General features: G+C 39.8%; 2 protein-coding genes across 2 annotated transcripts; one reads left to right on the plus strand and one right to left on the minus strand.

The window, feature by feature from the left end:
• Positions 1-16,923: 16,923 nt before the first annotated feature.
• LOX (lysyl oxidase) lies at positions 16,924-24,932 on the plus strand (the record flags this gene model as incomplete). Its single annotated transcript, XM_082335822.1, has 6 exons — positions 16,924-17,665; positions 18,119-18,227; positions 19,509-19,646; positions 21,972-22,128; positions 24,575-24,670; positions 24,813-24,932. 6 exons carry the CDS (start codon positions 16,924-16,926, stop codon positions 24,930-24,932), a joined length of 1,362 nt encoding a protein of 453 aa, XP_082191948.1.
• A 9,625-nt stretch (positions 24,933-34,557) lies between these two features.
• SRFBP1 (serum response factor binding protein 1) lies at positions 34,558-118,802 on the minus strand. Its single transcript, XM_082335444.1, has 8 exons — positions 118,663-118,802; positions 88,745-88,833; positions 87,694-87,766; positions 58,305-58,376; positions 38,180-38,261; positions 36,500-37,235; positions 36,040-36,077; positions 34,558-35,324 (listed from the first exon to the last, which is right to left on the minus strand). Exons 1-8 carry the CDS (start codon positions 118,690-118,692, stop codon positions 35,137-35,139), a joined length of 1,308 nt encoding a protein of 435 aa, XP_082191570.1. The 5' UTR covers positions 118,693-118,802; the 3' UTR covers positions 34,558-35,136.
• Positions 118,803-144,179: the final 25,377 nt, after the last annotated feature.

Below are 144,179 nucleotides of genomic sequence, written 5' to 3' on the forward strand. Positions count from 1 at the left end.
GGTTCCTCATTCAAAACCCTGTACTACATATGCCACCTGTATAATGTATGCTGCCTCAGCACAGGATGGCTAGGGGGACATATACCAACAGGCTGTGTCTGCGGTGATCCACCTGGGGAACACATTTCTAACCTGGAGAAGTCAGCAGGCTGCAGCACAGGTGCTTTCAGACCACTGGGTTTAATAGATGCTTATGGGTTCTGTCTTCCATTATTATTCCATTATCCATAATTTTGTTCACAACTCCTGCATTGTGCCCTCTATATTATCCAGCAGCAGGGAGCCCACAAGGTAATTATATCCTGGTGAAAAAAAAAAATTTCCTTCTTAAAAATTTTTTTAATGTAAACTTAGCAATGGTCATATTTTTGAGTACTAAAAAAATTTCTCCCTATTTCCCTTCTCTGCACCAGTCATGATTTTTCACCTCTATCGTTCCTCTGACTTCATCAGTTTTCTCCTTTATGAAAGAAGGGCAATGAAGCTGGTGAAGGGTCTAGAGCACAAGTACTATGAGGAGTGGCTGGGGGAGCTGGGGTTGTTTAGTTCGGAGAAGAGGAGGCTCAAGGGAGACCTTATCGCTCTCTACAACTACCTGAAAGGAGGTTGTAGTGAGGCAGGGGTCAGTCTCTTCTCCCAAGTAACAAGCGATAAGACAAGAGGAAAGGGCCTCAAGCTGTGTCAGGGCAGGTTTAGGTTGGATATTAGGAAAAACTTCTTCATGGAAAGAGTAGTCAGGCACTGGAACAGGCTGCCCAGGGAAGTGGTTGAGTCTCCATCCCTGGAGGTATTTAAAAGAAAGGTAGACGTGGTGCTTAAGGACATGGTTTAGTGGTGGACTTGTCAGTGTTAGGTTAATGGTTGGACTTAATGATCTTAAGGGTCTTTTCCAACCTTAATGATTCTATGAGACTATGATTCTAAATGAAAGGTCCTATTCTAAGGAATAAGCTCATCAAATTAGAACATGGGAAACTCTGACTTAATAGTAAGAAAAATAATTTACTGTGAGGGAGGCGAAACACTTGAATGGGCCCAGAAAGCATGTGGGATCTTCAAGCCTGGAGATATTCAGAACTTGTCTGGGCATTGCCCTGAACAAACTGCTAAAACTGGGCCTCCTGTGTTTCATGAAGAAACATACACTTCTACCCTCTAAGAGATCCCTACCTGTAATTATCTATTGTCTCATAATGGCTTCCTTTTGTTGTAAGTATTTAAGGCAGGATGTTATCAAAAGCATTTTTTTAAATTCAAGCATTGCCTAGGTTGCCCTAAGTATGTGTCACAGACAAATACTGCAACAGAACAAAGAACAAACAAGAGTTCACCAAGGTCTGACTTGAGTGCTGCCTCTTAGCCTGTTTCACTGATGAGAGAGGTCATTTGTACCACCTGAAAAACCATGTTCATGAGCGATATATTGGACTGGAAAAGGAAAAAAAAAATATGTTGGAGGAATGCATAATGTTCTCAGGAGATCTGTTTTGGATATTTTAAACCCAAAAAATTACCAGATGAAACCAGGAGAGGGCAATGAACACACAGAATATTGTTGATAGCTAGAAAGGCCCGAGTTCCTGAATGGTATGGCATTTTCCTCTTTCTAATCAAGGGGTAAATATTTATTTGCCCCATCATTGGCTCTGAAGAAGCTGCATTTCTGAGATTAAATATTATCGCATTGCACACAATAGGTCTAAGGATCTCTCAAAACAAAACAAAGGTTTCCACATCAATCTTGCTAAAATAAAAAACAATTCAGAATTGCTGCCGAGAGTTTCCTCTTGGGCTAAATGGAAGAATGCGTTTAACTGGACAAATTCCCAGAATTAATGCCACAGAAATTTGCATTAAAAAAAACAATAATCAGCATTTACAAGTGGAAAAAACATTGCAAAGGTCTGTTCTAAGAAATTGCTTTCACAACAGTCTTCACATGAATGCACTCTCTGAGTTGCTTCTTTCCCAACACATATTATTTTTAAGAAGCCTATTTAGTGCATTTTGGTCTCTTTCAGAATGTTTAACTTTTGGTGAACTCTGAAAAATCTATCTGTTCATTAACAAAATGAGGACAGCATTTGTTTGGTTTTCCCAGAAAGACAGCTTGCTGCTATATGTGTTGCTGTTAGGTCTACTGCAGGCATAAACAACAATAAATTGTCCTGCTGCACTGAGGCATATAATTTTCTTTGTTTTCTTTAACAGGAAACTCCCTTTAAAAAGACAGGGTAACTTCTAACTTCAAAGATGTTGTAATAAAAAAAAAAAAAAAGAGTTGCTTCGGCTGAAACAAAAATAACCTTTTCCAAAAGCAAATGAATAAGGTACATCATTATCCGCAGGTGTAAACAAGTGCAGGGGTTTAAACTGGAGTTTTTTTATAGCTGAAGTGGAAATATGTTCCATCAAAAAAAATTCTTCAGAAGCTTGAGTCTTGATTTTTTATTTTTCAACCTTAGTAATTTAGGTGGCATGTGTTGGGTTCTGTTTTTGTCCTAAAGGTATTGGTTTAACATTTTATAACATAATATTTAAAGTCCTGAAGAATTCAGAATACTTTCAGTATCCACAGGAGCAAACACATATTGCCTGCATACCTAATAGTCTAGTGGTTTACCGTAGTGAGAAACTGCTCACCACATTTTATGGTTTAACCTCAGTGCTTAGTTTTTTATGGGTTCAAATGAGTTGAGTTTTTGTTTCTCAAGGATATCACTATCTCACACTTAACACACATAACTTGTTCACTGCTTGGAACATAATTCTGAAATAATGTATTTTAAATACCTGTATAGTTTATGAATACATTATTTCATGTGACATGAATAACAACATGACCATTTTCTGTCACAGAAAATGACTGAATTAAATCTTATATTCTTAAACAGAAAAAACTTTACTATTTATGAGAGCATTACTTTTATAATTGGGGTGCTGCTACAGTGAGGAAAATAAAAATGAAGGCAAATTTATCTCAATGGTATTTGAAAACCTAAAGAGACAAGAGATGCTCTCTAGATGCTATATAGCCACCAATGATTCAAAAGAACAGGAATGAATGTTCCAGTAGGCTCATTTTTTTTTCAGGCTTCTTGGGAGAAGTACGTTTTGGTAAGGATTTGATCACATAGAGCATGGAGGTGCATCAGACGCGCTGGAGTACACAGGACTTGCTGGGACTGCACAGGTGAGACAGGACTTACTGGGTCACACTAACCACAACGGAAATTTGTCCTTTGTTTCTGGCCTTGGTTTGCTACCTTTTAATCCCAAAGAAAGGAACCTGGCCAGTTTCTTAAGCCTGGGCAAAAGTTGCAGATCATGAGCACTGAGTACATGGAGCTCTGTGGTCCCCTGGTACCAGGCTTTTTTTGAGTAGTCCTTCCACCCAGTGTCCATTTTCACTAGAATGTGGATCTTAAATATAGTTTTATAAACTACAACTATGATCATGTGTTCTGAACATAAATTTTGAGTGGTGAAGGAAATTGAATTTTTTCAAGTGATGCAGTATTAATTCTGATCCCAGTGTTTAGAAAGCAAAAACTATGTAACAAAATAGAAGACTTTTAACAATTTCTCTTAACGAATGTGTTTGATGACTCCTTGAGAAAAAGGCATCAGACTGTCCTCAGGTGCTTCGATATCAAAACTTCCCAGAATGCTTCTGAGGGGTAAGTGGGTCTCTTCCCCCCAGCTGACACTCACTGCTGTTTTCTCAGCCCAGTAGCACTCCATCGTTTGGCATGAAGAATGTAAAGTTAGATAAATACATTTTCAGCACACCAGATGCTGCATCCAAAACTGCTCCTTTACAGCAACATGCTCCATTCTCACAGGTAGAAAACCATTGAAGGACAGTCACTCCAAAGACCAGATAATGGTAGGGTTCTTTTGAAAAGGTGCTTCAAAGCTGCTGCAGCTCCCTCATCAAGCAAGCAGCCAGGAGGAAGAAGTGAGGGACCTTACAAAGGTGAGTGAATAAAACTTTGCTTTATTTTTCTTACTTCTTCAGTCACTACTTTTCATGCTTAAAACATGTTCATGTTTGTGTTAGCAGGTGCTTTCTTACTACAGGTACTGTCCTGAATGACAACTGTAATGGAGGTGTTCCATTCAAATTATAAATAAGGCAGTTTTGCTTTGCTTTGTTTTGTTTTGTTTTGAAGCAAAGGGAAAAAAACTATTGCATCAGCTGACTTTAGGATGTGGTGTGCTCTCTATCATTTGACCTCTTTAATCCAAGACTGTCTTTCTAAAACAGATATCTTAGCTCAGCAGCTAATTATGACCTTTACACAGAAATTACTGGGTGAAATTCCATTGCCTGTGTTATGCAGAAGATCAGACTGTATAGGTCCTTCTTGGCTTTAAAATTTCGTAAATCCAAATTCCAATCCAAATTCTGACACATGTAATCTTACTTACAGATGTTGCCACAGGTTTCTATAAAAGAATATTTCATTTTCTTCCTGTCCAACACTGCTCATTAACACTACTGTAACGGAGATGACATGCTCTTCCTCAGTGGTGTGCAAAGAACAGTGATGGGAGAGATTTCTATAACGTGCTTTTGAATCTTCCATGATGTAATGCAAACTAAAGTTACTACTTATTATTGTTTAGTCTTTGGCAAATACTAACCTGTAAGAAAGTACAGTAATGATGGATAGGCAACTGGTAGTTTGAGAAAGACAGTATCTTACCCTTCTTAGTTAACTCAGGCATTTTAAATTGTGCTCTGCTCCTACTTCCTACCACAGTCAAATTTAAACTTTAATTTACCAAAGTTTTACAACAGGAGAGTTGTTCTGGAAACCAGTCTAATTTTAATGCAAAGTGAAATGCAAAGCCAGAGCTACAATAAAAAATTTGAAAAATATAGTATCTGGAGGAATTTTCATTCTTTAAAAAATACATCACAGGACATATACAAACATGTTATTTGTTCTACTCTCAGCTGCAAAGTCTCCCCTGGGTGTAATTCAGCTGATTTCCATGGGAGTCGTTCACTAAAATTGAGTATTGTCCACAAAACTTTACAGCGGAATCCAGACACACTGTATTCCTTGCGTGTCTGTGGGTGAAACATCTGCTTCTGGAACCAGACATTCAGTAAGCTTCATCCTCCTCAAGCAGCATCTTTGCCTCCTAAACTTGCCAATGCTTATTCAGGTTATCTCCTAGAATCATAGAATCATTAAGGTTGGAAAGGACCTCTGAGATCATCAAGTCCAACCTGTTAGCCTAACTGCCTGGTCCACCTCTAAACCATGTCCCTGAGTGTCTCTTCTGCTGATATAATTCCTAGAGAAGCACTATAGGAGTTCCTATAGACTCTGCTCTTTTTTCCTCAAGAGGTCCATGACAGTGAGTAAAACAATGCCACCAAGTCAAGACTTTCTTATTCCTTATTGATTCTCATGGGTCTTTAGAGAAACTCTTTCTAGCTTGACTTCAGTGGAGCACAGTAACCTTCCACTAGGAAAAGCAGAAAACCAAGGAGTGGGCACACTTCCCTACAGTCCTTTCAGATTGTTGTCCTAGAAGGTGTAGTCTGTCATACTATGACTGGTGAGACACCCCATTCTGCAGAACAGCTACCCCCCTAATGAGTTCCCCATAACATAGCATGGACAGTGACCAGAAATATAAAATATCCTAAAGCTTAGGACTGTATGTATTTGTTTATGATGGTCTGTGTATTTGTATAGATCCAAGAGTTTGATTTTGTTCAAGCTATGCAGGGAAATGGTACTTGTACCTAGAAACAATATTAGATAGATACGTACAAGAAGTTTTGCTAAACAAGAACAAGTACAGAAAGAAATTAGCATGGTAAAACTAGACTAAAAGAAAAACTACAGTGTTAGCTGTAGATTTACTGGGGAAGATAAGGAAGGGGCTTAATTGTTCCTATTTTTCCCTATCTCGTGTTCTCACATCCTGCTCCCATGGCACCACACAGATAACTCATACAAACCCAGCCACTGTGAGAAACCACAGCTTTCCCCTAGTGCCCCCAAAGCTACAGAGAAGTCAGTGTTGCACCAGAGTCAAGACTGTCTTCTCTTCTCTCCCTCATCTCATTGCCTATCCTCTAGTAGACCCTATGGGCAGCATCACCTCATCGCCTGACCTGATGCAGTGACACAGCCCAGATATATATCACAGGGGACAACACAAGTCAGCTGGTGGGATGGGGAAGGGGCTCCACTTTCTCAGATAAAGGCAGCAAGCCACCTCTGCCACTACAGTATTCAAGTGAAATTAGTACAACTGAGTGTATATATTTCTGAATAATGTATCTATTTTCATGGAAGTTTCTGTTTGGCTACATGACACCAAATGTTGGGATAATTTTGAATGCTTTGAAATGACACACATGCAGTGCAGTTTAGACCAATTACTGTGTTAGGCTTCAACTCAGATAGAATAAACCAAATGAAATCAACCTGGCATACCATGACATTTTTCGAGCTTACCCTCAAAGACTGGTCTTCAATTAGTAGCTGCTTGAGTCTATTCACTGTGAGGAGACAATAGTATTTACCATTAACTTTTATTTCAGCTCATTAAAGCCAAACAAGCACTTTCTAAGTATATCTCTTTTCTTCCACTCCTAGTTGGTAAAGCAAATGTTACAGTCATTGCCCTGATATACTTTCAACATCTTTTTATAAACATTTCTTTCAGTCTAACTGCATGACTTAATGTTTTACTTCAAATAATTTCTCCAATCATCTGAGCAATGAGAAGACCTAAAGTGAAATCTGATAATTACCTGTGAATGAAAACAGGCATTAGAGTAGTAATGCATTTCACAAAGGATCTACTATAGAGCAGAATAGTAAAAGAGTTCATAATATTGGTATGTAAGACAAAATATTATGATGAAATTTAGGCCAAAGGGAAAACCACCACAGGTGTTTTATTTGAGTCAGAATTGCTGAGTGTCAACTTTGTTCAATAATACACACAGCTGCATAAGGGCTTTCACATGTTCTAAACGTCGCATCTGTTCAATACAGCATTCTGTATTCAGTGCTGCTCTTCATATTGCAGCGGTGGCCAAAAGTAATAGTCAGACTCAGTGCCCTCCTGTGAGCATCACTGAGCCTATACATAAGAAGCCATGGTCCCTGCCCTGGAGAGCTTGCATTCTGGCTTGAGAAAGGACATAACAATTGGAAAAAACCAAGAGAGTAGTAAGGAGGAAAGATAACGGGACTAAGATCATGTACTTGGATAGGATGAGAATATGAACAACAAACAATTTCTCAATAGGTTTAATGTTCTCTTCATGTTATAAGGAAGGTAAATAAATAGTCAGTTCTTCCCAAGACTCATTCAATTAGACACTACTTTTTTCAGTCTTCCCAGAATAGTTATACTTAGTTATGCCTAGGGAGAAAAATGCTCAGCAGCCAAGAAATGCTCACCAGTCCAGACCATCAGTTTAGGCAAACTGGCTTATCTCCACTGTTGTGTGTAAGCTGATTTGTTTCAGGACTGAAAGTACACCTATTTTCATAGAATCATAGAATGGTTTGGGTTGGAAAGAACCTTTAAAGATCATCTAGTCCAACCTCCCTGACATGGGCAGGGACATCTTTCACTAGACCAGGTTGCTCAAAGCCCCATCCAACCTGGCCTTGAACATTTCCAGGGAGGCGGCATCCACAGCTTCTCTGGGCAACCTGTTCCAGTGTGTCATCACCCTCATAGTAAAGAACTTCTTCCTTATATCTAATCTAAATCTACCCTCTTTCAGTCTAAAGCCATTACCCCTTGTCCTATCATTACATGCCCTTGTAAAAAGTCCCTCTCCAGCTTTCTTGTAGGCCCCCTTCAGGTACTGGAAGGCTGCTATAAGATCTCCCTGGAGACTTCTCTTCTCCAGGCTGAACAACCCCAACTCTCTCAGCCTGTCTTCATAGGAGAGGTTCTCCAGCCCTCTGATCATCTTCGTGTTCCTCCTCTGGACTTGCTCCAACAGGTCCATGTCCTTCTTATGTTGGGGGCCCCAGAGCTGAATGCAGTACTCCAGGTAGGGTCTCACAAGAGCGGAATACAGGAGGAGACTCACCTCCCTCGACCTGCTGGTCACGCTTCTTTTGACGCAGCCCAGGATACAGTTGGCTTCTCTGGGCTGTGATCGCACATTGCTGGCTCATGTCAAATTTTTCATCCTCCAGGATCCCCAAGTCCCTCTCTGCAGGGCTGCTCTCAATCCATTCATCCCTCAGTCTGTGTTGATACTGGTGATTGCCCTAACCCATGTGCAGGACCTTGCACTTGACCTTGTTGAACTTCATGAAATTCACATGGGCCTATTCCTCAAGCCTGCCAAGGTTCCTCTGGGTGGCCTCCCTTCCCTCAAGCAAATCAGCTGCACCACTCAGCTTGGTGGTGTTGGCAAACTTGGTGAGGCTGCACTCAGTCCCACTGCCTGTGTCATTAATAAAGATATTGAGCAGTACTGGTCCCGATATGGACCCCTGAGGGGCACACTTTGTTACTGATCTCCATTTGGACATTGAGCTGTTGACCGCAACTCTTTGGATTTTGCCTTTGGTGAAGCGATATTGGCTGTCTCTAATTACCTCTTTGTCATCCATATGCCTTGACATAGCTTCCAGGAGGATGCACCACATCTGTTTATTTAATCCACACGGAAAACCTTTTTCAGGGTTTACAGATGAAACCTTTTACACATAGCTGTCTGCTAAGCAAAATAGAGCCAATGTGTCTTAATAATATCAAACATTTACTTGCCAATACCAAGCTGGCAATGAAGACTGAGTTGCAAATTCGAGGGTATTTATTTTAGAAACATGCTGCCCCCGGACCAGTCATTTACATTTTGACAACATCAGATACAGCAAAACACCACTGGAGACATCTAGAAAGGATTAAGGTGCCTAAATTATACTGGTTTTCTATGGGAACTTTGCTAATATAAGGTACCTTTTAAGTCTGAACCTGCATCTCCATAAGAAGACCTTTTGTCAGGTAGGTTTTTGTGTCCTGCTAGAAGTAGATCTCACTGTGGAGAAGTTGGCCCACCCATCTATTTCTGTTCTTCCCTCATTTCTTTTTGAATACAAACTGCAAACTGTATTTCTAATGTCCTTGTGTGGTGGGTTGACCCTGGCCGGACGCCAGGTGCCCACCAAAGCAGCTCTATCACTCCCTTCCTCAACTGGAAAGGGGAGACAATACATAACAAAAGGCTCAAGGGTCAAGATAAGGACAGGGAGAGATCACTCACCAATTACCATCGTGGCCAAAATAGACTCGACTTGGGGAAATCAGTTTAATTTATTACCAATCAGATCAGAATAGGATAATGAGAAATAAAACCAAACCTTAAAACCACCTTCCTTTATTCTCAAATTCTCTACCTCCTCCCTCCAGCGGCACAGGGGGACGGGGAATGGGAGTTGTGGTCCATTCATCAGACGTCTCTGCCGATCCTTCCTCCTCAGGGGGAGGACTCCTCACACTCTTCCCCTGCTCCGGCGTGGAGTCCCACCCACGGGACACAGTCCTCCATGAACCTCTCCAATGTGAATCCTTCCCATGGGCTGCAGTTCTTCACAAACTGCTCCAGTGTGGGTCCCTTCCACAGGGTGCAGTCCTTCAGGAATAGATTGCTCCAGCGTGGGTCCCCCACGAGGTCACAGGTCCTGCCAGTAAACCTGCTCCAGTGTGGGCTCCTCTATCCACGAGTCCACAGGTCCTGCCAGGAGCCTCCTCCAGCATGGGCTTCCCATGGGGTCACAGCCTCCTTTGGGCATCCACCTGCTCTGGCGTGGGATTCTCCAGGGGCTGCAGGTGGGTATCTGCTCCACCGTGGACCTCCATGGGCTGCCGGGGACAGCCTGGCTCACCATAGTCTTAACCATGGCCTGCAGGGGAATCTCTGCTCCGGCACCTGGAGCACCTCTTGCCCTCCTTCTTCACTGACCTTGGTATCTGCAGGGCTGTTCCTCTCACATATTCTCACTCCTCTCCATCTGCAGTTGTGCAGGTTTTTTTTCCCCCTTCTTAAATATGTTATCCCAGAGACGCTACTGCTGCTGCTGCTGGGCTCGGCTCTGGCCAGCAGTGGGTCCATCTTCGAGCTGGCTGGCATTGGCTTTGTCTGACACAGGGGAAGCTTCCAGCAGCTTCTCACAGAACCCACCCCTGTAGGCCCCCCGGCTACCAAAACTTTGCCACGCAAACCCAGTACACCTTGATACTCACCTCTAAAACATTCTTTCTAATGCAAAGATGTGGGAGTTTTTGTTTGTCGTTTACTGTGTACATATTCTTCAGTGAAAGCAAAGTAGCAGACAATTAAAATCCTAGTCATAGGGATACAGGAATTCCTCTGCCAGTTCTGTACTATCTTCACCATTGTCCCATATTTTATGCATTCACATTTGCATTATGAATGGCATTATTGATTGATATTTTAAATGAGCCTCTGTATGCACCTTATCAACTAACACAGAATTCCTTTCCAATGTCAATTATGAAAATTCACCTTGGGATTTGAAAGTGGGCTCTTCTCTGGTATTTTTCCATCAAACATTGAAGTTCCACAAAGAAAACTACCTGTCTCTGTGACAGCCATGCAAATTCAGGGATGGTTATGAAGACAAAGATGCTGCACACTAGATGAAAAGAGCTACCAGATCCAGGTATATAGGAGGCTTAGGAATTAACATCTACTTGTAAACTAAGCAACCTAGATATGATGAATGAGACACAATGAATCTGGAACTCCTTTATGCTATTTTTACTAAGTTAGCTTTGTTTTAGAGATATCACTGCCGCACTGTGTATCTTTGATGAGATGCATAGTAAAATCATGTTCCAAAACTTCTGCCATGTGTTCTGCTGTTACACTATGTTGGACAGTGTTCCACTTTGTGAAAGATTTACAGGGGCTTCTCCCCTGCTGAAGAGGAAAGGATAATGACGGATTTGAAATGTTATCCATTCCTCTCCCTTCATACATAATGTCCTTAATCTCAGAACAGTCTGGTGAATGCCTCAATTCAAAATTAATTGTTTTTTCAAGTCTTCTTCAGCTTGGACTTCCTAGCTGGGTTTTTTTTGCTTTTGTGCAAAATACGCAGAAGGGAAGACTCATTTTGGAGCCCTGCCACAACAAAGACAAGCCTGTCTATAGAACTGTTCAGCCAAACATTTGCTTTTTCTGAATTTAATTAAGTTTTTCAAGTTTATCATGATAACCTCTTCTCAGTCTTCAAAAACTTCAATAAAATTAGGTAGTTGTGTTGAGATGGTAGGGAGTTCTTAAGCACATGTTCTGCTTAGGAAGACAATTCAGGACTGAACTCCCTAAGCAAAAAAGTACTGTTTACACATGCACTGTACAAATCTAATTTTAATTTTATTAACCTTGCTAAATGAAACTATCACAGGCATTAATGCACATATAGTGGGGTTTTTACTTTGAGTGTCTGGGATTCTATTCCTTTGTACATGTCATCAGATAACTTACTGAAATCAAAACAAACATACCTGGTTATATTACTGACGGTAAGTTTTGCATACCATTGCAATGAATACTTCAAAGACAATAGTTAGGGAAGCTTTCATTACAGACACTGACGTGTAGGAAAAGAAATAACTTCGGTGGATTTTCAAATCTCTGATTGAATTTGCAGTAGCTGCCTACTTATGTATTTATCTCACTTTTTTAGAAATCTCACTTGTTATAGAAACCGTTGGGAGACCAACAGAAAACAAATAGAAAAATTGGAAAACAATATTCAGAGATAAAACACACTATAAATTCAAGAAGGGAGAGGCTTTTTGTTTAATTTTCACTATGCTCTTTTAAAATCTAGGTTCAAGTAAGAAGCCATGTAACTGCATGCTGTAAAATTGTTCATATTCAGCTTTACCAACACATCAACGCTCTAAACTTAAAAAATACTGCTATTAAAACCTCATTGCAAAACTCTGATTTCACAAAAAATCCGCTGACATCAGAAGGTTTTTGTCTTCAGGTCTCATACAAGAAAAGAACAGCAGCTATCTCAGGTCCTGTAGCTGCTTTTCTTGATAATGCTGTCAGATCCTGCAGAGATAGACACGTGTGCTTAATTTCCTTCATTGGGTTTAGATACACACAATTCAGTAGCTCTGCCCACAGTGTATAAAACAAAGTAGCTACAAACTAGTCTTGTAATGCAGACAGATAAACCCAAAATATTAGACAGGGGCCTGGTGGCATTTTGGCTGATAATTTTGAATTGAAATTACTTACTAATAAAATTCTAACCATTTTCTTTCTTCAACAAATTGACAAGTTCATTGAAGCAACAAAAATCTATGTGTTCCTTTATAAATTCAAAGCAGAAAAAAGTCTGAAAGTTTACTTTTGCGCTTTACTTATGGTCATAGGAAGCTGCCTGATTAGAGACTTCAATATCAGAATGACAAATGGTAGCTAAATTTAACTAGAAGATTAGCTTTTGTGAAAATAAATTCTTACAGTCTGCTCCAAAGACTACTGATGTCAGAAAAAGTCTACAACCCTTGTCTCTAATTAGGCCAGTTTGTTAAAAAGAATTCTCATTACAGACCTGAATCTGAAAATACTCAGTGTTCTTAGTTTCTGGTGAAGTTCACATACTGTCAAGAATATCTTAACATCTTAATTCCAACTATTAAGGGGAATTCATCATAATTAGAAACCTTTTAATCCAATGCACTGACAAGTTTCTAAATAAAGATACCTGGACCTGCTGTAAAATGTGCTTCAGAAAAATCCACAGTTCTAGTGTGCAACAAAATTACACGATTTTGAGTATTTGAATGCAAAAAATGACAAGTTATTAAAAATATTATAAGATTTGCAAAACAAGAGAAATTTGAATAATCTAGTTGCAACTTGGTGTTTATGAGAACAGAAAAATCAGAGTAAGTTCTTTGTCTACTCAAGCATAACTCAGATTAGTAAACTAAACTTTTCTCAGATGCAGAAAGCTGAAAGCAACCACTACTCTTCAAGCTTTTTCTCATAGCGACTCCTCAATAACCAGCCCTTCGATCCCAAACAAATAAATACCAGCTTCAAAGAAATATACTTAACACATATTAAGTTTGTCTAGTTTCATGTTAGGATTTTATAAAATTACTTATATTCCTTGCTTCACATGTGTGACTCTAGCTAAGCATCCCAATTTAACACTAAACAAGAACACAAATTAGCGATCCTGAAACAACAGAATTGATGATTTTTTTTAAAAAATAACATTAAAAGTAACAAATAATGTGATTGGTGTAAACTGTCTGTCATTTAAAATAACTTCCCCTTTTCTACACTATCACACTTTTTTCATCCACACACTAAACAGTAAGTGTAGAGAACATTAAAATGTCTTTCTTGGGACGTGTACTAACACATGCCAAATTGAAATAGCTTTGGTTCTGTTGGGTTTTTTTGTTGTTGCTTTTTTGAAGAACAGGCTAATCTTTTTCCATTTTCGAGATTCACAACTGCTGTTTAATAGTGGTGTACACATAAGGAGAACTCCAAACGCTACACATGCCATTGAAGACATTTTTCCATTTGTAACCTTTGAATGAGGACTGCAACAATCTATCAATTAAATTTAAATATAAAATACTTTCTGATCTCAGGTTTTGAGAAATCACTGCGATTACTTATTGATATCTGCTTCAATTAGTGTCATTTTCTGATGACGGAAAATTTAATTTCTCTGTTGATATAGACTGTATTTATTTCTGTGGATGGCAGAAATCAAAATCCCCAGTGCAACAAGCACCCCGGCATACCAGTCATTCCAGCCAAAAAAGAAAGAGGTAGGCAAATGCTTAAGTAACAAAATTAACTATGATCCAGTATCAGAACTGAGCTTTACAAAGAAGCTGTATTAACCTCATGAGAAAGCTTAATACCAGAGTACTTGACAGTTTCTAGGGCATTTTTAAAGCAATCACATACCTGGCTTGCTTACGGGACTTTTAAGGTATTGCAGAGATTTTCACCTCCATACTTCCAGTCCCCTATACTGGTGAGCTTTTTGATGGTCTAGACAGACCCAAGGTATAAAAGCTACGTATATTTGGGCAACCTGTGTGGAGAGGACAGTAGTTGAATGGACATAGGCACCTAATGATAAGCGAAGGACATGACTCTCTAGGGATGCTGATGGTGCTTTTTGTGCTTTATGAAACCTAAATTAATTAACAAATAAAACTTGTGCTATGGAAAAAACCAGCAAACAACATGAATGGCTGATAAATGGGCAAGACTAGCCTCAACTATGCTTTCTCCAGTTTCATGAAAAATAGTTACTTAATCAGGCAAAAAAAAAAAAAATATGGCTGGAATCCCACTGTGTGGAAACATTGTCTAATATCACACATTGGGCAACAACCTGCTGTTTGTAACACTAGTAAGATTTAGAGGAAGATTAGAAAGACAGAAATCTCATTCCTTCAGTGTTTTTCCCTATCTTCAACCTTTCCATTTTACTCAGTCTTAGTCACTGATTGTTCCAAGCAAACCCTTAAATGGAGAATAATATTTTCAAAGCCACAATGAGAAAGATCAGAGGGGATGAGCAGTCTGCAAATATGATGAATAAGGCAACCCAAACGCAACCACCTCTGTAGCAAGCTGCCCAGACTAGTACTAATTGGAGCATCAGGCACACCCTGCTTGTGGAAAGACACCAGTTACTGGTTCTGGTCAGGGGCCCAGTCCAGCAGATGCTCCCCACCAGCCTGGTCCTGGCTAGCAGCGATAACAAACAAATACCCATTTTGCTATTGGGGGTATTCCCAAGTAAGAAGACTTTGCTCTCTCTGATGCATACCTGCCCTGTGCTCTTCAGTGTTCTCCAGGCTGGGAATTTCTACAGTTAACTGCTGATTTCCCAGCGATTTTAACCCTCTAGGTTGTTTGGGTGACTGCAGGGAAGTGAACAGTGCTGAAGTAAGTCCACTAGGCTGCACACTTGTCTGCAGCACAGGTCTTCTGAGATCAAGAGCAGAGCAAGCAAGCCTGGCTTGATGAGCAGCCGACACCAGGCACTGGTCACAGCCTCAGACCCACCTATCCACAGGGGTAACTTTGACACTCAGGAGGGCACCACTGATTTCAGGGGCTATAAAGAGCTACTTTAAAGCTAAGTACTACTAATAATAATTGGATAGCAGTGTAAATCAGCATTCACAATCCATCACAGTCATAAGGTAGGACCATGTTTTGCAGGATTTAAATTATCAAGTGTGAACCGTTTTAAGTAATTTGCAATTAAAATAAACTACAATACAAAACATGACAGAAGAACTGTATCAAGAACATCAAAATACAGTGGCAAATATCTGCCCAGCCAGTAGCGTGTGGACTGTTAACCTGACCTGGGGATGCCAGCAGCGGTGGGAAGGTGCCTTGCATCTACCTCAGTGGGGTAAAAACTTCCAGCCTGGGCTGATTGTCTTTGACAGGAATCACTTAAGAAATATCCTCACCACCAAACTTTCGGTGAAGGAGAACTTTTGTGTATTCTCCTCCATTCTTTTGCAAGGATTCATAAGCAAACAGCCCTTGGAAAAATACACCCAAAAGGAGTTTTGGCTGAAATCCACGGACCTTAATTTGTTTGCCTCACTGGGTGATTGGACTTATCAAAACACAGCATTGATGAACTCTCGTAAAAGCAGGAAGGGAGGGAGAGACTTTCGGGCCACAGCTTGCTCCTCTTCTCCAGCACGGTTTTGGGGAGACGCTGCCCGAGACAGGTTTATTTGTTCTGGTGACGGGGCTAAGCCTCTCCCATGTGAAATTTCACTTTTCAATGAAAAGTTACTCCGGGAGGAGCACTGCCAGTATATTTCTCGTGTGACTCATACGCAGATAACCCAAAAGTCAATAGTCAAGAGTTTATTTGATGGAGTTTTTCTCCTAATTAAGAGGTCATTAAGGGGATCCGACCGTTACTCAGCGCTGAGACGAAGGTCCCCAGCAGCTTCTCCAGCCCGGGAGATGTGCCGGCCAGCACATTTTCCAGAAACATGTTTCCTCTCTCTCTAGCGGCCCCCTCCCCCTCCCCGCCACCCCGTTTCTAGTCTCTCCAGCGCTGATGAGCTAATAGCATTTTTCCTTTGCATACTTTGGCGCTGCCCCACGGCATACTCTGGCAGCCTACGTGTGTCTGAGCGCGCCCGCCCGCCGCAGGCTCGGCGCGGCTCGGGGCGCGGGGGGAGGCAGGCAGGGATGGCGGGATGGCGGGATGGCGGGATGCAGGGAGGGAGGCTGGGGAGCCCCCGCCGCCGCGCCGTCCCTCGCCGCCCCGTCCCCCCCGGCCGCCCCCGCGCGGGGCGGGCGGCGGCGGCGGGGGGGGGCGGCCGTGGGGGAACTGTCAGGGCCGCACGTTTCCAGCCGCATTACGTGAACAAATGGCGGGGGCGCAGCCAGCCCAGCCAGCGGGGCTTGTGTAACTTTGCGAGCGTGCCAGCAAGTTTAAAGTCCCTGGTCTCTCCTCCTCCTCCTCCTCCTTCCCTCGCTCCAGACACCAGCGCGGGCCGGAGGACGATGAGAGGCTGATTGTTTGCTCCGGCTCCCATTCGCATCCCCCTCGCCTATAAATACCAGGGAGAAGAAAAGCCGCTCCCGTCGCCTCCCCCGGGCCGGGTTTCCTTCCCGACGGCCCGACCTGCCCGATGGCACCGCCCGGGTGCCGCCGCGCCTGAGACCCCGCTGCCCGCCTGACCCTTCCAGGGGCGCAGCCCGCACCCCCCGGCCTCCCCACACCCCCCCGCCCCACCCCGGGCAGGAAGGCGCTCCTCGCTGTCCGCTCGCCTCCCGGTTTCGCCCGTTTCTCTCCCCCGCCGGCACCCAGGAAAGAGAAGAAGATGCATTTCGCGCCGCCGGGGCTCCTGCTCGCCCAGCTCCACGCGTGCATCTACTGGAGCTGCCTGTGGCCCGCCGGCTGCCAGCAGCCGCCGCCGCGCCGCGACCCCCCGCCGCCCCCCGCCGCCTGGAGGCAGCGGATCCAGTGGGAGAACAACGGGCAGGTGTACAGCCTCCTCAGCCTCGGCTCCCAGTATCAGCCCCCCCGGCGCAGGCAGGCGGCGGAGGCGGCGGGCAGCCCCATCCTGCTGCTGCGGAACAACGGCACGCTGCCGCGGGGAGCCGCCGCCCGAGCCGCCGCCGCCACCACCGCCGGCGCCGCGCAGCCCCAGCCCGCCGCCGGCAGCCGGGGGGGCTCCGGCGCACGGCACTGGTTCCAGGCCGGCTACCAGGCACCCTCCGGGGGTCGCGCCGCCGGCGGGCAGCGGAGCCAGGGGGCCAGCACCCCCGCGGCCGCCGGGGCGGCTAGGAGCCCCTCCTCGGGGGCGTCGCGACCCAGCGCCCCCACCAGCCCCGACGGCGGCACCGGGACCGACGGCAACCGGAGCAGCACGGGGGCCGGCGGCCTGCCGCCCCTCAGCAACTTCAGACCCGGGCGGGAAGATGTCATGGTAGGAGACGACCCCTACAACCCCTACAAGTACACGGACGACAACCCCTATTACAACTACTACGACACCTACGAGAGGCCCCGGCAGGGCAGCAGGTACAGACCCGGCTATGGCACCGGCTACTTCCAGTATGGTAAGAGCCCTCCTTTCCCGTCCCGTCCCTTCCCTCCCGCCGGCGCCGGCCCCGCCGCGCCGCCCCGCTCGCTCCCGCGCACGCCGGTGCCAGCGCGGCGCGTCCCGCCGGGATGCGGCGCGGGGGTCGGCGGCCCTGTCTGCCCCTCGCTCGGGCCAAAACCGGACCGGGCAGGCGTTTGCAGGGCTCCCGGCCGGCGGGGAGCCGGGTGGGCGGCAATCCCCGCGGCTCGGGGGGCGAGCTGCGGGGGCGGGCACGGCGGGAAGCCCGCCGCGGGAGTCCGGGCGCCGTGCTTGTGATGCGGTCTTTGAGAAAAGCCGAAGGGCCTGCGCAAAAGGGAGAGCGGGGTCCGTAGCGAAACGACGGCTCCTAACGGTTGGGATGGAAGCCAAGTATTTGCAGACGTGTCCTGGGTTGATCTTGCTCTTATGTGGTTGGTTTGATGAACTGCAGGTCTCCCTGACTTAGTCCCGGATCCCTATTACATCCAGGCGTCCACGTATGTCCAGAGGATGTCCATGTATAACTTGAGATGTGCTGCCGAGGAGAACTGCCTGGCAAGGTAGGCATCACCCCGACTTTTGTCTGTTCACTGTGGGTTCTTGTGCTCCCGCGCCCACTGCAGAGTACCTGAGGACACGGTGAAGAGTGGAGAGAAGTGAGGCTGGAGAGCCTGAGGAAACACAGGGCAGGCTGTAACCTTCTTCTAAGCCTGTGGCAGATGGTAGGGTGTGCACAACAGAAAACAATACCGCCATATTAGAGAGACAGACTACAGATGCTTTGAAGAACCTACATTTTGTGAAAAGTTATATTGCACATTTCTATTAACCGGCTCATTTGATCATATCTAACTTTTGCAAAATGGAGGCACCTAAAAAACCCACTTGAATCCGGTGATTTTCATCTCCCTCCTCTAATCCAACCAGATAATATTCTGCTCCATTTAAAAAAAAATAAAAATTCTTAACCAGCACAAGTTACTCTTAAAATTACAACATGCCAATTGTTTCTGGGCCTATGCCTTGTAATGTCTCTTAAGACTAAAATCTCCCTGAAAAGTGTTTCAGAGTCTTTTAATGGGTTGAAATAACAGCTTTGCTATGAAGTTAGGTCCTGTCCAGTTGGCAAAGAGAGATTTTTCCTGTTTTGTTTGGAAAGAAATCAACGTGGCTCTTTTTAACCATTTTAACTTGTTTGATACCTTATCATGCAAAGCAGATTTATTTATTTACCAGCATCATTAATGGATGCCAGACTTTCCAGAGTCATGCTCTTTCTTCACTTGCTGGAAAAAGAAAACATGTTATAAGAAGTAGTATTTTTTATGTTAACTTTACAGTGAAGACTAACTGAAATGTTCTTGCTGGCTATCAATTGTTTAAAATATTTCAGTATTTAAAAGACTGTAGATAATAGCTATGTGAAATGGGAAAATATAGGCTGAGGCATATATTTATTCATTTTTGTTACAATAGAAACAAACATCTGTTGTGTGATCTTACATATACAGTGAGTTATTTTGGTTTACAGCAACTAATGAAATTGTATTTTTGGTACCAGAGTAATTTTACAGCTAAGCGGTGATCTGCTTCAGAGATGGAGGCAGAGTCAGTGGACAAACTCCTGTTTATATTATTAGAAGCAGATCTGAGTCTTACTCTGGTCTTGGTCTGACACCAGGCACTTCTGAGCACACCACATGGAAATCTTGTGTATCTCCAATCCATGAGCTTTAAGGGGGCTGAAAAGATCTATGCTATCAGTTACTTCTGAGATAACATAACGGTTTTTTAAAAGTGTTTCTTGCATATACTTATGGCTCTTTTTTGCATTATTACAGTTCAGCTTATCGAGCAGATGTTAGAGACTATGACAATCGGGTGCTCCTGAGATTCCCCCAAAGAGTGAAAAATCAAGGCACGTCAGATTTTCTGCCCAGCAGACCCCGTTATTCATGGGAGTGGCACAGCTGTCACCAGTGAGTGAAATGCTCAGTATGGTACCTTCTAATTATCTTTTTCACTAACAAATTATCACTTATAAGGTGACATTTTCTAAAACGGCAGTGAAGTGGGGGGGAAGCCATGGGGAAACTTTAGCCTTTTACTGTCTGATTAATTTTATGGTAGTGGTAATTACTCTTTATATAGCCACATGAAACCAAAATGGATATGAAACTTATCTATAAGTATATAACTGTTACAAGTATAAATTCATTATAAATACAAGTCTCAAATCAGTTTTGACAGTGGCACCTTCTCCCTTTAAGTATATTTTACATAGGTTATAGTGCAGTTAGTTACATATAAGTGGAACCAGTAAATAAAAGTCCCAATCATGTTAAAATAACTGTGGAAACCCTAAAATGTACATTTACTAGCATGTTCCCTATAATACATCATTGTAAACATTGATCCATACTTCTTGATGTGAATTTCATGGGTTAGTACTTCACAAAGAATGGTCTGGTCAATGTGGAAAAGAGAAGATACTGAGTTGACTGATCCCATTATCAATATCCTTATCATATCATGATACTTTCACATAGTAGTATTGCTCTAGAAATAGCAAAATTGCTGGAAACATGGCAAGGCAATAGTAGTAGAACATTTTCAACACTTTGGGAGCAGGTAACACTCCAAACTTGTACCTTTTAAGAAAATTCACATGCAACAATTTGCAGGTTTGTTCCAATTTTCTCTCTTTCATAGCAGGACCAATTATAAAATACTAGAAAGCTTACCTTCCACCTTACTTAAAATACAATTCTACTGTTACAGGTACATAAGTGATAACTTAATCTTATTCTGTTAAAAAAAATAATATGTAAGTGGGCTTGATCTAAAGGCCCCTGGAGTCAACGGAATATTTCTCTCTAACTTCAGAGGTTTTAAGCTTTGAATGAGAAATAAATATCATTAGAACAAATTCTTTCAAAAAAAGACTGATATTACTAGTTTATAAATCTTGTAAGGACCAAAAAGCTGAAACTAAATCAAACCAAACAAAAAAAGCCTCCATAAATGCTTTAGTTAACCACCACCCCTGAAAAAAAAACACTACCAGCAACAAAAAAAAAAAAAAAAAACCAACCCTGGTGCTTATGAAGTTGATAAATGGATGAAATGGATAGAGAGCAATTGAAATCTTCCATTTGTAGAAAAGTGGTTTCTTACTCTGCCATGACAGCCCAGCTATCACTATCCAGATGCAAAGTGTCTCTGATGCTGATTCAGTTCTTGGACAGAAAATACATTGCCTACAAAAAAATGCATTTCTCGTGATCATTTCCATGACAGTGAAACAAGCTTATTTGGAAATTAACTATAACTGCTAATTGGTTTGGCTAGCTGTCAGACCTCAGTGTTAGTCATCATCATCTGTGGACTGGTTTTAGAGTTCTTGACATGCATGCTTGTGAGACTTGTGCGCTCCTCTTTGTTCTAACGATACATTTGAATTCTGTTTAATTATATCTTTTTCATATACCTCTTGAGCTGAAAGCATTCATAAGTAACAGCAGCCAAATGCTGTGCAGACAAAGTACAGGTAGATAGTATAAGTTTCGTTTTCCACGTGTTTGGAAGAAGTGAAATTACAAGAATAATAGGTGTTCATGTCCACAGTAACATCTAGAACTCACTTTGTGTGAGAGCAAGAAAAATGCATCACTGTGCCCAGATCAAAAGCATACACACTTTTGAAATAGAGACTAGATTATGTATTAACTACAAAAGTTGTTAACATTGGACATGATCTGCATTGCCAGTACGCAGAAGCTGATTTCTTTATGTAGATTTTGTTTTCACTAAAGTTATGAATGTGTTACATTGATTGAGGGCTATTGAAATGTGAAAGCAAATTGTTGGGTTTTTGGTTGCAAGTATCAAACTTCCCTGGAATTTATAGTATGTAAGGTAAGCATTCCTAGTGAAACTCTGGCTGAAGGCAGTTATAAGATGTACAATTCAAATATGAACTACTTAATACTTGCTATTGTTATTGGAAAAGAGCTGAAATGTGAAATTTTGGAAAAACAGTGCTGCTATGGAGTTTTCCCCTTAACAAATTAAAATCTATTACTTATTTATAGAAGATGGTGTTTTTATCATCATTGAAAATTGGAGTAATGAAAATAAAACTTAATTGAATAGCCAGTAGTAGGAAAGTATACTAACACACAAGTTCTGTGCAATAAACAAAATTTGGCCAGATCTAACAAGAGGTAGATCAAATAGGAATATGTTAAAATGTTATTGACAAGATCTGGTCCATCTTTAATGATGTATCTATGGTTTAACAGACACTACCACAGCATGGATGAATTCAGCCACTATGACTTGTTGGATGCAAGCTCACACAGAAAAGTTGCTGAGGGACACAAAGCAAGTTTCTGTCTTGAAGATACCTCCTGTGATTATGGATATTATAGACGGTACGCATGTACAGCGCATACGCAGGTAAGAGTTGGTTCAGAGAAAACCAAGTTTCTTTTCCCCCTCTAATTTATCTTTGGATTTTTTCTACCAATCATCTGATGCCCTAACTTATCTGATGCCCTAACTAGCTCTGAAATTCTCCATCATAGAGACCAGGATAGCAACTTGGAGACTTATAATTTACCCAGGTGCTGCTAAATGTGGGTGTCATCAAAATGCAGGGACACTCATTAGCCTAGCATCACTGGTAACTGAACTATATTAAAACACACCACAAGTTCTTGTGGTTATAGGACTGGTCAAGCGAGCTAAAGGGAACTCAAGACAGAGTCAGTAAAGAAGTCGTTTCCACTGTTCATCCCCCACAAACTGCATGGTGATGTCCTTGGCTGGTCCCAGAGTTCATAGCCAGGATTTTCTCCCTTGCAGAGCATGAGGCTGCAAGGTGCTGAATTCCCTTAATACTTACAGTTACCGGCTTGCAGTCCAACCCAGAAAACTTACAGCATAGTTTTATGCATGTATAGAAGGCTTTTAAAGAGAATGGCAGCCATGTGATCATTATGATGGGTCATATATAAATGTAAAGCAAGGTGTTAGGGCTTATTAAAGGAGTAGATAAAAAATGGAATGTACCATTATGATATTATACAAATCCACGATAGACTCCTACCTTGAATATTGCATGGAATTCTGGTCACCACTTCTTAAAACTGCTACAGAAAAGCTAAAAAAACCCAACCAACCAACCAGCCCCAGGAGAACAAGGATGATCAGCAGTGTACTATGGCTACCACACTAAGAGATTCCATAGACTATTCCATTTGGAAAACCAGAAGTAATACCAAATCTTGAGTGGTCCTGGATGGAAAGAGGAAACTGTTGATATTCACTGTTTCTCACAGTACAATAATTTAAGGATATCCAAAAGAACTGTCAGACAACAGCTTTAGAAGAACAGAGAGGAGTGCTCTTTTGACACATGAATAAAGTACGGAATTCCTTCCCATAGGATGTTGCAAAGATCAAAAATATCTACATGGGTTCAAAAAAATTTAGAAAAAGTAACGGAGGCTATTAAACACAAAAATCTGATGGTACCACATGTCTTAAATACAGTTAAATGCCTGGTGGAAGGAATTTGCCTGGGTAAAGGACATTACACATTCCATTTCTTATGTTCTTTTCTCCTCAAGCATCTGCTGCTGACCACTGTCAGAGACATGACACTGAGCTTGATGGATCTGTGGTTTAACTCAGTGTGGTCATACTTATACATAAACTTGTATCCCTTATTCTGCAGTTTTTAATCTAGGAGGTAGTTATTTTATCACAGAGAAATGACAGCCATGCTTCACTGGCTGACGTGTCCACATCTGAATTTTAAATATAATGAATGATCTGCAATACATAAAGGCTTTGAAGAGGTTTTATAAATATCTTTTCTCCTTCTGTAGACTATGACATCTAACTAAGCAACATACATATTTTACAGCTGGAGTATTTGTGTCACTAGAATCATGTCTGTGTCAGCGTTTCCACTGGAAGCCCATATTTCAGGGGTTTCTAATTGGCCTGTAAAACTTTCCTCCAGCCTCAGACTTGGCACATACATGCGAGAGTCTGAGCTGATCACCAGCTGGGTCAAGAGGGAATTCCTGCAGGACTTGGGTTTTGTGCACCCTGTGTGTCGCCAGAACAGATCAGCTTTGCCTAGAGCAATCAGTATTGGCCACAGTTAAAGACACCAGATTTGAACCACCAATACATTCATATATGGAAATTCTTAGTAATGTTCCTAACAACAAATAAGTTTTCTGAAAATATTTATCTGGAAGAAAGGCTACGTTTTCACTTCTTTCAGATTCTTGTGTCACTATTGGCCCGAAGAGACCTCATTTCTGTGCAAAACTCAATGTGAAAATGGCCCTAGACTCTTACCACTCAAAGATGACACTTTGGCAGAGTACATCTATAGTGAAAAGTTGCATCATTGCTAATGGTAGAGACAGGTTCCAACACAGTGATCAGGTTTTGTACTCAAGGACCTCATGAGCTATTTACCTGAGATTTACAGATATTTAGGTCCAGTCTTTGGTCAGTTTTGATTTTATTCTCACCTTTTGTAAAGAACAGTGAGTAATAACATCAGTAATATTTACATACAAGGAGTACTGTAACAAATGATGATAAAATACAGGTCTCTCACAGATTAATAACTATCAGTAGAATAGGTGTTCCTTATGCAGTAGTTATACAGTGCCATCTATAAAAGTGGTACGCTAGACTTACGTGTTCTAGTTTAGATATTCAAATAAAATGCCAAGAAAAAATAAGCTTCATTTCCTGAGGTAATTTTCTTAGTGAAATATGATGGTTAAGTGAACTTCAGTCTGAGTGTCCCTAATGTCTAGAATGTTAATATTCCTAATGAGTTTTTGACATCCATCTTAACTTCATTTTTAAGGGACTGAGCCCTGGCTGCTATGACACTTACAATGCTGATATAGATTGCCAGTGGATTGATATTACAGATGTAAAACCTGGAAACTACATTCTGAAGGTAAAAGGGTGTTGAGTGGGGAGGTTTGGGTTTTTTTTTGTTGTTGTTTTTTAAAGAAGCAAATCATATGCATATGTCCTTTTAAATGTAATTTATCAACTCCAACCTGGAATTAGACAACACTGTGCTTTCTTCCCTTAAGGTGAGTGTAAACCCCAGCTATTTGGTGCCTGAATCCGATTACTCCAACAATATAGTACGCTGCGATATACGCTATACAGGCCACCATGCATACGCCTCTGGCTGTACAATTTCACCGTAAGTACATTCCTTTGTCTTTGCAACTGTTTTATATTCATAGTACTAAAGTTGACGGATTTATAGAGCATAGAGATTTACTTTATATTGAAAAAATAACTCCCACCATTAGTTCTAGTGATATCAATTTCTTCAGGATATTGTTTCTTGGGTTTCAGGATCTAGTATGTTAATTAAAAATTCAGATGGTACTTTTCAAAGGTCTTTTTTTGGTAGGAATGATGGGAACAGTTGCTTCGCTGTTGATACCTGCATAGCTTTCAAATCCTGACTTCTGGTAATTAAACTATTTCTGTAAGGCTAGCACCGATTTTTAAAAATTATTTAGTCTTGAAAAACAATCATACGTGAGAATTTTGCTCTTGCAATTGTGCTGTCAGGATATATAGCACTTTTAAAAATCCCTGCTACTGTCTGGGCTGCTAGATAACTACCTCTGGCTCATGCCGCCTTTGTATTTGCTTTAAAACCTTTCTGTACTCATTCAATACCCATTTATAGCATCCACGCAGAACTGTTGAGCAGTTGCAGAGCTCTTAAAACATTCTGCAAAATCCCACACATGTATGTTACTTTGCTGCTGCTGACACAGCAGCCATCCTCTCTGAAACAGTTCTTCCAGGTACACTCCATTTGCAGTTTAATTCTTTAAGAGTTTAAACAATGCCACAGTTACACCTTTTGGGTTTTTTTCCCCTCCAAAAAGGCAAATTCATTTAATTAATGTTCTCACGGTAGGTCTACTGTAGCTTAGCATCTGTGAAACACACACACAAAAATCAGTCTTCTGTAACACCAAGGTAAGCAGTTCTCAGGATAATATATTAGTTGCTCATACGATACATTTATCAAGTGGTTTCATTTGGATTGCGTAAGAAGTGAGTATTAACATTGTATAGAGGTTCATGTGAGTTAAATTCCAGAGCAGTAAATGAGAAGTAAAATAAATGACAAGTATAGTCTGCTATAAAAGCATCAGTGAAACAAACATACTGAATTAATGTGACTGTTGCTTAATTAGCCTTTAAACTATTCATTCCTTACTTTGTATTAGGAAACCAGTAGTTAAATGAGGCTAAAATGAGAAACATTTTTTCACGTCAGTGTGGAGATATGTATTTATAATCACACTTTGGTCATAAACGTGACAAGTTAAATGGCTTCAGTAAAATCCTCTATTTGTTCTCACTATGTGGTGGTCAGACTTGCAGGAAACAGAGGAAAAAGAACAACAGGTGTCCTGCAGGTCATGAGTGATTATTTTTGGCAGACCTCTGGCAGGAGCTTTTCAAGCATTTCTCTGTAACAGGACTAATTGGTACTTCTAGGAACGCTGTTTCTGCTCACGTGGAAGGGAGATTCATGCTTCACACTTTTATTAGTTTCCCCATCTTACCTCCATAAATGTTACCAAGTAAATATATTCATGCAGGGTCAGGAAACAAAATTTCTGTTATTGTTTGTTGACCTGCGCCTTCAAACCTGACAAAAGGGCATTTAGCAGATACTCTTTTTGTATCTCTTGGTCATCTGCATAACATTGTTTCTTTTCTTTTGACAGATACTGAGAAAGATGCAAGAAAATGGATGAGACGGTGTCAAATGTTTTGAACTGAAGTATCATTATATAAACTTCAATAGGATGTAAACACTATAGAAACAAAATTACAGAACATACACACATACACCCACACACCTTATGTGATTTTGAAGCACTTCAGCTGCTTCTCAACCAAATCTGTAACTGGATTTTAAGCATTTAAATTGGCATTACTTTTATTACTATTGAAATGTGTGGAACTGGTGATTCATGCACAGATACTTTAAATTTTGAAAATCTAACTCATTCATAAAAACATGAGCATTTTTTAACTCCTGAAAATTTGGAGTTTAGGTGATTAATAGACTTCAGTGGGAATATTACTGGTGAATGAGTTGAACTATTTTAAAAGGTAGCAGAAATTTGTGTAAAATGAATTAAATAAAATGCAATAGAAAGTACTAATGTCAGCTATCTCAGAAAATACCAGAATGAAAAACAGCTTAAGAGTAATGCTACAGTACCATTAAAATAAAACTTGCCAGGACACGTTGATATGAATGAGAAAAGTATGTTCAGTTTTCAAGGAATATTAACATATAGCAGAGAAATACATATCTATATATATATCAGTTATACCCCTGCAAGAAAAGTTATGTTTACATTTTTAATACATTAGAAGTTTTTCCATTTTCTTAAGTAAAAAGCAGATGGGGTTTTGAAAGAAACCTTTCATCTGTGGAAATGAATTAAAGAACTTATCCACCTTTCTATGTTCAAGAGATTTTTCAAGGTGGGGCTTTTAAAAGACTTCTGCAAACTTAATGTGGATAAAAATACATACCTGTCAAGAAAAGGGCTCTTGGAGATGATGATGAGTCCTTGATGTAGTCATCTGTGAAAAACATCCAACTTGAACAGGTTAACCATCAAAATAATACAGGCAATTAACTCAGGTGGCACCACAAACAGAAGTAGGTCAGAATCTCTAACAAAGTATTTTTATCGTGAAAAAGCCTACTGCCTGCTTCCCCCTTAAGTACTGTATTTGACTTTAAAAATGTATATCTCAGTATTCAAACAATGAAGTTGAAAATATACTATATATAGAGGGAGAACAAAAGTCAGTGTATTTAACATCCTACTTTAGGCTGTTCAGGAACCAAATACAACATTGTTAAGGGGAAAAACTTCCATCCCAAATTAAAGTTTTTGCTGAACTGCTTAACTGGTGCTGGGTACACCACTCCTCCTCCCATCCCCAAATTATTTTGCTTTTGCAGTGAACCCTGCTGTAAGCTACAGTAGCTGTGATTTTGTTTTTAAACTGTGAAATAACATATCACAAGGGGATCTGGCGTTTTTTTCAGAAGATTTCTGATCATGTAAAATGAAGGATCTACTTTTGAAACAAAGGGACCTAGAAGTATTGATTGGTATTGGTTAAGTTTAATTAGCAGTTCAAAAAACTTAATGAAACATGGAAAGCTCAATATCTTTTTTAAAAAAAATTGAAAAATCCATGTGCTATTCAGTATCGTTAAAAAATGAAAAAATCTGAGGAGTATGGAGAGGTTTTATTATCACTATTGAGAATACTTCAGGCAGTGTTTGGAAGTATTTTATGCAACAGAACCCAATGGATTTAATTTGCAAGTTTTATGAATTGCAATATCCTTTAAGGATCAGCTTGTTCTTTACTACATATACTTAAGCTTATTTCACGATTATAAAGTTATTGCCACCTTAATCATAACTTGGTTACAAATTTGCACAACTAGTATTTATACTTAAAAAGAACCTAAGAACCAGCAACCCAGTGATTACTACCCAACATTGGGAGTGGGTGCAGAATGAATACTATTTATACCTGCGGGTCCCTTTTTGTTTGCTGAGAGATCCATTTTAGCAATCAGTCACCAGTATGGGCAATAAACAGAAGCAAAATTTGGAAACTACGTTTATTAGAAAGCCATTTATTACATGTGTCTGCAAAAATGAGTGTCTGTTTAAAGTCTAGGCTTCTGAAATCTCAGCCCAAAGAGTTTTTAAGATTAAGAGGTGTTAAGGGAGGCACGTGCATTCGCCTTTCTATAGACTTAGGTCAAAATTGGGGTGAAAGTCCTGATAGCAGCTTGGGCAATGGACACAAAAGCTACTGTAATGGAAGCAAGGCTGTGGGCACGGGCTGCTTCCTGGTAAGAGGTTGTGTGCTCGTACCTCGTTGTGCCTGATGCTGAATGTGGGATAAGAGAGCACTAACTGGACACAGAGCAGCCACAGAAATTGAGTTTATCCCTTGGCTTACGAGGCAGTAACCTGCTCACGTGTCTATACCCAAACTACTTGCAGAACTCCGCTGAAGTCAGCAAGGAGCCAAAGGGCCTTGAGCATCTGTGTAGGTGGAGCAAGTTGTAATACTGGACTTAGTCCTTTCAGTGGGAATGGCCTGGTTCAGAAAGGTGTTGAACGCCGTAACTTTGAATATTGGGGATATTGTAGCTACAAAAATGTAGCTTTTTTTTCCGTAGCAAAATATTGTATTTGTTTTGAAATGTGTGTTAAGCAACATGACAGTGATGTACAATAGCACAAAAATTGCCTAAGATAACATGAACAGTCTATTTAGAAAAACAAGGGATTTTAGGATTAAAAAAAATGAAGGAATGTGATGTTAACTTCCCCTGTTTCACTACAGAAAATCACAATGCAGTAGAAGAGTTTATTATACAGCATGTGTAGAAGTCATTCTAAATAGGGGAGTGCCAACCAGTATTTTCAGTATCTTGACTCTGCAGTTTTGACCCAGACACCTTAACTTACTTTTTTCATACTGGAATATATTTATGGGATTACGTGCATTTTTGTTGAAAAACATTTATAAAAACTGTTTTGATAAAAGCTTATTTTATACAGCAAATTATATTTTGGAATCCTTTTTACCAGACATTGGGCTTACTCCCATCATCTTTGAAAGGCATCTTGCCATTGGTCTCAGTGGGAGAAAAATCAGATTTAAATTTTGTGAGAATTCTAGTACAAATTTGCTGTCTTGCAGTCTCAAGTTTCCTTTGAAAAGCCAAATCGTAAAAATGTGTGTGAAGCAATTACCTCCCACATTTCAGATCTTTAGATAAAAATTGCACATAAGGAGCATATTGTATGTTGGGCTCATTACAGGAGGGGTTTGTTATATATTTTTTTTAATCCTGAAATACATTTGATATTTGCATATTTCTAGACAAAAGTGTAACAGAAATGACAGATTGGTCACCAATGGAACCAACATATTGTGTAGATGATGTTTTTGTGTTAGTATAAGTCTACTCATTTTCTCTCTGCTCCAAAGTTTACTATGCAGTGTCGAATGAGTGCAAACACCAAATGTACCTTCCTATAGTCATTCATGCATTGTTTGCAGTTTACTCATTCAAAACCAGCAGGGTGAATTTCATAAGTGAGACATTGAATGGTGGTTTATCCTGTGTCTCACATTTATGCCGATAAGGCATTTTCATTTTCTCCAAATCCTAAAAGGTGCTGAAAGATTTTAACTTGAATTAAAACCAGAGTATGTTATTGGGAGGTTTTTGTTATGCAACTAAATGCTACAGATACAGTGAAATGCCACTTGTTTTTGCAACTTTTTTGAAGGTTTTTCATTATTTCCTTCACTTTTCTTCCAAGAGTCTTAATTTCAATAACTTTTCATCTTTATCTGAAGAGCTCTAATTTATAATATTCAGGCACTAGCTTTGTATTCTTCATTGCACTTTCATATTCTTGTGTTACATGCCCGTATTATGGTTGCAAGTTTATGTGAAAATGACTTGAATAAAATGTTTCAAGCGTTCTACTTGTCGAAGTATTATGCTTAATGTATAGGCCAGATCTCAATGAGAAAGCTTCAAGTAAAGTTGTTACATCTATATGAAAATGAGGAAGATTGTGTCACGCTGACATGGTCTCAGAAAAAATGACACAAGTTAGAAACACGAAAGAAAAAATTGCAAAGCATGATAAATTACCTCTCGCACTACACAAAGGCTTAACACGTGAGGGCATAAGAGGATGAGGTATGGTTCATCTGCATACAAGATTTCCTTACCATATTGGCTGTCTCTGTAGGATCAGGAACTTAGAAACCACTTTCAGAATTTCTGTTCCAAAACCTTTACTTTAATGGAAAGAACATCTGAGCAGTCCACGGTAGAAAGTCTACGTACTCTAGAAAATTGACTAACATATTTAACTCGGTTACTCCAAAAACTTTTTATCCTTCGTTATTTACGTTCTCTGAGTACAACACAACGTCCTGCTGCCTCTTCAATCTGTATGCCAAACTGATGAAATAGGCTGAATTGTGAAGCATCTCTTGTGCCTTCACTGAGGGATTAATACAGAAGAGGATGGTTAAAAACTTCGGAGTATTCACTCTAGTAAGAGGTTGTCAAACACTCAAATATCAACTAAAGACACTCCTGTCTTTGAGTAAGTGGAGACAAAACCAATGTAATATCTTTTAAAATTCATAAAATAAATGTAGAATTTTTTCAGATATAAACAATGTTGTGATGATGTTTCTGTAATTTTTTTTAACAAAGTTATTCCTATACTACTACATATTAGAGCTAAGAGCTTCAAACTGAGAATTCCTGCAAGTGTTGTCCCTAGAGAGCCGAACTTGGTGTGGATCAGAATCCATGCAAATACAAAAATGCAGTAAAAAATGCATACAATTATTGCAGAAAGTATATTCAAATTTCTTGAAAAGAAAGCATCTCCTAGCTTCCAAATGTCTTCTACCTGCTATTCTACTATCTCATTTTCACATTAGGTCACCTGCCTAGTACTGCAAAATGGTATGTTTCGGTTAAGAAAGTATTGCTGTAACTGAATTTGCTGTAACTGAATTTTCATTCAAGCCCTCTTTCTCCTGATCTAATCAGTCCACAAAAACTGTTGAGAGAAATATTTATGCCTGTTTGGAAACTTTCACATTGGTGCTGTCAATAGTACACCTGTCTTTCTTTAAAAAAAAAAATCACATTTAAACTAATATTGACTCTCTTAAAAGATACTGAAAAATCTGAGATTGTTTTTTCAGTAAGTGTGAAGTGAAAAAATTGTGCACCTAGTAGTATCTGACAGTATGTACTCTTACTGAGAACATTTCTTCTATGGTATGGTACTGAACTGGAAAGCATGGTTCTCAAAGTTTTTTAAATCTAATCATCACAGAAAGAAATAACTTTCCATATCACTATAAAAATAAATTGGTAGTACTTTGTGAGAAGTCTCTGTCTAAACAGTGTTACAGATACACATTATATTAAAATCACATATATACGGAAATTGTTATGTTGTTATAATGAGGAGAAAATGTTCTGAACTTTATCAACAACCTCCAGGCAAATTCATGGCGTTTATCATTTATTGCCCAGTTGCACATAAATAATATTATCAAGTCTCAACCATCACTACTTGTTTGTATAGAGCATTAAGGCTGTGGTCCAGGTGAGTCACTAAGCACCAGCTAAAAGTAGTAGTAACTCATTAAAATATGAAGCAATGCCAGTAACCTTATCTCTCTTCTCTCATTCATGTTCAGTGTATGTTATCTTTTTTCTTTTCTTTAAAGTAAGAGCTCAGAAGTGTTTTTGAAGACAAAAAAAGAGATGTTTTGATAAGTCAGGCTTCCTTCAGGAAGAATTCTATGGCCACAAATTACAGTTGTACAAATGGAGTAAGAAACTTGCTCAAATGCCAGGATAAACCAATGCTCCTAGATCTCTCTAAGCACATGCAAAAAAGCACTTTAGAACATAAGCTCCTTAAAGAGTCTTTTTTTTTTTTCCCCCCAAACTATTTGCAATATTTAACTTTTTGGTCTTTAATGTGATTCAACTCTTAAAATAGGGTGCTCATCTGCTAAAAGAAAGATAAGCTGTCCATGAAAAACTGTATTATAGCTGATGACATCTACCAAAAGAAATTTTTCTTGCCTTTTATTGGAAACAGAGAAGTCACATACCAAACATTTGTTTGGCATAGCATTCAGCTAGGATTTATTTACTTATTTATTTAAAGCATTAAGGATTAGGCTTTGCATCTGGAAAACTTAAAAGAGTTTGTATATAGCAGGTAAATGCATGCATTTTTATACAAAATATGATCCTTCCCTACAAAACCAGAGTAAACATGTTTCCATGTTTTATTTTGCTGCTTGTGGCCTTAAACGTTGTTCCATATGGTACAGTGAAAATAACAACAACAAAAAACACTGGGAAATGGAAGGTTATTTGAATTTCTAATTCCTGTGAACGGCAATGCCATTCAGGAATAATACCACATATACTGACATTTGTTTAGGATGCAGAAAAGAAAGCCTAACCAAGTGGGGCAAAGACATGTCTAGATAATACAAAATGGACTAACTGGAATGTTTAGCCTTCAAGAACTTGACACAGGACGGGCAGAAATTGCTGGGCTATAAATATTAAGATACAAAGTCTGCTGGATAGAGAGGTGGCCATACCAGCAACAGAGTAACACCACATTAAAAAACCTAAAGTTGTTCCTGCTATTTGACTCTAATGTCATCCCAAGTGGAATACACTAAGGTATTACACAGTGACTACACGTTCTAGACACATTCAATAACTCCCCTATGAAGCCGCTGATGGTTAGGGAGTCATTGCTTGATTCAGTCCTAAGTACACAAAATCACAAGAAGTAGATGAAGTAGGAAGAGACCTCTGGATATCATTTAGTTCAAACCCACCGTCTAAGCAGAGTCACCTTGAGATGGTTACCCAGGACTGTGTCCAGTCAGGTTCTGAGTACTTCCAAGGATGAAGACTCCACAATCTTTTTGAGCACCTGTGTCAGTGCTCAGTCACTCTCACATTGAAAAAGGTTTGTCTTGTTTAAGCAGAATTTCTTGTATTTCAATTTGTGCCCATTGTCTCTCATCCTGCCACTTGATAGTACTGAGAATCTGGCTCGATTTTCTTTACACTCCCCCCAGCCCTGTGTTTATACACATTGACAAGATCCCCCTGAGCCTTCTCTTCTGAACAGTCCCAGCTCTCTCAGTCTCTACTCATAAGTCATATACTTCAAGCCCTTAATCATCTTGGTCACCCTTTGCTGGACTCATTCCAGTCTGTCCTTGTCCCGCATGTACTGGGGAGCCTAGAACTGGACCCGGAACTTCAGATGTGGCCTCACCAGTGCTGAGTACAGGGCAAGGATCACCTTCCTCATCCCGCTGGCAATACTCTTTCTATTGCAGCCCAGGAGGCTGCTAGCCTTCATTGCTGAGACACAGAAAAAGATTGTTTTTTGTAAGAGTGTAATACGTAGGAAGGACTTCTACACCTTAAGTGATTACAGATTCCACAGGTTTACAGGGATTCAGGAGCAGACAAATCTGCAGAAAAGAAATCCACTGAGGATTATTAAACACAGTAACTTACACTATCACAAGATGTCCCTGAGCTATAAAACTGGAAGCTTGACAAATGGGAAATTGGATGATGTATCACTGTGTGCTTCCTCTATGCCTATGCTTAAAACATCCCTTTTTGACTACTGTTGAAGATATTAGGCTAAACAGACCTTCGGTTTGACGCAGGGCTATTCTTAGGTGTTACAAAATGCTACATGAACTGTACAGTGTATTATCTTACACCCATTGCAGTCATTTACTAAGTTTCTGAATTAATTTGATTATTAAAGATACAAGATTATGAAAGATAACTATATTTAAATAACACTGTTAAAGATGAATTAAAGTTCAGAACTTGTTTCAATTAAGTAGTAGGAAAAGCCCCTGAAGAAAAATACAATGAAGATTTTACCTCATATCCCCATCAAATGAACATCCAAACTCAGAATAGCACTTAAAAGTCAAATGTTTCTTAGTGTACAAAGACCTTTCAGCTGTTCAGCATTCTTTCAGAAAGCGCAAGACAGACATGTTGGAGCACCCAGATATATCCACCAGGACAATAGTATTAAAGACACTCTTTCAGTTCTTCAAATCGGTAGTATAATCAAAGGACACACATTTAACAGGCCAATATTTTATTGCTCTCCAGAAATTTTCATATCATGCATACTGCTGATCAGCTTTTCCAGCTACCCGATACGTTCAGGAATTTGTGAAGTCTCTTCAAATTTAAGAATCTCTTATTTTTTTCTCAGTTGAGATGTATTTGATAATATAGTCCTAGGATTATCACCTCAATATTTTGCATTTTTCCCTCTCTTTTGAAATCCAAGTCCTCATACAGTTTAAAGTACATTTTTACACACAAAAAAAAGCCCCAAATAATCTGTACTATTCCTACAGGGCACAAATGATGTTCCTAAAAAACAGTCATTCATGTTAGGGTGTATTTCGTAAATGGTGGCACTATGTAATGGGACTTATGAACCAACACCATATGACCATATATTAATCAACAGACAGCACATTGAATAAATGAAGCAATCTTCATTATTAACAGATGGTAAGTTCTAGCAGCTGCTATTTTATAGGTTGCAAAGGATAAGGACAGTATAACAAAAAAGTTCAAACAGCAGTTGATACTTTGTAAGAAAATACCACGGGATGCAAATCTGCAAGAATCTTTTTTTAAAATCTCAATTTACATATAGTCTAGTCATCAAATTTAATCTTTTTCCCTTGGAATGCTGTAATTTGAGACATTTGTTCCCGGCGTCTCCTGCTTGCTTCCCATGATGGATGAAGAGGCTGCTCCAAACATGCTTTCTTATTGTCACATTTAATACCTGCAGCTTTTGCAAATGGTTGCTTCTTGAGCTGTGATTCCTTTTTAAGAAGAGCTGTGCAAGAAGCACAAAATAAAACATTAACTACATCATGAACCTTCATAAAAATATGCTAAAACTAGCTAGAGATTGCAGATACTTTCAAGAATTTCTTAATGAGCCATGGGGAACACATTCATCTGAACGTTCACAGCAAGATTTCCTCATCTTGCAGCCAAATAAATTGTCACTTGTTATACTGCAGATAGTTAAGATTTATTATTACTGACCACATTCAAAATTTGTGTAGACAAATATTCAGCACATTCTCAACTTTTTTCTTCACAACAAACCAATAAGATATTACACAATGTAACTCAGTATGACTGAAATTATATCCTTGATACAATAAATTCCAAAATGGAACCATATACTATAAATGGAATAAAATATTGAAGGACTAAACTACTTGTTAAATATCATAATCTGACACCTTTACCTGTGCACAGGTAACACTAACTGCTCAACATGAAGACAGATGGAAAAGCACTTTCCTGTGTAAATCCTACTTGAAGTATTTTATAATATTCAAAAACAGGAAATAGCAAACAATATCCACAGATTAAAATGAAAGCTCAACAATTTGACCATTTTAACAACTAATGTTAAAATATGTGCCACAAAATTGAAATGCAGCAAAAAACAGCCTATCATGATTCGACTGCAGAGGCAACAAAATTTCAAGATGTTTTTACTCTTATAACTTTACCAGGTTAAGTGTAATACATACCTGTTCTTCCATTTTTGAGAGGCTGGTCTTTAGTATTTCTAAAAATAAAAAGAGAATTTAAGATTTTTTGAGAAACTTGTAAGATGACAAACACCTGTGAATAAAGAATTGTCATCACCAAAACACTCATGCAATGACTTTTCAAGCATAATGTACAAACTCCTTAGATATTGTTTCCTCTTTGTTAATAAAGAAGTAAAAATAGAAGTATTCAGTAGTGATTTAATTTGGATGCAAGTCTAGTTAGGAATCCTATGCATATGTCAGTGCTAATGTGAATATGAAAAATACCTAAGTGTCAAGAAAGCACAAGAAGACTGCAGCATAGTTTATGTGAAAATGTTCTAAGCTGTAACTTGATGAAATTCTACTTGTTTGGTAAGGGCTACTAAAAATCACAACAATTTCTGTTACTGGGAAGGAGGGAGGGAATGGAGAACATAACAAGGGGAAAAGGTACCTTCTGTTTTGAGATTTCTGATTAGAGGCAGACAAAGAACTGCAGAACATTGATTCTAGCTTGCTTCCTTTTGCATGTGGCTTTCCTTTTTCCATGATCAAATCCTGCGCTGTCCCAGGCGCTGTATTCTTTTCTTTCTTTACTACGTTTTTCTGAAGTCCATCCTTTTCTTTCACTGAAGAATGAACAGTAACTGCTGCTATCTTTTTCTTTCTTTTTACTTTGCCAATGAAGAAATCATCATTGCTGTCACTGTCAGAATCTGATGACTGGTTATAAAACCTCTCTTCAGTACTATCATCAAAGTACTCCTCTTCATTAGGATGTTCCTGCTCACTATCATCATTAATTATTTCTTTTGCTGCACGTAATTTGCTCATACTCATATTTTCTTTCCTTTTTTGATAGCCAAGTTTCTTTCCTGTTTTATTCTGAGTGACTGCTTGCATTTCTACTGCCTGAAATGAAGATTCTTCTGGAGCATATGCTCTCTCCACTTCCACAGTTTTCTGCTCAGATTCACACAGTTCTTCAGCCACCTGGTTAGCTTCTGTTTTCATACTCATTTTTGTTTTGTGTTCACGTCCTTGCTGTTTTTGAGCTACTTTAAAAGGTTGGTCATCCAAATTGCTATTGAAATGTTGCGCTGATTTAGGCTGTTCTTCTGACTTAGCCTTCTTCGAAGGTGTGGCTTTGGCTGGGTTCTTTCTTGCATCCTTAAAAGCCTGTACAGCAGCTATACAAGGGGCAGAAGAAAAATCTTTTGTTGCAGCTACACATGAATTTACATAAGTTATTTTAATATAATGAAACATTTTTGCAAGTTAAATATGTTGTATTGAGTAAGCATATTTTGAATGTCTTTATCAATCATCTACTGAACAAATGGGTAAGACATACCTTAGAGTACGGCGTCAACAAAAGTGAGGAAAAGAAATTATTACCAAATGAATACACTGTTAAACTTGGCTTTAACTGTGAACTTATCTTTCAGCAAATAATCTGCAGCTGATAAATCATGTTAATTTAGGGCATTACTTTGTGTGTAAAAACTGCAAACAAATAGTAAATTGCCCAGATATAATTAAATAGGTATCTGACATGCTCTGTTATTAACAAAGTAACTTTGTGACATTATTACTAGGACTTGACCCTTTTTAACATCAATTTTAGTTGGAAAATTTGAGCTTAAAGGGAACAGGAGATAACCTAAAGAATAAGGAAATATTCCCTAAGGATTCTGGGAACAGTTTCCAGGGAAGTTTAAGGAAGTCATTTGCAAAACCTTTTAGCTGCCTTTGGAAAGCCAGTTGTAATGCTCCTTTTACCTTTGTGTCTGCATGTTGTTGTGCTCATTGCCAGTTCAGTCCTATTTAATTTAGAGATACTCCATTACATCCATTCAATTTTTAGAGTTCCCATTATGAGCCCTGTTTGTCCTACTCCCTGTATCTTAAATGTCATATAGCATACTGTCACATATAACCCCATTTCAACCAATATAAATGACTACAAGCTTGTGATGCTTGTTTCACTGCAGCTAGTTAAGGTAATTACAGAAGCTTTTCAGTTTTTTACTTTTCTTTTTATACTGGTTGTTCATGTCAGGAATATATAGGAACAAGGTAACACACTGATAAGCTACTGAAGTTATAAACAAGTTAATATAATGTTTCATACCTTTAAGTTCAACAAATCTGGGTTTCAAGATGGGGTGTGTTGCAAGTCTTGCAATGGCTCGCTCAGTTGCAGTACAATTTGGCTATACAAAATAAATTCAAAGGAATGAAGTCAATAGAACAGTGAATACTTATACAGGTCTGTATCAGTTATGCTACAATGCACACTAATGTGATTCTGGACTATTAACTGAACAAGAGGAAAAGCTTATCACACTATAATATTTCAATATTTCTTATTTCTCCTGTATTACCATCATTCTAAATGAGGAAAAATCTGACTGCCCAAACATTCACAAAAATGTAAGACATGTAAATCTGGTATTTCTCCGGTACTGAATAGGGATAACATGATTTTTATTTTAAAAGCATACCAGACACATCTTTCAGAGCTAACACGCTGCTTTCACATTCACTATTTCTTACATGTGCAGAGCAAATTCAGGAACCCCCTAAATAAAGAATATCCTATTGGTAGAAGGCATTCTGCATGAAGGAATACAGCAGCTTGCAAGAAGAGCAGTATGGATGCCATAAAACTAAGCAAAATGACATAACAGGCATTGAAGGAATATACATCAAATGTGTGTGGTTGAGAGGTAAAGTCTAACCTGATCTTAAAGACAAACAACCTTGAATTTGATGTGGTAGAATACTGGAACTCTAGACTAGTTCAAAGAACAAATATGATCTTCATGCTTTAATTTGAAGGAAAAGGAGAAAAGTAGGAATTGCTTCAATTTCTGACTTCCTCTTTTGTATATCAGAAGTCACAGGTATGATACATTGTAAAAGCTACCTCAGTTTCAGGTTCTTGTCATCATTCTGCTTGAAGAACAAAATGAGAAGTATCCAAGACTCTTCCAAACACAGCTTTGTCTTCTTTTTTTTGAACAGATGGAAAAGGGATGTAACAGGCTTGTGAAACACAAATTCAGCAGGAAGATTTCTTAAAGCCTGCAGTGGAATTCTCTGGGAGAGGAGAAAAGACACACCTTCCTCCTAGTAGCACTATAATGGATATATGTTTAAATTGTTGCTACCTGTGATTTGAGCTATGTGCTCCAGGAAGTACTACAGCAGAAGCCACCAACCAACAGATGAGCCTGGTAAAGAACCGGGAAAGTGCCCTGTGACCCATTCTGAGCTGGTTTTGGTGCCCAACAACTCAACATGACACACTGCCTCTCCTGTCCTGAGCTACCACCGCAACAGATGGAGCCCAAGTCTCAGGTATGTAAATGGCAGGGAATAAAGGGTGGAGACTGTACTGGCTCTGCCCTGGGATGGAGTTAACTTTCTTCACAGCAGCCAAGATGGTGCTGTGCTTTGGATTTGAGACTAAAACATTTTAGAGTTGGTAACACACCAATGTTTTAGTTATTGCTGAGCAGTGCTTGCACAGCATCAAGGCCTTCTCTGCTTCTCACTCTGCCCTCCCAACAATCAGGCAGAGGGAAGGAAACACACCTGGGACAGCTGATCCAAACTGACCAAAAGGATTTTCCATTCCACATCGAGTTGTGCTCAGCAATAAGAGCTCAAGGAAAGGAAAAGGAAGTGTGGGATGTTTGTGGCTACGGCATTTGTCTTCCCAAGTAACCGTTACGTGAAATGAAGTCGTTCTTTCCAGCATGTGGCTAAACATCTGCCTGCCAATGGGAAGTAGTGAATAAATTCCTTATTCTCCTTTGCTTGCTCACACAGCTTTGCTTCACTTATTGAACTGTCTTTATCTCAAGCCACGAGTTTTTCTCACTTTTGCTCTTCTGATGCTATCCTCATCCTGTGGGGGAGGGGTGAGCGAGCAGCTGCTGGATGCTTAGCTGCTGGCTGGGATCAAACCACGACACAAACACTACCTAACACATCAGCAACACATGTTTAAAGTATCTGATCTGCTTGACTTAAGAGTGCTCAGTGGGGAATCTTACTTGTTTGTATTTACATTTTCTTCCAGCAGAATTATGACACTTAGTATAAACAGTTATGTATTAACTGCACAGAGATAGATGGACACTTCATGCCAACTAATAGTGCAGGACAGTCACTTTCAGTGCTTTGGTCTGAAGGAAACAAAGCAGAAGACACTACAGCTACAGCAGAGCCAGTACTTCTAAATGCAGAAACATTTAATTGGTTTGCAAAACATAAATCTTATTCCTCAACCAATGCAAAGCAAGTTCCATTTGTACTTCTTTTGCCATAGTTCTAGAGCATACAAAATATACTCCGTGTATGTCGCTCGTATTTCATGTCTGAAGCGCAGAGCATCTGGGAATTCTAGTACTTTCCTTTCTCCTCAAGTCTCTGCTATTACAGTGTTGTTTCTCCAGGTCAAGAAAAACTGGAAAAATGTTTTTCTCTGTAGACTGTCTACAGAACTATGAACACTGGCCAGAGGAGACGGGTCAAAAGATGGGTCCATTTCCAAGGGCCACAGACTGCCTTACTTTCAGGCTAGCCTAGCTCTGAGAACTTGAAATCTGAATTTTGATCCCCAAGTGACAGTGCTGCATGCTGCCACCAGATTCCTGGGACAGCAAGCTGACATTTCTGAAGATCAAACGCTATTTTCTTTGGAGATTTTTCTATAGCTGGAAAATCTATTTCTGAACTTAATTAATACACTTTTTCCCTCAGCTACTTCCTGTGGGTTTTGAAAGAATATACCATGAAGTTCAGAAAGCAGCAGCAGCTCCTGTGCAACATCTGGTGTCCTTTAATTCAAATATTTATAGAAAGGGTTTAAGCATATACATGCCAATCCATATGGAATAACCACATTTTTTCCTCATAGCAAAATACTTCACAACCACTGCTCACAGTGATAGACAGTAGCCAACAAACATACCATATGACATTCACATTCTTTAAAATTTCCCATTTTTCTGTTTTTTTGGCACATCCAATGCTCAATTTATTTTTCCTCAAGTATTTTCCAGTATATAAAACCTTGGCAGAAAATAAAACTTAACAGAAAAACGTCAACTGTATTTAGAGGAAGAACACCCTTTCCCCCTCCTCCTGCCCGCAGTATGTTTAATGATGCAGACACTGGAATTGCATACATTTATTCTCACATGTTCCTGTTACTTCTTGTATTATTTTGCACTACTCATTTTTCCATGCAAGAATGTCCTAGTACTTTCCACAGGAACATTCTCTCTCAATCAGTGTGCAACTGAGGTGCTGCAAAGTAAACAAAGCAACCGAGCAGTGTATAGTCACACTTTTCAGTGAGAAGTTGTAAGCTATGTACAGAACCACCTGAAAGTCAGAGTCTCCTCAAACTTTTCATCTTGGTAAGTGATGCATTATTTCTGCATATGGTACTAAAGACATCTCTCTATCATCACTGACAGGTTTTGTTAAACTCCATGTGGACATTTAACTGAATGAACTGCACTGATCTCTATATTTTCAAATCTCTTAAAATGAAAAGAAACCCAAACTGCATAAACAATCATTCTTCATCCGGAATGGTAGATGTGCACACAGATGCACAAACCTCAAAACATAACTTGTCAGTTATAGCATAATAAAGCAGCAGTTGTATAACTGACACATGTGCAAACACACATGCGTGCCCCACATAAGGGAGACAAACTTTGTACAATGTGACAATGATTGGGAAGAGAATGGACATTACAAGCTTGCTAAGATAAAAACAGATTCACAATGTAAGTTTTGAGATGTACTGGCATAGGGGTCAGAAGAAGTACGAAATTGCTCTGAGAGCTGGCAGCACTGGGTAAAAAAAAAGTCAGGCAGAAGTTGTGTGAGTAGTACCTGCTTCATACAATGCAGGTGATAAAGTGAGAATGAGAAACTGAGTGTGTCAGGGCCTTGGGGCAGATGTGATTGCAGGAGTTGAAATGGATACCTTGTTAGCATGCTTGAGACAGTAGAGCTTCAGGAAGAATTAAAGGGCAGAAACCTGGGATTAACTTGGGAACATGAAATGGAGACTTCTGACCATTGCTTCATTCTGATTACTCTTCCTGTTCAAGTCTACTTTTGTTTGTACCCTCTCTGCTATAATTATAATCAATAATAGGAAAGAAAGAGGTCATACTTCTATTCTTCAATTGACTTTTGTACAAAAGGGGATTGCCTTGTTACAGGTCTCATCAAAACCAAGACTGCTACTAGAAGAGTATACTACTACAAAGACTACTACTAGAATTTCAACTGGGTCACAGGACAATGCTACCGAACTGGTAATGCTTGGTGGCCCTGCATCTGTCACTTCAGATCATCTCTCGGTTATTTAAAATGACATTCAAATGGAGACAGTCAGAAACCCCACTGACAAGTATGCAGTACATGGCAAAAGCCATGACACAAAAAGTAACCTTGAAGCATGTCATACTCAAGTTTCTAAACTAACTGGAAGTACAGTTTAATATCAAGTATAACAACAGCCTGATTGTAAGCAAAAAAATGGCAGATATAATGCAAACCAGAGTAAGCATTAAAAAAACAAAGCAAAACAAAACAAAACAAAACAACACAAAAAACCAAAAACCCAAAACCCAGTTCTGGGCCAAAACAAGATGTCATTGCAATACCCTTTGTAGCAGCTTAGGAGAAGAGCTGTCTCTCTACTAAAAAAGCCCCAGAAAACCTGTTAATCCACACATTCTTCCCAGAGCTCTAACTAGTTACAGCTGTCCTTCATAATAGCAGATGTGGTTAATGTGGAGTCACAGGGTGGCTGAAGGTGCCAGAACATGGCTGCCACCCAAGTCCATCCCATGACCTCATACTGCATTGGAATAAGACCCTTCAGAAAAGTTACTTTCTGACTGTGAAATGCTGCTAGTTCTCCCTCTTCCTTTATGTCTGTAAGACATACAGTATGTGATTTGTGGCCATCAGACATGGTGAAGATTTTGGTATGAGAGGCAATTGGTTATTGGTATCACTCGTGGCAGCATTGTCATCTCTCAGCTCCTGACAGCAAGATATTGTTTACTGACTGCGGTGGGTTGACCCTGGCTGCATGCTAGGTGCCCAACAAAGCTGCTCCATAACTCCCTCAGCTGGAGAGGGGCACATTGTCTCTGCCGGTCCTTCCTCCTCAGGGGGAGGACTCCTCACACTCTTCCCCTGCTCCAGCATGGGGCCCCTCCCATGGGAGACAGTCCTCCATGAACTTCTCCAACATGACTCCTTCCCACGGGCTGCAGTTCTTCACGAACTGCTCCAGTGTGGGTCCCTTCCACAGGGTGCAGTCCTTCAGGAATAGACAGCTCCAGCACGGGTCCCCTGCAGCGTCACAAGTCCTGCCAGTAAACCTGCTCCAGTGTGGGCTCCTGTGTCCACAGGTCCTGCCAGAAGCCTCCTCCAGCATGGGCTTCCCACGGGGTCACAGCCTCTTTTCGGCATCCACCTGCTCCGGCGTGGGGTCCTCCACGGGCTGCAGGTGGGTATGTGCTCCAGCGTTAACCTCCATGGGCTGCCGGGGACAGCCTGCCTCACCATGGTCTTAACCATGGTCTGCAGGGGAATCTCTGCTCCGGCACCTGGAGCACCTCTTGCCCTCCTTCTTCACTGACCTTGGTATCTGCAGGGCTGTTCCTCTCACATATTCTCAGTCCTCTCTTTGGCTGCAGTTGCAGGTTTTTTTACCCTTCTTGAATATGTTATCCCAGAGGCGCTACCACCGTTGCTGACGGGCTCAGCCTCTGCCAGCAGCGGGTCTGTCTTGGAGCCGGCTGGCATTGGCTTTGTCTGACACAGAGGAAGCTTCCAGCAGCTTCTTACAGAAGCCACCCCTGTAGCTCTCCCACTACCAAAACCTTGCCATGCAAGCCCAATACACTCACCTTGGTAAGAGGAGGATGGATCAACTAGGGAATGCAGGTCTCTGTTGGATTTGGCAAGAGTTTAAAAGAGAGTTGTTCTCCCAAATACAGAAATAACAGAGAGCAATCCCATAGTATTCAAAGGAGAGAAATATCAGCACTAAATGCTTCAGACTCTGCACTGGAAATGGATAGCCAAAACCTGTCAGATTTATAATCAACTTTTACTCAGTTTTTACTCAAGCTTTCCCAATTTTCCATGTAACATCAAAATGTTCGTACAGGTGTTATGAAGAAGTAGCTATGCAAGCTTAATAGCAAGACAGGTGGGAAGTTCTTACGGCAGTTACTTCTGTATGGACATCAGGAAATCATGCAAGTTTCAACAGATTTTTTTGCATAGGACTATATACAATTTTTAAAATAGACTGATGAAAAATTTTCAATTGAAGCTAAAATGGATGTCCTAACAGATCTAAAGCCTTTGCAAAAAAACTCAGCACAATAATGTCTTGTAATAGAACAACAGAAGAAAAACTTAACAATGTCTTACAAAACATCAAGATACACAAGTAAACCTCCAGTCCCCCTTGGCTTCTTGCTTATTAGTCTTTTCAACACTTGCCACAGTTTATATTGGTTTACACTGTTTTCTGTTATTACAGTAATTCAACCATGAAAATATTTGGATATTTACTTTATCTTGCAAGCATTATGGAAGGTGAAGACCCATGGCAACATAGGGTACTCTGGACTATCTCTTCACTCATCTGCAGAACTGCATACAATAGAAGGTAAAGGTCTGGAGAATCTTGCTCACCTTGCACTGATGGGCAGTAGCACTGACTGTCAACTCATCACTGACTTCTGCAGACTCTTGAACCCAGCATCAGGGAGAAGCATGAGATTCTTCTAAATACTATCAATGTGCTTACACTGCCTTAACTTCATTTGTATGTCTTGACCAAAGCTATTTTTTCCCCATAATATTTTCACTTGGAACTACCTTCACACATCCAGTTTGGTTTGTCTTTTATCAAAAAGGAGTATGAATTATAAATTTGTTTCTATCATTGTCTCCTCTTCTTTTAAAATAAGAATTTCAAAATAGGCCATAAATTCAAACAAAAATAGCTTTTTGGTGTTCTTTGCTGCATGCATGATAAAAAATACCTACTATCCAAGCATTTGAAGAAGTTTAAAGGTCCTTTAAGAAGCCTAGCACTTTACATGTGTTAAAAGACCATATTTAACTGGAGTATAAAAGAGTCAATAGAGTTTCTCCAGATTAACCTGTCACAACTAATTTAGCCAACCATACAAGTGTGAGGTAAATGCTTATTTTTCAGATTCGGAAATTGTCAAAGAGAAATACAGTGTTTCATCCCAAACTACTACAGTGATCTACAGCAAAGCTTGGCATAAACCCCATACCTGCCCAAGGACAAATTACGTACTTAATCTTCTACTAATTCTTTCCTTCTTCTCCTTACACATAAAATAATTCCTATGATTGTTTCAATAAAGAAAAGTCAGATCAAAAAATCCCGAATAAAGCAGGCATGGATTCCTTATCATCTCCTCATGGAGAACAGGGTCAACTCTAGGTGTAAGCTGAAACAGCAAGATTGCCGGAAAAGTCAAATGCTGCTAACTCTTCTTCACTTCTTCCAGGGCTAGTAAGAATATGTGGCTATAATCCTCTCATTCTGGCATCCCACACAAACAATGCATGCATTTTCTAAGAAAAAATGTGAACTTCTTAAATTTGTGAAAGAGGACATAAAGTGAGCACCGTGCCAACTCCCCCGCACAGTTGTGATGGACAAATGTATCTACGATGTGGACAAATCCCCAGTGGAAAGCAGTTGTGAAGAGAGCACTCCCCATATTAGATTCTAAAAAAATTATACATCCAGTACAATTAACCAGTATAAAATATGTACAGTTCTGGCTTATAGCAACATAAAATCAAATACATGAAACATAACAGTATAAAGGCTACATGTTTTTGCTTTTTATATATAGTTTTGTATAAAATACATGAGTTTCATATATTTTGACATTTGAACAGTTGAGGCACTATATCACTACAAAACATGTCTTGCCAAACTGACTTAAAAAATTTGGCACACAGCACAGTACAATAGATGCCACTAAAAAAAAAAAAAAAAACAAAACCAAAAACAAACCAACAACAACACCCCAAACCCACAAAAAACCCCAAACAACCCCCGCATCCTGCACCCCAAATCAGGCAAAAGACAATCATATTGAGAAAGTAAACTGGAAAGCAAAATATGATGAAATAGAAACCCTGAGGCAAAAAATGTACTTCAGGGGGAACAGAAACAAAATGCCTCTCAGACAACAGGCAGTAGCTGTGAACAATACAAAGAGAAAGGTCTTTGACACAAAATTCACATAGACTTCTTCAGAGAACGTAATGAAATTTGGAGGAAAGGTCATATATAAATTAGTTTGACAACCACTACATATCAAATCTGAAACCACAACTGACTTTTGCAGAAAAATGAAGCTGACAGATCATTTGCCTGTAACTGGCCATCTAGAATCAGGGTCTGGAGACTCAAAATAGGCAGTTGTTTATTAACTCCAAATAGGGAGTTAAGCTGGCCAATCTTGAAATCTGAAACAACAACTATTTGGGAAAACAAAATTTAAAAAATTGATTACTTGTACTTAATTGTTATAGAAAAGAGAGCAGAAACACAAAGTAGACCAAAAACACTCAGGCAGTGCTGCAAGCCAAGTAGGAAACAGAATTGTCCGAGTTCACTATGATCTGAATGCATCTGAGCCTCAAGATCCAGCTGCGCACCATGGGCATGTCCAAAGACTGAGTGGAAGCAGATGGTAGCAAATAAATTGGTGAGATATAGGGATGAGCTCCACATTATTAAAACTATTTAATGGACCAAGAAGTTCACAGCATTCTGCCTTGGACAAACCTGAGAAGTTTCAGAACTGAGATATCCACCATTCTCCTTATGAAGCCAATTTGGTGACAAAACTCTGTAACGAACTTTCAGGGATGTAATCTTGAGGCATCCTTACAATATTTCACTGTAAAACAGATCCTCAAACCTGAAATTATCACTTGTCAGATGCAGCCTGATACAGCACTGTATGTATAAGCACATATGAAAGACAGTTTGTAATAGAGAAAGTAGACATAGTTCAGATTTTCAAATTTAAAACAGATGTAAAGCTTCAAAACTAGCTAATGTTTGAAAAACAAACTCCAATTTAACCAGGTATATTTCAGATAATTTATAACGTAAAAGTAAAGGATTTATCCTTGCCAACAAACCCTGTCTTGCTCAGACCTTCACATTTACAAGCGTTACCACCAGGGAACACACCTATATGTAACTAAAGTATTGTTAGGTCAATGTCTTTGGATAAAACTCTTGGGAGAGATGTACTTAAAGTCAGAGCACTGCTGAAGGAACTAAATATGAGAGCCAGGGATCTGGAGGCACAGACGACTTAAAGACTTCACAAATGCTGCACACACTAACCAGGGGTAGGCCATGTTATAACATGCTATTCAAAACAAGACAGAATTTCTTGGCATACCACAGTGTAATTTTCGTGCACAATTGAAAACAGGTTTCTTTTAATCTATATGTTTTTCAGCCACTTTCTGAAAAAGACAATGGAAATACAAATTCTGTTCACTGAAAAACTATTAAAACATCTGAGATAAACATACCAGTTCTTTGGCACAAAATGTAGATTTTCCATCATTAAGTCTATTGAGGGAATATATGCATTCGAAACTTACTCTAATGATAAACACATGTCAGATATATATGGAAGCCCTGATATTACTTGAGCATATCAGCAGATGATGGATGTAAAATAAATGGAAACCCTGGATGTTCACATTTTATAGCAGGTATTTCACCATATGGCACACAGAACAGTCACCTTTATGCTTAGAGGCTCTTGGGCATCTTCTGGGCCATTACATTATTATTACTGAACTCTGGCATGCAGCATTTTCCTAATGTGTAATCACTCAACCATTTAAATCATCATGCAGTTATTTGTATTCCAAACCCAAGAAAACTAGACCATCACTCTTTAAATTTAAAGCTGTTATACTTTCACTAAGTGACTAGTTACCTCATGTTTCTCATACTTTCTCTTACCTAGTAATCTTGCCATAGAGGGGCAACACGCTGTAAACTTATGCTCTCATTTTACCATGCTATAACTTTTTAACGTAGCTGGTCTTAGCAGCTACGTTCATTGACATGCCAATAGATGAGATTTTCCCTTAAACAGAATTCCAGTAATTCAAGAACATCTGATTTTTCTCCTTCTACAGTTAAGTTTTAAAAAGTTCAAGCAATAGTGCCTCCAGCACTTTTCATCTGTTTTTCCAGTTTTAACAGACTGATGGGCTTCATATTGAGCTCAAAGAGCCCTCCTAATTCCATAACTTCATTTTTTTCTTTTTTAGCTTTTATTTTTATATATCTCAATTTCTTAATTCTCAGTTGCAGCACTTTAAAAACTGATCTGGATAGAAAAGGGGGGAAGAAATCGGAATGGTTTTGTATTTTATTTTTATATGATAAAAATTTTTATATGAAAAACTGATAGAGTTTCATTTATAAAAATAAAAAGAGCAAAAGACAGCAGCAGCTGTTTTTCATTTTTAGAAATATCAGGAATGTCAGATTTATTTTTTTCTGATTCTGTAATGCAATTCTGAGTCCCAGTACAAAGCATATATACAGAAAGAGCTTTTCCAGTTAGTAACATGTGAGTAGCTATCAGTCTTCAACATAAGTGATTACAATTGTTTATATAACATTAAAGACATCTTAACACTTAAGTTCTCTAAGCAACCAAAATAATGAAGGATTCCAACTCATGTATGTTCTACCTTATGTTGTCTCTCCTTGCACTCATCTTCTGTGCCAACTCTATGGTGCTTCTCAAAACAAGATCAAGAGGTAATGAACTATGGCCACCTTTCGCTCAATGGCACACTGATCTTGGTTTCTCACACAAAAACCAACCTGTTGGAAGTTAATGCTTTTATAACCACCTCCAGTAACCTTGGTTGAAATTGCTCAATGGGTACCAATAGTTAGAGGATTAGCAGATAGACAGATGGCAAGACAGGGAAAACATTTTCCTTTCTCATTTGGTTAAGGATATCCTTCTCGCTACCCCTTCATGTGGATCAACTTTATAAAATGATCACTTTCCCTATAGATACATAAAGGATGCAATTCAAAGATTCTCTCTTTAGTACCCAAATGAATTAAGGGTAACTGAAAACTCTCACTATTAATATCTGTCCTAAATTTGTAGCTTCTCTAATCTCATCTAACGTTTTCTGTCCACCATAATCGTTCTGACTGGAGGCTGTAGCACATTACTGGTACCAAACTTTTATGACAGTTGGAACTCCCATACAAAAGGCTTCTTAGTGCTTCTCTTGTAATATATTTGTGCTGTTAGACTTAAAATACAGTGCTTGACAACACGGCACCACTCTCATGCACATACATCCTACCCCATTATCCCTGTAAAGATAGTGCCTTTCATTAATTATCTTGAAGACCTGGTGGAAGGAGGATATCTATTAGAACTGTGATGACATTATATGTCAGGTATTCTAGTCTCCCCCCATTAATTTTTTCAGTTCAAGGATTGGTATGGAAATATTCATAACTTACACCCTTTCTCTGTAACTTAGTATTGGAGGTGCCGATCAACTGGCACTGTAGGCAGTCTGATTTACCTTCATTATTTATTGGATCTAGCTGTTCCCTCCTTCGCCTTTAAGAAACATCCTGAAAAGTAGCCACATGCCCCCCGTCGGTCACGTCATTGTGAATCAGATGTTCCGCCATGCACATTGTCTTCCCCCTGCTTTTAGTTTAAGTACTCCTTTATGACCTTTAAAATTTTCAGTGCCAGCAGCCTGGCACAATTTTGATTGTGATGCAGCTCATCTTTCCTGTGCAGCTTCCTCTTGTTCCCCAAACACCTAAATCTCTCCTTTCTATACCACACTGTCATCCATGCATTGAGATTCTGGACCTCTTGCCTCTTGGGCATTGTATACAAGTCTGAATAATATTTTGGAGAAGGATACCAAGGAGATTCTGGACATCAGTAAATTGGACTTCCGTTATTTAAGGGAAAAAAAAAAAAATCGCCAAACCAACCAGCATACCTTGAGAACCTCTTGTTATGTAACATATTTTTTCTGCATTTTCTTCAAGGATAGCATAAAAACAAGACTACTTCTAACATCTTCCTCTAGTGTTCCCATGACAGCTCATATCCAGTAAGATATTTATATACATCACTTAAATACTCATTTAAAATAGGAATGAAAGTTGAGAGTTGCTTGTCTTTCATGAGTGTTGTGATATAAATCTTTCTGGGACTGAAAAAATACAGCCATGTGCATGTGAAGCCTCCTGCATCACAACGTCACTACCAGAGACATATCTGAGCTTAAAAACACTGCTCATCCCCACCTATCTTTCTATCCATTTATGCTCTTGCAAGTGTGTTTATTGTGTCTGAACTACCTAGGTGAACCAAGCCAAATATCGCTTACAAAAATGTGAATCAACTCGCTCTGAGCTTTATTGACAACAATATGCCTGCCCACATTCTGGTCTGACCCACCAAATAAGTGAAATGAGCATAATGAAATCAAAAGCAATCACATCACTTTTGAGATTGAGCCTTGTCTAAGGGACAGGAACACACTTTAAGAATCTTGAACGATCAGTTCAGCCAGGCAACAAAATTAAGTAATACAGCTTCATAGGAATGTAAATGAGTGGTAGAAAGATCCCTGGACTAGTAATTGAAAATTTGACAGGAGACAGCTTTTTTATGTCAGAGATAAACATAGTATCTCTGTGAAAAACTGCCAAAGTTACTAGCAATTTATTTCAATACTGAACTTTAAAAAGATTCTTTCCAAAATGGACAGAATCCAAGCTGTAATTACACTGAGATCACTACAATTGCTACTCTGCTGTTGAAGATGATGGTAACTTTGGTCTAGTCTATCTCCTTGCTCTCAAATGGTGACCCTACTGAAGCCCACGTGTGGCACCCTAGTTTGAATGCAAAGAGGCTGACGGAGAAGAGATCTACAAATTGATCTAGAAAAAGTAAGGGGAAGGGGGGGGGGGGGGAAGGAATGGCTAGCCAAAGGTGGGAGGGCAATGGACAGAACATAGCATAGACAGGAGCCCGAACTCTCCCAGTGGGAGCCTGGGAAGGGACTGATACTGGCTGGGCTAGCAGACAGATGGACAATCAGGTGGAGAAGTAGGTGGGAGAAGAGTGGAGAAAGATTTCTTAAAAGTTGACAGACTTAGTTTTATATTGACATAAAACTTTGGTTGCAGCCATAGCAATAGATTCTAGGCTCTAAAATATAGAGGAGTGTATATATAAAAGACACGCTAAACAGCTTGCAGTTTAAGTGATCAAATCTGGAAGATGAGGAACCTTCAGGAAAAGAAAACAAAAACCAATCAGTCACACAGAGAAAGTATTTACACCTGAATGTGATATTCATCACTGAATGCAAAATTCTTCACTTCATCAGTAGTCTTAGGAAGACCACAAACATACTTGTTTAACATTAACATCTGGTGTTTGACATGGAAAATTCTCATGAAACAGTGGCTTCATACACTCAGTGTAACTTCCATTTATACAGAGTAAAAATACTCAGGACAAAAAGAATTCAACTCTGCAACACTGATTCCCAGCATCAAGCCAATTATTTTAGCCTGTGTTACAGGAAACTGTGCTATTAAATCAATGCAACACATTTCCAAAAACATAAGATGTTGACAGATGCAACTACTACACACAGAAAAGTATACCTGGTATCTGACATGCAAATGAATACCTTTATTTCCATACTGAAATAAGAAAGGAACGTAACATAACATTTTAACATGTAGGAAAATAAATGGAGTATTATTATTTTACTATTCTCAGCATAAACACATGGTTGGAGAATGGAAACATCTTTGTAGGCACAAGGCAAAACATTAATTCTGAAGCAGAAGTAAGTAAAGTTGCTAAAAATGTTTCCAATAATTGATACTTAGAAAGAAGGACTGGGGTCAGGGGGTGTGGGGTGTGGTTGTGTGATGTGGAGATTGTTAACAGAGTTCAGGTAGGCGATCATTAGGCTATTAAATTATCACATATTCTTCTTATAATTATGCTCTGCTTGTCTATACATGATTTCTAATTCAAGAAGAGTGTAACAACCAGAACTCAGGTTAAAAAAATAGAATGAAGTTTTTCATTGGTCCCTCAAAAACACCAGCCATTTGTCCCCACATTGCCAAAAATCAAACCACAGAACAGCAAAGTGAAAAGAATTAATGATAAGCACATTATACAAACCTGATGGACTATCAGATCAGTATTACGCAAAAGACTGATTCATACAGTAGTCCTCTCCCTATGGTTTATGGATTGCAAACAAAATATTTTCATAAGCAAAGAATGTTAAAAATCCACACAAGTAATTATCTAGTTATGCTGCTATTAAAGGCACTAACAACAGAAACAGAAGTTTTATATCAATAATAACATCTATCCTAATCGGGATGTTTTTGTAGTGAGTAGAATTCTTCAGGGGGGATCTAGGGGGTGGGGCAAGAAGGGAGGAGGTTGCGGAAAAATCCCCTGAAGCCCAAACGAAAGAGAGCAACTATTCTGTGCTTGATCCAAAGCCTTTGAAGTTAACGGAAAGTCTTCAATTAAACTGCAAGAGACTTTGCATCAAGCCCCTTTTATGATTTAGTGCATTTCCTCAGATTAAATCCACAGAGAATACAGAGGTTTTGTTTTTATATGTTTTCCACTAGAAAGTAGATTTTTTTCAAATAGAGGCAAAGATCACAAGTGTACATTTAGGATTGTCAGCTAAAATAGAAACCATTATATTTTTCCAAGTTAGGAAATACAGATATGACTCTTCCTTCTCAGACACAGATGTGTTTAATCAAAAGTTCTTCTCGATTCAGAAATTACATCTTCCTTTCTTTCACTGTCACACATTTAAAAAGTACTAGCAGTATCAAGTTTAAATTTCCTTAATAAATAAGTGTATTCATTAGAATAAATGTTATGCATTTATTGGTTGTGTAACCATGTCTTGTATGTGTTAGTGTCTTGTAACCAAAGATTACCATCTAGTGATATACTCCGGAGAACCTGATGCTCCAAATAATTACTTACTGGCTGTTAGTTAATGCCTCAAAGTTAGTAGCCTTTCATAAACTGCCTTTCACAGACTGTTGGTGTGAAACATGCTTTTCAGTGTAAATCTACAAAGAAGAATGTAAAACAACACAAGCATTGTGACTACCCTATCTTTCTCTTTTTTTGGTTACTGATGAGAGAGAGGTTGTGGACTGACAAACGACTAATCTCAGGCCATCACCTGCATAGTTTGAAAAGAAGGTGATATGAATCTGAGAAATGCTATTTTGATGTGATTTAAACACTGTTTTGAAAGAAATAAAGGTAATGCATAATCAGTCCTGTAACTTCATCCTTTTTGCTCCTGTATGTCCTGGGCAGAAATAACTTTCTACCTATTTCTCATGTCCTTCTTGCCCAAGAACTTCCTTAGTCCTGCACCATAGATCCAGTGAACTCACGGAGGAGTTTGGGAGGTGAAACAGAGTCTTCTCACATGTGAAGAAGTAGAACTCTCATTTGATAAATCACCAAAACCCTTTTCTTATTACTGTTAGTGTTTTAGCTGGTTCCCCAATCCCAAATTCATCTGAGCCATATAGGTAAAGAACCATAGACACTAAATTCACTTACCCCTGAAATAACCCCCAGAACTTTAACTGTAGCATAACAGCCTTTAGGCATCCGTTAAAAATATCTGGACCTGAAGCTAGACAGCACTAACGTCATCCCTCCAAAATCATGTTAAGTACAGCTGTCTTCATCAGGCAGCTTAGACTTTTAATGACCAGAATCATACTGTGCACCAGGCTGCTCAGTGAAATCCTGGCATGTCTCTCTATGGCCGTGCATGAGCTGCCCAAGATCCTGTTTCTTAAAGCCTTCAAATTCCTTTTAAATTCCAAACAAGACAAAGCTGGTTCCTGAACATGAAGCAATCCAAAATAAGCTCACCAGGCCTTACATTAGCAAAAAAAATAAAACCAAAAACTTCTAAGAGCTAGTAATGGCTTACATTTCTGGTCTAGAAGAAATTTCTCAACACACTTGGAAATTGTGGCAAGCTTTTCAGTAATCTGGAGTCTCAGAGATGTGGCATGGCCCCAACAAACTTTGAAGACCACCATATACTCAAAATTTACTGTGCAGAATCCTCTTTGCAGACAAGCATCTGCATGATTCAAACATGACAGGATTGGAGTACCAGGTGAAAATACAGAACTCGGTAGGAAAAGGTGGTGCTTTCTGCAAGTATCACAGATTAGAGCTCAGTGCAAAAAAAGGAAAACTATGCTACTATGTGAAGATTGTATCCTGAAGCAAAAAATAGAGGATGTATTTGTCATCTGCAAATATTTGTTGGTATTTCTGCAAGTCAGAAGCACATGCTCAATTTGAACTCTGACAATAATGTATACTGGTACTCTATTCTTCATTCAAAGAAAAATCCAATAGTTCTTTGCAGTTTCAGTTTTATTCCCACCCCATCCCCCTCCAAATCTGAAAGTCATTGAATTTCGAAGCACATAGACTTTATTATTTAGAAAAAATAAGAAGTATTTTGACTTAAGACAAGATGGCACTCCAGATCATTGCTTGGAGTAGACAGATCCGTTATGCTGGAGCAGAATTCTGTCATTCTCAGTGTTTAAAACACAGTGGGTTTTTTTCTATGTTCTATATACTAAAGACTTATTGGAAGAAAAACTAAATGAGATGCTACAATAAATTAGTCGATATCTGTTAGCACTAGTGCAAAGGCAACAAAACTAACTGCGGTTATGATGGTGTTCACAGGTGGACCAACGTCCCCTTTTCTGGAGAAACAGCACAAATGACACATATAATTTCTCTAACACTGGAAAAATATTAATACATATTAACTTATTTATCCTGCCTATCTTAACCTAAGTTACCTTAAACGCATGTTAGCAATAAGCTGAAGATAACAGTTAAGACGTTTGTCAGTTCCCAAGTCAGTTTCCTGCTTGTAATGAACAGCATTTTTAGAATTAACTTCTGATTTATAACTTCAGCGTGCTGAAGCACAACACTAATGAACCAAGCCTCCCGCAACAGTTCAGGTAAATATGCTGTAAGGAACACTTCAAAATGCAATCACAGCTGGAAATACCAGTTTAAAGAAACATTAGACAACAGATCTGCCACATGTTTCTCAATTTTATTAATGGCTGGCAAATATATTTGTTGCAGACAGTACACAACTGTGTACAGAAAGCGCACAAAACCTTAGTCAAAACCTATAAAATACAGGTTCCATCTTTCAACAGCTGTAACTGTTGCACCAACAATATAAAGTCTAGTTAAAGTTGCATGACAACATCCATTACAATTTTTACAATAGAATTTATCACCTGTTGATAGCAATGGTGCCAGCTGCAGCAATATTAAAATGGATTAAAAATATTTCAGCAGAGGTGCACAAATAAGAACTGTTCACCTACTGCTTTTTGTGTTACAGTAACATGGTAAGCCCTATAACATTTTCATAAATTAGGAAAGGAGTTAAGTCTTGTGTCATGTAGCTGGTGACTCTTGCCAACTCACTCTGCAACTACCATAAATCTGATTTGCTTATTAGCAATCATCAGTATAGCAATATTGACAGCTACATCATAAGAACTCAAGTTAGAGTGCCACTTGCTAAACACTTGGCACAATTTTATTGTACTTGACTGAAATCTATGCAAACTCTTTTTAAATAGAAAAGTATGCTCATCTTATTCTGAAAAATATATGGGGAAGCATAGTAATGGAACATAAAATCTCAGTGGGCAGAAAGAATTAAACAAATGTCTTGACTACATGTCCACTATGCAAAACTAATATTCAGCATTCCACAGTGAATTAAAAGCAGATTGCCTTTTATCAATGAAAACAAACCTATTCTGAAAATGAAAACAGCCACAGGATGTTTTCCTTCAAATATTTCAAAATTCAAGTTAATGAAAAGGTAAACAGTGTGGTCTGCATTTCATGTGACCTACAGAATATTGCTAGGGACAGAAAATCAATGATTTTTTTCTTATTGTATGTTTAATAACTCACTGTGGGAAAAGAAGAAATAATATATTGGAAAATTAACGTTTGTTAAAGCACAGAAGGGATGCCTTCTGTAGTTGGGGATATTTTATGGCCAACCAATAGCAACCAATAAAGTTATGATAGCTTAGCCACCACTTGTCAACAGTACTGTGATAATTAATTGTACATGTTCTTCTACTGCAGTGAGGTTTTTAACCTCTGTTGGTTTAAAAAAAGCATCAGCACCCATCCATAAATTTGTTTTGAAACATGAGACCCATTCACTACAAGATGTGAGATTAATAGACTTTCATACCATTGAAAAACGGGACCAGCAGCAGAAAGTAACAGAAATAGCAACAGTTCTAAAAACCAAAACAATTCCACGAAGACACCTGTATTACCTGTTTTTAAGGATTATAGCTAAATGAAAGCCTATTTTAAGTAAATATGGAAAGCATACAGTCAGCCATGACTATTAAAACATCAAAAATAATAGGTCAAAGTAAATTGGCAAGATTAATAATATTCCTTCTGTATTCTTGGCAATAAAATTGTCCTCTTGGAAAATAAAATTCCAACTGTAAACCTGTAAACTCCTTTAAAACAATGGCATCAATTATTTCATTTTGGGGCTCCTATACTTTACGTAACCAGCATAAGCCTGATGCATTTGAATTGTTGGCAGAACAATCTCCTACAGGAAGTGACAAAATGTCTTACTGCTTGAATTTAGCATCCCTCTTCAAGCATGGAGTCCCTCTCCATGTGTCCGTACCCATCCAGAATCTTCACTTCTGCAGCATTTCTAACATTACAGTAACGAGTTTCTGACTAGCTCATCTGCAGACTGGAAAATCTTGGTCAAATAAATTTAAAAGAAGAATGCTTTTTAGCTCCATGTCAGTATATCAGTGACCTTTTCCTTACCCTCTTCTATCATTAAGAGAAGGAAAAGCAATAAGATGCTTCCATCCAAACACTGCTCCAGAAGTGCCAAATTCCTATGATATTTTCCTATTAACTTGATTTTGCTCACATGAAGCATGGAAATCCTGCTGCACACTATGCTAATAGCTGAACTACATCACATATGACTGTGCTTTCCAACAGCATTAGTTATATTACAAACTAATGATGCCATTATAGCAGAAAATGACCCAATTCTACACTAAAACTTAGCCTGTGGACTATAAACATTTCAGATTTCAGACTCCCTCAGTGGATCACCCATAGGAATTTAGGATAATGTGGAGGAAAATGTACAATTTCATGTACTGAATATTATTTGACTCAGAATTGCTTCCTAGCATCACTTCTGCAGCACATCACTTAAAACAGTACTTATTTCTGCTCTTCTTCACTCTTTAGAGTGTCCTGTCTGCTCTCAACTTCAGCTGCTTATTTCAACAAGCATCTTCCCACTTGTAGGTCTTCATTTCACCTCTTACAGACATCACTAGTTAGACAGTTAATGTTTAATGATGTAACATCAGTAGGCTTCAGGAGAAACATTGCACTGAAATTAATGAGCCATAGGGGTGTTAAAATTCCACCTTTATTTCAGACTAATATTTGTCACATTTTGTTCACATGTGGAAACTTCCCTCTGCATCTAAAAGTATGTAGAGCCTTTTTCCAACTGTTGTTGAAAGCTTAGATTATTTACACTAAGTGAACCATGTATGTGTACTATATAAACAAAAAAAGTCTATTAATGAAGACTCAAAAAACACTACTCTGCTTCCTGGTATTCTATTCCAGTTACTAGGTATTAGCCCACCAGCCTAGATGACAAGCCACTTGTACTAAACAGCTACACAATTTTTTGTCAATATGTCCTACTGGATAAACTTCCTTAGAAAACGAAGTAACGTCTACAATGAAGATGCTATATAACATACAGAACATACTATGCAAATGCATGTACTCCCTCCCACATATGCACCTTTTCCTAAGGAGCGCGCTCGCACTCACAGAAGCAGGGGGAAGGAAACAAAAAACAAACCTTACCTTTCTGCAGACACTTTCAAAATTAACTTCTGTCCTAAGAGCAAGTCTAGTAACTTCATCTGGCTTTATTTCCTGTGGATGAAAGATATATTTATTCCTCTTATGATCAGACTTTACGAAATCTTTCTAAGGTTCACCTTCCTCATAAACATTCTAACTTCATGGCATCTCCCACTGATGTCTTAACAGAAGAAAAGCAGTTTGTTATATAGAGATTTTTTTGTGTGTGTCTGTAAATACTATGTTTACTGACTTCCAAAACATGGCTTACACCTAATCTCACTGTATCTACTACTACTGAGGGCAATAGAGATTTTCAACAGCAAAGGATGCACAAAGGTGATTTTATTTACAGAAATGTTTAAATTGCCTGTATTGTTGTGCTACAAATAAACTTTCAAAGGTTTGAAATGCCCCACTTATCTTAGACTCTGAAGTTACATCAGAACTTATCAACACATGTGAATATATAGGTTTAAAACAATGAAAATGAAGTTGAGAAGAAAAAAAACATTCTCTTTTCTGAAGAGCTGACTACACATGCAGTTTTCAGCAGTTTGGCAGCTGAAATAGAGGAATGAAAATCCTGGACAAGTGGATTTTCTTAAAAGTTGCATATTTTATGAAACATGCCCCCATGACATGATTTCTCATTATTTTAAAATACATACCTTATATATGTTGTATTACAATATGCCCTATTAAACTTATCAATTGAATGCACCAAATATTGGCTTTTTCTTCCCAGGGCACTGTGTCAAATAAATCATGTTACATACCAGTTGTTTGCCAGATGGCCATTTTAAAAGCAGTTTAACTACCGTTACGCAGAGCCCAAATAACTTCCACACATTCATAGTTCTGAAAAATGAAAAACCTTGTACAGAGAAACCTAGCTATTCTGATAGCTTTCATCTAGATCTAGCCTATATCACAATGCTGGTGGCTTCAACACCTGAAGAAAATTATCTATTTGCTGGATTTCTAAAACTCCAGGAAAGTAGATGGACTTAAATGTAAAATACAGTAATTTTGCAATTCTTGTGGTCAATAAAAAAGAAAACCTGTATTGGAAGTGCCCATGCAAAGCATTATAGTTTGAGAAAATAAGACATGTCCAAGTACTTGGACTGCACCTCTAGTTAACATGATGCCCAGATCTGGACAAGAAAGATGCTAACTGAAAACCTTTAAAAGCAACTACTGTAACTATTGGCTCAGAGTAATTAATGTATTAGCAAAGACTCAAATGCAAATGAAATTATGGGAGACATTAACATCTACAAATGTCTACGAAAAAAAATGTACTATATAATAGGGAAAGACTTTCATGTTCAACAACTAAATTATACTTGTTCCTTTCTCTCTTTTCCCTACTTAATTATTGTTAATATGTATTCCAACACTTTCTCTTCAACATCCTGCTCCATTGTTAAGTTTCCACATTCTGTCCTGTTTCTCCCCTAAATCTGGAGCAGTCTGCGCACTTCCTTAGGTTTGATTTCAGGAAGAACCAAGTAGCTTACTTTCTTATAGAGGGTCATACCTTGTGTTTCCAAACCTTACGTTGTCTGTCCTTCTATATATTAGATACCCGACAGAGAGCTTGCGCCTTACCTACATCTTTAAGGTGTTGCATAAATTACACATGTCTTAAAACTATATGCAAGCATATAATAATGGCAATAAAGTAACAGAACAAAATTAAATTAACAAAAAAAAATTGCTTTTTGTGAATGTCAGAATAGCTTTCCGATAATGAGGTCTAGAAGTCTGCAAAATCATCTTCCAAAGGTACTGGTGGAAGCCCAATCACTTGGAGGACAGAATCCAGACTGGAAAAACACTGGTGGATGTAGGAAACAATATTCTACTGGCAGATGGACAGCTGGATGACCTAATAGAATCTAGAGATGGAAAAGACCTATGATTCAGTTTTCCATGACTTTCCAAAGCATTTCACAGATGGTGAAAGTAGGACACGGTAGTTAAGTGACATGCTTACTGTCACATAGTCGGTTGGGGGCTGTGAATGAAGCTCTGGAACCCAATACTATTCATTAAATCAAGCTGTTGCTTTATTTAAAAAAAAAGATAATTTATATGATCTTCATCCCAAATAAAACTGCCCGTTTCCTGCCTCTTTAGGATTTAAATGCAGCAACCTGGTTCAGAGGGGGGGCAGGTAAACTTCAGCAATCCCTACAACTAGAATGTCAAAGGTTTAATTTTTATATGACAATATTGTAGAATTCCCTTCACATTGCAGAATCATGCATAATAATGGAGAAAGAATTACAGTTTGGAATGAATGAAGTCATGAATGGAGCTTCACTGAAATGTTTAGTATACAGAATGAGGCCAAGAACCTCCTGTTAAGGCTTAAACCCCCAAATTTATAAAACATCTCCTTCACTTCTCTGAGATTTAAGGCAAAACAAGCATTTTTGACTTATATAGTCTTCAGCAGCACCCTGATTTTGTAAAAGCAGCCATATAAGTTATTGGAATAAATAGACCTTTCTTCTGCATCTATTCATGGTCAGCAGCAGACAAGAAAATAGAAAAAGGATATAGTGATATTTTTCCCAGCAATTTTCTCAACTTTGAGATGCATGTAGCTCAAGAACTCCTGACTAACAAAGAGAGCCTTTGTATTGAGTATCTATTATGAAATCTTCTTTCACCAGTTATGCTAAGGGATGTTGTAAGTGGCTGTCACCTCCAGCATCTCTTGGACCAGTCCAGGGATTCCTCTTTCCCTGCTGCTGGAGCCCAGCCTGGTGCATCCAGAGACCTAGAGGTCTCAATCCCAGGTCCCTAGATGTGGCAGTTGCTTTCTCATTAGCAGGTTCAACCAGCAGTGAAGCTCAGTTATGCAGCCAGCTGCCACAGACGAGGCACCGCCTTTGACAGCGCCCACATGTAACACTCCCAGGACTCATATGAACTGAAGTACAGCCAGCCAAGATCTCTTCCTCCTTTTTGTCTGGTCAGGATTGAAGCTCACTATTGAGAGTATGTCCCCTTCCATTCCCTCTAGATTCACGAACATTCATGGATCCCTCAAATATCAGCACAGCAAACATCAGCTCTGTCCATCTAATACCCCTCTGCCTGGGTCCAGAGCCCTTTTATCAATCTCCTGGGCCTCCTACTTTCTGGCTGGCAGCAAGTCACCATCAGGCAGATGCATGAACTGACATTCTTGTATCACAGGTACTCTTGTCTTACAGGCACCCCACGCTCACAGGTCCCTCTGCCCACCTAATACCCCTGCCTCGACCCAGCGCCTCCCACCCACTGCTAGTCCAAGTTGAAATTTGCTAGTGAATTACACATGCCAAAGAGACAGACACATGGGGTCAAACCACATGAAAATACAGACACACCACCTGCCCCCATCAGCAGCAGGCACCAGGCACACAGGCTGCAACCTGCGATCCCAGTCCAGCTGCTGCGCAGAGAGCCTCACTTGCTTCACTCATCCCAGTCTCACCCGTAGCCGTGCCCAGGACACACACTGTCCCTGTCCTCCCAGTTGGGACATGTGCTGCTCCTGTCCCTGTGGCTGGAGCTGAGACCCTCACCCGTTCCTGCTGCTGACACCACAGGCTTGGGGCACCTACACAGTTGCTGGCCCCCTATCCAGTCACGCCGGTTCCCCCAGTAGGTGGCACCTAGTCCTTATAGCGCTCGCACACACAGGATAAAGAGTGAGATTACACAGAGAGTTAAGAAAAGATTTCTAAAAAGATGACAGACTGTGACAATCAGACACAGGGCTTGGTCAGATAAGTGAACTGACTGGCACTGGCCCCTCCGATACCCATTCCCACCTATGCCCCCTAAGAATTGTTTAGTAAGTTTTACATAGTCCACAGGTCCTCCCATATCCCAAAATCCTCATGTTCATCTTGTTTCCCGTACTTACCAGTTACAAAGTCCAGGCTGGCCTTCCCCAAAGCAATACCATTAGTTTCTTAATAGCTCATTACTTAGTGACTGGAGAATTTTGCCTTTGTCACTGTCTGTTGTCCCTTGTCCAACAGCTCTGCTCCTCTCTGTGTTTTTGTTCACCCCTTCCCCCTTTGCTTATTATCCCCTTAGCACTGACAACGTCCACTACTGGAGGCTCGTAATGAAGAATGCTCTCACTACCTTCCATATCCCCTCACAGATTATAGCTGCTTTCTGAAATCATGTTAATACTTGGTATCGTAACATCCTGTGCCAGTAAGTTTCCAAGATTAATGAGGTGTTATGTTCCAAGTGAAGAGGAAATACAAAAGTTAAGAGGGAACCAGAAAAGTATGCTGAATTATGAAGCATCCAGTCAACAATAATCCCAGATTAGGTAAATACAGACAAAGCCCCTCTACCAACCAACACATACACTTTCCTTCTCTCCTTGAAAATCATCTCTGACAAATATTTTAAACAACCCCCAAATATCTAAAAAAAAAAAAAAAGCCTTAAAAATAAGGTGTTGAAGTATTGACTGCCTCTTGAAGGATGATGAAAAACAACCATTGGGATCAACAGACGCTTCTCCCCGCCATGCAGACCGTGTTTTCTCTTGTGAAAAAGAGACTACAATTACAAGAGCTACTGACTTTCAGATACACCGCCAGCACTGATGGCACCAGTGTCCTAGCTGGCAAATGCTGGCATGATGATGGGTAATGGGTAGTAAGCAACAAGGGGAACAGATTGTTTTCTTTTAATTACAGACTGCACCGTATCTCAATTTCTGTTGCGAAACCCTTTAAGAAACAGGGATGAGAGGAAAGGGAGACTCTCTGCAGGCTGATGTACGTGACACAAAGCACAACGGTGTAGCTCTCTTTGTCCTGGTGCCTGAGCTGAGCCAACAACTGCCACAGGAGCAACCAAGATGAGAGTGGAAGGAGGTGGCAAAGATGACGGAGCGGCAGCAGCAGGGCCAGCCTGACTCTCAGAGCTGGGATTTGCACCATTTTTCAACAATTTTCACAATGTGGAGACCAAGGCTCCTCCAGGCGTTTGCCGCTTGAACAGCTGCTCTACACTCTGGTGGGGAGACATCAGGCGAATCGACCCGTCAGCCAGTTGGACCTCGTCATGGCTACAGGCAGATGACTAGGCCTTGGCCTAGGATTAAGCTGAATAAACAGGATGTGAAAAACTACTCGACATGACATAAGAAAACTGCTGGATGTGACAGATAGTGCAAGAAGCTGACAGAGCGGCTGGATTTTACAGATCATTAAGGGAGAGTTACGTGAAAAACAGACAAGCTCCCCGGAAAGGTGGAGTACAGGGCAAGGCTGACAGCACCGAGGTAACCATACTGGTAATAGCACACAAAGCCAACCGCCTCCAAAGTCACACTGAAATACCAGATTTGGGGAAAGAGTAACTATGGGTGGGCAAAGACTTGCCTGGGCAGGGAAAAGGGAGTGCTGGGGCACAGGGAGGAATACGGTGGCGTGCAGCAGGAGTAGCGGTGGGGCAGCCATGCAGCTCTGAAGCGAGTCCCAGTAACAGAGGCAGCGAGCTCACCCCATGACTTACTGAAACTTAGAACAGCAAAGTTTGTTGTTTTTTTGTTTTTTTGTTTGTTTGTTTTTTAAATGATGAACTTATTTAAATAAACCATAACTGTCTCACACAGAAAGGCAAGACTATATTGAACAGAAGTATGTCTAGCACAAACAGCATCTGAAAACACGATTTCATGCCTATATTGATCGTCGTTGCTCAGATGACACTTTATCCAAGTGATACTGAGGAAGACACAGTTTCTAACTTAATGGGTATGGAAATGTAATTTATCTAATAGCCTTCGGAAGACAGGAAAGACACAAAAAAACCCTGTCGGATGAGGCTTTGACATATCTCAGAAATGCAAGATTATTCACATAAAAGGCATTCCCAGCTATGTCGTCTAAGGCAGTGTTAGATGACTCAGAAAAAAAAAGTTTGCCAGTAGTGGTCTGTGGAAGCAATTTAGGAGTCCTCACACTATTAAAAACTACCCAATTTCAATTTTGTTTTGACTAGTATTTTCCTTTTACCTTTATCATGCAATTCATTCATTTTCCTCATTATTTTTTCACATTTTCTTAGCTGTATGAGTGTTCCTTATGAAATCACTCCATACACACCATCTTTGTAAGATGATTTTTCTCTTAAAATGGAGGAATTTCTATTAAAAATAAGTAATAGAATCAGGCTATATACAAGTAGATAACAGAACAACCATACCAAAAATCAAATATTTCTGGTGAAATCCCAACTGTAGTTTGTTATCCATTACTGCACTTACATCTTTTAAAACATTATCATAATTTCTACCCTTGAACAGGTGTTTGAGACTACTGTCTCACAAAGTTTATTATATTCCACAGCATTCAGTCTCATTTTACTGTTTTCTGTCATTTTTCTAGCTTTCTTAGTGAGGAGAAAGGGATAGGGGAAAAAACCCCAAACCTCATTTCAGAACAGGTCTTCAGCTTCTTTTTTCTGTAATTTAATCACTGCATGGCTTCCTGTCATAACCAATTTGTTCCCCTAAGTCTGTAAAAGTTCAGTATTTTAGTCATTCAGAGCAAAGGTAGTCTTTGACTCAGTGTAAACACTACCATTGTGACAGTACACAAAAATGGGATCATGCACTTATAAGCAGGATATCTTCAAAGCAGTGAAATAAATCAGCCATGGTTTACCTGGAAGTTTATATGCTTTTCAAAAAGAAACTAAATCCATTGTAAGAGTACAAGTTTGTTTCAGCTATCAAGGCCTGTTTTTAAGAAATGCAGTACTCTAATTTGTTATACCAAACTGATTATACAGAAAAAGTGATACTTTTTTCCCCTGACAGTTTACAAATCCATATCCTTTGTCATTAACTGTGACCCATATATGTGTATATATATGTGTGTGTGTATATACACATACACACACACACACACACACACACACGAGAATTTCTACAGATGTAAGTCTCATTAGTGGACCACCATAAAAAACTAATTGGCACTCTGCCTATGTAAAAAAAAATAAAACAGATCCACTCCCCAAGCCATATCCCCCCAAGCCCCCATTTTACCAGATGTGAAACCAAGACGAATAGTATTGCCAGGAGGGGAATTTGGATAAAATTAATAAACAGAACAGTAGGACAAAAAATTTAAACTGGTAAGTAAAAATCTGATACTGCCTATTTAAGTGTGGCTTAAGCTTATTAATAAGTTTCTTAAACACATCAGCGCTACACTGAGATATCTACTTTATTATAAAATCCCTATGTAAGTTTACAAACAGACAAAATTAAGCACTTTCAAGTAGCAGGCTGCCTTCCTGCCAGTATTTACAAACTATTACCAAGTCACCTCTCAAGCCTCCTTTTGAATAATGAAATGTCCTGAACTTCATCTACCACAGAATGAAAATTTGTCCATGTGTAACCTCTGTAAGTCTTTTCTGCATTTGCTCTCATTTTTAAACTACAATTTTAAAAATAGGAATAAAATGGGATTCAGTACCTGTCTCGGTAATATCATACAGAAGAAGAGAACACTCATTCTAGACAAAGAACCCATAGCCTTCCACACTCCTGGAAATTTAATCTTCCATTTGGCTTTACTTTTTTCCTCAATGGAATCCAGGCAATCCAGGTCACTCTCATCTTTATCCATCACCTTTAAATTACATAAAATCCTTCCAGAGAGGTCTACTGATTTGTCTCAAATTTCCCTAACTGTAACTGATGTTAGGTAAACTCAGAACACTGTATTTGCTACTTGTTTGTGACTGCACCTTCTCCAGTAAAGCTTTCGACACCTAAAGACTCAGACTTTTGTTTTAATGATTTCCTGCTTTGTTGACTGTGACAAGTAGTCCCCAAAACCCATTTATCTCCTCTGGCCAAGTGACAACATGAGAACGCCCAAATGATGCAACTGCACCACTTATTTTACTTGGTGCTAAGAAACAGACTGGATAACCATTAAAATGTTTCATTCCTAATTAACAAAAATATAAGCTGATATATTAAATGGATATAGTAGCACTACTTTGATACTAAAAATTCTGTTGCTAGCAGCCCCTAGAAATCTCCAGTCTTTACACCCATATATTTCTACTAAAAATACAGCACAATCTGAAAGCGTGGCAAGTAAAAACCAGATTTTTTTCATCAGGAATTCAATCCAGCATTTCAGCATTTCAGTTCTAAAAAGACCTGCCATTGCATCCTGTTGCAGCAGACTGCAAACAGACACTTTACATAACGCTTCACATACGTGGATGTGAAAGCATTATGTCACAGTTACCAAGAGTTTCAAATTACTGATGAGGACTAAGGTTTTCAGCCCACAGGTGAGAATCCAGTGAGGGTCAGTAACAGTCTCATTAGAGGTAGATTGATTCACAGGGAGTCTAGGGTGGCGTTGTTAGGACCATCCCTGTCAGTGGTCTGAATTTGACTGATGCCCAGAAAATTAAGAAGGTACACAGACTGCCAAGTCACTTGTTCAGAATATTATGGCCCTTCATGAGTCAAGTATTTAGATATCTCCGGGCTAAAAGCTTTCCTGACTTTTTTTTTTTTAAAAAAAAACCAAAAACACTCATTTGGAAAAAAACCTGGACCCACCAATGCTAGAAATGTCAGCTCACTTGCTGGCCCATGCAGCTGAAATGGGGATTCATTCTTGGGGTTCTTGGGTGAATTACACTTGGGGCTCAGGACAGAGGATGTGCTGGGGAACTTCAGGTCCCCCAGTTTACAGAATCCCCCCCATACTACACAGAGAAGGGCCTTGCTATGCCTCCCAAGCCACACTCAGCTCACGCTAGATTTAAACAAAATGTAATTAAAAGCATTTACTTGTAATACTTGAAACAGACATAGAAACATTTATAAAATGCTTAGGTAAAGAAATGAAAGACAAGATATGCTCAGTCTGCTCACACTGAGCTTAAAGATCTCTCTGCCTTGCTCAGGTTGACTCAGCGTTCTTCCTGGCACGGTGACACTCAGGATTTTCAATGTTTGTGCACATTTATGCCATAGCCTGCATCTTTCAGACAGAGAAAGTGAGGGAGTCTATTTGGGAGCTACTGTCATGGTTTCTTTGGTGACTCACTGGCACCTAACTGGCATAAACCCTTGCTTTTTAAGTTACAGATGGACACAAAATGTAAGTGGTACAAACATGTACAGGTTATAAAAATACACAGTACTCCACTGGGTACTAACAGAGACCATAAAAGACAGTAATTAACCACTGTACGGTGAATGTGTTTGGGAAGGTGGATTCCCAGTCCTTTTCATCTAGTATAATATACTGACAAAGTAAAGACTGCGTGTTGAGGCGTAAGTGCACTGAAAATTAATACAAACAAGGCAAATAAATCAGCATATTACTAATGTATTCTAAGTGAAAATGACATGTCACATGGGGGTAGGAATGTCTTTCCAATTAGCAATGCTCTGCATGTTGTGGGAACTTCTTACTATTAAACTGTTTTCATACTATCAGTCTTACAAATATTTACTAATATTGTTTGAATAAATACTATTTCAGAAGTTTGCACATTTTCCGGAATGACATCTTTTAATAAATGACTTCAAGAAGTTAAACTTTTGCTAAGCTTACAGCCAATGTAGTAAGTCCGATAAAAGTTCAAAGTATGCGGATGTACAGATTTAACTTTCTATTGAAGTCAAGTTTTACTGTAAATACCTGTGTCATAAAGAACAGACAACTACAGGAAAGCAAAACCACAACAAAAAAAAGATTCCAGTCTAGCCAACAAAGCTTTTCCCGGTAACCTGACTGGATCACTTGATTCTATATCATCACATACTGAAACCAGAGGTTTAATACAGTAGAAATGAAGACATTTTCTCTCTAATTGCAGACAAATTAAGTGAATTATAATTTAAGTACATTCCTCTGTATCATTAGGGTTTAAGATTATTATTATGTCCTGCAGTAATTATAGTATTTTTCACTTATCAAATACCTAGATTCTGTATTACAAAGAGGAAGGAAAGCATAAAAAGAAAGGATTCTACAGTTGCTAATTTTCCTAAAGTATACACTAAAACAAATTTCATGTATTTTTTTAATGACTTTGCATGTTTCATCGATTGCCTTACATTTTCAAAAGCTTTATAGAATTTAATGTTGTTTAACTTGTCTTTTATTTTAATATGTGACTTCTGAAAATAAAAAAAATAATCTTTCTTGAAATCATTCATTTTCAGTCTTGTTGGATTAATAACAACTTGGGCAGGAATGCTACAGAATAGATTAAGAAAAAACAGTAAAACTTAATTCTCATTTTAAAGTAACAGAACCAAAGAAGTCACTAGACGAAATTATCAGAACAGAACTTCCCAAAAAATCTAAAGCTGTACAACCATCTCACTTTAGATGAATATATGGCATTTGATTTTGATGGGAATTAACTATTACTAACCTGTTAAAAAAGAACACTCCAAAATTACAGTTAATAATTGGGAACACAAGAATGTATTTCAAGTGGAACTTGCCTAGCAATTGTTCTTTTTGTAAACTACACTGGTGTCAGGTTTTTGCTGGCACCAATTTTAAACATTACTAAATGTCTACAGTATTGCTGTCTCAGTTTAGATCCAAGTGAAATTCAATGTCAACCTGTGAGTTTTCATCTACTAAGTTTCACAATACAAAATTTTATAGTTTTCTGTTTTTATTTTTCTCTGGAAAATTAAAGTTATTAAAATACTCATCAAACAAAACTACACAATATTCCTATAAACATAGTTTTGTCCAAATGGTTACCTTTCTCTAGCTAAATATTCTTATTCTGCTATGCTGTACAAGCTCTTTTAAAAGCAGAGCATGCAGCTGAGGCAAAGACTACTTATGCAGTTTAGTAACAAAACAAAATGAAAAATCAACTCCCCAAAAGAAGAGTTAACATGGCTAGTTTGTTTAAGCTGTTGTAAAATACCCAAACTTTATTTGGCAAGTATAGGCTGCTTTTTTCTGCCACGTTTATAAACTAATTTAATGTTTCAAGAGGTATGCAAGTGAAATGCCAGCAATTACATCAGTCTACCAAGATGAACACTGTGAACTTGGCATTTTATTTAGTCAATTAGATTAAATGAATTGTTTAATTTTGGAGGTTCCCATCTGATTCAGTAGCCACGTTCAGGGAGCAACAGTCACTGTTTTCACCATAGGATAGAAAAAAAAGTTAGCAAGTCTGTAATCTTGTGACAATTTCAGAAGCAGAAGGTATTATGAAAGTAAACTACAATTACAAGCATTCAAAAGAAAGTTACAAAAAAGGAAAAAAACAAGCTCACTGGATTATTCAGTACAGCAAGCATAATGATGCTAAAATTAACATTATTTGAATATTCTTTTTTTCTTCAAACATCTTTTAGTTCTGAATGTCAGTGTTCACTTGAACTGGTACAATCTGTAATTTCACTCTGTACTGGCAATTTGTTTCACGCTGCTTTTCTAATATTAAAATAACAACCACATGCAATTTCAGGGTTAACATATTTCCAAGCAGTCCTGTGTTGGCTGGAACTATCTTCGGTTTTGAATTACTGTCCCCGGTATTCACAACTGTTGCCAGTATTGCTGGTTGCCAGATGAACTGTTTTTGTAAAAAATAAAGAAAAACAGCATTACCTGCCAGAAGGGGACGCTATGCACAACTAGCAGAAAGCCGCCTCTTTCTCAGTTTAGCCTCTTTTCTCCCAGCAGGAGCTTGAGCCAGTAAGACTGCCACCAAAGCAGCCAGAAAAAGGATGCGCTATATTCTCACAGCGTTCCCAGTGAAGACAGTGACTGACAAATGGGTGCAATCCAGCTAATAATCCCCACCCGCTAGATTGTGGTTTGAAATAGAAATGGAAACAGAAATGAATAATGAACACAGAAGAACGCGGAGAGATGCAGAGAGAGGTAGAAGAGCGTGAATACACAGAGCCATACACACAGCCCCTTTGTCTGCTTCCAGAGGGCATAAAAGAAAAAGAGTTCAAAGACTGGACAGAATGGAGAAAGAAAGCATTTCCTTTTTTCCATTCCCTTTCCCAGTATGCACTATCTCCAGGAAAAGTACTCCTCCTCCAGTCTTTTCTTAAAGCACCATGGGGAAGAAAATAAATTACTTGTTGTCCTTTCCTAGAGATCTTGAAACCTGAGCAAGACAAACCTGCTACCTCATTTGCCCAGGGTAAGCGGTAAAGGTGGATAGAAGAGATCTGGCAACAAAACATGAAAAATATGAAATTTTTCAGTACCTGCAGATTGCCACATTGGCTGCTAAAAGCTCCTGAGCAAACTATTAGTATACAAAGTGCAAAAGAAATATCCAGGACAAATACATGAATTGTGTAAACCTCCAACATCAGTAGTTCACCTTGTATCCTGGGGAATCCTACTCCAATTTTGTTACACGTTCTGTAGATGCTATGCCAGATCTCTTATCATCTTTGACACTTTTCTTTATACTTTTACTAGTTTTCTTTTCTTTTTTTTTAATACACTAGGACAACTTATGCAGTATACGGTAAAACAATTGATTTCAATAGGAACAGACTGTCTTGTGTCTGAAGACACCGAATAGCAATATAGCATTTTCACACAGGTATTTACGGTAACTCCAATATCCACCTCCTCAGTGGTAACAGCCAATTTCAATCCAGTGAAAATGAACCATTGGAAATGTAATTCTCACCATCACCACATGCATTACTTTGCATTTATCACTATTGAATTTCTTTAGTCATTTTATTGCCCAGTTGGTCAGTTTTGTAATATTATTCTACAGTGTCGTAGTATCTTCACTATCCTGAAATTTTGGATCACCAAGCTCTGTCATTCATTCTCTTTTTCTGAATCATTTCCAGCACTGATCTCTGCAGAACTCCACTTTAGCTTTCCAACACTATGAAAGCTAACTATCTATTCCTCTCTTTCACTTATTATGTTTAACTCTGTGACTAAAAGAAGAAAACTCATATCCATGAACAGCTTTTAAAAAAAAATAAAAACCAAAACCAAAAGCACAAAAAACCACCAGAAGCTTTGGTGAAAGCTGAACAACGGCTTTTTGGAAATTTAAAACAATATACAGACAATCAGCAACATCCACTGTACATATTTATTCCTTCAAAGAACTCCCACTAATTTGCAAGGCATGACTTTCATCTCCTAAAAGTACAATTATTCTGCCTCATCCTATTCATCCATATATTCACTAAACCCATTCTTAATAAAAGTGCCAATGAGTCTGTCCAGCACTGAAGTTGTATTTACATCAGTATTACATTCCTAGAACAGACTTTATGTATTTTTTCTGTAAGCAGGAGGCAACCATGGGGGAAATAAGATTTTACACACAAAAGTGTCAATTGGCATTGGAAAAGGAGTCATAGCAGCTGCAGTCACCATTCTGAATTAATTAGTTTCCAAGTGACTATAAAGATATTTACAGTAGGTCTCAAATTTCTTTTTTTCTACCCCCCACAACCCCTCCAATTAGAAGAAATAAGAATAAAACCCTTACTATAATATTCAAGAATAATTTCTTTTATAGCTGTGAGGAACAGAAGACCTAATTTCTGTGGGAAATTTCTTAAGAAAGAGTCCCCAAAAGAACAGTTGATTAAGGATATTGAGACAGTTTAATATTGATCCACCATACTAAGCAGATTCACTATTTACTGGAGATATTCTTAGCTTCTCCAGAATAAATTAAGTACAATGACCAGCTAGTATACAGCAAGAAATTAACTAGAACTGCCTCAGAGATCTCACAAGGACCATGTTATTTGGCAACTATTAGTACACCTCAGCATGGGATGGCCAAAATGTAAAGAAAAGGCATGCAGTGCTTACAGAAAGCATTCTTTTCTATCTCAGGTTCAGAGGAATTATGGAGAAGGTTAACGAAGAGGCCCAAGTTGGTGCACTGAAGTGAAATACATGTTGGGATGACGAAAGAAGTCAACAACAAAAAAAGTATTTATTTGGAATACACGTAAGTATTTTCAAAATGAGTGTAGAAACATGCTGACACTTCTGTCACTATGCTTAATAATGATAACAAGAAGTGTTTTGGTTTGCTGTCACTGCTCAATTTTCAAATAATATAAGGCATACGGGTTGCATTAATTTGTTTTTTGTACTATTGCAAAGGTTGCCTCTTTATTAAAATAAACAATAAAAATACTTATTCAGAAATCAGACAGGAGATGGAGTCTCATCTGCAAGCCATATTTTTTAAAAGTGAAAATAGCTTATTTTGCATCTTTACAAAAAAATAAGATAGTAAAATTCTTATGCAAGACTCAACAGGAAAAAGCTTTGTCTGCAACCCATATTTTTAAGATAGCTGACAACCTTTACTGAGAACCTACTTTAATATTTTCCTTAAGTTGTCTCAAATCCAACAAAAAGCTGCCTTTGTGATCTGTTTTCACTTTATAACTAAGAATCTAGTGCGTAAGAAAAAAGCACACAGTAACTACTTCTATTTAAGTATCTTGTCAACGATCAAGGCTTGAAAATGAAGCTGGAGATATTTTTATTGATGTTTATATTTAAGAAATGCAGGCCATCTTTTTTTATGCAATCCAAAGCAGTAATTGGTGTAAAAAAAAAAAAAAGTTACCTCTGTTATGATAATGAAATAAAACAGTAGGAGTGGCTGTCAGTTGTTTTCTCCTTCCAAATGAAAATTGTACAGTACAAGATTTCCCCACCACATTTTTCTCTTGGTTTTCCTTACAATTTTAAGTATTCTTTTATGCTTGCTATCTAAAAAAAAAAAAAAAGTGTATCATACTGTACAGCTTTCTCATGATGAGATTGTTAAGCTTGCTCAGTTAAGATATTTTGACTCCACAAGAGAAGCAAACAGGAGACTGACTTGGGAAAACAGTTACCTTAAAGATGGGGTTTCTCATTTTAGCATAAAAGCGAATGGAAGCAATGTATCAGTGAAAATAATATGAAATGCTACGAAGATTAAGAACAGAACAGAATTCAGTCAGTGAGTATACCAACCTGTCTTCTCACTGTTTTAAGAATTGTGTCAGTGTCCTGGTTTCAGCTGGGATAGAATTAATTTTCTTCTTAGTAGCCGGTATGGGGCTGTGTTTTGGGTTTAGGATGAGAACAATGTCGATGATACACTGATGTTTTGGTTCTCGCTAAGTAGTACTAAGTAGTTGCTAAGTGGCGCTCACACTGGTCAAGGACTTTTCAGCTTCCCGTGCTCTGGCGGGTGCACAAGAAGCTGGGAGGGAGCACAGCCAGGACAGCTGACCCAGACTGGCCAAAGGGCTATGCCATACCATATGACGTCACGCTCAGTATATAAGCGGGAGGAGTTGGCGGGGGGGGGGAGGGGGGAGGCAGGAGGGGGCACGGACCATGATCGCTGCTTAGGGGACATACTGGACATTGGTTGGCGGGTGGTGAGCAATCGTACAGTGTATTGCTTGCTTTGTATTACTATTGTACTATTATTACTTGATTTTATTATTATTGTTATTATTCTTACTATTACTACTGTTCTATTTTTATTTTACTTTAGTTATTAAACCGTTCTTATCTCAACCCACGAGTTTTCCCCTTTTGCCCTTCCGATTCTCTCTCCCATCCCACCAGTGGGGGAGTGAGCGAGCGGCTGCACGGTGCTTAGTTGCCAGCTGGGGTTAAACCACGACAGTCAGAAAAAGGTGGTGGGTAGGAATATTTAAGGAAAGTGCGTATACTGAGGAGACACGGTTATGTAGTCTCCTGACAAGGCATTCCTCCCTCATTCTTATCAATCAAGAATATCAAGAGCCAAGCCTCAGACCTCATAAAAACTGAGAACTGCATCACAACACATAGTCATTCAGCTCACCACTTCTGTATACTTTTACTCCACACCTTAGCTATGAAGGCCAAAACATTTGTGTTTTGATAAAAAAAAGTCATCATTTGCTTCTGAGGATAAGCGCATGTACATATTGGCAGACAGGTGTAAGTGAAATTTCCGTGAAGTAAATTCCACTCAGAAGCAACATCCTTACTGTCTTGACTGCAGAGCACTTATATACACCAGCATTTGCTCCAGGAATAATATATATTTGTTCAGACTCTCTTACTTCTCTCTGGCAGTATAACATTGTCTTTGTCCTGGTTTCATCTGGGATAGAGTTAATTTTCTTCTTAGTAGCTGATATAGTGCTGTGTTGTGGATTTAGTATGAGAATAATGTTGATAACACACTGATATTTTAGTTGTTGTTGAGTAGAGTTTACACTAGTCAAGGACTTTTCAGCTCCCCATGTTCTGCCGGGTGCACAAGAAGCTGGGAGGGAGCAGAGCCAGGACAGCTGACCCAGACTGGCCAAAGGGCTATTCCATACCATGTGACGTCATGCCCAGTATATAAACTGGGGGAAGAAGAAGGAAGGGGAGGACGTTCAGCGTGATGGCGTTTGTCTTCCCAAGTGGCCATTACGCGTGATGAAGCCCTGCTTTCCTGGGCATGGCTGAACACCTGCCTGCCGATGGGAAGTAGTGAATGAATTCTTTGCTTTCCTTTGCTTGTGCATGCAGTTTTTGCTTTACCTATTAAACTGTCTTTATATCAACCCAGGAGTTTTCTCACTTTTACTCTTCTGATTCTCTCCCCCATCCCACTGGGGGGGAGTGAGCAAGAGACTGTGTGGTGCTTAGTTGCTAGCTGGGATTAAACCATGACAGTCTTTGCTCATTATTTCAATGTTAATGTAATGTTTTCCATTTCAGAAACAGAAGGAAAGAAGTTTTTTCAAGTAAGAATTTGTTCAGTATCAAAAAGTCATAATACTTCGGAAACAAAATGTTCATGAATTACTGAGGAATTATCTCCTACAAGGATATCACAGAAGAGGAATTGCATGGAACTCCACGATTAGAAAAAAGTAAAAGGTATCAGTGAGCACATTCAACCGCCTATATCATGATAGTCTTGATAGACAAGCTGAAGAGAGACCATATTGTAAAAGCGAAAGAGACAAAACCCTGAACTTGAAGTTACAGCAACCAACCCTTTTTCCCTTCTAATCCGATGCCCAAGATGCTTTAATATTCTTATGGAAAGGATGATAAAACACTACGATGCAAGCAATTAAAATACAGAAATACATGCTTTCTTCCCCACCTCCAGTCATGAGACATTGAATGTCACACAAATATCTTTGCCATTTTTGCATGGAAAATGTACTAAGGACTACCTGTTTACATCTTCTCTGAAACAGGTCTATTTACTGGTAGTACCAGTTCAATAACACAAACTAGCACAGAACAGAATACCTCTAGGTTTATCAATTAAAGCAGTATTAACTTCCACTGTCCAGACAAACAGAGATACGGTACTGCTTCACACACTTGTCTAGCTGCCTATATTCAATATTGTTTATGATGCTCTTCCACACACTCTTTGGAAGGTAGATCTACAGCATAGCACAGTTATTCACGTATACGAAAACCTAGGCATGCAACTCTACTGACTTATTCCCAAAGCTAGTTCTTAAAGAGGAAAAATAACAACTGACCAAATGAGATGGTTTTCACTCCTAACTAAAGGTAAAATATTTTACTGTGCATCTACAGTTTTACTATCCCTAACTTTAAAATTCCTCCTACTTATGACTGTGTAAGCATAGACTTATGTAGGCTGGAAGAAACCTCCAGATCTAGTGCAACCTTCTGCCCAAAGCAGCTCTAGACAGAGAAGGCTGTTGAGGGCCCTTGAGTTTTGAACACCTCCAAAGACTGAGATTCCACACCCTCTCTTTGCTACCTGTTTCAGTGTTTTATCACCCCAATGGTAAATTCACCCCCTCCTTCCCACACAGCAAGCCAGAATTCTCCAGGGTGCAACTTATGCCCACCATCCTTCCACTGGACACCTCTGAAGAAAGAATGGCTCCATCTTCCTAGGCCATCCTAGGAAGCTACGGACAGTAATAAGGTTTGCCTTTAGCCTTTTTTTTCATTAAGGGTGAACAAACACAGTTCTCTTACCTTGTACATCATATGCTCCAGACCCTAACCGGCTTGGTGGCCCTCTGCTGGACTTGCTCCAGCATGTCTATGTCTTTTCTGTAATGGGAAGCCCAGAAATGGACACAGCACTCCACCTGCAGTCCCACCAGAGGGGAAGGACCATTGCCCTGGACCTGCCAGCTACACTCATGTGCCCCACAATGCAGTTGGTGTTCCTTTCCATAGGGGCACTTTTTTGGTCTTACGTTCAACTTCTTGTCCATCAGGACACCCAGGCCCTTTTTCACAAAGCTTGTTTCTAGCCACCCAGTCCCCAGCCTGGACTGTGGCATGGAGCTATTCCATCCCAGATACAAGACTACGCATTTGCTTTTCTTGTTTTTCTACCCTGTACAAATCCCTCTGAATAGCAGCCCTGCCCTCAGGCATACCATCCATATCCCCCAATTTGGTATCATCCATAAACCTGCAGAGAATGCACCCCATATTATCATTTATGGCATTACTAACATACAAAACAGTACTGGTACTAGTACGGACCCCTAAGGGACATCATTTGTAACCAGCAACCAGCTGGATGTTCTACACTGATGACAACCCTTTGAACCTGACAGACCTGACAGTTTTTCACCCACTCTTATTGCCTACTTGAAGTTGTCCACTTCATCTCTCTCCACAGAATCACAGAATTGCAGAGTTTGGAAGGGAACCTCTGGACTACTACTCCAGCTAGAGGCTGGATCTCTAGTCCAACCCCCTTGCTCAAGCAAGTCAACTATAAAACATTCCTCAGGGCTATGTCCAGACAGGTTTTGAGTGTTTCCAAGGATGTAGACTTCCCAAACTCTCTGGGCAACCTGTTCTAGTCATTAATCACTCCTACAGTGAAAAAGTTTCCTCTTAAGTTTAAACAGAGTTTCTCGTATTTCAGATTGTGCCCACGGCCTGTCATCTTATCAGTGGGCACCACTACTTCCATCAGGTGTTTATACACATTGATAAGATCCCCCTGAGCCTTCTCAAGGCTCAACAGTCCCAGCTCTCTCACCTGCTCCTTGATGCTCCACTCCCGTAGTCATCCGCATGACCCCTCACTTGTCTGGATCCAGCATGTCCATATCTTCCTTACACGGGGGAGACCAGAACTGGACTGAGCACTTCACATGTCTCTCACCAGGTCTGAGCAGAGGGGAAGGATCACCACCCTCAACCGTCTGGCAACGCCTTTCCTAATGTAACCCCGGAGAGTCCTGGCCTTCTTTGCCATGAGGGTCCATTGCTTGCTCATGGTCAGCTAGCGTCCACCAAGGTCCTGTCCCATAAAGTTGCTTGCCAGCCTGTCAGCCCCCAGCACAGATGGGCGCAAGGGTTTACTGCTACCCAGGGGCAGGACTTGACATTTTCCTGTCCTAAACTTCATGACGTTTCCTCTCTGTCCCTCTCTCCAGACTGTCCACCTCCCTCTGAATGGCAGTACAACCATCTGGCGTACTCTTCCCAATTTTTTATCTTCTGCAAACTTGTTGAGCACGCACTCTGTCCTATCCTCAGTGAAGACATTAAATACTATTGACCCCAGTATTGAACTCTGCTGTATACCACCAGCTACTGGCCTCCAGTTAGGTGCTCTCCGTGCTGCTATCAAAACCCTTTTTGCTCAGCAGTCCAGCCAGTTTCTGATTCGCTTCACTGTCCTTTTACCTGGTCCCTGCTACTTCAGGTTGTCTGTCAGGGTGCTATGGGATACGGTGTCAAAAGCTTTACCGAAGTAGAGATAAAGAACCAGTATTCATCTCGCCCATCAAGCTAGTCACCTCACTGCAGGAGGCTATGAGGTTAGTCAAATGTGATTTCCCCATTGGAAATCTATGCTGACTATGCCCAGTCAGCTGCTTCTCCTTTATATTTCCCTAAATGGCCTTCAGCATTATTTGCTCTGTTCATCACCTCACCAAATGAGGAGAGGCTGCCCGGCCTGCAGGACCCCTGACCTGCCATCTTGCCTTTCCGGAAGATGGGAGTGACATTTGCTTCTTCCCAGCTGTCAGGAAGCTTCCCCCCATGCCCCACCCCGCCCATGGCTGGTCCCACCAGGACCTTTCAAAAATGACTGAGACTGGTGACAATGGCCAGTTTCCTCATCAACGCTCGGCGCATTCCAACCGGTCCCATGGACCTGTGTATGTCCACTGTGTTTAAACGTTCCCTGATCCTCCTCCACCAAGGGTAAGTCTTCCTTGGTCTGGACTTTCCCACTGCTTTCAGGGACCCAAGATTCCTGAGGGCTGCCCTTACCAGTAAAGACTACAAGGAAGAAGCATTGATTACCGTGGCCTTTTCAACATCCTTTATCAGAAATCTCCTGTCCGCTCACCAGGGGGCTCACATTTTCCCTAGTCTTCCTTTGGCTGCTGATATTCCTGCAGAAGTCCTTTGTGTTGCCCCTCATGTCCCTTGCCATATTCAACTACAGGTGCACACCTGAACAGGGTCTCTATATTCCTCCCAGGCCATCTGACTCTGTTTCCACCTTGTATGCTTCCCTTTCACATTTGACTTGGTCATGATCTCTTTGCGCATGCTGCAGGCCTCCTGCTGCCTTTGCTTGGCTTCCTTTCTGTTGGAATGGTTCATTCTGGAGGTTGGAGGTGGTGACACCTGGAAAATCAACCTCTCCTGGACTCCTCTCCAGGACTGTATCCCCATGGGATTCTTCCAAGCAGCTGCCTGACAAGGCCAAATTCTGCTCTGCTCAAGGCCAGGGTTGTCATCCTGATGATTTTTTTTTGTTCCCTTCTCTCAGGATCCTGAATTTCACCATCTCGGGGTCACCCTGACTTCACCTTGCTGACCTTCTTTGTCTGTATCAAGTCCAGCAGACCATCTTCCGTCCTTGGCTCCTCAGTCACCTGTGTTGGAGAGTTATCACCAGCACTCTCCAAAAATCTCCTGGATTGCTTGACAGCTGTGGTTTATATCACTGCAGCAGACAGTGGGGCAATTCAAGGCTGCAGGAGCCTGTGGACATGAGGCTTCTTTTAGTTGCCTGAAGAAGGCCTCGCCTATGCCCCGGGGAAGGTGTGCGCAGCCATGGGGCAAAAGCTGGTGGTGGGGAAAGTGGAGCCAGGGCGGGAGGGCTTAGCCCAGTGCTGGCGCCAGTGCTGGCAGAGGACCGTGCGTGCAGCCATGCTACCCTTGATGTGCCCAGTCTCCAAAGAGCAGGGGTGGGCCCAGCTAGTACTGGGATGGGAGACCGCCTGGGGACACCCTTTTGCCTCTGCCCCTTTCTGGTTTGCATTTTTCCCCGTCCTCTCTTGCCCTGGATTTCGTTGCCCTCCTTCTAAAGCCTCCTCACATACAATGTGGAAACTGGCCGGATGGGTGCTAACGTCTGTAGGGCCATCTCCCACCTCCTTCCGGTCAACCGGCATCGCGGTCTGCAGTGTCGGCGCCTCTGGTGCTGGCCTGTAGACTGGGAGACACATCTTCCACCTCCTTGGGGTAGAGGTCTTTCTGCTCAGCCAAGGTGGTGGGGGAGCTTCCTTCATCCCCTCAGAGGGGCTGGGGCAAGCCCCCGGTCCTGGGCCAGATGCGGGGTGTGGTGTCCCGGGAGGCAGAGGGAGGCAAGGGCAGGAGGAGACAGGCAGAGCCCTGATGGCAGAGCACCAATGCTGTGGGTGCTGGTGGGCAGCACGGCGGAGATCGGACACTAACCAAGGCTGGGCCTTGCTGGTACACAGCACCCTGAGAGGGCAGGCTGCTACCGTGCTTTGGCCCGCAATGCAGGGCATGTGCGCACCGCTGTGGGCAGCCTTTGCGTGGCAGGAGCTACGTAATGTGGGGAAGCTGTGCTTTGCGGAGGGGATGGGGTGCGTGAAGCCATCTGGAAGGGGGTCTTCATCTTTGTATCAGAAGTAGTGTGGCCAGCAGGACTAGGGAAGTGGCTGTCCCTTTGTACTCGGCACTAGTGAGACCGCACCTCCAATAACACGTCCACTTTTGAGCGCCTCACTGCAAGAAGGACATTGAGGTGCCAGAGTGTGTCCAAAGAAGGGCAATGAAGCTGGTGAAGGATCTAGAGAACAAGTCCTATGAGGAGCGGCTGAGGGAGCTGGGGTTGTTTAGTCTGGAGAAAAGAAGGCTGAGGGGAGACCTTATCGCTCTCTACAACTACCTGAAAGCAGGCTGTAGCGAGGCAGGGGTCAGTCTCTTCTTCCAAGTAGAAAGCGATAGGACAAGAGGAAACAGACTCAAGTTGTGCCAGCGAGGTTCAGATTGGATATTAGGAAAAATTTCTTCCCTGAAAGGGTAGTCAGGAACTGGAACGGGCTGCCCAGGGAAGTGGTTGAGACCCCATCCCTGGAGGTATTTAAAAGATGTGTAGCCGTGGTGCTTTGGCACATGGTTTATTGGTAGACTTCACAGTGTTAGGTTTACTGTTGGACTTGATGATCTTAAGGCTCTTTACCAACCTAAATGATTCTATGATTCTATTACCTGTTTCTGATCATGTAGTGCGTAGCAGATACTGACAATAATATCGCCCATATTGGTCTGTCTGATAATCCTGATCCTTATGCTCTTAACTAGCTCATTATCCATCCCAAGGCAGAGTTTCATGAATTCCTACTGCTCTCTCACATAAATGGCAATTTTCCCTTCCTTGGCTGCCTGGCCCTAGTTTGGCTATAAGAAGATTACAGAGGATTGTGTCACAGGCTTTGCTAAAGTCAAGGTATACAATATCTGCTGCTTCCTTCTTGTCCATACAGACATTCATCTTATCACAGAAAATAATCAGGTCAGTCAGGCACAACTCACCCTTGGTAAATTCATTCTGGCTATTCCCAGTCATCTTCCTGTCCTTCCTATTCCTGGAATTAGCTTCCAGAAAGACTTGCTCCATACCTTCCCAGAGATTAAATTGAGACTGGTGAGCATGTATTTGCTCAGATCCTCCTTCTTGAAGTTAAGCATGGTGTTTCCTTTTTTCCAAATGTCAGTAACCTTTTCAATTATTGTGACCTTTCAAAAACAATGAAAGTAGCCTCCTCATGATATCAGTCAGCTCCTTCTGCACCCCAAGCACAAGGCATCTGGTCCCATGGACTTGCATGTGCCCAATTAATTTATGTGTTCCTTAACAGCATCATCTTCTGCTGTGGGTAGCCCTTCACTCCCACAGACTCTGCTTGTAGACTCTGTAAACTGGGAAGCCAAAGGGCAGAACTGACCAGTAAACACGTACAGGGAAAAAGCACTGAATATCTCAGCCTTTTCCATATCCCCTCACTGAGCCGCGGACCCTTATTTTCCTTTAGCTTTACTTCTGCTGCCAGTGTACTGACAGAAGCCATTCCTGCAGACCGTCACATTCCTCAGTAGCTGGAAATGCACCTGAGTTTTTTATTTTCTAACACTATCTGTATGCGTTCAAGCAGTGTCTCTACATTCCTCACAGGTAGTCCATTCTTGCTTCTACCTTTGGAATTTCTCTGTTTGGGCTCAGGAACATACCGTTTATCCATGCTGTCGTCTTCTGCGTTACGTTAGGTGCTCTTTACATCGTGTCTCCTACTTGGAAGAGCTTTCTACTTCAGCCACGACAGAATTTGAGGTACCAATTAAATGAACATTCAGAGTTTGTATAACAAAAATAATCTGCCTTGATAGGGCATATATTACTTAGAAAAGCCACGTAATGCCATTGACAAAGTGGAATGTGCTGCTGAGAACACAAGCAGTAGAAGTCAGTGTTTGCTCAAAATGCCTGACTTCTTGCACATGTACACCTGAGTAATGCACACATGGATCTACCTACCACTCCAAGTACCAAGTTTCCTGCATTACTGAAGAGAAATGCATCACACATGGGTAACAAGTCAGACACTTGCAAAGCAAGGATCTGCACTGCTCTATTGAAGGAGGGATGAATGACTTCGAGTTCTACCCCTTTTTCTTTCCCTGAAATGGTCTTTAAGTGGCATCTGGCCCACACCATTGTGAAAGCTGGGCCACCCCTGCCTCTGTCTTTTGTTGAGAAGCATCAAGGACCCTTCCTAAGCTGATTACACTAGAGTTTAAGAGCTTTCCATTACTCTTTCAAAAACCTATGAAGGTTAAAGATTCTATAACATTAATATGAAAGTGTGCTATCTATTATGAAAGAAAATATGCAAGGCTGTTGTTGGAAAAATATGCTACGAGAAAGAAAATGCAAAACTGTGAAAAAGTGCATTAGTCCTTTCTCTTACTTAAGAATTCTACAGTGAGATGTTAACTGAAACCACATCTACAGAAGATGAAAGCATTAACCAAAAAAGAAACCACTACTGTTAGAACAAAATGATATGGCTTTTTAAAAAAGCCTGGTATTTCAGGACTAAAAAATTACATGCAAAAAGACCACACTAAAAGAAAGATCTATCAAGCTCCTTAGGCGGACCTACTCTAAAATCATCAGTTACCCAGTCCTGAGTAAAAGCCTTTTCTCACCCATATCACTATTACTTTCAAGAAATTGGATGATTTTTGTTCCAAGGCCAAAGACCATGAAAACATCCTTCAGATTGAAGCTCTACCTATACAAAAAAATCTGGCTTTCAAAAGCTTGACAGTAATACTAGAGTTCACACTTAACTCTACTTCTGTTTCTACCTTGATAAAATACAAAGTTGAGAGAAGATAATTTAGAGTAAAGCATTATTTTTTTCCTGTATCTCTTGTACTGAACTCATTATTCTACAATAAATACTGTGTTTTAAGTGTATCAAAATAAAAACATTGAATTGACCTAGTCTGATTGTCCCGTGATAATTTTCAGGATAGAGAACTTATCTTTCCAAGCCATTTAACAATGGTTGCAATCAACTGCTGCTCATTCCCAACAACTGGAAGACATTTTCCCTTCAAGCATTGCCAATAACCTTTCTTCCACATCTCATTAATGGGCATCTTCCAAACACAGTATTGCTACAGCAACACCTGCCACAATACTAAGGTTTTCATTGCAAGATAAAGGCAAAAATTACTCCTAAATACCCAGTGAAGAAACCACATAAAGTTGTATTAAAACCTAATCTCAGCCAAGAAATGTAAACAATTCAGCATAAGCTCCACGTTGCTAAGAAATCACTAGACAATCAGTTACTTTTTTGTGAAGAAACTTCTTAAAATATCATAGCTTCCTGAATATACTAAGTAGTATCCACAATGGATAGTTAATCCATTTTGACAGTATCATCAAGCCTGACAAAGAAGTAAAAAAATTTCCTGTAAGTATACACAATTTTTTATTTTAAAAAAGTAGTATCAAAGTAGAAGGACTAGAAAGGATCATACTGTTCTTTTTTCCCCAACTTTCATGAATCGTTAAATAAATATTTTATATGGTTTTGGCAATACAAAATCTGAAAAACTCAAAAAACAGTGTACTATTCCAATAGCTTTGAGAACTCCTGCAAACAATTAACCCAGTTCCTGCATCCACGTAGCTGGAATTTTTAACTGCTCTGATTTCCCACAATGTTTACTTCTGATTGTTGTGCTTGAGACATTATTAATTTTATTTGCCAATTAAGTTATTTTTAAACTCCAGTTCTAACAATGAAAACATATAGAATCAAAAATTACATGTCATTCCAACAGTAACACAACAATATATCCTATTTACAAATTCAAATAACAAAGTTTCTTAATACAGCCCGGCACCAACACTTCCTAGGTTTTCAATATATGCAGGACTGTGCATATGTGAGTATGTATAGGATATAAAAAAAAAAAAAGGTAGACACAGGCACAGTATTTAACCTGAAAAGTGAGCATCTAATTATGTCCCACTCCTAGGAAACAGTATATTTACAGTGAAATTATGTCAGCAGTGTCTGTTTAAAGTCTACTTGAAGACAGGAAAAAAGCATCCCCAAGAGTTAGTGATCAGACAGGAGTTAACAAATAATAGCAAGCATTTTCTCCTTCCTATAATATCAGATTGTAATTAGTAACGATCCACATTAGAAAGAGAAGTTAAGATCTTGTAACTGAAATTCACATTTGTCTCATTCAGAAGGACAGCAGCTCTTACAAGTCCTGCTGAGCTGCAGGCAGCCAGCCTCTAACAACAGATGCACCATCAGGCAATTGATTTTTTTTTTGTTGCAGTCAAAAGAAAAATAACAGTTGTTCCATGAAGTGGCAGAAGCCATACTGAAACACTGTGCTGACCAAGAAACAGATTCCCTAAGTAAATGAACTAGTACAAAAGGTTTGTGGGTTTATAGGCAGCTGAATGCAGATATGTAATTCTTAAAGCAGCAAGGAATTCCCCCTTATTGGGATTTCAACCCCTCACATTTTCTTCCTTAGTAAGAGAAACTTAAGCCACTGCATGAAAAACTTCAGTAAGACAGACAACTGTGTCAAGGTCCCAGAATTTCAGTCTCTCTTCCCTGAGCTTGAAACAAATTCCCTGTGAAATGGAATTCTCATCTCCTCATCTCATGCATTCTGAGGTCATCAGGATACATAAAGTCCTTCACAAAAGACCCTGTTCATGCCAGCAGTCCCCAGAAGGCTTTTTATTTTCTGGATATGCAGTAGGGGACAGGTGGTCTGAGTCTGTTCTTGACTGGTGGAAGAAAAATGCATATTTAGAAAGAGGTGTGCTGTCTTTGGCAACAGAGAAAAACTCAGGAAAAAAAAATGTACTATTTTCCTTTTCTTTCAAAGATGCGTTTTCTTCAGTCTACAGCAACCCTTTGTGTCTTTGTCCAATCAATACAGAAGTTCTAGAAGTTAAGTAGCCATCTCAAGAAATCTTTTAATCTGAAAACACACATCCTGTCAGACGCTGGTGTAACATCCACTTTCTGGCTCCCAACTGCTTTAGCTGGTGTAATTATTTTTGTTGTTTTTTGTCTTCTCAGCTGAACTTCTCTTCACAGCTTGCTATACCTCTCAAGACTAAACATTCAGTAAGAGAGAAGGCAGATATTTTTTCTTACATAAAACATGTAAGTAGAAGATTATGGACTATTTCTGCATGTTACATGGAAAATGACCAATTCCTATATTCTGCACACAGTTTTGAAAGGATTTGCATTTCCTCTGACAAGTGTTTGGGATCCACACACTGAAACTCCTATAACAGTCTGGATAATACAAGCCTGCTCTTAAGCTGCAATTTCCTTATTAGTAAGGAATAATTTATTATTAACTACCTTATTAACCATTTCTATTCTGTCCATTCTTTCCTAAAAATTCTAAAATATCCACTCAGGTTATGCAAAGAGTTCTTTGTGCATCCTATGAGCAATAACTTAAGACAAAAGGTTGCTAGGAGTGACGTTATACGAACATAAAATCTCCCACTATCTCAAATAATATCAATGATTTTCATGAAAGCTGCCTTGATACTCTCCCGTGCTGAATGAGGAATATTTCTACGCCAACTCTAAAAAGCTCTCTTAGTCTAGAAATCAACAGTGGTGAAAAAATATGTAAACAACTAGTCCCTTTCAGGCTGTGATTCATAAGAAACACGAATTTTTCTTTCATCTAAGAAACAAATACACTGTAGAGATAGTAAGTGTCTATTTGTTCATTTTTAAAGACTAAAAAACCCCAAGAAAACCAATCTTTTTGCTATAAAAATATTATTAATATAAGGGTGCATTTTTTTAGCAATAAACACCAATTACAGCACAGTTTCTGATAACTGAGCGCATTTACTAGCTACTTGCCTGAGAAGTGGGAGAGCTTTTCCTCTCTCAGCTGCTCACTTTGAAGACTCCTCCCTTTCTATACACTATTTCAAACCAAAATTTGTTTGCCTTCAGCTCTCCAGATTATGAATCTATCCTCCCTTGACAATCACTCTTAAAGTTAACACTTACAAGTCCTGCACTCATTAACACCAACTGAAGAAACAGCTTGAATGTACTTGGCCAACACAGTCCTGAGTGCAGGCAGCCTTTAAGATGTCTGCATGAGCCAGTCCTGGAAGGAAAAGTACAATGTGGACAATGTAAATGCTTCTGGGAGATGTGTGCAGAACGGATCTTGCAGCAAAACCCTCTCAGGAGCACTCACAGAAGCCCCATCAAACACGGGCTTGTGAGCTCGGTGCTGCACCACACCTGATTACTTGATATATACTCTTACAATTTGAGAGATGTTTCCAGAATCTTCATCATGCTCCAATAAACGCATAAATGTGTCATCAAAAAAAAGAAAGAAAAAAGCAATTACAAGACCAAGTTTAAGACTGATGGCAAGCCAGAAAAGCAGAATGCCTCAGTATGGTTGTCATGTTGCTTGACCAGTGCTTTACCCTTTAATACAGCGCTGCCCATTTTCTTTCCCCTTTACTGATTCGTGAGGACTCGTTTTGTAAGTCCTGTGCTAAAAACCCCTATGATTCCACCTGATGAATCTGGCACAAAGCACATCTAAATGGGTCAATGAAGGCTTTCCAGCTACCAGCTTTTTTGAAGCCTAAGATCTGTGCAAGGATCAGGAAAGGGGAAAAAAGTAAAGGTTAAAAAAAAAAAAAACCACACACAAAAAAACCCCACACAATGGTAAGGGTGATTTAATCACTACAGTCATCAAGGAAAAACAAACAAAGCAGCCATAAACAGTTTTCTTGGCTTATACAGGACTCTTGTGCTCAAGCCTTATGACTGGAATTTGCACCTCATTTCAACACACACAATTTTAAGCAGTATCGGTTAAAACTGAGATATGACTAGCACAAAACATTACGAAGTTATAAAATTTCTGAAGCGTTTGCTGATATGTCATAACGTATAAGAGACAAAAACTGTATTAATTGACAGTAAAGCTAAAGATAAAAAAAAGGTCTGACTCAAGTGTTACCAGTCCCTTGCAGCTAAAATTTCAAACTACTATAAAATTTTGAAGTTCAAAGAAAAATACAAGTAGCATCATACTTAAAGCTGAGAAAACTGACAACAAGGATACTGTATCATCAGGCACACAAAATGCTTTCCATACTCCTGAGTGGCATGAGAACTTTAATTTCTGCACTTTAACTGTTACAGTAAAAACTTCAAGCACCACACATTTCTAAACAAATTCATGTTTAGCCTGGCAAGCTTAAGACTTAAATTGTCTAACACCTTGACAGATGCAGCAAACATGGAAATATGCAAATTTTCATAATTTTCCAGCTGTGTTACAGTAATGACCAAGCTGACTCTGGAAATATTTCAGTTAAGTTTCAGTAATGCAGTCCCAGAAAACAGACAAAGCTTTTTGTTACTAAAATTAATTGCCTCTAATATTTAAACATCTAAACATAGTATTACCTTCATGGCATGGATTTCTTCTATTAATCTCTCAACTCGTTTTTGGTTCTTTAATTTCAAGTCTTCTGAACCCCTGCAAAATGAAGTCTGTCTTTATTAAAAAAATATGTGTTTTGTTCACTTTATTCCCCTGTGGGCTAATAGTAAGTAGCAAAACAAAAATATCACAAGAGTTGGCATGAACACATTCCCTTGATGTTAAATGAACATTTTAGCAAAGAGGTGAACATAATCTAATGCTTCTGCTGTTCTGAACAGAGGATAAAACACTGAGGATTTACCAGAATAATAAGAAAGACCAATGTTACTTTATTAGGAAATAGTAACTAAAATTCCTATCAACACTACATAGGAGGCACTGACATCTCAAATACAATTACATTTTAAGATCTGTACTATTTAAATATAAAAGATCATTAGGCTTGCTTTGTATTTTGGACAATTTGCTAAAATTGCAGGAGAAGACTACGCTCAATTTATACTTTGAACACAGTAACGGATGTATCTTACACCGTCTCCAATAAGACACATCCCAAGTTACTTTGGGCCAGTCATCTTTAAAAACATAATCTACAAAACGTTGTTTTAATTATTTACTTAAATATTAATTAATACTAATTATTAAAAATCAAGTATGACTTGTATATCTATGCAAACTGAAGAATATTTTTTGCTATAGAACCTTGCAGGCAACTGCAGCGAGAAAATGTTGCACAAATTAGGTTCAACAGCAGAATAACCAAAAAGATCAAGTCTGACACTTTTAAAAGTGCTGTAAAAGGTTCTGTAAGTGATTGGGATTAGCTTCCAATACACTAAATCCCTTAAAAAAAATGTTATCCCAATTCTGCTTTATGAAACTGCTTTTTAGTTAGTATTTTTAGTCTATCTAAAGTGACATAAAATTAAGACAAAATAGCATTTATGCATCATAGCGTCTTAAGATTTAAATGTAACGTGTTGTTTCTCCCACTTCTCCATTTCTGGGAAAACAGTTAAGATAGTGTCTCATTTATAAACACATGAAAAAGAACAGATATTTAAAACTGACTTTTTCAACTTTAATTTCCCAATGTGTCTGGTTAGTCTGCGAATAGTGAGGACTCTGGCCTTCTTCACATCTTTTCTCATCTTCACAACCTGTCAGAAAGATGGAAGACATTATAAAGCTTGTTTTCGTTGATTAGTTTCCATATACAATATATTCATTACATTGACTTAAATTTTAGAAATTAGTTCAACAAAAAGAACTATTTTTGAAAACAGAGTGCATTCCCTTGCTAACCAAATCCCAGTTCAAATGAATTCAGATTTCATTTAAAAACAACTGCTTCTATAAACATCAGAGGAAGAACAACCAACAGCATAAAAATGTGTCTGAGGTCTAAACAGAAGACAAGACATCCCTAACTAGCCATACTTTAATATCATTCTTAGAACTAGACTGAACTAGAGACTTGAAAAGACTCACCTTTTGCCTTCACTTTGTTTATTTTTGTTCCAGTGAAACAGCACCAGTACTTTTCCATTAGTAGATAATACATAAAAGTATTTTCATTATGAATCATTTTGAAAGATTAAAGAAAGACTCCCAAACTAAACATTATTTATTACCGAGCAGAATTTGAGATATGAAAATCTTTTTATGTATTTGAATTTATTTTTGTTGAGAATAAAATCAAAGTGATTTGCAACTCACCACGGTCTCTTTTAACTTCCTATCCTACCCAGTACTCTGTTCCCAAAACATATTTCAAAGTAGACAATATTAAAGAAAACTTAACAATGATATTTTGGTCTTATTTCTTGCCCCAAAATAAAAGGAACAGAATTCTAATTATTATTAGACAGGTAGTACAAACAAACAAATCGTTGGAATCATAGAATCATTAAGGTTGGGAAGGACCTCTGAGATCATCGAGTCCAACCTGTTAACCTAATTGCTGGGTCTACCTCTAAACCATGTCCCTAAGCACTACATCCACAGGTTTTTTGAATACTTCCACTGTATGTGATTGTACCACTACCCTGAGCAGCCTGTTCCAATGTGTAACAACTCCCTCTGTGAAGAAATTTTTCCTAAAATCTAATCTAAACCTCCCCTGGCACAACTTGAAGCCATTTCTTCTCGCTCTATCACTTGCTACTTGGGAGAAGAGACTGACCCCCACCTTGCTACAACCTCCTTTCAGGTAGTTGTAGAGAGCAATAAGGTCTCTCCTGAACCTCCTTTTCTCCGACTAAACAACCCCAGCTCCCTCAGCCACTCCTCATAACACTTGTGCTCCAGACCCTTCACCAGCTTCATTGCTCTTCTTTGGACACACTCCAGCACCTCAATGTCTTTCTTGTAGTGAGGGGCCCAAAACCGAACACAGTATTCAAGGTGCGGCCTCATCAGTGCTGAGTACAAAGGGACAGCCACTTCCCTAGTCCTGCTGGCCACACTATTTCTAATGCAAGCCAGGATGCCATTGGCCTTCTTGGCCACCTTGGCACACTGCTGGCTCATATTCAGCCAGCTGTCGACCAACACTCCCAGGTCCTTTTCCTTTGGGCAGCTCTCCAGCCACCCTTCCCGAAGCCTGTAGCGTTGCATGGGGTGGTTGTGACCCAAGTGCAGGACCCGGCACTGAGCCTTGTTGAACCTCATACAGTTGGCCTCTGCCCATGCATCCAGCCTGTCCAGATCCCTCTGTAGGGTGTTCCTACCCTCCAGCAGATCAACACTCCCGTCCAACTTGGTGTCACCTGCAAACTTACTGAGGGTGCACTCGATCCCCTCGTACAGATCGTTGATAAAGATCTGAAACAGAACTGGCCCCGGTACTGAAGCCTGGGGAACACCACTCGTGACCAGCTGCCAACTGGATTTGACTCCATTCACCACAACTTTCTGGGCTCAGCCATTTGGCCAGTTTTTTATCCAGTGGAGAGTGCACTTATCCAAGATGTGAGCAGCCAGCTTCTCCAGGAGAATGCTGGGGGAAGCAGTATCAAAGTCCTTACTGAAGTCCAGGTAAACAACATCCACAGCCTTGCCCTCATCCACTAAGCAGGTCACCTTGTCATAGAAGGAGATCAGGTTGGTCAAGCAGGATCTTCCCTTCATGAACCCATGCTGACTGGGCCTGATCCCCTGGTTGTCCCACACGTGCTGTGTGATGGCATTCAAGATGATCTGCTCCATAACGTCCTCTGGTACCGAGGTCAGGCTGACAGGCCTGTAGTTGCCCGGATCCTGCTTCTGACCCTTCCTGTAGATGGGTATCCCATTAGCTAACTTCCAGTCAGCTAGGACTTCCCCAGTTGACCAGGACTGCTGGTAAATGATGGAGAGTGGCTTGGCAAGCTCCTCCACCATCTCCCTCAGTATCCTCGGGTGGATCCCATCTAGCCCCATGGACTTGTGGGCATTCAGGTGGAGGAGCAGGTCACTGTTACCTCTTCGATAACTGGGGCTTCATTCTGCATCCTATCTCCATCTCCCAGCTCAGGGGTCTGAGTACCCTGAGGATAATCAGTCTGACTATTAAAGACTGAGGCAAAGAAGGCATTAAGTACCTCAGCCTTCTCCTCATCTTTTGTGGCGATGTTACACTCCGCATCCAATAAAGGATGGAGATTCTCCTTGGCCCTCCTTTGTTGCCGATATATTTGTAAAAACATTTTTTGTTATCCTTAACTGCAGTGGCCAGTTTAATTTCTAGCTGGGCCTTTGCCCTTCTAACTTTCTCCCTGCATAATCTAACAATATCCTTGTAGTCTTCCTGAGCTGCCTGCCACTTCTTCCAAAGATGGTAAACTCTTTTTCTTTCCTGAGTTCCAGCCAAAGCTCTCTGTTCAGCCAGACTGGTCTTCCCCACCGGCTCGCCTTTCGGCACACGGGGATGGCCTGCACCTGCGCCTTTAAGACTTCCTTCTTGAATAACATCCAGCCTTCACAGACTCCTTTGCCCTTCAGGACTGCCTCCCAACGGACTCTCTCAACCAGACTCCTAAACAGTCCGAAGTCTGCCTTTCTAAAGTCCAGGGTAGCAGTTTTGCTGACCCCCCTCCTTACTTCTCCAAGAACTGAAAACTGTCATTTCATGGTCGCTGAGCCCAAGACAGCCTCCGACCACCACATCACCCACCAGGCCACCTCTGTTCGTGAACAGCAGGCCCAGCGGGGCACTTCCCCTGGTCGGCTTGCTTACCAGCTGCATCAGTTTTTGCTATTAAATTCTATCATGGGAAACCTCAGGCCTAGGCATTGTCTTGTCAATGATGCACATTTTGGAGATACAGGGAGTTAACAGTGACTTATAACCTTGCTTTTTTACAACTGAAAAAAAAACCGTTATTTATTCAGATATATCTTACTATCACTGGTAAGATTTTCTATTTAACAGTTAAACTTAGAAAATACAAAATATTAAAACAAACAAAAAAAATCAGTCTTCCTGAAAAAAAGCCAAATTTCTCTTAAATTTATCCAGTGGAGTAGAGTGTCAAAATAAGTTGGGACCTCTTTCTCAAGAAAGTTCTTTACCTCAGATTTCTATTTTATCTTCTAATTACTCAAAGATAGCATCAAAATGATTGCTTGGTGGTGATTGCACAATCAAGTCAATTCCACCAGGAATATTAGTATTATAAACCTGCATCAAGCTTGACCAAAAAAGAGAAAAAACTAAATCTTCAAAGCTCACAGAGGAACATTTCACACCTATGATGGGAAGCCTGGCTAGTATATATCCCCTGTGCGGAGACCGTAATGGTGAGACTATATCATTTATTTAAAACAAAACCAAAACCACCCTTCCCATATGTTGCACACCCAATTATGTTTGTAGCTAGGTTACTGACATAACCAAGCGGTTAAGCCTTGAGCTATACTCAGCAGTGGCTCTACTGAAGGCTGAATCAGTCAGAGCAAAACGATTTCTAGAGAGGGGCACATGCTGATTGCCAGCCCCACCTCTGCCAGGGCAGAGGAGGAGCGTGTGTAGGAGCGCTCCCCTGAAAAGCAGGGGAGGGGAGCTGTACTGGGGCAGCATTACTGGCACTTGCACAGAGAGAAGGAAAAAGGCAAAGAAGGTTTTTGGGACAAGAATGACTGACTTAAAATTGGTCTCCTGTTCTAAAATTTGTACAGCAAAGGTCAGTACTTGCCTCCATTACCCTAGTGAAATAACTGCACACAGGTCTACCTATAAGCATTTCTACTTCAGTTAACAGCAGAAACCACGTGCCAAAAAGTACCCGTGCCAAGTCTCTGCTAGACAACAGCACTGCTCAAGTCTCTACACGGTAAGGAAGAAATCCTTAACATTACTATTTGCCATCTGAGCATGTAAACATTTCTTTTTATAAGATGCTGAATGGAATTACCATATCTCCCTATATCACATCTTCTTCTAAATGGAAGAAAGAAAATAAAGCATCTTCTGGTTGAATACCTCTTAGATACTATGTACATGCAAACAGTTTGGCACTTCAGATGCAAACTGGGTATGCCTTCTTAGAAAGTTTGGGAAGGGGGGGGTTGTTTGGTTTATTGTTTGTTTGTTTTCTTTAAATAACCATTAAAAACATCCACAAGCTACAAACACATTTGAATTTAAATAACTCATACTTTACATATTAGTTACTCTGTATCCAAACACAAAGTATATTTAACTTTCTCTCAAAAAATATTTTGTAATGTATTTTTTAATAGAAATATTAATGCAGACACAGCATATTTCTGGGGCCTACAAGAGCCAAAACCCAGCCTCCCCCACTGCCAGCCAATGAAGGCTGTATCGACCTATGACAGCAGGAAAGAGGGAAGGTATTCGCTCTTTGGCAGACTAGGAATATCAGTTTATGTAATCCACAGTCACTTCTTTCACACGGGACAGTATGCATCGACTGTGTTCTTGGAAGTACTCGTAAAGTTCTTAAGAAAGCAGTCAGCTCTTTGGGACAGAAATCAAAAAAGTTTTGCTTTAGATTTACAGTATGCCTGAAACAATGGGGCTTAGACCACCAGGGTGGCTCCTAGGACTCACTGAACTATCTGCCTCTCGTGTTTGAAAGCAAGATAGGCAGCCTCCTCTTGAATAAAAAAACCCCAAACAAACAAAACCAGAAAAACCCGACCAAAAACAGTAGTAGATTTTGAAAAATAATAACAAATATTTACTCATAATTAGTAAGATATTTTTTATAAAGAGGTTAAGAAAAGACAACAAGACAAGGAGAAGTCTTTGCACTGAAACTTAGAAAGGCTGCAGTATAAATCAGGGTCAGACTAACCAATGCTTTAAGACCAGGCAAAAAGGACTTTTAATTTACTTAGAGGTTTCAGTGAATGCAGAAGAAAAATTATAAACACAGGCAAATCTCAAAGCAAACAATTTCTTGTATCAATAGGAACACGCTCTAGGATTCCTGGAAATTCAGGAAGCCTGCAATTGTAAGAAATAACTTCAAGGATTCCTTGCAACAAAGAACAAGAGATGGTTTCCTCTGTTGAAGACATTTCTTTATTCTGTAGGAAAACATTACCTATAAGGCAATTAAGCCATTACTATTTATTAATACTATGAAATAGTTGTGTTTATTGATGATTAATACATATTTATTAATTACAAGTCTTAAATAGTAAAAATAGATAATATAAAAGTAAGAATACAGATAATATATAAATTATTAAATCTAAAAGAAATCAGAAGGGAAATGAACTCACTTTTAAAAAAAAACCTAGGTAGCAACACATACTAGCCTGAAAGCACATGAGCATGTTTCAAAAGCTATGGTTATGCATAAAAATCACATTAAGCATTTATATTACTAGAGATCCTAAACGAAGACATAATGCAAAAAAATTCCATGGCTGCAAGTATTCCACAAAGAGAGGCTTGAATCACCCCAACACCTTGCAACCTACAGTAAGCATTGCCACAAAACATGACATCTACCAGCCAACTGCACGCAAGCCATTTCAAGCCATAGGCAGACCGTAGCTGCTGCTGTTTCGAGAGAGAAACGGCAAACAAAGAGCACAGCATTGGATCAGCAGATTACTAGTCAGACAAGGACTAGAAACCCTCTCCTGCAATTTACCTTTGCCCAAGGAGTGCACATTACTGAGGGGGATTATAACAGGAATTGCTGACTTAGCACAACCTCCACTAGAGTGATACTTGGCACATAGCTCCCAGTACTCACTGCTAATAGTGGCAGTATCTGGCAATAAAAAGAGCCCCGATTTGGATGGATGGGTACATTTGGCATGGGACAAAGGAATAAGAGGGTATATGTCAAACCAAGAAGGTTATTTCCAGCAAACAATGCATCTAACAAGCGTGTGTTTAAAGGCTTCACAAGAACTATATTTAACCCAGAATTTACAGCTATGGAAGGAGAAACCAACAGCTTCAGCCACTTTGCCTTCTTATTCCAGGTTGCTCCTGCCTCTGAAGGGTGAAAAACCATTCCCAGAGATTTGTCCTCTTGTGTGGACAAATCAAGCCTTCCCCAATCCTGAGCATGTCCAAGCCCTTCTCATGCCCAAGCAGGGGGAATAAAGGGAGAGAAACCGACAAAAGATTGTTTAATTGTACCTTTGATCTCTAAGTTTCTTTCTAGTTTGGTCCCCCCCTGCCCCGAAAATAGTTTGATTTGAATACTGATATTTCAGTCTTAGTTACAAATTACTTAATTTCAACTAACAAAAATCTTGGAAGGGCTGAATCAGTGACTGAATCTGTGTTGAACTTCCTGGAAAGAGCTTCTGATCACATACATTAACCCTTTTAAATTAATGGGACATGGTTATTGTACATAATACAAGACAAAACACATGTGTAATCGAACAGAAAGTTATTTTAAGAGCCTCCCACACAATTAAGCTGTTGCAAAAAAACCTTTTATGAAAATTTTCAAGTTTCTTGAAGAGAAACCTAAGGTATTTTTAGATGAAAGAACCAAAAAATTACCTGGTTTAGGTTCCAAAAACATAAATCGCTACGGAATTGTCCTCATATCGGTGATGGCAACAAAAACACACCAAGCAACAGGGACAAAATGACAGTATAGGTGCAATAATACATTCAAATTCACATGACTAGTCAAAGGTATTTGCCTTCACATTTTTAAGACAACAGCAGCAAAGTTCTCAAAGTACCACTACATTGGAACAAAATGTTACACTTGGCCACTTCTGAAACTTGTTTTGAGGTCTGTACAGGCAACATGCCTCCAAACTAAGCTAGTGTTCAGCCAATTAGAAAAAAAGAAAGGAAAGTGTGACTAAAGATTTGTAGATATATCAAGAAAGGTACGTGTCTACTCTGAACTACAGTATCAACTATACTTGACAAAAAAACCCCCTCAAAACGAAACCATTCTTCAGAAAATATTAATCCAATGGATTAAGAGAAAAAATAAGCAATAGCATATTTCTGCCCATGACTTGTTTAATACATTCTATTACAAAACATTGAAATACTAGAAGAACTGCGTAGACGTTTACAATACGGAAAGTGTTTTTTCATGTTACGATGTACAAAAGCTAGTACTGTACATGAAAACACCTGAAAGACCCAGAATGTCTTAAATTCTTCTTAACTCAAAGTTAATAAAAGTTTACTTATGCCGTCGGATCCAGCTATCCAAAATGCACGAGAGCCAATAAACTAATGGCCATGTCTTTTTCCTCTGAGCAGCCTGGAGCACATACAACTGTTCTCCTTGGGCTTCAGCCCACGAGGTGCTGAACATTTTGGTCCTGACCCAACAATGCACTTAAACAAATTATTAAATCCTTAAACAACCAGCACTAGACAGACTGGAGTTTCTTCATCCACTTCTGCTTTATGCCAGCACACAGTCTAGTCCTAGTTCTTGTACAAGCAACCAGAAAAGACAAATCATTCTGTTCTCCTCAAGGAAGGACACTATACCTAACCTCATCCAGTGAAAAAACTCATTGTAAGAGTTTGTAGTGTTCTGAAATATCCATAATGTAACACAAACACGCACCCATTACACAGTGGCCTGCCTCCCTCCCTCCCCGAACATGGTGAAGTCTCTCCTATACGAAGATTGTCTTCAAGGTCCAGACACAACTGCAAAAAAAATTAATTTACAGTTTAAAGATATCATTCCTAAGCAATGTTCTGTAATCTTACACAGACATGTCCAAATCCACTTCGCAATATAAGGTCTCTTATGTCTCTTCTATCACTTGATGCCTGAAAAAAACCAGGGTAGTTCTGAGTTTGCTTTTCTGCTTCAGTTTCTTCCTGTGCTCTCAAGGCTAACAGGCTTTATCTGACATGAAGGTCACACCCGAGAGTGGGATGACAATGAGAAAACATCAAGAATCTACCTTGTAAATTCTGTCTCAGGAAAGAATCAATTTTAAATATACCTGATCATACCCCTATCAACAAATTACCACATACCTGCACAAACCGGGTCTAGCAAATGAACGACAGTAATAAATGAAATCGCAGGTACAAGCTATACCTCAGTCCTAGCGGAGCCCTTTCATGCCAAGAGAACCCTAGCAGGCTGAAATGAGAGTCTGATCTGCTAAGATCAAAACAGCTCAAAGCAAAAGAAAAAAAAAAATACTTACACATGCCCAAAGGTATACAATAGCTTTTTTATGTCACTGCATTAAGAAATTTGCTTCTGAACCCCCTTAAGTTTAAGCAGCACTGCTGAAGTAGAAAGGGAAAAAGTCATCAAAACCACACCAAAACCAGTTGTCTATGTTGCTTAAATTATGCATCAACAAATGTCAAAGCAAGAAATTCAGCTTAAAAAAAAATAAAAAGTGAAATGTATTTGAGTTGAGTATTCAAGGTCTCTCCAATACCTACAAGAAAAACATGGAACTAAGTAATGTTGCAGTTTCCACTGATCTTCTTCCCTTTCCTCATTTTAGGGCATACCAAAAGCATTGGTTTCATTTTATAGTTACTTGGCAGTCTTCTAACCAAGAAATTACCATGGCAACAGAGTATTCTAAATGTTAATTTTTGGTGCTATTTGGCAATAGAGAGTTTTAAAATTCAAAACACCTGCAGCTGGACCACGTATAAGCCAGAACTAACAATAGTACATAATCTTTTGAGTGAATAATCTAAGTGAAAAAATGTTTCTGGAACTTCATTACAAATATTTCTCTCTATTATCTGGAATGTCAGCTTGAAAGATCTAACGATTTTTAGATTCTTAGCAAAGTTAGGAATTGCCAAGTTTACTTTTTTTTTTCTTTTTTAGAAAAAGAATCACTATATTACAGTATATATTTTATACATGTCAAAATACCTGGAAATAGCCAGTCTTAGACTTACTACAGCTTCATATATTTGCATTATAAAAACATATATAAGTAGGGAGGTAAAGGCAGCAAGAACAACATAAATGCACCTATGTGGAGTATCAGGATTCAGCTGTTCAGTTCCAGGACAGTTTTACACAAATATATATCCACAAAAAAGAAAAGCCCCCCACATCTAACCTTACAAAAAACAAAACAAGGTGAGTTTTCAGCCAGATCAATTTCCTGAACTGTTTCCCCTTATGGTCACATGAATGCTAGCTAGTTTCAGGGAAAAAGAGCAAAGTGAGAATGTGCAGAAGGAGACAGAGATGGGCTACAATAAACCAGACTATGATCAATGAGCTATTCCTGTATTTAATATAAGGATCAAAACCCAGCATAGAGAGTGCTAAGGAACGCAGTTTCTGTGGCTAGTGTCTCTGCCACACCAACGTAGCATTAATCTTGCCTTTGCTATCTGCAGCTACATGCAAACAGGTTCGAACCAAGAGGACTGAATTATATCACAATACATCTAACGAAAGGTAGACAAGTTCATGAAACACGAGGCAACTTTTTCTGGATTAAAATATAACACCCTGCTGCCCAAAGCAGGCATAAGCACCATCACTAGCTGGAGGCACCTGCAAAGCAAAACACCCGCAGCCTCTCAGGTCTCTGTGCACTCACCCTGTCAGGTTCCAGAGGGGGATTGATAAAGATGAATGGGAAAAAGCATACTGTCCACTAACGCATGTTTCCACCTTTCTCATGGGAAAAGTAATGCACACAATCCTTGTGAGTTACTGTCAAACCCTTCCTCCACAGTCTGTCCATGCTGTTTTCTTTGTACTTTCTCAACTGAAGCACTGAAATACAAGTTTCTTTGTTCAATATAGCACTGTATTTCCTCCTGCATGGAGAACAGTTGTCATTTCTAGCGTAATTTCTCCAAGTAGAAACCACAATGAGTACTCAGACAGCTAGTAAAGATAATTTTCATCTAAAGGTTTTGAAAAGCAATTCCAAGTTATCTCAGATAGTTGAGAGGGAGTAAGGCTAGTCTAGAATTACTTGCTCAATGCCAAAGACCAAAATTTAATGGATTTACTGCTTCAAAGTCAGTGTCTCACTGTATGTAGTCAGGCTCTATGCAGTACTTCAGAAAGCATTCGAGGTCTCAAGTCCAAACCAGCATCATGAGCTGGCTAGACACATTTCTAAACCCCACATAAAGAGCAGTAGTTGTAAATGTCCAGATAAGAAGTAACTGTTATAAACTAGCCCAAAGCTGCTATATTGCATAAATAAGCGCATAGGTCACCACATGGAAATAAAAATTACACAAGTCTTCCAAAACGGAGGACTACCTGAAGGCGATTTCTAACCCTGTATTTAATTGACCAGCTGGACATGAGTTTGAAAACACCCAGCTAGCACTCTGCTAAAAATATTTCCATGGAATGTTGCAGGGGGATGTGATCAAGGCAGTCAACACAGCCAAGCTCAAATCAATGGATTTCTATGCCTAGGATTTCTTAATTAGACTAGAGCTCTAGCTAGAAGCCACATGTGAATTTCACACCCCCTTATGCTTTGATTTCACAGAAAGACAGTAATAGCAGAAGCTACAGTAGTGACATAAGAATTACCAGGATGAACACACATGAATAAATAATGAGAGCGGTGAGGGTTTTTTCCCCTTTTTCCTCTTCAAATGGTGAACTTCTTAAAAGCAGATGAAAAAGAGAGCAGTGCTCCCATGACAACATTATGAATCTCTATATTACTTGCATAATCTGAAGCATAAGACCATACCCTGACTATACTGACTCACAAACAATGTGTGCAATTTTTTTGCATTAATTATACAAATTGCAAACATTATCCAAACTTGCAGAGTTGAACTGCTAGAATGAAAACAGTGGCAAAACTGGGTATAAAACCTTTCATGTAACAAAGTCAGAAATGCAACAACAGTGTTTCCAGTATTAATTGGAGATGGTGGTGCAATTGCTTTGGCTTGGGATTATTGTGAGGCTTTTTTTCATTTAAAGGTGCACTGTCATGTTGCTACTTCCTCTTCTTCCCCTTCAAGACAGGTACCTTTCTGTACAAACTGCACAGTTTTTTAAAAAAAGAGACACTCAAAAAAGGTTTACAAACTTATACCCCTGTTTGAGGATATTTCAAAAATATAGTGTGACTCAGGTTAATGCATAGTTTTTAAAGATTAACCTCCTTTTATCTAAAAATGAGCCTGAGTAACACTGGTGAGCACTCGCCACCCTTTCACTTACCACAATTAACGAACCAGAGTATTAGCCTAACCACCAGTGAGGAGCTAGAACTCTCTGTTCCAACTGCCTGGTACCAGATCAGCAAGCGCTTTAAATGCAAGTTAAATTCAGTCCATCTGTCAAAGCCCCAAAACATCAAGGGATGGGTTTGTCTGACAGAACTAAAAGATGCTACATAAGCCAGCTAGAGGTCTATTAAGTACCAACTCCTTTGCAACAGAAAGTAAAACTAAAGCATTTGATATCATGGATATTACTCCATCTTGCAAGAAAAGCAGCAGCAGAACAACCAGCTGGCAGCTCAGCTGAAAGGACAAACCAGTGCATCAGATCATTTTCCCTTATTCTATCTCAGTTTGATTGTCTCGGTCATCATGTATCAGTCACTTGAAAAGGTGCACTTTAGAAATATTTACAAGAGGGGAATAGTAAAAAAGGGAATAAACTTTGGCAAACTGTAAACACAGTTCTGTTTCCCTTATATTCTTCTCTACCTTCCTTCATTTACATTTACTTCCACATAGCACTTCACTGTTGAATATTCATAGAATCATAGAATAGTTTGGGTTGGAAGAGACCTCTAAAGATCATCTAGTCCAACCCCCATTCAATGAGCAGGGACATTTTCAACTAGACCAGGTTGCTCAAAGCCCTGTCCAACCTAACCTTGAATGTTTCCAGGGATGGGACATCTACTACCTCTCTAGACAACCTGTTCCAGTGTTTCACCACCCTCATTGTAAAACATTTCTTCGTGATGTCCAATCTAAATTTACCCTCTTTCTGTTTAAAGCCATCACCTCTTGTCCTATCACAACAGGCCCTACTAAAAAGTCTATGTCCCCATCTTTCTTATGAGCCCTCTAAGTACTGAAAAGCTGCAATAAGGTCTCCTCAGAGCCTTCTCTTCTCCAGGCTGAACAACTACAGCTCTCTCAGCCCTTCCTCACAGGAGAAGTGTTCCATCCCTCTGATCATTTTTGTGGCCCTCCTCTGGACCTGCTCCAACAGGTCCATGTCTTTTCTGTACTGAAGACCACTAAAGACTACAGAGCTGGACGCAGTACTCCAGGTGGGGTCTCACCAGCACAGAGTAATGGGGAAGAATCACCTCCCTCAACCTGCTGGTCACACATGCTTCTTTTGATGCAGCCCAGGATACGGTTGGCTTTCAGGGCTGCGAGCGCACATTGCTGGCTCACGCCCAGCTTTTCATCCACCAGTACCCCCAAGTCCTTCTCCTCAGGGCTGCTCTCAATCCCTTCATCCCCCAGCCTGTATTGATACTGGGGGCTGCCCTGACTCAGGGGCAGGATCTTGCACTTGGCCTTGTTGAACCTCATGAGGTTCAAACTAATGGGCTAGTAAATTGCACTTGATAAGATGTGCATTTCAAGCATCCTCATACCATTCTTCTGGCCAACAACTTGTTCTTCGCACGCCACAGTTCAGTGTCAAGGAACTACATGACTTTAGCATTCATGCATCACCCATCCCTCATCAACAGGCCTCCAATATCCTATGGCCAAACAGTCAGCACGTCAACTGTCATACTGGCTCACTCAGATTAGCATGCAAGTGTGCTTTGTCATTAAGTAAAACATCAAGTTTCATTTCTGAACCACAACAAAGTGGCTCAGCTCCAGCTCTCAGAAGATCACTCTGCTGCATTAGGGTACTAATTGGGGGTGGGATGGGAATGCGGAAGCAGGGACAGTGGCAGTTGTATGCCAATTAGCCCTACAAGAATGCATCCTGCCCCTTCTTTTTGCACTGGTAGAACTGATCTCATTATTCATGCATTCATTTGTTTTGGAAGTGCTTTGGACAACATCCACTGAAAGCAATTATTTGCATCCAGAAAGGTGGCACAGCTTATGATGGTCTTTAAAAGCAAGCAGAGAATCAGCACCTGAGCTGACTCAAAGCTTAAGATGGAAATTTTGAAGACTGCCAGCCAAGCTGACTCTTCTATGGATATTTTTTTTTTTTTTTTTTTATTTTGACTTGGAGTTCTTTAAACATTACATCAATTTGTATAACTACTTTTATGTAACACTGATGTTATGATAAATTATTTTATTTACATGCTCAAAAAATGAAGGAAAACATATCCTATCCTACATTTAAAATATATTGTGTCCATGTCATCTTAAAAGTCCCAGTTTCTCAAGTTTGTTTCAGAATTTAGATTTTCAAAATTTGTTTGCTGCTCAGCATTTCCAAATTAAATTGAGTTTAATTAATGATCATTTTTGCAAAGAGATGGTGGTATTGGCCTCCTAAGTCACCAGAGAAAAACCTCAAGAGTCCTGAGAGCCAATACATTACAACTTTTCTCAGCTATCCTGAAAGAGTGGAACATTAAAACTGTGTGTGTATTCTGGAATTAAATTTGTTAATCTGGTTTCTGAGGAAATTAAGTTTGTCAGCACATTGTTTGCCTGTCAGTACCCCTCTCCAGTAACTTTTGGGCTTACTAAACAGAAACCAAGTTTGACAAATCAGCACAGGCTGGAGCTCCTACACATTTTGTGAAAACTGGTAGCCAAGCAGGAGATAAGGACGAAAATTAGCATGCCTAGAATGGAAGAAATACACAAGCAGAACTCAAATCTTTTCCATTTTGGCTGCCAATTAGTACATGCATACTCATTTGCCAACACACCTACCTCTGAACCAGTCACATCTCCTGATAGGCCAAACAGGTGGGAAACACGGGCCATAACTACACTTACTGATTAGTGTCCAAAAAGAGCAACTCCAAGGATAATATACTAAAAAAATGTAAAGACAGAGGAATAACTGAGGATACTGGTATGAATTTTTAAGGAATACTGGACTTAAAACTGTAAGATGCCAGGCATCAGTGGTTCTGCAACTTGAACATACAATACGTTTTGTTCTTACCACATTCTTTGGACTGACTGATTGAAGCTTCAAGGGAAATTAGAACACTGACAGCTTGCTGAACTGGATAGACGGAGAGGTTCTTCTGTGCAAGATACTTCACGTAAATAGAGACATTTTTATAATTACTTCAGCACCTTCACCATACACTAGTCTCACATGCTAAGCAGCCAGGGAATCAGAAGCCTGCACAACTTCACAGCAGCACAATATTTACCAAATATTTATAATTTTAATATTACCAGAAAATGCATTATTTTTGTGAATCTGTCATTCAACACAACCACTCATATTGTACTAAGACTCATCCACTTCAAAATTTCTATTTCAATGTCACTATATAGTTGCTATTATGCAGGCATAAAGGAATCATAAAGGAAAAATGGTTTCAAGTTCATTAAACAAATAAAACAAAACTCAGCATCAGCTGAGGAGTGATCAAGTTGGAGAAATACCTATTAAATCATTTCTCCATTTCTCTATAAATCTGAAGGATAAAAAAGGAACTAAATACCACAATTTTTAGATTGTCTATAAAATATGTATAACCTGTTTTTGTGAAAACTGAAAATAAAAGTAACTGATCTTACTATCATAAGAAAAATAAACTTTTTGTTTTAAAATCTAAACTACTTTTCTTCAAACTCCTCCACAGTAAAGTTCATCCCTGGCCATACATGTAAAAAAAGGAATAAGTACTAGGAAACCAAGGGGCAGGAAGGTTCTTGAGGTATGTGAAAACTCCCATCAAAAAAGGGGGAGGTCTGAACTATCAACTCCTGCTGCTCAAGTGAAACTCAATATTAAGTTCCATTAACATTTGGATAGAAGCAAACCACACCTCAAGTTAAATCTTGCAACAGTTAAAGGTAACTTTCATTATATGAAAACAGCTCTCCGCATACTACACTCTCCTCACGAGCTGAAGGAATTTCCGTCATGCAAGTATACTTCAAACTAATGAGAAAACTTTCTCCTGTCTCTGATCTGTAACTCCCAAGAGTGTCTGCTTTCTTGTCTGATGCTCAAATGTGACACTAGTTCTAAAGTTTAGACAGAAAAAAAAAAAAAAATCTATATAACTAGTGTCACCACATCATAACAAAAACCATCACACAGGAGATAAGTAGAGAGGTACGTCATGGAATGAGGGATTATAAGGAAAGCAAGGAATGATGTCTAGTCCAATAAAATGATCAAATAAAAGTTACAGTGAGTGAAGTTTGGGGGGGCAGTGGGGGAGGGAGAAAAAAAATGGTAAGCCTTTTTTTCCTATGCCTGGAAAAAAAAAGCTGTGGTGATGAACATGTAATAAGGATTTAATATTCATGTTTTCAAAGGAAGAAATCCTCTATTAAAAAAAACAAAAGAGAGAACAAGAAAACAGGGAAAAAACAGAAAAGATGTGTACATAGTGTTACACTTTCAAAAGATTTGGTACCTTTGCATACCTGCTGACGAAACCTCTGTCTTCTCCTCATTTAAAAAAAGCTAATAAAAGCAGATTTCAGACTTCTTCTACTAATGGTCTATGAAGTCTAGCATAAGACTTTTCATGTGCCCTATGCTGCCCCTAGAAGACCACCTAGCATACGTATAAAATACACATATCACACCACACCCAATGAGTACAACCCCTGTTCAGACCTAGGGTACTCCAGTGACTGTCAAAAGCCATGGTCTCAGGGACCACACTCTGATAAATATCGATATAAGGGAAATCCAGATTTGCATCACAGATTTTTCTGACTTACTCAAACAGGACGAATATTCAGCCTGTGTCAAAGAATACTAAAATCACCAGAATGTGAGGTGAGCTTCTGTGGGCTTCAAACATGCTTCAACATTATTTGCCTGCCAGACTCTGAAACAGTATACTACTACCCACAAAAAAACCTACTTTTCCATTAAGGTGATTTCTGCTGTCATGTCTCTATGACTTATCTTTTTGTGGGAACACTTTCTCTCACACAGCAGTTACAGATTAGGCAAAAAAAAATCCTAAAAAGTGAGGTATTTTAACAGCACTACCATATAACTTACTTTTCAGTCTTTTTGGAAGGACAGGAAGAATTCTTTCTAGTGGGAATGAATTACCTTGCTACACCAGTTAGTGTTCTTTATTCCCTGAGAACAGTTTAAAAAAAAAAATCCATTTCATCATGAGAATTTTTCATAAGCACAAACACATGGCAAAGTCAGCGTTTGAAAAAAGAATATAGAAATGATCTAATAATCTGCATTCTTCCTGGAAGTTTCTTCATGACGCAAAATAGAAACTGGGGAAAAGGAGAAGTATGAAAAGTAGAAGGAATAAAGAGCTTAAAATATCCCTGCCAGATGTCTGACAGACACTATTCATTTGTTAAAAAACTATATCTTCAAGCAATTAGTTCTCCATCGGGCAGTTGCCAAGACACCAGATCTACAAGGGGTTGTATAACTATCCCTGTATTAGTTACTAACAACTTAAAGCAGTGCTTGAAGGTTCCTGCAAAATCTTCTTTGCTGTAACAGAACACGTGCTCTCACATTACCCATATATTTTAGGTATGGTATGTTTATTGTCCAGCCATTTAGAATTTCTCTCCCACACCAAGTGCTGGTTCTGTTGTGGCATTCCCTTCTTCTGAATCTTGCTAGTTTCTTCTTCAGTCTCCAGTTTTTTCATACCAAACACACATTTCCCCTCCTTATGAGCTCTCCTCATTCCTCATCCTATTTCCACTTGTCCAACACACCTCATTACCCACCTATCATTTCTGACTGTTGAAATATTTCAAGAATTACTAGCTATCTCTCTCTTCCCTTTCTCCCATCATTCTCATTATTTCTGAACTGCTCCATGACCGAGCAATCATCTTAGCTGCCCTTTTGCTTTATATTGTCTCGAATTCCTATTTTATCATGCAACTAAGTGTAAGTTATGCTCTCCTGCTCCTATGCTACTCATTTCCTTTGCAGCAGTCCCCCAGTGCTTTTTGCCTCTGGATGAAATCCCTAATTCATTCCTTTGAACCAGCTGCTATTCAAAAGAGTTCTTACCAGCCTCTCATGGAACCGGTCTCTATTCATTCATCCCTTCCTACATTATCATATCTGTACATAACCTCAGACTTTTTCTAATGTGCTCTCATAAAAAAACAAAGAGGAATCATAGAACCATGGAATCATTTAGGTTGGAAAAGATGTTTAAGGTCATAAGAGTCCAACTGTTAACCAAACACTGCCAAGTCCACCACTAACCCATGTCCCTCAGCACCATGTCTACACATCTTTTGAATACCTACAGGGATGGGGACTCAATCACTTCCCTGGGCAGCCTGTTCCAATGTGTAACAACTCCCTCTGTGAAGAAATTTTTCCTAAAATCTAATCTAAACCTCCCCTGGCACAACTTGAAGCCATTTCTTCTCGCTCTATCACTTGCTACTTGGGAGAAGAGACTGACCCCCACCTTGCTACAACCTCCTTTCAGGTAGTTGTAGAGAGCAATAAGGTCTCTCCTGAACCTCCTTTTCTCCGACTAAACAACCCCAGCTCCCTCAGCCACTCCTCATAACACTTGTGCTCCAGACCCTTCACCAGCTTCATTGCTCTTCTTTGGACACACTCCAGCACCTCAATGTCTTTCTTGTAGTGAGGGGCCCAAAACCGAACACAGTATTCAAGGTGCGGCCTCATCAGTGCTGAGTACAAAGGGACAGCCACTTCCCTAGTCCTGCTGGCCACACTATTTCTAATGCAAGCCAGGATGCCATTGGCCTTCTTGGCCACCTTGGCACACTGCTGGCTCATATTCAGCCAGCTGTCAACCAACACTCCCAGGTCCTTTTCCTTTGGGCAGCTCTCCAGCCACCCTTCCCGAAGCCTGTAGCGTTGCATGGGGTGGTTGTGACCCAAGTGCAGGACCCGGCACTGAGCCTTGTTGAACCTCATACAGTTGGCCTCTGCCCATGCATCCAGCCTGTCCAGATCCCTCTGTAGGGTGTTCCTACCCTCCAGCAGATCAACACTCCCGTCCAACTTGGTGTCACCTGCAAACTTACTGAGGGTGCACTCGATCCCCTCGTACAGATCGTTGATAAAGATCTGAAACAGAACTGGCCCCGGTACTGAAGCCTGGGGAACACCACTCGTGACCAGCTGCCAACTGGATTTGACTCCATTCACCACAACTCTTTGGGCCCAGACATCCAGTCAATTTTTTTACTCAGGAAAGAGTACACCCATCCTAGCCATGAGCAGCCAGTTTCTCCAGGAGAATGCTGGGGGAAGCAGTATCAAAGTCCTTACTGAAGTCCAGGTAGACAACACCCACAGCCTTGCCCTCATCCACTAAGCAGGTCACCTTGTCATAGAAAGAGGTCAGGTTAGTCAAGCAGGAATTGCCTTTCATAAATCCATGCTGACTGGGCCCGATCCCCTGGTTGTCCCGTACGTGCCACATGATGGCATTCAAGATGATCTTCCCTGGCACTGAGGTCAGGCTGACAGGCCTGTAGTTCCCTGGATCCTCCTTCTGGCCCTTCTTGCACATGGGCGTCACATTTGCTAACCTCCAGTCAACTGAGACCTCCCCGTTTGACCAGGACTGCTGATAAATGATGGAGAGTGGCTTGGTAAGCACTTCCGTCAGCTCCCTCAGTACCCTTAGGTGGATCCCAAGGGTGTAGGTGATTCTGAAAATAATGAAGATAGCCTATTATTACAGTAAAAATTTTGAGATGCCGTCTATCTGACACATCACAATGGCTACGAATTTAATGGAAAATATTCCCCTACCACTTAGAGATTCAGATATCCATATTCAGCATTTACTGGTAGCTCCATGCCACTGATATACTGTATTTACTGCTTACATAGAAATCTCATTTCTGTTTGCCCTGCTCCACCATTAGCTTTAAATAACTTGTTTTCTTTAAAAGGGGTGAGCTTTCTTGTGAACACTTACTTTCAAGACAAAATAGATGTCATTTGAATACTTTTAGTTTTAGAAGTACTAAGTTATACCCCCTTCGGCTGGGGCTGCATGGCTAGAAGGCGCGTCCCCTGGGTGGTGGATAGGGGATCCCTCTCTGGAGGGTGCACCGGATAAAATTGAAGAAGGTGCCACGAACCAACGCAGCCTAAGGGAAGGCCACCCTGACAGAAAAACCACTGGCCCTCCAAGTCATGGGGGCTGGGCAGGAGGCCAACTACCTCCTCCCGGAAAAAAAATAAAAAGTTGCAGAAACGACGAGCATCAACTTGGAGATGGAGAAAATCAGTAATGAAGCGAGGAGGAGGAGATGGAACTGGATCGGTCATGTCTTAAGGAAAAAAACAACAGAAGACTGTGCTGTGGCCCTTGGAACTCCAGAGCACGCAGCCGCAGACCGATCGAAGTGAAAGAACGATGTTCGCGCCTTGTGTGCCTCCTGGCACTGAGGGAATTCAGATTCAGATCAGAAGTTATACCCTGAAGAATAAGTTTTGGTTTCCATTGGTCAATTTTACTTTGCTGGCTAGTCTTCATTCTCTATTGAAAGTATCAAGGTCAGAATCTAGGGAAATAAGCTAAGAACTCCTGAACTGCAGAAGAAAAAAAGAGAACAGAAATAATGAAGGAATAAACACAATTTTATAGCCATTTTAAAGCATGTTTGGAGATTTTTATTTGAAACTGGCGTATTCTTATTTTTACAGTTATTTGGAAACTGAGTAAGCCAAATCATATGATGGCATTCTTTTTCCAAATAGCTTCCAAACAAAGAGCTATTGCAGATTCACTGGTTACATTTGAACCTTACCTTAACAGCATCTTTTAGGAGGAAGACAAGCCCTAATGCCAACATTTGACTCATTAAAAAAGTGAAACAAAAAGTCCCTCATATTTTACTCCTCACTCTAAGCTCCTGCTCCTACTGGAATATTACTCATTTCTGCTCCTAGTCAGGGTACTGAATTTTTGAGATTGAACTCTTTCACTTTGTATCAATTTTAAAGACCTTGCAATCTAACTTCTCATCCTACCAAGCTGCTATACAATAATATGTTAAATTGATAGTTGTCCAATTCAACTGCTGAGAGCCATTTTATATCCACTCTTTGCTTGACCACAGACAAAAGGAATTTAAACAAGTCTACAAACCTATGCTAAACTAGCTTCCAACACGACTGAATTAATCCAACCAGATCTCTAGATAGTACACTCAAACTTACATTTGTGAATTAGATCCCCTAGCTTATTTTTGGTGTCATAGAGATCTCAGTATCAAACTCACTGGTGATTTAAATGGAAGTTCTCCAAAAACCATTACACAAATACTCTGCTGGACCCAATTTTGACCTGTTTACTCAACACAAAAATTACAGAACAGAAAAGCATGACTAAATCAGGTGACTACAGAACAGAAAACACACCAGAATAAAAACGATCAGAATATTTGCATTCTAAAAAAATGATAACTGATTTACATTCTAAGTAGTTAGTTTTGAATATATACACATACACTTCATTTGGTACTAAATGCCATATGAATAAGCATGTAGCACCGTGACCCATCTTTGCAACAGAAATAATGTAATGGTAATTTTTTCATATAAAATCATTACAAGAATTTTAAATCCCTTCCTTTTACATGATTTAAAGGACAATCAAAAAATTTACTGAATTTAGTAGCTGGACGGTTTTGTGGTGAAAACCCTAACTAAAAAATTTTTCCCTTAATTGCTCTTCACTACCGACCTCCACAGCATAAGACAAACTGAAAGGAATTTTATCATTGCCGTATCAATTGGCAACTCACAATGAATTCACAACTGATTACTAGTCTCCTTCTAAGAACCCTCCCTCCCCCGAGCCCCCAGATTCCATCACGAAAAAAATCCAACACCACCCCTTCCCTTCTACACCCATTGCAGCCTTCCTTCCTTCATCTGGCAGCAAGCTTCAGGCCCAGCAACACAAAGGTTGCAGAAAGATGTCTACAATGACAGCAGTAAGCAATTAAGCACATTTGCTGTAATAGAACCATTTTTAAAAATCGTATTTTATGCACGCATATACACCCATAAATTACACCTGATAAAAGACTATACTGTGTACTGCAAGTATCTCACAGTTCCTTTAAAATAAAAGTTACAAAGTTTCCCATGACCATGTTTGCATGTTTTTTTCATTATTGTACACCACCACACCAAGGAACCACAGATGTTTTGTTTTATGAGAGCATCTTACTAGTCTACGTGGCCTACCACACACACTTTATATAAACCACTTGAGCTAAGGAAAAGTTTTCGTTTTTGTCCTGAAGTACAGTAGTTTGATAATGGCTGTATGCAATATTGCCAGAAGCAAAAAACTGCATAGTTTGCCATGTTTAATTGCTTCAGTAATCTGCTGAAACAAAATCTGTGTGAATAGCAGATCAGAATTTGCTGTTAATGTTAGTATAACTGATGATGTGGCAACTCTAGAAACTTTAGAAACAGCTGCTGGAACAGTTCCTAGGAAAAAAAAAAAGCCACAATTCCTCAGAATTCTATCTCACAGAGTATAAGTTTGGAAATTTCATAAGCTTTCAAAAGACCTTTTCCTTAGGACATTTACATGGTCTGTAAAAGAATGTCAGTAATTTAACACTTGAACTGTTTTAAGCAGAATTGAAGCCCAATCTAGCACAATTTTCTTCTCCTTCAAGAAACTGTTGTGCTTAGAATTATTTATTAGTAACACAAGTAATGCAAGAATTTTTACATGCATTTCCATAGAGCTAAAATGACTGCTGCCAAGTATTCCAGAGTTTAAAGAGAAAGTCCTGTTTGCTTTCTAACTTTGCACAGGCTTGAAGTTTACAGAAGAAAGTAGTAATTTGCCAGTGTACTGAGGAATAAACTGATGGAATAGATTAGCTATTTGGTTTTGAATTGTGTAGAAATTTATTTTTTCTCAGTTCTCATAACTTGTTTATATGCCTGTCCAAGACTTTAAACTGATTTCAGTCACACATAAGAGACTGTATGACCAGCTTCGAGGAAGTATTTAAGACCACATGCAAGCCAGGGATACGCAGATCTTGGCAGTGCCAGAATTCAGCCACAGCTTCAGTTTTGACCACAGAGCATCCCAGGCACCTGTACTTTTTCAAAAGTATCTAAGTGCTAACCACTTTACCTTAAGAATAGTTTTGAAGTCTCACAGATTAGCGTAAAGCTGATTTAAGTTGCCCAAGAGACAGAGTCTCTCTGATATAGCTTAACCATACTGGCAGATACCTCAGAACAGTATTAGAACTGGTGTCCACCATCTGAGGAACAGTGTAGATGTTGGGGCACTTACCAGGACTGAAAAGCCTAAAACTACAGGCCTTCTTCAATGTGAGGCAGTCTAGGACAAATGCTTCTACTTCAAGAGAATGGCTTGGCCAGCATGCTGGATAGGTACTGGAACAAACAAGGCTCATAAGCCAGAGACAAAATAGCAAAAGGGAACTCATCTGTAGACCAGCAAGAAGAATTTCCTCGGGGGTTCTGAGTTCCAGTATTTCCTTTGAGGGAGCTCATGTATTTTATGTTAATTGCTGGATAAGTGGCCTTTGGAGCACTGCCAAAGACTCTTCCTATGGAAATGCTCCCACTAATGAAATACACGACCAGGCTCCCCTCATCCCATAAAATCTCCCTTCGTTGTCGGACAGTAGCCCAGCCTTAGTATTTGTTAGTATTTGTGATTAGTGCACTCTGCTGGTCATAGAGATGACAGGATTCAACTCATCTCAGACTAAGGGAACCTATACACAAGGTTTCTCAACTACTGGAAAGTTTTCTAACAACTAAGCCATTAAACAAAAAATGCAGCGTTTTCCCCATCAGAGGCATGCCTTGAAAGAAGGCATGATATTTTGATTTATGAGCAGTGAGACATCTCACAGTTCAGTCCAATACCAGATAACTGGTCAGATACCTCACCTCATGCCTCACCTCCCCTTTAGGCAGCTATAAAGTCATCACACAGGAATATTAAATTGCCCTAAAGGAACTCCTGGATTCCCACATAGCCCAGGGGACAGCACACAAAACAGATCTTTGGGGGTAGCTACTTTATTTCAAAGAGAAGCCTGGATTACTGCACGGGGCTGGCTGCCCAGTATTTCAGACTGCTTTAAACACCATAATGCCTACAGTACTCAGTCACTGTTATTCTTAACGTTTCCATCTAGGATTCTTTTTTATCACTGGTAAAGAAGGTCCAGGAATGCACTTAAAAATATCACAACATACCTTAGGTAACACTAGCCATTTGGATATAATACACTAAAAAACTGAACGCTCACATCTGCTTGTTCTTGATAGTGAAAAGCAATTTTAAAGAAAACTCAAGAAAGAAGGCCTAAGTGTTTATTTCTCTGATTACTGTGGGAAATACAACTCCTGACAACTACATTTTGCTTTACTTATTACTGGACTGCAACTTGTTTTAAGGGTTCTTTTGCAACAGGTAAGAGACCAGTTGTTTTTGTTTTCCCCTTGATATACCCTTGGGTCACATTTTCAAAAAATAAGCTTAAGTGTAACAATGAAATTGTAAGATACTTCTTTCAAGCTGATTTGTAACTACTCTCCAATGAACTCATTATGTAACATTATCAAGATCAGACAAATATAAGGCCTCCTTTGGCTTCCTCTTTGAACCCTCTAGTTCTGCCCTTATAGCCTTGACCACTCACTCATTTCTGTAACATAAACACCTGCCAGATAACATAACTGCACATCATATAATCATCCTGACTATTTTAGGTTTTGCTGGTTGAACACCCTCCCCAAATCTTATGCTTATTTCACAGAAATGCCACTGCCTAAAGAAAAACACTTAAGTGAGATGAAGAACAGCACAGTTCCACCAGCCCCACAAGCCAACTGAAGAGCTCACTGCAGTGGAAGGGGGACAGTCTGTCTCCAGTCCTCCTCCATGCTCCTCCCCATTCATCCCTGGTCCCATGTTCCTGCTGCTCTCACTCCATGTAAGACCCTTCTACCTTAAATCAGTAGCAGAAAACTACCCTAGCAAAAAATTTATTCTGCTCACAGAAGAAGGAGGGAGGATCATGTGGCTGGAATGGGTGAGGAGCAAAGAAGAGTGAGAAGCCTCAGCTTCAGAAGCAGTGAGTCTGCCTGTGAAACTGCAGTCAGAGAATCACACTCCTTTGGGGGCATGTCACGTGTCTGGTTGCTCATGATAAAAGATGCAAGTTTCACAGAATTACATATATAACTCAGACTGCAGACTTTCAGAGACTGTATGGCAGTCTTTCTTCACAAGTTAAGGTCACTTCCCATGGCATTTTGTCTGATTTTTTTTTCAGAATCAGCCATGCTATCCATCTTTGACTTTGCTGTACAGCAGTCTAAATCCTTAGCCACATGTCCAGATTGCTTTCTGAACATGTCATTCGTCTAAATTGCAGTCCAGATAACTCAGAGTTCAGGATGTCAGTCCTAAATCTAAAGCGTAAAAGGGGCTGAGTATTGCCACATTGAATATCACAACACAAAGTGTTGGGACCCAGAACGACTACTGAATGGAATCCACCACCTTGAGCTTCATTACTTAGCTCCCTACATAACATCTTTTAGATCTGCACTTTGTTTAGCAGACTGAAAAATGTGTGTGCACACATATTACTCTGAAGATACACTTCTACCTTGACTCTATCTTTTAGGGAAAAAAAAAGAACACTTCAATTGCGGATGACAAGCATTATGTAGACATCAGCTTTTATTACCTAAAAACCATAGCACTGTAAATAAAGCTCAACCTTTTCTAATTCAATAAGAGGTCTGTAACATTTTTTATAAAGAGAAATTATTTTGGATGCATGCAATTGATTAATAAATACAAATTTAAGAGAAATATTCACCTAATACCAATGTTTCCATACCTAAACAAGTTTGGCAGATTCAATTCCTATGGCCCATGGACAGAAACAACTCTCACTCTGAGAATATTTAAATTTGCTTTACATAATACAATGCCTTACCAATATTCAATTTCAGCCATTACAGCACTCGCGTAGATACACATTAGATCACTTATTTTCAAAACAATTCATACAGACATCATTTGCATTAGCTTCATGGGCTTTCTGCAGCTTAATTCCTTGAGGTAGTTGCAAGCAGAATTTAATTCCAAAAAAGGAAAAAAGGGGGGCAGAGAGATAACTGTATTTGTTATAATCATATGATACTGGTAGCAGAGTATGACTGTAAAAACATAACAACATAATTTAAGAAGCACGAGTTCTGAAAAAAACACAAATCTGGGTTTGTTCCCATTCAAAATCTTCAGTTTCATACTATTGTATATTGCTGATAAACGATGCTTTTTTTTCACATCAAACATAAGCTATCTCCCTTTAAACTTGCCCTTGTCCATGGCAGTTGATGATTATGTGCTGCCATCTAGCAAATGTTTCCAGAAAAGTTTAACTTCAGAAGCTATTCCGTGACAAGACACCTGAAAATTCTTAGAAAGCTTTTTAAAATAGGAAACGTATACAAGACAGCAATAGTTTTTTAAAAAGATTCCTTCAGCCTGCATGCTTATAAAATTAAACATGAGATGAGAATACAATTAGGCTTAATACAGACAAACCCTGCAAAAGCATGATCATAAGCAGCTGACACATAATAACTGCAAAATTGAAATTTTCATTCTACAAATTATGTTTTCCCTTGTATAAAAGAACATGATGAGTAGAAAATGGTAAGAAATACTGCATTTTCCTCTCTCAAAAACTCTCATCTTCACTGTTTCACTTTGTTGTAACTTTCTGCAGCCTCTACTTCCCCCCCTGCCCCTTCCTGAACTCTTCCTTGGGCACAGAAATCAAAATGCAATAATCCCATACAGGAATGGGATGCCTGAATTAGAAACATTTGTGGGTTTTAGCTCTTTTCAATCTTAATTTTTCAGTCATGCAGTCACACTGAAACTGTACCACATTATTTGCCAGCAGCAAGATGATGGCTTCTTAAAATTACTGCACCTTGCTAACTGTGGACTCTACCAAGATCTTGTTTTTTTCTGTTATTATCTAGGTTTATATGCAATTAGAGGAAAAGAAAAGGAACATTTATACACTTTTGGCGCAGCACCCATTTGTGAACATGGAAATAATGTGAGTTTCTGAACCTGTTACACTGATATAAACAACTTTACATGAAAAATAAAAGAAATTATGAATGTCTGAACTAATTACTCTGTGAATAGCAGAATAATTATGACTGCTTTCTTATATTTTAGTCTTCTTTCACCTCATCACAACAATTGCAATTCCTTCTTATTTTCACCCAGGATCTTTACCACTGCCCAGTAACTTCAGATCCCATTCATACAGTCACCTAAACACTATGACATTTTCATTCTTTGTTCCCTATTAGATCAGAACAGTTGGAAGCATGTTGCTTCATGGAGGCAGTATTCTTTAACCAAATAATTAAAAAAAAACAAAAACCAAAAAACTTTTGAGGTCACTACTCCTTTCCAAATTCTCTGAAATTAGCAAATTAATTCAAAAGCTGTCAGAAAGGAGACACATATCACAGTCCTTTTTTTGTCTCATTTTCTTGGAAGACTAGATTTTCATAATAATAATGTTCAACTTTAAACTTTCTTTGGTTATAAGAAGTTAAATCATCATCCAATTAAATGTCCTTTAATTTCAAAACATGTATACACTTTACTTCATTATAATATTGGAACGAAAGGCTTGATTTTTACACTGTACTAACAAAAATTTCCATTAATAGTGTGAGAGGTTTTTTGTTTTCACCAGGACAGTAACACCAGAACAACTCCTGCCATTTAATTACACTGAACTGAAGCTACCTACTCAAGTGGTAAGTAGTTATCCTTCCCATTCCAAAATAAGCTAAACAACTATATCTTATCTGTACAAAGCCGATGCTGTGTAACTTTTACCTATGACAATACAGTTTATAGGAATGCTCTAAAGAAGTTTTGGGACATCGATAACTGTTTTGTTAGTTACTAGTATCAAACATATAACAGGAATTAATGAAAATAAAGTTAAATTAACATTAAGAAAGGTGCCAATTTATGTTACTGAGAAACAGTGGTCTTAGACCATTCCTGTAAACAAAATATGAATTGGTAAAAAAAATTTTGAAACCTATCTTCCTAGAATTTCTTAAGACTCCATCATTTAGCAGGCCATTATATTACATGATATTAATTAACATCAGAAGTCTGCCTTTGCCAGAATTAAAACCTGGAATAGGTAAATATAACACAGCTGAATTTACAAGACCTTACACAGAACTACTGTAAATTCAGCTAAGACAAACAAGTTTATCAGCTATATAAAGGTCACAAAGAAGAAATTTGTATGACCCCTAGCACTGGTTGATTGCGGAAAGCCAAAGGTGCATAGTATAAAGCTGCTTTGTAATTACTGTAAATCTTTCCCTTAGAAAATTGGAAGAATACACAAGAAAAATCCAATAGTTTGTTTAAAACATTAGACTTCCTAAAATCATTACTTTATTCATGCTCAAATGCCACCATTTCACCTTTATTAGCGGAAGATAAATATTTCTTACCAGTAAAACATGTTCTTACAAGGGCATCTTAGTAATAAATACACACAGGATATTCCGGTATTGGTAAAGAAAATATTTATTTCAGATTTTATGACTACTCACCATAGGAATTAATACAGCTCTGATGCTTATGAAAAGGCATAGGTGTAGAAATGGAAAAAATTGTTTAATCTATTCACACTAGGTCTCCATCTTACTCTTAGCCAGCCTGACCTTCTGTCCCTCTTGATGAGATGGCATCGAGGATTTCAGTGTCTCTAGTACCTTACATCTCGGATGGACCTGTTATTAGAGAGTGCCTACTTTTTGTTCGAGCTCTGATGAAAGCTCCCACCCTCAGAAAATCTAAGAACTTACTTTCAGTTTCCTCTTAGGATAGGGTGATGTTTGAACTATAAGAAGGAATGGCATTCCCAGTGTCCTTACTGAAACTTTTCAATCTTCTGTACAGAAACTCATTGTACTGTATCTTTTTCTGGAGAACTCTTTGCTCATACCTCAGTCAAATAATGCTTCTTTTTTCATCCCTTTTTATATAAATATCTCTTTGGTGAAAGACTATGAATCACCACCTGAACTTGATCAATCAAAAAAATCCCTGCTTCAAGAACGAATGAAATACTCTCTTCTTTCTTTAGTGATTCACTGGCATATTTCAATATGAAAGCATTCACATTTGACCTTATTGTTAACAGCAAGGACCAAAAGCTTGTAATAAATTACCAAGTAAACATCTATATTTTATGTAATATCAAACTACATTTTTTCTGACGAACAGGCTACCTCTCACTAAATTCTCCACTTGCAAATCAAGCTCTCTCATAGTTGCTACATGCCTAGAAGGTAAAACTTACTTTAAAGACAAGTGTAATCTGAGAATGCCTGTTTGGTTCTGCTGATGACAAATAGTAACTTTAAACATACTGTAAATTATCTAGGAGTCCTGGAAGTGCACAATGTCACCTGCAGAAGCTGATACAACAAATGCTCAGCAGAATTGTCAGCTACTCTTTAGGTGTTGCAGCAACAGTCTAAAGAAGCTGGTATAGTTGTGTCAGACCTACTGCACACAGTGATTTGCAAATGCGTAGTCAAAACCCATCACAAGTGAAACACACCTAATTAATTTAATTCATGCTGTAGAGCAGGAAAAAAATTCGGAAAGAAATATGAAACATGAAACTTCTTACAGAACAGGAAAAAGTTAGCTCTAACCCATTAATTTCTCATTCTCAACCCCTCCACCTCCACGAAAATAGGGCAACATCATATCTTTGCTATCCAGGAGACAGGCAGCTGAGACTTTGGTAGTGCTGCTAGAATCACCTGCAAAACTTCAGTGCGAACACAAACACAGTAAGACACGACATGATACGAAGATGATATGATACTCAACGACGGGATGTTGAACCGAAGCACACATGTCGACAACTGCGTAGCACCCCTCTAAAAGGAGTTCATCTTCGCAAGACAGATCTTTATTGTCATTGCATAGCCCTTTCGCTGAGAGCCAGCGCGGTGCGCAGCGTTTCCCAGGGGTGCGGCGGCAGCCGTCTCAGGCCACATGGCGACAGCCGCGGCCGGGGCCGCCTCGGGGCCTTCCCCACCGCTCCAGGCAGCCACGCCGGCCCTGGGAAGGGTCGGGTCCAGCCGGTCCGGCCCGGCCCGACCGCGGGGTGACACGCCGCCGCCCAGCTCTGCCACTGCCCTCCCGCTGTCCGGGTCCCCTCCAACGACCGCTGCCTCCACCTGCCCGCCGGGCCCTCCCCGGCCCAAGCTTCCCCAACCGCCCCCGCCGGCCTGCTCCGACCGGCGCCCCAGCGGGCGCAGGAGCGGGTGGCTCACCTCGTTGTTGAGGTTCAGCACGGGAGCCATGGCGCCGACCCCTGCCCACAGAGCTCCGCCGCCCCGGCCGCCACTTCGAGCTCTCCCCACGCCGTTGCTGTCGCAGCGACAAACGAAACTGCGCGCATGCGCCGCGCGTGCCGTGGCAGGCCCGCTCCAGGCGGAACTCTATGGGTAGAGCCTCTCTAGGCCAGCTCTCCATGGCCTCGGTCCTCCGACTCCGCCCGAGCCGCGCGGCTTCCGGGCCCCGGGGCGAGGCGGGCGGCGGCGCTGGGGGTCTGGGTCACTCGGCCGGCCGCTCGCCCGCTGGCCCGGGTTCCCGTTTCCTTTAGAAATGGGGGTAAAGAGGATTTTCTTCTGGTTCTGGCGGGCGATGAGCGACGTGGGCAGGAAGGGGATCCCGAGCCTGGCCTGTCTGAGGCGCGTCAGGGGCGGCGCGTTGGAAGGAGCTGGCCTGGCGGGGGGTTAAACCGGGCGCTCCCCGCTCTTGGCTTGCGTTTTGTGCTGCTGCATTGCGTCGTCAGCAGGCTGAATCAAAGGCCTGAAAAGATGTACACCTCTAAATCCTTAAGCGAAAGAGGCATCTGCCCCTCCGAATAGTTTACAATCTTAGAAATAATCTGGGGTTCTTGCTTTTCTTGCCTTGTTGCTGCCGTTAACGAAACGAGCCTAAAAAACATGACATGGGTAAATGGTGAACACTGCCTTTGCTTTATCCTTTCCCCCTCCTTTTCCCTATGACACAAAAACAGCCTCCATTTTCAAACTGCTTTAAAATTTGCAGCTTGATTTTTCCATTTGTGCAGAAGGCAGGGTATTGACGGCGCAGAAATGAAGTCATCTGAAGTTTTAGCTGTGTAAAATTTTATATGCACCATGTTAAGTGGGGCTGAGCATGTGTTTTAAACTTCGCAAGATCTCAGTCTGGAAAATTTGGAAATGCTTCATCAGAACTTTTCCTCATTATTTCCAGTTTATTGTGCTAGAAGGAACTGTTGATTTAAATTGTTATAAATATTTTTCTATTTTACTGAAATGAGACTTTTACAAAACTCATGCATAAATGTAAGCAAGTTTTAGCATGTCTAGAGAATGAATCAGTTATTGTTTCACATTACTATTTATCTGTTGCAGTATTCAAAAGAACTGAGATCACATTTGAAAATATTTGGGGAAATTGTTTTAAATATAAAACCTGTTTATACGAATAAAATCAGTTTCAGAAAATTCTTTGGATGTTCACCAGCAATTAGCTGGCCCCTGGATGGCACTGTTGTGTCTGGAATTCTTCTGCTTTTAAGTCTGAATATTTAAACAAATACAACTGTTGTCAGCTGTCTCTGTAATGCATTTTGTATGCAGGATCTAGCATTTAGACCTTGTTATATTTTAATGTTTGATTTCTAACTGGTGTTCAGGCATCTCCTGTAAGTGATCTGCGGCTAAATCACCTTTGGCTGTAATTTTTATCAAGTCTTACATGCAAATGGGATCAGGCTAGGCTAGCCCTTCAAAGTAAAACTTTCGAGTTCCATTTAGGATGTTTAAGGGACTGGTTGTTCAGTAGCGGCCTAGGTTTCATTTGGATCAATAAAGAGGCAACTGAAACTACTTTGAACTCATCCCTTCATAATGTAGTAAGGGTGTTTTGTTCCAACAGGAGCTGAACTTCAGGTTAAACATATAGTTGCCAAGAATGCTGTGGCTCTAACTGCAGGTGAGCGGTATTTGCCACAGCTGCTGTTTCAGAAAAGTTCTGACTTGGGCAATTATATCCAGCCTACCTAGAGTCGGCTGACCATCACAGAGTATTCTTTGCTTTTTAGTACCACTGATGGCAGGCAGCTATAGTGTTCTACATGAGAAGTAGCTGCATTTGATTATGTCTGCATATAAAGCAGTCTTGGATGTGATGCACTCAATACCATGAATGTATTTTTAAAAATTAAACAATATGATCTCATATCTAGATTGAATTTATATGCACTGAGTGTAAAATTGGAATCAGAACCTCAGTAAGGAAAGGTCTTCCAAAGAATATAAAGAGGTGCTTCCCTTTGTATTGATCTTTCGTGCAAAACTCTTTCCTAGATATGCCAGTCTTAAATTCCATTGTGCACCTTAACAAAGAGAAAGACAAAAGTGGGACCAGGGAGCTGGCTGTGGTTCTGTGACTCCAACCAGTGCCAGCCTGGCTTCACATCAATTAGAGTTGTTTCCTGTCTGTGTAGCCTACTGGGTAATAACTACAGTTTTCCTTTCCATTTCCTTTGGACACTGAAATAACTTGCTTTGGAAGTTTCTCGTAGACGCTGATGACATACTTCTGGCCTTTCTTCATCCAGCAAGTTTGTTTTCTTGTTACTCAGTCACAAATATGTATTTTTGTTGCTTTCATCTTTTTAAACCTCAGTGGCCTTCCAGAGTTTAGAATCGCTGTGCCTCACAGCTGGTTCATTGGCTCTTTGTCATACTATTTTTTGACTTAAATTCATTCTAAGTCAAGATTTTCTTGTCAGCTTGTCACAATCAGGATGCTTTGAGGCATTGCCCTATATAACACTTTCATACTTTGATGCTTTGTTCTGACCTTTCTCCCTTTCATGTCAATATTTCACTCAGATATTTTGGCTTGCTTTCTCACTGTTTGAACGCATTTTTCTGGATCGTCTTCTCTGCTTTGAGAAGAGCTGCCTGTGTGTGCACGTGGCAGGGCAGCATGTATTTATAGGACATAATATGTTGCAGAACGATACAGGGGAGTCAGAGTGGTAAGCTATTTAAGGAAAAAGGGGGTTATGACTGGGTCCCATTTCCCTCCCTTTATCTTGGCACTCTCCAGGCTTATGTGATGTGGTGGCAGGTGTGCAGACCATCTTGCAGCTATATCTGGCCTTGATCCCAGAGGCCATGCATATAAGTCATACTTTTGGAGTACTTACTGAAATTTGTGGTTATTGCAAACACTTGCATTCATATGCACAGTACAGACATAATGAAGTATGCATTGTGTTTTGTATTGGAAATGACAATAAGTAAATTTTAGCAATTTCAATTAATTGTTCATGTTTTGTGAAGCAAATTTAAGAATATAAGAAGTTTCACAGAATGAAAGTGCCAATATTTTTAACTAGACATTGAGGACCACAAAACCAGTTGTTCTGTGACTTGTAGCTTCCCGTAGAGCAGCTTGTGCTCTGACTTTTCCCAGAACAGTTTCTTTACTGATACCAAGGCATCTGTTCTGAGCTTGCTCCTTTTCTTTTATGGGAAATTATATTATTTTGGGGAAATTATAATAAAATTTAAAGGATCTAGCTGACATTAGGATCCTAGTTTTTACTTAGCTCTCTACATATGTGTAGTAAGAGAAAATTTCAGCATCACACAACAAGCAACTGAAGTAGCCAGGTGAACTACTGAAACTGCTTCTTACAAAAGAAAAATGTAGGATATAGGAATTAGTAAGTAATTTATGATGGGTTGCAGAAGCAAACAAGGTGCATTGTGCATTTAAACTTAATGTCCCAGGTTGGAGTTCACCACAAGATCATCTTTACAGGCCGTGTTTTTCACATACATTAAAATATTCATTACATTCAGAAATATTTTTGAAATTTAAGTGCTCACAGTGTGGCTGAATGTTGAATGGATGCTAAGTAGGAAGCAATTTCAAAGGTAATTCTGCTTCTTTAATGACAGAGGGGTGTGATCACTTAGTATTGAAATACAGTGAATTTCAGTGAAGAGCACATTCTAGCGTGTACACAAGGGCAGTAGCCAGTAAGCGTGTATGAAGACACAAAATTTTTAGAAGTGAAGGAAATAATAAGAAAAATAAGTCTGCAGTAACAAGAGCCAATTTTTCTATTCTGTCCTAAAAGTTAAAATAACTCACTTCAGAAAACATTTTTATAGCCTACCAAGGAACTTTTTAATATATATTTTTCAATCTTTTTCTTACATAAATAAGAATTCACATTTCAATATGATAATTAAATTGTTAACCAGGTTCGCTATATGTTCATATACAGCTAGTTAATGTGTTAAAAACAAGGTCAGTCTTTTTCTAAAGAGCATGTTCACTGGATTTTTGATGTGAATTAATATCATTAAATCACCCATATTATAGCAATTAAATGGCATTCACAGAATACAACCTTACGGAAGTAATGTCACTAGCATTTTGTGGCATGTTGGCTTGACTGGAATAAGATCCAGCTATAAGTGGACTCATACATACTTGTACAGCATAGTAGATTCTGTGTGTTGAGAATATAATACAAGAAACTTAAATGGAAAACATTTCACAAGTTAAGCACAATCTTATTTTTTTTTATATGATCATCTAAGACTTTGTAAAAGTTTAAAGTATTAAATACGGGAGAGTCTAGAAACACTCCACCAGAAGAGTAACATTGTCTGGTATAGCGGTTTTTGCAGCTGCTTTGCAAGGGTGGATTCTGTCAACGTATCCAGAATGGTGGCAGTAATCGCAAAGGCATAGAGCAAAACTTCTTGAGAGAAAGGTGCCAGCATTTTAGTAACATTTCTAAGACAGTAAAAAGACTATTTCAAACTATATTAAATATGCTTTTTCAAATAATACTAAGAAATCGCGATTCTTCAAAGTGTAAAAGTAGTTTGACATCTGACAGAGATGAAAGATCATATGACAGTTGGTTTTCTGCAAAGGATTATTGTCTTCTTTCATTTCCTAATTTAATGCCATTTTAGTGTATCTTTGTCCTCCTTTTCATACTAGTTTGTAAATACACAATACATTGTGAACAGACACAAAAGTGCTGTTCTCCCATTTCAAATACTGTTTGCTCATATTCGAAGCAGACTCAAGCTTGTTTTGCTCTGAGTTGTCCATATGAATCTGTTCTTTATGGCACTGTTATTTGCTTGCACTGGTGAGCAGCACTGAGAGGCAGACCTCAGGTTTGACACTGCTTGCTCCCTCACCTCACCATGATAGCTGTCTATACACAGTTTTCTATTGACTCCAGTAGTGTCTGGGAAAGAATATTAAGATCTTGACAGTGAAGATAAGAAGCTTGTATTTAATGCATAAGGAAGGCTGCAGAGAGAAGGATAGTAAGGTGAAAATTACTTTCTAAGAGGGTGATCTATGCACACAGTGCAAAGGCGCAGAGCTGCATTAGTCAAGGCCACGGACTATGGTGTGGCAATAACTGTAATACAAAAGTAGTAACAGAAACCTGGATGAAAGTATCAGCTCCACAAGTGGATAGGAAGGACCGTATGTTGGAGGCAAAATCATTATGCCTTAGACAACAAAGTTCTCTGAATATTCAAGGCCCAATATATGGGCTCTGATGCCCAGTATATTTCTATTGAAAGGATGGCACTGCTGTCATTGTTGATTCAGGAAGGACATCGGAGAAATGTCTGGAGGGTAAAATTAGGGTAGTAGCCTAGTTGATGATTAGACCTGACAAGATAGCTGGAAGACAGGCTGAAACACGAGTTTGACTGAAGGGCAAGTTTGGAGTAGAAAGCTACATCTGTATGCTTCAGTCCAGAGATGGCTGAATTTGTGATAGCAGAAAAGATTACTGAAAGGTAAGATTCAGGGGGAGAACAGGACAAAAGACCGAGCTCTCTCCAATCCCTTGAAGGAGGATCACTTGAAAATTAAGCTGCAGAAGTACTCTAGAGGGATCCTATGAGCAGAAGCTGCATGAGCATATGGCATCAAGATTAACAGTGGGTCTTTGTCACAGCACACAAACAACTGGCATGCTGGGAAAGATGACAGCGGAGAAGCAGGTCTGACTCTTGCTCAGAGAGAGGTTATTGGAATTCATAGTAAAACATACACTGGGAGTGTATATGGCATCTAGGGTGAAAGCTGTATAGGATGAGTCCTAATACTGAGTCCCTGGAAGGGAATTCGGAAGTGGGCAATGCAGCTTGGAGATGGATGGGGAAAGGGTCTATGGGATAGTAGCTGGAGTGACTGATGGAATTAGTGGGAGTGTCTGCTGACTATTGTAAAGAACAAGATGCAGAGAATGAGTGGGCAAGGGAAGGATGAATTGTAGTATGAAATGGAAAGTAAGTGGGATCAGGAATAGCATGGGGTCATTAGTGCAAATGTAGAGACGAGTAGATGAGAAACTTCTTGGCTAAAATGGAAGACAATTTAGCATCCATAGAATAATGTTAGTTATTTATGTGAAAATATAAAGCAAAGCATCATACTTTAATTGTGCTCTGACAATTCAGAAATTATTTTATTCCAGAATTTAAAAGCTGTAAGCATAAATTTTCTGTATAGAAAAGTGTGAAGGCCAAAGTTCATCATGCCCAATGTTAGGCTTTTAAACAGGGTGTTTAATCAGGAGTAAAATCAGCGGTAATTGTCCCATCTGTTCCCTTCAGAGGGAGACAGAAGGATACTTCCAGAGAGCACTTAAGCTTGTTTGAGATTTTGCTGCTGAGATTAATGAGAAGTCTAGGGTGACTAGATTCTTAACTTAAATACCTCAATTAAAGATTAGTTAGGTAGGATGAATCTTGGCACAGGTATCATTGTAGTTGTGAAGAAAAGCTCAAAAATGTGAAATGTGTAGTTGGTATTTACTGTCTACCTAAGTCTGAAATCATAGATGTTATTTGCTCCAGATATCACAAGGTGTTTCTTGAGTACTCCCAGTGGTAATTAAAAGTCAGTGTTTGAGTCAGTGTCATCTTTCATCAGGTTCATGTGCAAAAGCGGTTGGAGGATCGGAGTCTTGTAGTGTATTCCAAGGGACATCTGACTAATAAAGCTTGCTCTCTGTTTTCCTTCCCCTTTAAAACTGTAGTAGGAGTTAAGTCTGTAGAGCTGAGCAGAATTCAGCCAGGATTCCTCCCTCAGAGGAGTCGAGTCAAAGGAACTCGTCAAACTCCACAGACCAGAAGGTAACTTAAAAGCTCACTGGTGGAGGCTGCTCACTTTTTAAGTGAAGCCTTAGTTTGGTAACTCAAATTATTAGAGTTTTTCATAATCAGAGTTTGGAAGAGTACTGCCTTGGAATTGTGTATTTGCACAATATTGTTAGGTAGTGATTAATGAGAATCCTGTTTCAGCGTTGATACTAATGATAGCTTTGATATATCAAGAAAGATAACAGACATACAAGAACAAATTTGTAAGGTGTAAGTTCTCTGAATTTCTTTCAGTGTACTAATTAACAGTTGTTTTTACCAGAATGTGCAAAGGATTGTTGCATTTTAACCTAAGCTTTCTAAACAGATTGTTTCCTCCTATCCTGTTCTGGAAGTAAGGTAAATTTATACTAGAAAAAAATTTGACTTTTTTTTCCAAAGAAAATCAGCAAAATGTAAACAAAAGTCAAGAATGCACTATAAGGCTTCTTTAAGTAATTAGTTACTCACTAGTTCTTGGAATGATCACATTTTCTATCACTGGTCTTCTGGCTTTAAAGAAACAGCTGCTGGCACTTACGAGCATAATCACAGAACTAAAGGAGGTTCTAAAAAGTTTCGGTAGCTAAGATCATGAGTAAAAGTTGCTGTATTAGGTGCGTACTATATTTTACATTCTCATACATATTTCATAAACTGCCCTTATGTGTCTTCACCTGGCCATCTGGTACAGCTCTGAATAGGAAAGTACATTACTGATCAATTTAAAGATACATATAATATAACAGATGGATTGTAGCAACTTCAGAGCAATAAGTTTTACTTGTAAGCATATGAGTCGAATCAATGGATACTCATTTGTAGTAACAAGTTTTCAAAGATGAATGCATCATTTTTTTCATTAAAATGGGCAAAATGTTAAAACTAAATTTTGGATAATCTCTCTTCAAAGTGTGGTTTATAAACCAGGCTGCTTTTTGTTTATACAGCTTACAGGAACAAAAAACCTGGGAGACTTTATGCTTTTCTTTTTTTTTTAAGGTGGTCCTGGCTTAGAAATAGTTTACAATTAGTTTTAGAAAGCAATCTGAAGCTAATGTTAATACCTAAACACAATTTTATGATGTAGCTTTGAGAGTAAGAGTCTGTAGTGGAAATTCTAACTTCAGCAGTGTTAGCAGAATCGTGTTTTGAGGTTTTAGCAAATGGAGTTGAAAAATACAGACGAAAAATTAATGTCTTCTTAATTTACAAGGTTGTTGAACCAGCAAAAAGGGTTTCATTTAAAAGCACTCTGTTTCATTGCAAAAGAGTACATTATGTGATATACCCAGAGTTTATGTAACATGTGATCCTTTGGCAAAGATGAAACTTACTGAGCTTTCAAGCCACAAAATGATGGAAAAAATCTGCTGTCTTTCCAATGTCAAAGCAATTGTTGAATGTTTGCTGTGGAACCAGTAAAAACTGGACATAATTTCCTGAATTCTGAAGACTTAATATATGTTATTTTTAACTTCAAATACATCTTTTCTCTATTACAGCAATGTTTCAAAATAACATCAGTGGCTACACACTAGTTTCTCTATTCAGTTTGAAGAGAAGTGTTTTTGGTATGAAAGTGATGATAAGGGAATCACTGCTGTAATATTTATGCTACAGACACAGATATTCCTTTTTTTTTTTTTTGAGCTTCCAGGTAATTTATGGTGCTGACTTCATATTTCAGTATTGTTGTGTTTTCACTGAAAAAAATTAATTCTTTGTGGGAAGTTATATACAAAATTTCTAGCAATAAACAATTTCTTAATCTGTTCCACTGATTACTTCTAATTTGTGAGATAATTAAATCTTTTGGTTATACTTTTCTTTGGGATTTGGTTGTTTTGAAAATCTAGAAAAATGACACATTAACAAACTCACTGAACTTTTAACTCACTTCCATTATTACCAGCAGAATCCAAACACTACAGAGTTGTTTTAAAAAGAATCTTTCAGAAATTTTCAATTAGGACACACCCCCCCCCTTTTTTTTAATTGTCACAAAGAGAGAACTGTTCTGGGATTCATGGATTCTGAATATAGCTAAGTGAGCCCTGAGGTAGGCAGTATTGTTTTTTTTTTTAGTTTTGGGCTTTGATCTCTAGGTAATTAATAGAATCATAGAATCATTTAGGTTGGAAAAGACCAGTAAGATCAACCAGTCCAATCATAAACTTAACACTGCCAAATCCTGATACAAAAATTCACGGATGCTTCTCCTCACAGTCCGAATCTCCCCAAGGGAGAAACAGAGTATTCAGAGAGTCCCTGAAATGAAACTCAATAGCAACAAAGTTACTATTAAGCAGGTATTCTTTATTGCAGCGCAGCACTGGGGATTCTCCACCGTAAGTGCTCCACCGATTTGGTAGACTTTCAGGGATTTTACACTATAAAGTCATACATATTCACAGGATTTCTGAGAATTCATTTACATAAACAGGAGATTTCCTGGAACTTATTAACATATGCAAATGTCCAATCCGCATGCCCAGTCATCTCCCGTGGTGGTCTTCAAGTGGTCTTTGGGGGTCTTCAGATGAAGGCTCGTAGTCTTCTTCACTGTGTTTGCTGATTGACCTTTGCTTCCGAGCAAACTCAGTACTAGGGTCACGTAAAGGATGTCCTTCAAGGCTGTTGTTGTCATTCTTTTGTGACTTCCTATCTTCCCTGCAGTTGTTCTCCCAAGGCCCACTTATCTGAGATGGGATTATCTGGGATCCCCCTTATCTTACAAGCCTTCTAACTACTCTCTAAATCACAAAGGCCTTTCTTTTGTTTAGTTAAGTGACTAAGATATTTAAAATATCCCCCTTGCCCCTAGGCTTTAATTCTTTCAGGAGGCATTTTGATGCAGTGGCTTTGTCTGTCTTGGCTTTACCCTTTCATTTCCACCACTAAACCATGTCCCTAAGCACAACATCTACACATCTTTTAAATACCTCCAGGGATGGGGACTCAACCACTTCCCTGGGCAGCCCGTTCCAGTTCCTGACTACCCTTTCAGGGAAGAAATTTTTCCTAATATCCAATCTGAACCTCACTGGCACAACTTGAGTCTGTTTCCTCTTGTCCTATCGCTTTCTACTTGAAAGAAGAGACTGACCCCTGCCTCGCTACAGCCTGCTTTCAGGTAGTTGTAGAGAGCAATAAGGTCTCCCCTCAGCCTTCTTTTCTCCAGACTAAACAACCCCAGCTCCCTCAGCCGCTCCTCATAGGACTTGTTCTCTAGATCCTTCACCAGCTTCATTGCCCTTCTTTGGACACACTCTGGCACCTCAATGTCCTTCTTGCAGTGAGGCGCTCAAAAGTGGACGTGTTATTGGAGGTGCGGTCTCACTAGTGCCGAGTACAAAGGGACAGCCACTTCCCTAGTCCTGCTGGCCACACTACTTCTGATACAAAGATGAAGACCCCCTTCCAGATGGCTTCACGCACCCCATCCCCTCCGCAAAGCACAGCTTCCCCACATTACGTAGCTCCTGCCACGCAAAGGCTGCCCACAGCGGTGCGCACATGCCCTGCATTGCGGGCCAAAGCACGGTAGCAGCCTGCCCTCTCAGGGTGCTGTGTACCAGCAAGGCCCAGCCTTGGTTAGTGTCCGATCTCCGCCGTGCTGCCCACCAGCACCCACAGCATTGGTGCTCTGCCATCAGGGCTCTGCCTGTCTCCTCCTGCCCTTGCCTCCCTCTGCCTCCCGGGACACCACACCCCGCATCTGGCCCAGGACCGGGGGCTTGCCCCAGCCCCTCTGAGGGGATGAAGGAAGCTCCCCCACCACCTTGGCTGAGCAGAAAGACCTCTACCCCAAGGAGGTGGAAGATGTGTCTCCCAGTCTACAGGCCAGCACCAGAGGCGCCGACACTGCAGACCGCGATGCCGGTTGACCGGAAGGAGGTGGGAGATGGCCCTACAGACGTTAGCACCCATCCGGCCAGTTTCCACATTGTATGTGAGGAGGCTTTAGAAGGAGGGCAACGAAATCCAGGGCAAGAGAGGACGGGGAAAAATGCAAACCAGAAAGGGGCAGAGGCAAAAGGGTGTCCCCAGGCGGTCTCCCATCCCAGTACTAGCTGGGCCCACCCCTGCTCTTTGGAGACTGGGCACATCAAGGGTAGCATGGCTGCACGCACGGTCCTCTGCCAGCACTGGCGCCAGCACTGGGCTAAGCCCTCCCGCCCTGGCTCCACTTTCCCCACCACCAGCTTTTGCCCCATGGCTGCGCACACCTTCCCCGGGGCATAGGCGAGGCCTTCTTCAGGCAACTAAAAGAAGCCTCATGTCCACAGGCTCCTGCAGCCTTGAATTGCCCCACTGTCTGCTGCAGTGATATAAACCACAGCTGTCAAGCAATCCAGGAGATTTTTGGAGAGTGCTGGTGATAACTCTCCAACACAGGTGACTGAGGAGCCAAGGACGGAAGATGGTCTGCTGGACTTGATACAGACAAAGAAGGTCAGCAAGGTGAAGTCAGGGTGACCCCGAGATGGTGAAATTCAGGATCCTGAGAGAAGGGAACAAAAAAAAATCATCAGGATGACAACCCTGGCCTTGAGCAGAGCAGAATTTGGCCTTGTCAGGCAGCTGCTTGGAAGAATCCCATGGGGATACAGTCCTGGAGAGGAGTCCAGGAGAGGTTGATTTTCCAGGTGTCACCACCTCCAACCTCCAGAATGAACCATTCCAACAGAAAGGAAGCCAAGCAAAGGCAGCAGGAGGCCTGCAGCATGCGCAAAGAGATCATGACCAAGTCAAATGTGAAAGGGAAGCATACAAGGTGGAAACAGAGTCAGATGGCCTGGGAGGAATATAGAGACCCTGTTCAGGTGTGCACCTGTAGTTGAATATGGCAAGGGACATGAGGGGCAACACAAAGGACTTCTGCAGGAATATCAGCAGCCAAAGGAAGACTAGGGAAAATGTGAGCCCCCTGGTGAGCGGACAGGAGATTTCTGATAAAGGATGTTGAAAAGGCCACGGTAATCAATGCTTCTTCCTTGTAGTCTTTACTGGTAAGGGCAGCCCTCAGGAATCTTGGGTCCCTGAAAGCAGTGGGAAAGTCCAGACCAAGGAAGACTTACCCTTGGTGGAGGAGGATCAGGGAACGTTTAAACACAGTGGACATACACAGGTCCATGGGACCGGTTGGAATGCGCCGAGCGTTGATGAGGAAACTGGCCATTGTCACCAGTCTCAGTCATTTTTGAAAGGTCCTGGTGGGACCAGCCATGGGCGGGGTGGGGCATGGGGGGAAGCTTCCTGACAGCTGGGAAGAAGCAAATGTCACTCCCATCTTCCGGAAAGGCAAGATGGCAGGTCAGGGGTCCTGCAGGCCGGGCAGCCTCTCCTCATTTGGTGAGGTGATGAACAGAGCAAATAATGCTGAAGGCCATTTAGGGAAATATAAAGGAGAAGCAGCTGACTGGGCATAGTCAGCATAGATTTCCAATGGGGAAATCACATTTGACTAACCTCATAGCCTCCTGCAGTGAGGTGACTAGCTTGATGGGCGAGATGAATACTGGTTCTTTATCTCTACTTCGGTAAAGCTTTTGACACCGTATCCCATAGCACCCTGACAGACAACCTGAAGTAGCAGGGACCAGGTAAAAGGACAGTGAAGCGAATCAGAAACTGGCTGGACTGCTGAGCAAAAAGGGTTTTGATAGCAGCACGGAGAGCACCTAACTGGAGGCCAGTAGCTGGTGGTATACAGCAGAGTTCAATACTGGGGTCAATAGTATTTAATGTCTTCACTGAGGATAGGACAGAGTGCGTGCTCAACAAGTTTGCAGAAGATAAAAAATTGGGAAGAGTACGCCAGATGGTTGTACTGCCATTCAGAGGGAGGTGGACAGTCTGGAGAGAGGGACAGAGAGGAAACGTCATGAAGTTTAGGACAGGAAAATGTCAAGTCCTGCCCCTGGGTAGCAGTAAACCCTTGCGCCCATCTGTGCTGGGGGCTGACAGGCTGGCAAGCAACTTTATGGGACAGGACCTTGGTGGACGCTAGCTGACCATGAGCAAGCAATGGACCCTCATGGCAAAGAAGGCCAGGACTCTCCGGGGTTACATTAGGAAAGGCGTTGCCAGACGGTTGAGGGTGGTGATCCTTCCCCTCTGCTCAGACCTGGTGAGAGACATGTGAAGTGCTCAGTCCAGTTCTGGTCTCCCCCGTGTAAGGAAGATATGGACATGCTGGATCCAGACAAGTGAGGGGTCATGCGGATGACTACGGGAGTGGAGCATCAAGGAGCAGGTGAGAGAGCTGGGACTGTTGAGCCTTGAGAAGGCTCAGGGGGATCTTATCAATGTGTATAAACACCTGATGGAAGTAGTGGTGCCCACTGATAAGATGACAGGCCGTGGGCACAATCTGAAATACGAGAAACTCTGTTTAAACTTAAGAGGAAACTTTTTCACTGTAGGAGTGATTAATGACTAGAACAGGTTGCCCAGAGAGTTTGGGAAGTCTACATCCTTGGAAACACTCAAAACCTGTCTGGACATAGCCCTGAGGAATGTTTTATAGTTGACTTGCTTGAGCAAGGGGGTTGGACTAGAGATCCAGCCTCTAGCTGGAGTAGTAGTCCAGAGGTTCCCTTCCAAACTCTGCAATTCTGTGATTCTGTGGAGAGAGATGAAGTGGACAACTTCAAGTAGGCAATAAGAGTGGGTGAAAAACTGTCAGGTCTGTCAGGTTCAAAGGGTTGTCATCAGTGTAGAACATCCAGCTGGTTGCTGGTTACAAATGATGTCCCTTAGGGGTCCGTACTAGTACCAGTACTGTTTTGTATGTTAGTAATGCCATAAATGATAATATGGGGTGCATTCTCTGCAGGTTTATGGATGATACCAAATTGGGGGATATGGATGGTATGCCTGAGGGCAGGGCTGCTATTCAGAGGGATTTGTACAGGGTAGAAAAACAAGAAAAGCAAATGCGTAGTCTTGTATCTGGGATGGAATAGCTCCATGCCACAGTCCAGGCTGGGGACTGGGTGGCTAGAAACAAGCTTTGTGAAAAAGGGCCTGGGTGTCCTGATGGACAAGAAGTTGAACGTAAGACCAAAAAAGTGCCCCTATGGAAAGGAACACCAACTGCATTGTGGGGCACATGAGTGTAGCTGGCAGGTCCAGGGCAATGGTCCTTCCCCTCTGGTGGGACTGCAGGTGGAGTGCTGTGTCCATTTCTGGGCTTCCCATTACAGAAAAGACATAGACATGCTGGAGCAAGTCCAGCAGAGGGCCACCAAGCCGGTTAGGGTCTGGAGCATATGATGTACAAGGTAAGAGAACTGTGTTTGTTCACCCTTAATGAAAAAAAAGGCTAAAGGCAAACCTTATTACTGTCCGTAGCTTCCTAGGATGGCCTAGGAAGATGGAGCCATTCTTTCTTCAGAGGTGTCCAGTGGAAGGATGGTGGGCATAAGTTGCACCCTGGAGAATTCTGGCTTGCTGTGTGGGAAGGAGGGGGTGAATTTACCATTGGGGTGATAAAACACTGAAACAGGTAGCAAAGAGAGGGTGTGGAATCTCAGTCTTTGGAGGTGTTCAAAACTCAAGGGCCCTCAACAGCCTTCTCTGTCTAGAGCTGCTTTGGGCAGAAGGTTGCACTAGATCTGGAGGTTTCTTCCAGCCTACATAAGTCTATGCTTACACAGTCATAAGTAGGAGGAATTTTAAAGTTAGGGATAGTAAAACTGTAGATGCACAGTAAAATATTTTACCTTTAGTTAGGAGTGAAAACCATCTCATTTGGTCAGTTGTTATTTTTCCTCTTTAAGAACTAGCTTTGGGAGTAAGTCAGTAGAGTTGCATGCCTAGGTTTTCGTATACGTGAATAACTGTGCTATGCTGTAGATCTACCTTCCAAAGAGTGTGTGGAAGAGCATCATAAACAATATTGAATATAGGCAGCTAGACAAGTGTGTGAAGCAGTACCGTATCTCTGTTTGTCTGGACAGTGGAAGTTAATACTGCTTTAATTGATAAACCTAGAGGTATTCTGTTCTGTGCTAGTTTGTGTTATTGAACTGGTACTACCAGTAAATAGACCTGTTTCAGAGAAGATGTAAACAGGTGGTCCTTAGTACATTTTCCATGCAAAAATGGCAAAGATATTTGTGTGACATTCAATGTCTCATGACTGGAGGTGGGGAAGAAAGCATGTATTTCTGTATTTTAATTGCTTGCATTGTAGTGTTTTATCATCCTTTCCATAAGAATATTAAAGCATCTTGGGCATTGGATTAGAAGGGAAAAAGGGTTGGTTGCTGTAACTTCAAGTTCAGGGTTTTGTCTCTTTCGCTTTTACAATATGGTCTCTCTTCAGCTTGTCTATCAAGACTATCATGATATAGGCGGTTGAATGTGCTCACTGATACCTTTTACTTTTTTCTAATCGTGGAGTTCCATGCAATTCCTCTTCTGTGATATCCTTGTAGGAGATAATTCCTCAGTAATTCATGAACATTTTGTTTCCGAAGTATTATGACTTTTTGATACTGAACAAATTCTTACTTGAAAAAACTTCTTTCCTTCTGTTTCTGAAATGGAAAACATTACATTAACATTGAAATAATGAGCAAAGACTGTCATGGTTTAATCCCAGCTAGCAACTAAGCACTACACAGTCTCTTGCTCACTCCCCCCCAGTGGGATGGGGGAGAGAATCAGAAGAGTAAAAGTGAGAAAACTCCTGGGTTGATATAAAGACAGTTTAATAGGTAAAGCAAAAACTGCATGCACAAGCAAAGGAAAGCAAAGAATTCATTCACTACTTCCCATCGGCAGGCAGGTGTTCAGCCATGCCCAGGAAAGCAGGGCTTCATCACGCGTAATGGCCACTTGGGAAGACAAACGCCATCACGCTGAACGTCCTCCCCTTCCTTCTTCTTCCCCCAGTTTATATACTGGGCATGACGTCACATGGTATGGAATAGCCCTTTGGCCAGTCTGGGTCAGCTGTCCTGGCTCTGCTCCCTCCCAGCTTCTTGTGCACCCGGCAGAACATGGGGAGCTGAAAAGTCCTTGACTAGTGTAAACTCTACTCAACAACAACTAAAATATCAGTGTGTTATCAAACGCTCAAGGGGATCTTATCAATGTGTATAAATACCTGATGGAAGTAGTGGTGCCCACTGATAGGATGACAGGCATTGGGCACAAACTGATAATAATAAAGACCCAGGGTATAAGTAAGTTTTGGGTGTTTATTTTTCTGTTTTGAAACAGAGCATAGGTAAGTGATAGAAGGAAGAGTCTATGGAGTTCCTAACTGATCAGTGTTTATGACGGAAATCTCAATTCTTTGGGTTTTTTTTTTTTGAGCAACATTAATGTCGTATCTTGGGGGAACTCAGCAGTGGTAGAATCTAGTATTTTGGTCATCTGGCTTTCTTCTATAATGGTAAAGAGATGTTAATCAACAGGCTTGAATGATTTGGACAAAAGAGAATGCATTCCTATTTCTGACTTCTCATTTTCTTACATGTAATTTCCTAAGAAGGTGGACTTTCCTTTCTGTAGCAAGAGAGTGGAGGAATATGCTAGAACATGTAAGACTTATGGATGGCATTGGTGCATAAATAGTTTGGGCACCTGCCACAGTTTTCTTCACACTGTCCAAATTAGGCCTGGCTTTTCAGTCCATTGAACAGTAGACTGAGAACAGGCACTGCTTGGTGATTGTCAGGGATTTCTTTATTTTTCTTCCTGTCTTTTTTTCAAATCGCCTAAATTATATACATCTGGTCTTGGCTCTAACTTGGTCTATCTTTCATTTCTGTAATAAAAGTCTGTCTTTGATGGAATAAGCTGTGAAACGGAATGTGTAAGTAGTAACGTCTGTTGGTTTTTTTTTTTTCATTTTCTCTTGCAAATGCATTGAAGTTTTCAGCTAGCACTGCAGCAATTTTATGAAGCTCTGCATTTTAATTTATAGTAACTTATTTGCTTTTTTTTCTTGACTTTGTAGTATTAGCAAATTTGTTAAGCCTGGTAATAAATAAGTTATCATACATCAGTGTTTCTTTTTTATCACTGTCTGACTTCTGTATGTGTGTGTTCACATGCACTGTGGATCTGTGACTTTGTTTTGATACTACATGAGAGAATAAATGGAAAAGTGTTTTGTACTACTGAGAAAAATGTACAGGAATTCATTCACAAGGTCTTCATAAGGCTGGTGCAGCAGCATCTGCACAGCTGAGTTAGTGCAGACACAGATCTGCTCAGATTTTGTTTCTTTTGAAGCAAATAGAATAGGAGAGGAGCTAAGTGAATTACTTGGCCTCTGTGTTGCTTCTGTTGCAACAGAAAAGTCTCAAAAGCGTTGACAAGAGTGACAGACAATTGTTCAGTCACAATATTTTAGGACTGGTTGTAGGCTCTTCTTTTTTATTAGTTTTGGAAAGCTATGACTGGCTTGATACAGTAAGTAAATATGCATATGTATTCTCCTTAAAATGATCACCATAAGTGAATATCCATATGTGTATGGCAGTTATGGTGATACAAGGCTCTGAATGAATAGCAGTTATTTTATCTTGTCTGCTCCTCTGCCAATGAACATACAAAATCCCTGCAGCCTGTAATAGTATCTTGATTAATACCTGACTGTAATTCTTCCATTCATGGCAGTCATGCTTCGACAATTAACAGGTATATTCAGTTTGTTCCAATCAGAAAGAAGCATATTTCAAGAACAATTTTCAAATTAATATATGAATAAGAAATCTTGTGAAATGATTTCACATCCTCTGTTTTCTTGCTGTCCAGTGAGGCATACCCACCTCTGGGATAATTGTAGAGAGAAGGACAATGATAACAGACATGTTAAGAAGGTGTTTTCAGACTGTTCAGGATTTAAGAATTTAACTTGTTAAGGTCCTAAGTGGCTTGCTCAAAGTTCTTGCTCAAATTTGTGATCAAGCCAAGCAAATAAATTTGATTTCTGTTTTTCAGCTTCATGGCCTATCCACTGCATTAACATTTTAACCACTGGTTTCCAAAGGAAGGTTATGTCAGTCCTTCTTCTGGTTCTTCATTAATTTATTTATAGGAGAAAGGCCTGACTTTGCATGACTGCTGTCAGTGCAGTAGTTTTGGAAAGTAGATAGAAAGTTGATTGATAGCTCAGCCTCCATATGACTTCTCTGTATGACTTCTAGGAGGTAAAGAATGCTAAAGGATTCTGATCATACTCCTCACCCTCACATGGAAGCTCCTGGGGAAAGGAGGCAAGGTCAGGATGATAGTCCTTAGCCACTGAATTGTTCTGTGCAGTTACTGGCAGCAGGCTATCAGGATGCTTTAATTTATGTGAGGGTCAGGTAAGCCAATTGCAGGGCTGCTGGAAGTTCAAAACTGGCAAAAACTCATTGCTGAGCATAGCTCAACTGGGAACCAGAAAATCTAGTCTGAAATCGGTGTAGCTGAAATCTGCAGCGCATAAGCACCCTTGTGCGTAGGCTTCACACATAAAGAGTTTGGCTTCAGTTCATGTAAGTAATTCATCCACTTAGCCAGACCATTTTTATACAAATTAATTTCAAGTCTCTTGTTAAAGCTTGCTAATTAAGATTACTCTAGAGTCCTGAGTGGTTTGGGAGGGGCAGAAGGTTAGTCTCATTATAATGATCTGTCCGATGGGGACTTTTCTACTACCTCTAGGAGGTATTTCTTTTAGAGATGATGAGTTTGTTTATGATACGATTAAAATGAAAAATCGGTGAAAAAGACCAGAAGCCAATTTCCACACTGCTTTTTGAATGATTATACAGTCATTGAAGTAATACATGAGCCTCAATGGACTATGCAAGTACAGCAAAAAGAATGAGGAGATTCACCTTGCATGCATAGCCTGAAAAATGCTGTGTGAATAATTTATTTTTGTGGCCTGGTGTCAAAATTGGAAACTTGAAGGAAAAGTTAAAAATTACCTGATTATAAATTTAAAATAGTGGTCATTTACACCAATTTTATGCTTCCCATTTAAAACATATCTTTCCTATTGCATAGAACAGCATTTGGAAGAGCATCTAGAAAAGAAAAATTTTGTTTGCTACACCTTTCTTTGTGTTATTGTCTAACAAATTATTGAAAAGTTATCAATAAATTACCACCACTTTATTCAAAGAAGTTGCTGTACACTCTTTATTTTGCCATATTGTTTTCACAATGGACATCTGAATGGTTAAAAATCCCCATTTGCTGCCATGTGTGATGCTTTGGATAATTCTGTTATTGACTCATAAATGCCTGTTCCACTTGAGGTCTCTGATTTGGGTTGTCTGTGGTAGATTACTCTGGTAACATTGTCACTACTGAATGACAAATTCTCATTTTCTGATTTTATCAAAATTTAGATATTTTCAGCAGGTTTCCCCCTGTGTCCTGAACATTAGAGAAAACATGTGTGTTCTTGATACACAGGAAAATATCGCCTCACATCCTTAATTAATATTAATTAATATTAATAACATTACTATTCCAGTCATTTGAATATTTCCATCAAGTCTGTTATAGCAACTTAATTTTGTATTTGATCATGCATTAGGAATTGCAGTTTCTCTTGGTTTGTCCTCATAGTTCTTGTGTGTGAACTTCTAAGCTATTCTATGAATTGATCTCGTACCTGCCTTCTGAAGTTATACAAATTTACTGTTCAGTATAGCAAGGTCTAGAGTCCAGGTTTTGGTATTCTCTGTGTTATGGTTCTTAAGGAATGGGTTATAGACTCTTCCTCACTTTTTCTGTCTCTCCGACCCAATAAAAACATTCATGGAGCAACTTCAAAAAGAAAAAAAATCCACTTTGGAATACCCTGACCTGATGTTTAGAATACTATCATAGGAAGTAGCTGTTCTGGTGCCTGTGATGAAGGATAAAGTAGAAATAGACCCAACCATTGGACTTCGAATAAATGATACAATCTCTTCTCCCTTGGTTTCTGAATTCCAGTTTCTATCCCTCCATTTTTCTTCTCTGAAATGAGTAAGTTTAACCCAAATTTTTTTGATAGCTCTGAGTTGGCTACAGCTGGATTTTTCAGCAAATAATTTATTAAGATGTGTTCATCCCTGCAGCATATCATTTAGAGCCTCTGTAACGAAACCTCTTTCATTGTTATGTTTGTCAGTTCAATGGCAAGAAGTATTAAACACATTTTGAACATGTTCAGTAAATTGAGGAATGATTGTACTGGCAACAGAAGTCAGTACTTCTCCTAATGGTCTGAAAGCTGAAAAAATGCACAAGTCTCACAAAAACTTGTTTTATACGACTCTCAGAAGGCCGATTTGCAATTAGGGTAATGCATCTAAATGAAGAAATCCCACAGAGTTTGTTATTGGCTATTATCAGGAGGAGGTCCAAAAAACACCAACATTCATTTACGTGGATGTTCAGATACATTTTGTAGCATATTTTTAGTGATAAATTAATCAAATGGACTTTCAGTCTGCTTAAGTCAGCAGAGAGAAAATAGTTTATAATAATTCTAATGTAATACTGGCCAAATTCTGTCTACTTTATGAGTACAAATCCATGAAAGTGCTTGTTAAAGTATGGTGAGCAGGTGTTAGGTCACATATCTGATGTGTGGTAATTCTACATGATAGAAATAGTAGCCTGTGAAAATAGTTAGCCACATGATACAGCCATGGGGCATACCACATGTATTGGACCAGTATGTGTTTTCTTTCTTTTACAAGAAAGAGTAAAAATGTAAAGCTGATATTTATAACTTAATGTTATACAACTACTAATTAAGGTGGATGTGGAAGGAGAAGTTCTCCAGCTTTTAATGTCACTGAGCAATGCCTTCAGACATCACTCAACAGTCAGATCTAATCATGTGTTACAGCTGTTCTCACAAATTTTGCCCACTAACAAATAAATAGCTATCTTCTACCACTAAAACCTGGAATCACCTTTGGGAAGGAAATATTCACCGATTGAAGGAGACTTTTAGGTGTTTATAAGCATATGCGTCCCATCTTTTGTTGTGTTAATGTTGAAATCCTTTTATTTTTATTGATGATTAAGAAAATTATTCAAGGACTTGGCACTGCTAGAAGGGACAGCTTTCTAAAAGTTCACACTATTTTTCTGAAAGTTCACACTATTTAAGAGACTTGTTTCTTTTTCAGTCTTCAAGGAAAATCTTGACGGCGGGGGCGAGATGCAGAGATGTTCATGTCATGAGAGATCCCTTTTTTTGAGATAACAAAACTCTTAGCACTTGCGAATCATTAGCTGACTTTAGTGCCCTGGAGTTTTTGTCTTAACTGTGTTTAGTATCTGAGAGCCAGAAAATATCTGAGTAGATTAAAAATCTGTGAATAATTTTTTGAAAGTTGAATCCAATCACAAGATCCTTGATATTATTTAAAGAGGTGAGAAACGGTCAGGTGTTTCTACTTTGATTTGAAAGTAAATATTCTCTAGTATTAGCTATTAATTATTATTATTACTAATTAATTATAATAATTATTAATATTAGTAAATATTCTCTAGTATTATCTCTAGAACAGTTTAACATCTGTTCTTCCAAAATTCAGGCTCTGGTTTATTTAGAATACATAATATTTACATATAATATACCTCTATAAGCGTATATGTATAAAATGCATATATGCATATAATGTAATGCTTAGATATGATCTTGACTTTAAGGATGTATTTCACAGTTTTTCTGAATAGGAGGGACTTAGTTGTAAAACTGCTTCCCTTCATGAAGACTTCGTTGCTTTGTATATTGGTAGAAATTACTTTTGTATATACATCCCTAAGTCCTGTGCTTTCTTGGGAATATAAAACTTTCTTTAAAAAGTCCACCAAGATTTGTCTAAAGGTTACTTTAATATTCATCTCCTTGTAAGTAAAAATAAATTACAGTTAGAACTTGTGGATTTTCTGAAATATGTAAAATCAATCCTTCTATCTACAAGCCACTGTTATTCAGGTTTAGATATGAACACCAGCTCACGTCTGTAATCTCTAGTTCTCAACAGAACAAGAAATGTGAGGAACAGAATTGTACTAACAATAATATTACTGTTGATTCACTCCAAATTGGTTGATACCAGGGTGATTATTGCAGCAGCCTTCTCTAGGAGTGCTGTTATTGCAAATGGTTGTTGCCAATATGGCTTATGGCAAAGAATATGATGGGCTGAAAGCAAAATTGCATCATCAGATTACAGCACCTGAAGTTAGATGGTAGAGTTTAGAAATTACTCAAATGTTTGAGCTGTTTTAGAAAAAGCCTCTTCACTACTGCAGAAAAGGTGGCAAAACTCAAGATTTGTAATGTATGAAGTAGTGAGATATATACTCTAATACAGCTCAACCAGAATAATAAATATATGGATGTGTATATGAAGTGTTCAGATATGTAACCAGATACATCTCAACCAAGGTAAGAAATATGTTTCTTCAGTTGTTCCTTTTGACTTCTTTACAAGGTATGATAGCAAGCAGTAATGGGACTGAGGTGGCATTCCCTTCAGAAAAATATAACTGGACAAAGTGCCCTTGAAAACCCCTTAGACAGCCTAACCAACCACCTGCAGTCATCTGGATGCAACATAATACGACAGAGACCTCTTTCCAGGGAAGAAAATGAAGGAGAACCTATTCCATATGGCATGTTCTCTTCCCAAACTCATGTATTATATGGAGCAGGAAGTATATATAACGGTGTGATAGAAAAGCTGTCTTGCTAGACGTGCTCTGAGATCCTCACTGGGGATGTCACTGTGTTCATCTAATTAAAAAAGGCAGCTAGTTTGCCTGCAGAGATAAAAACGGTGCATGAATATCCTTAGTTGGGTCAGTCTACGTTGCAACTTTTGAAACAAAATAGGACTTCCAGTTCTGAAAACTCTTGCTGGTCATTAGTGATTTAGTATTATGGCATTCAGTTTACTCTACAGCTGCTAAAACCATGGTAGTCACAAAAGCTCCTGCTGGAGCTACTGGAAAGTTAGCATTTCATTGCTAACTCTCATTTCAGTTATGTTTTTGCCTATGAATTTAATTTCAGAATAATTTGCTGTCTAATAACTTACAAAATCATGTTATCAAGCTCTGTATTGTTAGGTTAGAATGTAATTATGTAAATCACAAATTAATTAGTTCATAAATAATTATTTAAATATGGAATACTGTTTTCAGTACTTTTTACTTTATAAGATTGCTTGTAAAAGCTGATGTGTTATTAATTTCCATCACCATACTGATATATGCTTTGTTATATTTTTGTTACATTCTTGGGGTGTTCAGGGGCTGAAACATAGCTGTTGGGACATTGGATATTGTTTCAACACTTTTTCCCAACATCTGTTTTTTATTTGAACTTTCTGTACTCCCTTATTTCCCTGCCCCATCTGGGCCTCACTGTGAAATGGAGCTGCCAAAAGGAAAAAGAAATAAAAAGAAGTTTCTGGTCCTCTGAAAGTGTGGTCAGGCAACAACGTTCTGCAATGTTTTCTTTTTACACCACCAGACAGGCGAATGTGTGATCACCTTTATTCTACAGTTTTTCTCTCAGGAAAAACTCTAGCCAACTTTATGATGGAAGAAAGGCAGCAAAAAAGGCTGATAGATGATTCTCAGGTTCCAAAAGATGTTTTAGAGATTGTGGTCTGCAAATAGATCTGCCAGTCTATTGATCTGGACTAAGTCATCCTTCACAGGAAAATCACTTACCAGGACTCAGTGGGCAGCAATCCTTCTTTTGAGAGTGCTTACCTCAGAAGAGCCAAGATGCTCCGAAGACTTGTCAGGACGTGGCACTCTGCTAGAGCTGGTCCAGGTTTCACTGACAAGAACTTGCAGTACTATCCATCTCCCACCTCATCAAGTGTCCAGTGGAAACATTTTAGGAACACGTTATTTCTTAAGGAGATTTAGTAAAACTGACATGTCTCTGGATTTTCTTAAAAAAAAAAAAAAAAAAAAGGCAGATGAGTATTGTCAGAAAATTCTAAAGGGTTTTTACATATAAATGGGGTATGAGAATAAATTTCTATAGGATATTTTTCTAAAAGAGTCAAAATTTTTCTTAGAATTCTGTGAAGCTAAAATTTCTCTAGAGCACATGGGCTGCCAAGAAAAAGGAGTCTGACATTGGGAGTCTGACACAAACTACTCTGACACTAAGAATGCACTTAAGTGATAGCAAAGTTGGTGTATTTGCAGCATGGTCCAACACAGAAAGTTAAATGTGTGCTAGGAGTTAAAAGAGTGTACTATGCACCAAGTGTGATAAAGAAAGCTTAATGGAGGCTAGCACCTGTTTTGTCCAGACAGAAGTTCAGATAGACACTGGTTTGAGAGACACGAGTCAGCTCTCAGCTTCTTTTTTCAAACTAATATATGGTAGCATTTCAATGTTCCAGTAGTCGACAAGGGAAGAAAAGACTAATTTGAACATGTTATGCAATGCCTTTGCATACAGGGTCCTTTCTGCTTTCCAGTTCCTTCTATGATGAATTCAAATTTTTCTCTCATGTAGCACCAGCCAGCTCGAACAGAGAGAAGTTTATGTTGCATTGTGGGAAATGTTATTTGGAGGCCAAAATAGAATGTAAGTCTGACATAATTTCTGTATAGTGCCCAGGAGATGCTATTTAATATTTTGTTATTTCAAAATAAGAATGTCCTCTTTGGTGCAGTATAAAATGTATGAGTCAGAGAGACCTACACTGAAATACTCGATTTTGACTTTGTATCAGAAAATCAGGTTTTAGGTAAAATCATTCATGTGGAAAATTCACAACAAGCTTTAGTATTAATATTAATTAAACAACTGTTTAAACATGTGGAGCTGCGGTAGCTTTAGTGAATTTTTAATCTGAATCCAGCAGCTTTCGGGAAGACGAACATTTCAGTAGAAGCTGGTGATCTGACATCAGTCATGTTCTTTCTAATAAAAATCAATAAGGAACTTATTTGTAAAGACTACATACAACTTCTGTCATAGACATGTTTATACTATGAACATTGTGAGTACTTACACTTAATGGAAAAGAGTTTTGCCACTCAACCATAAACATGCAAAACCAATGAGTCACAGCTTTTCCTTCCCTCCCTGCTCTCAGCCCCTACATACAGAACTCAGTTCTTCCGAATTTTGATCTTGATGCATTTGTAGGCATCATTTCCTCTACAGCTACTTAGTCTGAAAGTGTTTCTAACTAGCAGCTGATGTTTTCAGGCAATAATCTGATTCTGAGCTGCTGCTCAGTCAGTTCCATAGATGGCATCTGCCTAGTTTTGTGCTCAAATGTGGATGAATTTATACACCTTCACACTCTGCAACTTTGTTTTCACAATACTGTCTTGCAAGCAAGACAATACTGTCCTGTGTAGAGGTGTGCCAACAATTCTATATTAAAAGTCATCTGCACCATTTGGAAACCATAGCAGACAAGGTTAAATGATTTTACCAGTAGTCAGTAATCCTACGTTACTGCTATAAAATACAGAAAATCCTGTGGAAAACAGGCAGGGCCTTCTCATTTTCTGCTCAGAGAAGCAGAGAACTGAAGTGATACTTC

The sequence above is a fragment of the Platalea leucorodia genome (genome assembly GCF_965183815.1).
Source record: "Platalea leucorodia genome assembly, chromosome: Z".
Taxonomy (NCBI): domain Eukaryota; kingdom Metazoa; phylum Chordata; class Aves; order Pelecaniformes; family Threskiornithidae; genus Platalea; species Platalea leucorodia.

Bases quoted from the DNA above. Each gene is read 5' to 3' on its own strand.
- SRFBP1 (XM_082335444.1), bottom strand. From the start codon at position 118,692: ATGGCTCCCGTGCTGAACCTCAACAACGAG. The intron at 87,767-88,744 runs GTCAGTTTTAAA...TTCATTTTGCAG, and splicing joins GGGAAATTAAAGTTGAAAAA to GGGTTCAGAAGACTTGAAAT. The intron at 58,377-87,693 runs GTAATACTATGT...TTTCATCCACAG, and splicing joins AAGAAATCCATGCCATGAAG to GAAATAAAGCCAGATGAAGT.